Genomic DNA, 117,500 nt, shown 5'->3' on the forward strand with positions numbered 1-117,500 from the left:
TGGTCAATGTTTTACACCATGCTACCAGTACCAAAAGAAAATTAAGTATCTTAAAATTAGATGTCTATAAGGCTTTTGACAAAGTTAACCATGACTACCTATTTCAATTATGTAAAGACTTAAATATGGGAGACATATTTTGTAGAGTTATAGAAACAATATATAAGGATAATGTGGCTCAAATCAGAGTAAATGGCAATAGAACAGAAATGGTTAAAATTCAGAATGGAACTAAGCAGGGTTGCCCACTATCCCCAATGTTATTTGCATTAGCAATTGAGACCTTAGCAAACAAAATTAGAAATGATAAGGAATGGAGAGGCTATCAAATAGGGGAACTTGAATTGAAATTAAACTTATTTGCAGATGATGCTATAGTGATGTCTGAAACCCCAATTGAAATGATGAAAAGAATAATGATACTGCTTCAGGAATTTAAAGATAAATCTGGACTTAAGGTTAATATAGATAAATCAGAGATAATATGTTTAAATACTGGCCCCAAAGAGCAAATCGAGATTCAGAAAATTTCAGGATTGAAATTAGGTTGTAAAAAAATGAAATATTTGGGAATTTGGTTGTTCAAAAATCCAATAAAAATAGTCACGGCCAATTATAACCTAATATGGAAAAAAATCCAGAAGCAGATTAAAAATTGGAAGGGTAAAAAGTTAGGAAGAATGGCTAAGATTAGAGCCCTTAAGATGATGATAATACCAAAAATGATGTATTTGTTTCAGGTTCTACCGGGTAGTTTTCCTGAGGCAAAATTAAGAGAATGGGATAATAGACTAAACTCTTGGATTGAAGGAGATAAAAAACCCAGAATAAGGAAGCATTGGCAGTTTGCACAAGAGAAAGAGGGGGGTTGGGGCAGCCCATGTCTATTATTATATAGAAATGCTTTTCAAATGGAAAGGTTAATGGAGCTACAGTTATGGGGGGGGGGGAAAGAAATGGGTAGAATTAGAAAAAGAAATTAATAATATAAATAACAAAGAACTATTGTTTAAAAATTGGAGTAGAATCGAAACCAGTACCTTAAGTGATCCTTTTAAAGCATGTTTAGAAATATGGCTTAAATGGCAGAGGAAAAGTGGAGTAAAGGTATCCAGGCTATCAACGTTATATGTATTGAATATAGGGGATGATGTTAATCTAAGTAAAATTATTAAAGTATTAAATAGTAAAGGGATAACGAAAATTGAACAATTATATGAGAAAATGGAAGAGTTAGTAGAACCAGATTGGAATGGTGGATTGGTAAACAGAAATGGTTGCAGATTAATGCAATATGTACATATTTAAACAAAAGTGAGAATAAAGAAGCCTTCTTACGGGAAGAAAATAGTTTAGAAAAAATATTAAGTGAAAAGATAAACGAAAGTAAAGCACAAGCTGGTAATATATATAAAATGCTATTGCAGATGGAAGAAGAAGTAACAAAAAGTTTAACAAGATGTTGGCAGGACGATTTACAAATAGATGAAAGAGAAATGAAAGAAATAATAGAAAATATGTACAAGATTAAAAATACGAGAGTTAGAGAGATGAGAAGAAAAATTTTACATAAATGGTATTATACACCTGTACAAATTGCACACTTCCAGGGGAAAGAGAAGGGCAAATGTTGGCATGGGTGCCAGAAAAAAGGAATTTTTATGCATATGATCTGGGAGTGTGCAGAAATTCAGAAATTCTGGAATGTAGTGCAGAATGAAATTAATAAAATGTTAAACATTAACTGGATTATTACAAAAGAAATAGCAATTTTAATTAAATATAGGGAACTAGGACAATTCAAGGAAATTAAAACCGCAGCATTGGAAAGTGCTCAAGCGGTGATGGTATTAGGTTGGAAAGATTCTACAAAATGGACAGTACAAAATTGGTACTGGTATATGGTGGACCACATACATTTTGAAATTATGGAAATAAGATTAAATAATTTTGATGAGAATAAAATGGAGAAGCTGATGATGCGATGGAACAAGGTTAAGTAGAATCTGTGATGTAAATATGAAAAATAAATTACAATCACTCTTTCAGTAATATTTGTTCAAGATAGAGCCAAGGATTAGTAGATAGATAAATAAACAAAAAAAAATTTTTTGAATCCCTTTGTAGGGGTGGTGGGGGTGACGGGGTGTGTGTGTTGTTAGGTGACGGGCACATGCACTGTGCACTGTTATATGTTTGTTTTATGTAAACCTATAAAATCAATAAAAATTATTTTTAAAAAAAAGTTGAGGGAAAGATTAGAAGTAACGTGAAAAAATATGATTTGACTGAAAGAGAAGTAGATGTTTGGAACAAACGTCCAGCAGACGTGGTTGCTAAATCCACAGTCACTTTATGTAAACATGCCTGGGATAAACATGTATCCATCCTAAAATAAAATACAGGAAATAGCATAAGGGCAGACTAGATGGACCAGGAGGTCTTTTTCTGCCGTCAGTCTTCTATATTTCTATAATAACAATAATAAACTACACAAACAGGTTGGGAAATTCTTAAAATTGCAAAGGTTGAGTCCCATGGGAATAGACATTTCACACACACCCCTCAAATTCACTTTTAAAGAGAACAATCTCAGTCATTTCATCTACAAGTAAAAGCAGATTTTTAAAAATCATGAATTCAGCAGGGCAGAGTCGCACGAAGAGAAAACCACAAAGCTTTAAAGTTAACTTTTTGCTAAGTCTGCACTTCTATTTCTACTGGTTTTTCCCCATCATTCCTATCACCCTTTTCCTCCCACTTAGGACTCTATGACTGTAACTTGTTGCTTGTATCCTAAGATTTTTGTTAATATTGATAGTTTCCTCGTTGCTTATTTGGCCCTTATGACAATCATTAAGTGTTGTACCACATGATTCTTGACAAATCTATATTTTCTTTTATGTACACTGAGAGCATCTGCACCAAGACAAATTCCTCGCGTGTCCAATCACACTTGGCCAATAAAGAATTATATTCTTCTATTCTTATTAGATTCCTGCTTTCAAAATACACCTTATTTCTAATTTTCTGCTGGCGTGCTTTTTGTTCTTACGACATGCCATGAGAAATTGCGCCTTGAATTAAACAAATAAGATCAATTGGGCACACAGGCTTGCGCAGTTGTTCATGTTTTTGAAGCGTTTTAATTTTACTAGCCATCAAACGGCCCAATTATACCCTGCAAGAATCATCCGGTTAGTTCCACCGCAGGAAATCATAGCCGGTGAAGAGATCAGAAAGTGGATTTTATTGTGGGTTGATCGTTGGATATGCAAATCCCGCAAAGCTGTAAATATCATTGAAACAAGTGCATAAATACGTCCTTAAAAACACTCCGGGAGGCAGCAACTAAATCGAACCCCAATTATTCTGTCTTGAACAGCAAGCGGTGGAAAAGCCACTAATTGTGCTTTCTGGAAAAGCAGGGTTGACTCACACGAGAACACTGTGTGTGGTTCACACGAAAACACAACAGACCCCCGTTTTGGTTCAAATTAATAACAGAAGTTGCAAATCATTTTTCGCTGAGAGGAAAATGATGAAGACGCTAATGGAGACTGACTTGCTAATTTATCATGTTTACACCTAGATCTAAATTTCCCAGCAAATGCATAAGGTTGCATACGGTTGGCCCTGGAGTTACGACCAAAAGGGAACCTTAGAAACATAGAAACATAGAAGGTTGACGGCAGAAAAAGACCTCCAGGTCCATCTAGTCTGCCCTGATACTATTTCCTGTATTTTATCTTAGGATGGATCTATGTTTATCCCAGGCATGTTTCAATTCAGTGACTGTGGATTCTTCCTTCCTTCCTTCCTTCCTTCCTTTCTTCATCCTTTCTTCCTTCTTCCTTTCCCGCCCTCCCTCCCTTCCTTCTCTTCCTTCCTTCTCTTTCTTTCCTTCTTTCCTTCCTCCCTCGTTCATAGAAACATAGAAGATTGATGGCAGAAAAAGACTTCATGGTCCACCTAGTTTATTTCCTGTATTTTATCTTAGGATGGATCTATGTTTATCCCAGGCATGTTTCAATTCAGTTCCCGTGGATTGACCAACCATGTCTGCTGGAAGTTTGTTCCAAGCATCTACTACTCTTTCAATCAAATAATATTTTCTCACGTGGCTTCTGATCTTTCCCCCAACTAACCTCAGATTGTGCCCCCTTGTTCTTGGGTCCACTTTCCTATTAAAAACACTTCCCTCCTGAACCTTAATGAACCCTTGGACATCTTTCAATGTCCCCCCTTTCCCTTCTGTCCTCCAGACTAGACAGATGGAATTCATGAAGTCTTGCCTGATAAGTTTTATGCTTAAGACCTTCCATCCTTTTTGTAGCCCGTCTTTGGACCTGTTCAATTTGATCAATATCTTTTTGTAGGTGAGGTCTTCAGAACTGGACACAGTATTCCGAAGATGGTCTCACCAGCGCTCTTGCCCACTACGGTCATTAAATCAGAACTGTTGTAAAATGGATCGGTCACAGGGATGACCAAATTTTGTTGCCATTGTCACTAAGCGAATGCTGGGGTTCTTAAGTGTAGGAGACGACCAGGCTGAATCTGAGGGTGGAGTCAAATGTGTCAGTAACCTCGAATCCTTCTGCACTCACAAAATATTGATGTTCAGCCCACTGTGAATTCCTTATCTAACGCTAATTTCTTTTGACAGTTAGTAGTTCAGATTCTTGTAGAAAGCATAATCTTTACGCTCATTGGAATTGTCCAAATTTCTTGATTTCTCCTTGCTTGACATTAAGTGAACCCATCATTTGCTATCATTATCATTATCATCATTATTATTATTATTATTATTATTATTATTATTATTATTATTATGCCAGTACAACACAGCAAACAAGATCACTATGCTGGATTTCGTATTTCATCACCAGTCGGGCGCTTATTATTATTATTATTATTATTATTATTATTATTATTATTATTATTATTATTATTATTATGTCAGTACAACACAGCAAATGAGATCACTATGCTGGATTTCGTATTTCATCACCAGTCGGGCGCTTATTATTATTATTATTATTATTATTATTATTATTATTATTATTATTATTATGTCAATACAACACAGCAAACGAGATCACTATGCTGGATTTCGTATTTCATCCACAGTCGGGCGCTTCCCAAGCACCTAGGACTGTGTGATGTAGCGGCGAATTATGTTTGCCGATCCCAATAAAGCGGTCTTTTGCAATTGACAGGTGGAGATTTTGTCAATTCCGATGGTTTTCAAATGTCCGCTGAGATCCTTTGGCACTGCGCCCAGCATGCCAAGTACCACTGGGACCACTTTCACGGGCTTATGCCAGAGTCGTTGCAGCTCGATTTTTAGACCTTCGTATTTCCCTAATTTCTCTAGCTGCTTCTCCTCAATTCTGCTGTCTCCTGGGATTGCGATGTCAATGATCCATACTTTCTTTTTCTCCACAATCACAATGTCTGGTTTATTATTATTGTTGTTGTTGTTGTTATTATTATTATTATTATTATTATTATTATCATCATTATTATTATTATTATTAATCACTAAGTCAAGGAGTACCAGTCTAGGCTGGAGCATTGCAAGATTATTTTTTTTCCATAAAACTTATTATTTCATTTTTTGCCTCTGTACAATCGGTACCTGAGGTCTCGGAAGGAGCCGAAATAAAACAGAAAACTTTTCATCAGCAGCTGATGGATAATAAATCCTTGCAGAAACATGTTCTCTATAATCAGATTTAACACTCTTGATATATATACACCTTGGAGCAGATTCATAATATAGTTTGTGCTGGCACGTACCTCTTTTATTTATAGCTGAACATGTTAATATCTTGGAAAGGCAATTCTGCGGCTGTGCTTTACATATTATCCTAAACTATGGTTTGCACAACCATGGCTTGCTGTATTTTTCGGGGTATAAGATACAACTTTTTCCTCCCTAAAAAAGGCTGAGAATTGGGTGCATCTTATACTCTGTATGTAGCTTTTCTGAAACTAATTCCCTCAGCCCAAATGAGGTGCTAATGACATTCCCAGCTTGCAGGATTTTTTTTCATTGCTACTCCCTCTGAAGTTTTTTTTCCAGCAATAAGTATTTGCAAGCTAGTTTTCATTGCTACTCCCTCCCCAAAAGGTTTTCTTCCAGCCCTAAGTAAGTGCTAATGATATTCCCAGCTTGCAGGATTTTTTTTTCACTGCTACTTCCCTCCCCAAAAGGTTTTTTTCAGCCCTAGGTAAGTGCTAATGATATTCCCAGCTTGCAGGCTTCTTTTCATTGCTACTCCCTCCCCAAAAGGTTTTTTTTCAGCCCTAACTAAGTACTAATGATATTCCCAGCTTGCAGGATTGTTCCCATTGCTACTCTCTCCCCAAAAGGTTTTTTTCAGCCCTAACTAAGTGCTAATGATATTCCTAGCTTGCAGGATTTTTCATTGTTACTCCGTCAAAGTTTTTTTCCAGCCCTAAGTCTTTGCAGGCTTCTTTTCATTGCCACTTCCTCCCAAAAAGGTTTTCTTCCAGCCCTAAGTAAGTGCTAATGATATTCCCAGCTTGCAGGATTTTTATTATTGCTACTCCCTCCAAAGTTTTTTTCCAGCAATAAGTCTTTGCAGGGTAGTTTTCATTGCTACTCCCTCCCCAAAAGGTTTTTTCCAGCCCTAACTAAGTGCTAATGGTATTCCCATCTTGCAGGCTTCTTTTCATTACTACTCTCTCCCAAAAAGGATTTTTTCCAGCCCTAACTAAGTGCTAATGATATTCCCATCTTGCAGGCTTCTTTTCATTGCTACTCTCTCCCCAAAAGGATTTTTTTCAGCCCTAGCTAAGTGCTAATGATATTCCCAGATTGCAGGATTTTTTTTCATTGCTACTCCCTCCAAAGTTTTTTTCCAGCCTTAAGTTTTTGCAGGCTTCTTTTTATTGCTACTCCCTCTGAAGAGTCCTAACAGGGGATAAAATAATGTACTGAAGCTGACCAGACTAAGGATGCTAGCCAGATGAGTATCTGGTAGGTAGATTTTCCCCCTTGTTTACCTCTCCCCAAACTATGGTGTGCCTTATACTCCAGTGCGTCTTATACTCTGAAAAATAAGGTCCTTGGATGGGTTCATATGTGTCACCCATCAAGTATCATCAATAGCTGGGTCAACATGACCAGCCCAAAGCAAAGAAGCCATCTTATAAAATAACCTTTACAGTCCAACTTTTCGTAGACGAAGCCTGTTCGGGTCTCAACAGCTTCTGGTTTCCGTCCTACACACTTACCGCCAGCTGCTATCTTGTCACACAGCAATTCCGAGGCTGGACTTGCATTGATGTTCCATGCTATCGACTTAAGATAAGTTTCTGAACATTAGATGATGCTCAGCCGTGTTGACCTGCTTGGGAATGCCTTCCCCATCCAGAAAAATGTCGGTCGCGTGGCTGATCTCTCTTGCTTGACAACTGACACATCACTGTTGCGGGAAACATGACAAGACGGAGTGGCTGTGAGTTCTGCCTCCCAAGGACAATTCCATCTGTCCATCCATTAGCCTGGGGGGAATTATTGACCCCCTCAGAGAGGGTCCGCAATTTGGACATCCTCCTCGATCCACAGCTAACATTAGGCCTCAAGAGTTGTAAACCTAATCCTACGTAGCTTCTGCTCTGGAAATCTCACACTACTTACCAGAGCTTACAAAACTTTCACCAGACCCATCCTCGAATACAGCTCATCTGTTTGGAACACATGCTGCATCTCGCACATTAACACCCTTGAAAATGTCCAAGGATACTTCACCAGAAGAGCCGTTCCCTCCTCCACTCGAAACAGAATACCCTACGAGACTAGACTTTCAATCCTGGGTCTTGAAAGCTTAGAACTACAACGCCTTAAACATGATCTAAGTATTGCCCACAAGATCATATGCGGCAATGTCCTGCCTGTCAAAGACTACTTCAGCTTCAGCCACAACAACACAAGAGCACACAACAGATTCAAGCTTCATATTAACCCGCTCCAAACTTGACTGTAACAAATATGACTTTAGTAACCGGGTTGTCTAAGCATGGAACTCATTACCGGACTCTGTAGTATCATCCCCTAACCCCCAACATTTTACCCTTAGACTATCCACGGTTGACCTCTCCAGATTCCTAAGAGGTCAGTAAGGGGCGTACATAAGCGCACTAGAGGGACTTCCGTCCCCTGTCCTATAGTCTCTCCTATATCTCCTATATCTTCTCTATCCTCTATAACTTTCATTGTTTATTATTGTGTACTGGACAAAATAAATAAATAAAAAATAAAATAAATCTTTCAGCTGTGGCGAGGGGGACGTTTGCCCAGGTTCACCTGGTGCACCTATTTGGACAGGGAGTCTTTGCTCACAGTCGCTCATGCCCTCATCACCTCGAGGTTTGACTACTGCAAAGCTCTCTACATGGGGCTACCTTTGAAGAGTGTTCAGAAACTCCAGATCGTGCAGAATGCGGCTGCGAGAGCTATCATGGGACTACCTAGATTTGCCTACGTCTCTCCAACACTCTGTGGCCTGCACTGGCTGACGATCAGTTTCCGGTCACAATTCAAAGTGTTGGTAATGACCTATAAAGCCCTACATGGCATCAGACCAGAATATCTCCGGGACCGTCTTCTGCCGCACGAATCGTAGTGACCAATAAGGTCCCACAGAGTTGGTCTTCTCCGGGTCCCGTCGACTAAACAATGTCGTGTGGCTGGACCCAGTGGAAGAGCCTTCTCTGTGGTGACCCCTGCCCTCTGGAATCAACTCCCCCCAGAGATCATAACTGCCCCCACCCTCCTTGCCTTTTGTAAATTGCTTAAGACCCACCTATATCGCCAGGCATGGGGGAATTGAGACATCTCCCCCGGGCTTATAGAGTTTATGTATGCTATGCTTGTACTGTATTGTATGTTTTTTAAATGACGGGTTTTTAAATGCTTTGTTTTAATATTAGGTTTCTTACATTGTATATTGTTATTATTATTGTTGTGAGCCGCCCTGAGTCTGCGGAGAGGGGTGGCATACAAATCTAATAAATTATTATTATTATTATTATTATTATTATTATTATTATTATTATTATTATTGCTGCTGCTGCTGCTGCTGCTGCTGCTGCTGCTGCTACTACTACTACTTTCTGGATAACCCTCGTATGTGTGCACAAGGTTTCCCCCCCCCTTTTAAGGACCCACTTATGTCGCCAGGCATGGGGGAACTGAGATACCCCCCAGGTTTATACAGTTTACGCATGGTATGATTGTGTTGTATGGTTCCAATGTTGGTTTAAGAATGTTTTAATATTAGATTTGTTACACTGTCACTATTTTGTTGTGAGCCGCCCCGAGTCTGCGGAGAGGGGCGGCATACCAGTCTAATAAATTATTAATATTAATTATTATTATTAAGAAACTCCAAGGGAGCCTCTCCTTGCCGTGCTAGTTGATTATGAAAACCATCGACATCCAGCCATATACGATAGGCATGGGTTTTATTGTTCTATTTTAATTGTTTTTAAACTGTTGTTAGAAGTTTTTTTAGTATTATGGATGCTTGTTTTTTTTGTGTTGTGAGCCCCTTGGGAATGGGCTGCATAATAAGTAAGTAAGTAAGTAAGTAAGTAAGTAAGTAAGTAAGTAAGTAAGTAAGTAAGTAAGTAAGTAAGCAAGTAAGTAAGAAATTAAGTAAGTAAGTAAGTAAGAAATTAAGTAAGTAAGTAAGTAAGAAAGTAAGAAATTAAGTAAGTAAGTAAGAAATTAAGTAAGTAAGTAAGTAAGTAAGAAATTAAGTAAGTAAGTAAGAAATTAAGTAAGTAAGTAAGTAAGAAATTAAGTAAGTAAGTAAGAAATTAAGTAAGTAAGTAAGAAATTAAGTAAGAAATTAAGTAAGTAAGTAAGAAATTAAGTAAGTAACTAAGTAACTAAGTAAGTAAATAAAATAAGTAACTAAGTAAGTAAATAAAATAAGTAACACGTAATATGTAATAAAAAATAAAAAAAAGTTGTCCAAGTTTTTTTGGGGGGAGGACAACCCATCAATTTATTTACACATTGAGCAGTGTTACAAAGTTTGTGTTTTCAAAAGTAAGGCTCCTTTGAAAAGTCATTTTTAAGAGACTTTACCCACGTGTTGTTGTTTTTTTCCAGGGCAATAATAAAGCGCAGATTCTTTTTGGAAGGGAATTAAAAAAAACCGGTTTTAATTCGGAGAGTCCAATTTTCCAGCAAAGGTTCATTTTCCTTACGTTCGCTTTCGCTTTCACCCTAAGCTCATCAGCTGCCGGTCGAGGTGGACACGCAAAGCTAAAACACGCGTTCTTTCCCAACCTGTGAAAATTAAGTCTTAATTTAAGAAGGAGCCGCCAAGCCTTGCGCGGATCCAGCTTGTATCCACCCCCGCCAGTCAAGCAGGAAAGTTTGGCTGGAGGCGAACTGCGATCCAAAGGGCGCAAAGCGCATCTATCCGGTTGCGCACGTCTGTGCGTGCGCGCGCGAGTGTGACAGGAAGGGGAAACCTTCGTCTTAAAAAGGCAGGATAGGAATCGTACGCCAGCCAAGGGGGGAAAAGCAAAACACGCATGATGGGGGGGGGGGGGGGGGGAAATAGCCGTGTCTGTTTCGGGGGGGCTGGGTTCACACGTTCCCAACCAAGCAGCTTTTGCGCGGGGTTCCCCAAGATCTTGGCTAGGATAACGTTCCTCGCTGAAGAGATATTGCGCTTGGGTGCAAGATCTCCTTGGCTAGGAACGTGGGAAGCGGTCCCCCTCCGTAGGGATCGGTTCCCACGTTCCTAGTCAAGGGGATCTTGCGTGCATATATTTTGCGCGGAGCTGCAAGATCTCCTTTGGCTGGAAACGTGTGAAGAGGTCCCCCTCTTCCTCCTCCTCCAGGATCCATCCCCACGTTCCTAGCCAAGGGGACCTTGCTTGTATATATTTTGCGCCTGGGGCTGGGTGCAAGATCTCCTTTGGCTGGGAACGTGTGAACTGGTCCCCCTCCTCTTGCTGAGTCCATTCCCACGTTCTTAGCCGAGGGGCTCTTGCGTGTATATATATTTTGCGCGGGGCTGCAAGATCTCAGTGGTTGGAAAGTTGGAACGCGTGAACAGGTTCCGTTGGACTTCTTCACACGTTCTCAGCCAAGGGGATCTTGCGTGTATATATATATATATTGCGCTGGGAACGTGTGAACGGGACCCCTTTCTCCTGCGGGATCCATCCCCACGTTCCAAGCTGAGGGAATCTTGCGTGTATACATATTTTGCGCGGCGCTGCAAGAGCTCCTTTGGCTGGGAACGTGTGAAACGGGTCCTCCTCCTGGGTCCATTCCCACGTTCTTAGCCAAGGGGATCTTGCGTGTACATATTGGGAACGTGTGAACGTTCCCAGCCGAGGGAATTCTGCGTGTATATATATTTTGCGCGGGGCTGCAAGAGCTCCTTTGGCTGGGAACGTGGGAACCCTCCCATCCCCGTTACGCGCATCCCGAGAGGAGGAGGAGGAGGAGGAAGAAGGCGGGGGCGAGGCGAGGCGCGTGTCCGAGGCCGTGGCGGGAGCGCGCGTGGCGGCGGCGGCTGTAACCCGAGCGGGGCTGGAGCTGCGGGCGAGCCGGCTGGGGAGGCGCCGGAGCGGAGGGAGGAGCTGGCCGGAGGAGGGTCGCCGCCCGCCCGTCCGCCTCCCCCTCGCACAAGCCGCCCCGGAGCTCCGCCGCCACCGCCGCAGCGCCGCCTCGAACCGGCCGAGGGGCTCCCGGGAAGGCAGCGGGGAAGAGACGCCCCTGCCCGGCTCTGGCGGCGCCGCTTCCTCCCTCTGGCTTCGGCCGGTTGATGGTCCTGGCAAAGCGGTAAGGAGAAACTTCCTCCCCTCTTTCCCTCTCCCTCTCTCTCTCTCCCCTTCCTTCCTCCCTTCTTTCCCTCCCTTTTTCTCCTCCCTCCCTCCCTCTCTTTTTCGTGGCTCCTGCTCTGCCCCTCTCCTCCCTCCCTCCCTTAGTTTTTTCTCTGTCCCTCCTTCCTTCTTTTCCTTCCTTCCTCCCTCTTTTCCTCTTTTCTTTTCTTTTTCCTTCCTTTCCTTCTTTCCCTCCCTCTTTCCCTCTTTCCTCATTTCCCTTCTTTTCCCTTGCTTGCCTCCTTCCTTCCTTCCTTTCCTTCCTTTCTTTCTACCTTTCCCCCTCTTTTCCTTGCTTTTTCCTTCCTTTTTTCCTTCCCTTCCATCTTTCCTCTCTCCCTCCCTCCCTTCTCCCCCTTTCCTGCCTGGCTTCCCCCTCCCCCTTCTGGACCTCTCCCCCACCCTCCGCGCCCTTTCCCCCTCAGCCACCCAGCCTTCCCCTGGCATCCCCAGGGCAAGAGAGGAGGAGGAGGAGGAGGGGGGATCTCAGAAGGAGACCAGGTAGCCTTCTCCTGGGTGGGACAAGCCCAAATACAGTATAAATGTCTTTATAGCTCTTTATTCCATGTGGCCCTAAGAGCTCCCAGGCTCCCAATTTCCCCTCTGCAGAGAAGGTGGCTTCTCTTTCTCTTTCTTCTCTCCCTCCCTCCTTCTCTCCCTCCCACCTCCATTTAAGGTTGTAACTTCTGAAAATTTCAGAGGGTTGTCCAGGTGTCAAGAGTGGCTTGAAAAATTGTAGTGCAACCATTCTCTCTCTCTCTCTCTTTCCCTCTTTCTCCCTCCCTCTCTTTCCCCCTCTCTTCCCTCTTTCCTTCCTTTCTTCCTTCCTTTCTCTTTCTCTCTCTCTCTTTCCCTCTCCCTTCTTCTCCCTCCCTCCCTCTTTCTTTCTCTCCCTCCCTCTCTTTCCCCCTCTCTTCCCCCTCTTTCCTCCCTTGCTTCCTTTCTCTCTGTCTCTCTCTTTCTTTTCCTCTCCCTTCTTCCCTCTCCCTCTTTCTCTCTCCCTCCTTCTCTTTCCCCTCTCTTCCCTTTCTCTTTCTTTCCTTCCTCCCTTGCGTCCTTTCTCTCTCTCTCTCTCTTTTCCCCTCCATTCTCCTATCTCCCTCTTTCTCTTTCCCCCTCCCTCCCTCCCTTCATCCCTTCCTTCCTTCCCTGTCCTTTCTCCCCCCCTCTGTCTGTCTTCCTCTCTCACACTCCCTCTTTCCTCCTCTCTCCCTCCCTCTCTCCTTCCTTCTTCTCCTCTGTCTGTCTTCTTCCCTCCCTCCCTTTTCCTCTCTCCCCACCCCCATTTCATTAAAAACCTTGGACTTCCCCACCCTCTACATACTTTCCTGCTAACTCGGTTTGAGTTTCCCAGCATTCTGAGTAAGCCTGCATAGGATATGATGATGCCGGTGGTGGTGGTGGGTGGGTGGAGAAGCCGTGTTGATAGTTAGAGACTGGATCTGATTTTTTATTTTTTTTAAAAAAAAATTGTTTGAGCAAGAGGGGCAAGAGAGAAAAAAAAGATTCTTTCTCTGACTCACAGATCTGCAGTTCAAAAGTTTTTGCGTGTGGGTTTTCTGTGTTTGTAATCCTCTGCTCTGGTGCACAATCCCCCCAACACACACACAAACAAAACACACACACTAGCAATCAGATGCCAGGTTGACGTGACCAGCAGCACTGCCTGCCTGCTTGTCTGTTGGAGAATTTGTGAGTTGGAGGAATGTTTATAAATCAAAATGCAATCTGGCCCCATTACACTTTTGGGAAATGCCCTGTAGAATTACGCCTGGGTGGCGTGAAACACTGTCTTTAATGATGGAAGAAGAGCAAAGAGAATCATTTGCATTCCGGACTCCAAAATATATGCAAATTTTGCCTTGTGGGGTTTTTTGGGGGATCATGCCAAAGTGGCATCAGGACATTCAAAATAAAAGAATAGAATATAATTCTTTATTGGCCAAGTGTGCTTGGACGCACAAAAAAAGCAGTTAAAATTAAAAGCAGGCCAAACAGGTTAAAAAATAAAATGCAAGAAGGAAACTGTGGCTCCCTGATTTCCAAAAAGAGAGAGGACCAATAATAATAATGGTATATTTTATTTATTTATTTATTTAGTCCAATACATAACACACATTGAAGAGAATAGATATGTAGTAATATAAATAAAGAAAAGAATAGAAGAAAAGATATAAAAGTATAGGTGAACAAATTTGAAAGGAAGAAAAGATAAAGGAGATAAGGAGAGACAATTGGACAGGGGATGGAAGGCACACTGGTGCACTTATGCACACCCCTTACTGACCTCTAAGGAACCTGGAGAGGTCAATCGTGGATAGTCTAAGGGAGAAATGTTGGGGGTTAGGGGTTGACACTACTGAGTCAGGTAATGAGTTCCACGCTTCAACAACTCAGTTGCTGAAGTCATATTTTTTACAGTCAAGTTTGGAGCGGTTAATATTAAGTTTGAATCTGTTGCATGCTCTTGTGTTGTTGTGATTGAGGCTGAAGTAGTCATTGACAGGTAGAACGTTGCAGCATATGATCTTGTGGGCAATACTCAAATCGTGTTTTAGGCATCGTAGTTCTAAGCTTTCAAGATGATTATCCAGATTATAAAAGTCTATTTTTGCAGTGGGAGAAAACAAAGCACGTGAAAAATTTCTCCAAAGTAATTTTTTTTCTCCCTTGCTTTCTGGACGATTGATTTTGGGGTTGCTATGGGTTATGAGAAAAAACATTTTTTAAAAAAATGTTTTTGTGGCATGGGATACAGTAGTTTGCTTATCTCGTCTTATCGCTTTCTCTTCTTGGTGTCCTTGTTCTGGTTGTTGAAAAAGAACTCCTTCAAAGCCAAACTTGGGAGTTGTTTTCTTTATATTGTGTAACCATTCCTGGGGATGTTTTGAATGGCTGGCACAGAATTTTTTTGGGGAAGGAGAAAAATAACCTTATCTCCCATCACCTTGACTGCATATATGTACAGTATTTTGATTGGCTCAAAGGTATGTGTGTGTATATATAGTGTATATGTATGTACTGTATATATATATTTGTTTTCATGGATTATGTATATGTATATCTATATTATGTATATGTATATGTATATATATTTGTTTACATAGATTTTCATAGTACACTATATATGTATGCATATTATTATTATTATTATTATTATTATTATTATTATTATTATTATTATTATTATTATTATATTTGTATGCCGCCCCTCTCCAAACAGTGTGTGTATATATATATCACATATTTTTGCTGATTATTTAAAATTAAGGGAGAATAGGATAGCGCTATTTAGGCCTTGTTCTGGCCTCATCAGCTGGCCATACCCTTACTGGGATTTGATCCTGGGGCCTCTGCCTTGTAATGCAGAAAATTAACTTCTAGGCCACCAGATCTGATCCCTTCAGCTTTGTACCAGGGAGGGGCTATATGTTTTTTCTGTTGGATCACCCTGGTATATTGAAGGAACGTCACAGCTCCTTTTTGCCTCTATATGTATGTATATATATATGTGTGTGTGTGTATATATATCACATGTTTTTGCTGAATATTATATATATATATATATAGACACTGCTCAAAAAAAATAAAGGGAACACTTAAACAACATAATATAACTCCATGTAAATCAAACTTCTGTGAAATCAAACTGTGTCCACTTAGGAAGCAACACTGATTGGCAATCAATTTCACACACTGTTGTGCAAATGAATAGTTGTGCAAATGAAATAGAAACATAGACCCATAGAAGATTGACGGCAGAAAAAGACCTCCTGGTCCATCTAGTCTGCCCTTATTATACTCTTTGCTGTGTTTTATCTTAGGATGGATCTATGTTTATCCCAGGCATGTTTAAATTCAGTTACTGTGGATTTACCAATCACATCTGCTGGAAGTTTGTTCCAAGCATCTACTACTCTTTCAGTAAAATCATATTTTCTCACATTGCTTTTGATCTTTCCCCCAACTAACCTCAGATTGTGCCCCCTTGTTCTTGGGGATTATTTTCCAATTAAAAATACTTCCCTTCTGAACCTTATTAACATATTTAAATGTTTTGATCATGTCCCCCCTTTCCCTTCTGTCCTCCAGACTAGACAGATTGAGTCCATGAAGTCTTTCCTGATAAGCTTTATGCTTAAGACCTTCCACCCTTTTTGTAGCCCGTCTTTGGACCCATTCCATTTGATCCATCTCTTTTTGCAGGTGAGGTCTCCAGAATTGGACACTGAAAACTAAAATATTCAATGAGAATATTTCATTCATTCAGATCTAGGATGTGTTATTTGAGTGTTCCCTTTATTTTTTTTTGAGCAGTATATACACTGCTCAATAAAAAAATAAAGGGAATACTTAAACAACACAATATAACTCCAGGTAAATCAAACTTCTGCGAAATCAAACTCTCCACCTAGGAAGCAACACTGATTGACAACCAATTTCACATGCTGTTGTGCACATTCAACTTTGTACAGAACAAAGTATTCAATGAGAATTATTCCCACCCAAAGAAGAATTAGCCCAACAATAGGAGAACGAAGGCATAGCCTGTGGTTATGGGGCAATTTAAATTCCCCAGGGCCTTGTAGGTTGCAATGTGTAATTTTTTCCCCTTTTTGATTAACTATAGGATTGCAGATGAGTTTTACAGCTGTTAGCATCTGAATGGAACTTATGATGTAGATGAGGGTTTGACTCCTGAGGTTACTTCTGGGGCATTGGGGCCATTTAAATATGGTAAAAAGATTTGAATTTAGATTTCATTAGGTGAAGCTACCTCTCACAAGGAGTCTCTGCAATAAAACCTCCAGTTCTCGAGTTTGAACCTACCTGAAGGTGAATAGAAGTGTTCCTTGTTACTGGGCTTATTTATTTATTATATATTGGGCTTGTGCTTATTTATTTTTCATTTATTAGGTTTATACATTGGGTTTGGGCTTAATTAGTTATTATTTATTGGCTTTATATATTAGGCTTGAGCTTATTTCTTTTTCACTTGTTAGGTTTATACATTGGGCTTGGGCTTATTTATTTATTACTTGTTGGGCTTATCTATTGAGTTTGGGCTTATTTATTTATTATTTGTTGGGTTCATATATTGGGCTTGTGCTTATTTATTTATTATTTATTAGGTTTATATATTGTTTATATATTTAGTTATTGGGCTTATATATTGAGCTTGGGCTTATTTATTTATTACTTGTTGGGCTTATCTATTGAGTTTGGGCTTATTTATTTATTATTTATTGGGCTTATATAGTTTAGCTTGTGCTTAATTATTTATTATTTGTTGGGTTCATATATTGGGCTTGAGCTTATTTCTTTTTCATTTGTTAGGTTTATACATTGGGCTTATTTATTTATTAGTTATTGGGTTTATCTGTTGAGCTTGGGCTTCATTATTTATTACTTGTTGGGTTCATATATTGGGCTGGTGCTTATTTATTTATTATTTATTAGGTTTATCTATTGGACTTGGGCTTATTTATTTATTATTTAATGGGCTTATATATTGAGCTTCGGTTTATTTATTTATCATTTATTGGGTTTATCTATTGCGCTGGAATTTTCTCCCCACTACATGCATTGTTGAGATGCAGTTGGTAGTCCTCAGTTTATGACCACAAATGAATCCAAAATCCCTGTTGTTAAGCGAGACATTTGTTAAGGGAGCCGCTCCATATTGCGACTTCTCTTGTCATCTTTTTTTTAAAATGTGTTCAGCTTATGGTCCCATAGTTGTCTTCTTTGCCACCCCCACCCCCATCTAATAGATCATCTTCTAAATAATGGCAGCCCTAGAATTCTTTATCTTGTATATTTGCATATATTTCCAATGTTTTTGTAATTGTTTTGCCTATATCAGGGGTCCCCAAACTTGGCAACTTTAAGACTTGTAAACTTCCAACTCACACACAAAAATTGATGGCTGTAGGCATTCACAAAATTTGATCTATTAGTTCATTCTCTAAATCAAGAGTCACTTCTCTCTCTTTTGTTTCTCTCTCTTTCCTCTCATTCTCTGTCTCAATCATTTTCTCATTTCTCTTTTTCCCTCCCCTTTTTGCTCATTTCTCTCTCCCTTCCTCTCCTTTTCTCTCTCTCTCTCTTGCTTTCTCTCTCTCTCACTCTTGCTTTCTCTTTGTTTCTCTCTTTTCTTTCTCTCTCTTGCTTTCTCTCTCTCTCTCACTCTCTTTCTCTCTCTCTCTCAGCAAAAAGTTGCGAGACCGGAACCTGAGCTTCCTTCTTCGCGGCATACCTGACCATGTTTCGCGGCACACTAGTGTGCCACGGCACACTGGTTGAAAAACACTGCTCTAAAGTACTATTTCTTTTAAAATCTTGGCAACTTTAAGATGAATGAATTTCAAATTCCCAGAATTCCTCAGCTAACTGTGCTGGCTGGGGAATTCTGGGAATTGAAGTCCACAAGTCTTAAAGTGGTCAAGTTTGAAGACCTCTGGCTTACAATATAGTAATACTTTTTAGAATACTAACTTTTACCTGTGTTGTCCAGCCATCGGTAGAACAACTCCCAAGTTTGAAAATACTTGTGTCTTCTTTTACTTTGATCTTCAGTGTTCATTTGTCCATTTCTGAAGTCTCAATTTTTTTTAAAAAAAATTATCTGCTTCTGTAGACTGTTTCCTCATTTTCCCCCAATATTGGGCAATTCTTGCCACTGTTCAAACCTGTGATAATAAATAAGAAATAATAACAACAGAGTTGGAAGGGACCTTGGAGGTCTTCTAGTCCAACCCCCTGCTTAGGCAGGAAATCCTACACTACTTTAGATAGATAGTTATCCATCATCTTCTTAAAAACTTCCCATGTTGGGGCATTCACAACTTCTGGTGGCAAGCTGTTCCACTGGTTAATTGTTCTAACCGTCAGGAAGTTCCATGTTGCTTCTCTCCTTGTTTAGTTTCCACCCATTGCTTCTTGTCCTGCCCTCAGGTGCTTCGGAGAATAGCTTGACTCCCTCTTCTTTGGGGCAACCGCTGAGATATTGGAAGGCTGCTATCATGTCTCCCCTGGTCCTTCTTTTCATTAAACTAGCCATGCCTAGTTCCTGCAACCGTTCTTCATATGTTTTAGCCTCCAATTATCCCCTAATCCTCTTTGTTGCTCTTCTCTGCACTCTTTCTAGAGTCTCAATATCTGTTTTGCATCGTGGCGACCAAAATTGAATGCCGTATTCCAAGTGTGGCCTCACCAAGGCATTTGGACGGAAAGGTAGCCTCTACAATCACCATCTAGAGAAAGGTAGCTGCTTGGAGCAGAAGTTGTTGAGGGTTGGAGAACAAGGTTGTTGGAATGACTAACATTCTACTACGTTCTGGTGTAGTATGTGATAGACAACGTTCTTGTGATCAGCTGTGTGTGCCACTGGAAACAGAACCCATTCTTCATATGTTTGAGCCTCCAGTACCCTGATCTTCTTTGTTGCTCTTCTCTGCACTTGTCCTAGAGTCTCAACATCCTTTTTGCATTGTGGCGACCGAAACTGAAAGCCGTATTCCAAGTGTGGCCTTACCAAGACCTAATAAAGTGGTATTAACACTTCATGTGATCTTGGCTCTATCTCTCTTTTGATGCAGCCTAGAGATATTTGATATACATTTCATTTTTTATGGAATTATGCCTACCAAATTGCAGGGATTATTATTGTATATTGTCTATGATTGCTGTTAGCCGCCCCAATAAAACTTGAAACTTGAAACTTGAACGGGGCAAAAACTCACAGAACGAAGCTCTCACTTAATAACGGAAATTGTGGGTCTTAAGTCAAGGACTTTCCTTGCCCGGAGTCGAACTATAAACAGGTCAATCCATTTATTTCCTTCAGCCTGAAATAGACCCCCGAACAGGCAACCTTAGAAACAAGCAAACTTTTTCTTTGCCAAGGCCTTTCTTTACATGCGAAAGAAATGCTGAGCGGGCAGCTGGATCCTGAAAAAGATATTTTTAAAAAAGCTCCTTTAAATGTCCTTGTGGACTTTTTTTCCCTCCACTTCCAAATTACATTAAGTGTCTCGAGGTGGTAAAGGAGAAAGAAGGGGAAATCAGAGTTGTTTGGAAGATGCAATCTTAAAATTTGCTCTTGGTCCCAAGTGGACAAACAGAAACGTAACAATATTTTTAAAAAGCAAAACAGTTTATGGAGATTGAGAAGATCTATTTAATTCACTTGTGTGTGTGTGTGTGTGAGTGAATATACAGTGTTCCCTCGATTTTCGCGGGGGATGCGTTCCAAGACTGCCGGCAAAAGTTGAATTTCCGCGAAGTAGAGATGCGGAAGTAAATACACTATTTTTGGCTGTTCCCTTAACACTTTAAACCCCTAAATTACAATTTCCCATTCCCTTAGCAACCATTTAGATGATTACTCACCATGTTTATTTAGAATAGAATAGAATAGAATTTTTATTGGCCAAGTGTGATTGGACACACAAGGAATTTGTCTTGGTGCATATGCTCTCAACGTACATAAAATAAAATATACATTTGTCAAGAATCATGTGGTACGACATTTAATGATTGTCATAGAGGTCAATAAGCTATGAAGAAGCAATATTAATAAAAATCTTAGGATATAAGCAACAAGTTACAGTCATACAGTCAACATGGGAGGAAATGGGTGAAAGGAATGATGAGAAAAACTAGTAGAATAGAAGTGCAGATTTAGTAGAAAGTCTGACAGTGTTGGGGGAATTATTTGTTTAGTAGAGTGATGGCGTTCGGGAAAAAACTGTTCTTGTGTCTAGTTGTCTTGGTGTAGCGACGTTTTGAGGGTAGGAGTTGAAACAATTTGTGTCCAGGATGTGAGGGGTCAGTAAATATTTTCCCCGCCCTCTTTTTGACTCGTGCAGTATACAGGTCCTCAATGGAAGGCTGGTTGGCAGCAAAGTTTATTTAAAAAAATGTTTTTAAAGGCAGACGAAAGTTTGGTTATGACATATGACGTCATCGGGCGGGAAAAACCATGGTGTAGGGGGAAAAACCGCGAAGTATTTTTTAATTAATATTTTTGAAAAACCGTGGTAGAGACATTTCGCGAAGTTCGATCCCGCGAAAATCGAGGGAGCACTGTATATCTCTTCTCTTTTTTAAATTTATTTTTTACTGTTTCTTGTTTTTAAACAATGTGTCATTTTTACACAAGATCTACATCCAAGTCTGCTGCATTGTTATTGACATATCTATTTACAAATACTTTGTGTGTGTGTATGTATTTCGCCCACTTTTAAATAGCTGGAAATGCTTCAAAAAACACACACAATACAATCTTGCTTTCAGTAATTTTGGAAAAGGAAGTTATCAGGTGGGGGTTTTGGGGGGGAACTAGGGGGAGGATTGTTAAATGCAATTCTTCATTTGATACTGTCTCCAAATTGTCAAGCTATTTGTGGATTGATTTATCTCTAGTTTAAAAGTCTTCAAACTTGGCAACTTTTAAGAGTCATGGACTTCTTCAACTCCCAGAATTCTCCAGCCAGAAATTCTGGGAGTTTATTTTATTTGTTTTTATTTGTCAAACATGTATAGGATAGTTGTAGTTTGTATAAAGATAACTTCCGTAAAAAGTAAAGATAAAACAGGACAGGGACTGTAGGCACAATGGTGCACTTATGCACGCCATAAATCTTAACAGTTGCCAAGTTTGGGGATACCTGAAATAGAAAAAACAATTGGATTGTTTTGGGATTGGACTTGCAAATACGTGACTTGGCTTATCATGCACAATCTTATCTCCCATTCTTTGACCTAAAGGGCTTTTCCCCCCAGGTTTAATGGGCTTTTCTCTCCTCAATCTGGTCTAGCCCCTTTTCATGCGTAGCCATTGTTTGTGGCTGAAAAAATAAAAGGAGACCACAACAACTGCCATTGGGGTGGGGGGGAGGATAGAAAGGGAAGAGAGAGAAAGAGAGGAGAAGAGAAGAGAGAGAAAGAAAAAGGAAGAAGAATAGAAAAATCAGAAGCCGGGGGAGGAAGACTGTAGAAAAACATACACAATTTTTCTCCAGCGTTGTGATAGTCTTGAATAAATGTTGACAATTCTTTCTTTAAAAAAAACCCAAAACCCAAAGGCCAAGCACATTCACCATACAGAGAATCCTGAAATTGATAAGAAAGAGAATATCTTGGTAATGTCATCATTGCTCTAGATCAGAGGTCCCCAACCGCCGGTCCGCGGACCGGGACCGGGCCGTTGGGGTTTTCCAGCCGGTCCGCGGCGCCGCTGCCCTCCCGGCAGAGGACATTATACAGGACAGGGTGGGGCGTCGGGCAGGGCGGGGAGAATCAGGAGGCTCCTTTGGCGGCTGGGGGCTGCCTGGCTTTGTGATTTTGGCTGGGGGGGGAGTTAGGAAGGTCCTACTTCTCCCCCCCCCAGCCAAAAACTCAAAGCCTATCTGCTGGATACGGGCGATGAGCGGGACGAGCGGCGCGGAAGCCGGTGGCTGTGGCAGCTGCTGCAAGAGGCTTCTGCACCGCTCTGTCCCACTCATCGCCCGTATCCAGCAGATAGGCTTTGAGTTTTTGGCTGGGGGGGGGAGACGTAGGACCTTCCTAAGTCCCCCCCCAGCCAAAAACTCAAAGCCTATCTGCTGGATACGGGCGATGAGTGGGACAGAGCGGCGCGGAAGCCTCTTGCAGCAGCTGCCACAGCCACCGGCTTCGGCGCCGCTCGTCCCGCTCATTCCCCGTGTCTGGCAGAAGCTGCTGCCCGAGTGCTCTTGGCTGGCGGGATTCAAAGTGCTGGGGTGGGGGGTGTCCTGACAGCCCCCCCACCCCAGTGCTTCGCCTCCCGCTGGGACACCCCCCACACCAGCACTTTGAATCCCGCCGGCCAAGAGCACTCGGGCAGCAGCTTCTGCCAGACACGGACAATGAGCGGGACGAGCGGCGCCGAAGCCGGTGGCTGTGGCAGCTGCTGCAAGAGGCTTCCGCGCCGCTCGTCCCACCCATTGCCCGTATCCAGCAGAAGCTGCTGCCCGAGTGCTCTTGGCCGGTGGGATTCAAAGTGCTGGGGTGGGGGGTGTCCCAGCGGGAGGCGAAGCACTGGGGTGGGGGGGCTGTCGGGACACCCCCCACCCCAGCACTTTGAATCCCGCCGGCCAAGAGCACTCAGGCAGCAGCTTCTGCTGGATACGGACGATGGGTGGGACGAGCGGCGCGGAAGCCGGTGGCTGTAGCAGCTGCTGCAAGAGGCTTCCGCGCCGCTCTGTCCCACTCATCGCCCGTATCCAGCAGATAGGCTTTGAGTTTTTGGCTGGGGGGTGGAGAAGTAGGACCTTCCTAACTCCCCCCCCAGCCAAAATCACAAAGCCAGGCAGCCCCCAGCCGCCAAAGAAGCCTCCTGATTCTCCCCGCCTTGTGGAGAAGAGTGGAGGGCTGCGTCACTAAGCTCCACCCCTCCATAACCCCACCCCCATATGACCAACGCTCCCCCCCCCCCCGGGCCGTGGAAAATTGGTCTAGCTTAAAGCCGGTCCCTGGTGCAAAAAAGGTTGGGGACCTCTGCTCTAGATCAGTGTTTCCCAACCTTGGCAACTTGAAGATATTTGGACTTCAACTCCCAGAATTCCCCAGCAAGAAAACCACCAAGCTCAGGAAGCACCAAGAATCCCACAGTTCTCCTCTTCCCTTCTAGCACGGATGAGGTTACCTCGCTGGGTAATAAAACATCTGGAAGAAAACCACCAACTTCAGAAAGCTCTCAACCTTTGAACTGGACTGTTGAAATGAACAGAAATTAGCTCTCAGTTTGAAGACATATAAGGGAACTTTTATCTCTTATCCTTCACGGGTTCAAAGTCAATGGGCGTACAGCCGAATTCATCCTTTATGAAAGTTTAAACCCACCTACCCCTCCAAAAAATTCCCAAAATCCATTTCTGACAAGGTTACCATAGCACCAGACGTGAGCCACATCCAGCCCTTGGAGGCTGAAATAATTTTTAAACCTGCAGCACAACTACATATTTTTTTTAAAAAGGCCACTAGTTCTCAGCCTTTGCTTAAATGTTCTGGCTTTGCACGAATGGCTGAGTAGATTTTTTAACTATGACTGTGTGCTTCTCTGCACTTATAGGATCCATGTATCACTGAAATCCAGCTGTCAACATTTATTGGAGCAGAACTGAATTTTACAGGTAGTTGTAATAACTGTAGACTTGTAGCAGAGGCTTCCTTAAAACCTTGATATCTAAGAGACATAGGTGTTTAACTTTGAAATTAAGTGCAAAAGATTTACTTAGAAGTAAGCAGATCTGTAGGCCAGCCCTAAAATATTCTGAAATCTCTGTTTTGCTAACCTCCCTTCCATTGGTTAACAAAATCATATATTTTAATAGGATAGGATAGGATAGGATAGAATTCTTTATTGGTCAATTATGATTGGATACACAAGGAATCTGTCTTGGTGCATATGCTCTCAGTGTACATAAAAGAAAATATAAATTTGTCAAGAATAATGAGATACAAACACTTAATGATTGTCATAGGGGTCAAAAAACAATGAAACAATCAATATTAATAACAATCTTAAAGATACAAACAATAAGTTACATTCATACAGTCATAAGTGGGAGGAGATAGTTGATAGGAATGATGGAAATAAACTAGTAGTAATAGTAGTGCATATTTAGTAAATAGTTTGACAGTGTTGTGGGAATTATTTGTTTAGCAGAGTGATGGCATTTGGGGAAAAACTGTTCTTGTGTCTAGTTGTCTTGTTGTGCAGTGCTCCATAGCGATGTTTTGAGGGTAGGAGTTGAAACAGTTTATGTCCAGGATGCGAGGGGTCAGTAAATATTTTCCCAGCCCTCTTTTTGACTCATGCAGTCTACAGGTTTCTGATGTTCTGATTCTCCTCTGAAGTCTGCGTCGGTTGTGTTGGGTTGCAGAACCAAACCAGACAGTTATAGAGGTGCAGATGACAGACTCAATGATTCCTCTGTAGAAAGTTAAAAAAAAGTTAAAAAGTTAAAAAACAGAAAGGCAGAACGAGACGGGAGATTTCTTCTTTACCAGTTTGCAGAATTCTTATCTCTTAGTCATCCCAAGATAATCTGGAGTTTGTTCCTTTGTGTCAACCAACTCTTTTTCTGTCTCTTTGATTATCTGTTTACTGCATCTGGAAAAAAGGACAGATCCTGTGTATTCATGGTGTTGGGAAAGATATTAGGGTTGATTTGATGCCTTGGTTGAACTTTGCCTTCAAAATGGTACCCGTGACCTCTTTTCACCCATTGTTCTTATTCACAATCATTTTTGTCTGCTGTATCATGTAAATGCAACCCAGGTAGTTGGCGGATAGTTTCTAAACTGATATTTTTAAACCTTGTATTGAACTCTGCTTGGGAATGCTGCGTTGGTTAAAGGAAAGGAAAACGGATCTAAAGTGACATGGAGGTGGTACTTAAGACCACATAAATTAAATCAAGTAGATGTTGAATAGAATAGAACAGAAAACATTAAAACATAGAAACATAGAAACATAGAAACTTATACTATTTTCTGTATTTTATCTTAGGATGGATATATGTTTATCCCAGGCATGTTTAAATTCAGTTACTGTGGATTTATCAAACACGTCTGCTGGAAGTTTTTTCCAAGGATCTACTACTCTTTCAGTCAAATAATATTTTCTCATGTTGCTTCTGATCTTTCCCCCAACTAACCCCAGATTGTGCCCCCTTGTTCTTGTGTTCACTTTACTATTAAAAACACTTCCCTCCTGGACCTTATTTAACCCTTTGACATGTTTAAATGTTTCGATCCCCCCTTTTCCTTCTGTCCTCCGTACTAGACAGATTGAGTTCATAAAGTCTTTCCTGATCAGTTTTATGCAAAACATGGAAACTTTGAAACTTTAAAACTTTAAAACGAATATTCAAACGAACATTAAAACGTTCAAACATAATATAATTTTTTATTGGCCAAGTGTGATTGGACACACAAGGAATTTGTCTTTCGTGCAGGTGCTCTCAGTGTACATAAAAGATAAGTCCACCAAGAATCATAAGGTACAACTGCTTGGAGACAAAAACGCTGTTAATAGCAAACCCTCAGCCAAAATTAAAACTTGTTTTTTTCTTTCATGAACACAGTCTCCCTTGTTGATCCCACTCAGTTTTTCACCCACTTCATATTTTAAAAGTTTATTTAGTTATCCTTAAAAGAACAGTGGCCGTGCCAATGGATTTTAGCACTCTGCTTCTTTTCAGCCTTTAGATTTATAATCTTGGGCCAAAAAAGATCTTTTATTTTTATTTTTTATGTTCGGAAGAACACGTGCCAAGTTTTGCTGGGGGAACAGATTGAAAAAGAAAAGAGACGTGCGTTAATCACGTTTAATACACCATCCATATTCTAATATATCTCTTGTGGTTAGCTCTGGCCCTGCTCCTGCCCCAAGGACTGTGGATGTGGGGGAGACATCCACATGCTGCAGGCCTGTTTTGGAATCTGCTGATGAAGGCTCCTCTGACCAAGAAGACATGAGTGACAGGGAGGAGGAGAGTGTGGCAGACAGCTCAGAAGGAGATCAATTCTCTAGCTCCTCCTTGGATTCGGAACAAGAGTTAATGATACAGCCACGCATGCGGAGAGCGATGCATAGGCAGCAACAACTGAGAGATTATTATCGGGGAAAGTGAGGCCACCTGTGGTTGGGTGGGGCTGTGGTCATTAGTGAGGCTGCTATAAAGAGCAGCCTGTGGGTTTGGCCATTGTGGAGGATTATCTGAGTGTTGTGTTTTGTGACTGCTTTGCTGACTTTGACCTTTTGTGTGCTGATTTTGCCCCGCTTTGAAACTAAACCAGAGCAAAGTGTGTTTCACTTTGTGAAAGAAGAAGGACTGTGAATTGCCTCACAGCTGCAAGCTAAGTATCTCAGAACTGATAAGGGACTTGTACAAATTACCAGTTTGTTTGGAGACGAGTGCTCTTTGCTATACCAAAAGAGAGCTTGGTTTAAGTGGATTTTCATTATAAAGAACATTGTTTTGAATTTTCAAACGTGTGTGTGTCTGAAATTTGTACCTGTGCATTTTTGGGAGGATTCTACCAGAGAGCCCGACAGAACAGAAAGTGAGAGAGTTTTGTCCCATTTTACGACCTTTCCGTTGTTAAGCAAATCACTGCCATGGCGAAGTTTTTAAGTGAATCTGACCACTCCATTGACTTTGCTGATCAGACAGTTGCAAAAGACAATCGCGTCACACTGCAAATGTCATAAATATGAATCGGCTGCCAATTGTCCAAATTTTGATCCATGGTCATAAGTGTGAAAAACAGCCATAAGTCACTTTTTTTTTTCAGGGCCGTTGTAACTTTAAATTTAAAATTAAAGTTTAACTTTAACTTTAAATTTATGTATTTATTTAATTTGACTTGTATTCCACTCAATCCTGAAAGACTCAGGGCTATTTACAATAGTATAAATGGTCACCAAGCAAATAATTGTATGGCAAGGACCATCTCTCTCTCTCTACAAATAGAAACCTAGAAACATAGAAGACTGACGGCAGAAAAAGACCTCATGGTCCATCTAGTCTGCCCTTATACTATTTCCTGTATTTTATCTTAGGATGGATAGATGTTTATCCCAGGCATGTTTAAATTCAGTGACTGTGGATTTATCTACCACATCTGCTGGAAGTTTGTTCCAATGTGGTTTATTAGTTAATATAACAGCATTTTGATCTGAGAAGAATAGAATAGAATAGAATAGAATAGAATAAAATAAAATGGAATGGAATGGAATTCTCTATTGGCCAAGTGTGATTGGACACCCAAGGAATTTGTCTTTGGTGCAGATGCTCTCAGCGTACATAAAAGAAAATATACATTTGTGTTTATAAATATACATTTGTCTGATGCTAATCAGGACCAACTTATTAGTAATTGGATAGAAAAGTTCCTGGACAGTTGTGAGTCATCCTGGTTAAATTGAGAAATTGGTGAACGTTATAGAAGAAGGTAGAAGTGTGGTAAGCAGTGTTCCCCCTAATTTTTTTTTGGGGTGGGCGGAAAAGTATAGTGTCTGAGCGGCAGTCCCTTCGGGACTGGGCGGCACAAAAATAATAAATAAACAAACAAATAAATAAAAAACCCACCCTGTTTTGCCTCCGAGAATTTCAAAATAAAATACTGTACTGTGTGTCTATAACAGTGAGCTCATAATAGGGCAACTCTATCAATATCAAAATGCCACTTAAATAGTTGAGCTAGTTTCAAACTAGATTTTGATTTTCTTTCTCTCTTCCTTACTCCCATTCTTTTTCTTTCTCTTTTCCTTCCTCTCTTTTTTCTATCTGTTTCTCTCTCTTCCTCTCTTCCTCTCTTCCTCTCTCTCTCCTTCCCTCTCACTCTTTCCCTCTCGGCTTCTGGGCAGGTTTGGAAAACTCTGAGTTGATGATGATTTTTAAGTGAGTGATTGCTCACTGCTCAGCTTAGAGGGAACTATGGTGGTAAGGCCACACCTGGAATACTGCATCTAGTTTTGTTCGCCATGATGCAAAAAGGATGTTGAGACTCTAGAAAGAGTGCAGAGAAGAGCAACAAAGAGGATTAGGGGACTGGAGGCTCAAATATATAAATAACTCTTGCAAGAACCGCAACTACAGTATATCTAATTTAATGAAAAGAAGGACCAGGGGAGACATGACAGCAGCCTTCCAACATCTCAGGGATTGCCCCAAAGAAGAGGGAGTCAACCTATTCTCCAAAGCATCTGATGATAGAACAAGAAGCAATGGGTGGAAACTAAACAAGGAGATAAATAACTTAGAACTAATGAGAAATTTCGTGACAGTTAGGACAATTAATCCGTGGAACAGAAGTTGCCTCCAGAAGTTGCTCCAACACTGGAAGTTTTTAAGAAGATGTTGGATATCCCTCTGTCTGGTGTAGGGTTTCCTGCCTAAGCAGGGGGTTGGACTAGAAGACCTCCAAGGTCCCTTCCAACTCTGTTATTATTATTGTTGTTGCTGTTGTTGTTGTTGTTCTTCTTCTTCTTCTTCTTCTTCTTCTTCTTCTTCTTCTTCTTCTTCTTCTTCTTCCTCTTCCTCTTTTCCTTCTCCTTCTCCTTATCATTATCATCATTATCATTATTATTATTATTATGTCATTGTAGACAATCACACTGAAGCATTCACACAAAGCTGAACTTAGAGTGCAACTGATCATAACATCTGAACTGTTCTTTTTAATTTCACTCTGATCTGCAATGCAAATGTTCTTACAACTTTCAGAGTTGTAGGTGTACTTAAAAGCAGTTTGCAAGGCTGTGTGACACGTAGGGTTGGACACAAGTTCAGGTGTTGTGAAAAGTCGTTGTGTCAGAAGGCTGGCTGGCAGGGAGTTTCGGTTAACGCAATATTTTCCAGTGTGTGGGGCGTATGGTTATTAAAGGTCAACTGTCTCCATTCATCACAATTTGGCCTGCGTCGTTGTAAAAGTTGGGATTCAAGGAAGGCCTTGGAATGCACAGAGTTGGAGAAAAATAAAAAATGAATGAATTCAAGCTAGCAGGGTTCCATACACGATGGAAGCCAACTGTTTTTGGCTCGCAGGCAAGTAGATATTTCTTTGGACAATGGATAGCTTCCAAAGTACAGGGGATGGACAAAGAAATGGAAACACTTGACTTTTTGGCATCATAATGTTTGAACATGTTCAAATCAATCAAAACTTCACATATTTTTATGTGTTTTTTTATTAATTCTGTTATCTGATATGTTTTTTAAACTACCTTTTTTTAAAACAGAAATTTAAGGAAATTGGTTACAACCTTTTAGAAATGGCAGACCTCTCAGACTTTCAAAGAGGCCAAATTGTTGGTGCTCGAATGGCAGGCGCAAGTGTGCCCGAATGTTTGGTGTTTCAGGAGGTCATGTCTCAAAAGTCATGACTGCTTTTGAAGGGAAAACGTCTTCAGCCAAGCCCAGGTCTGGTTGAAAGTCGAAGTGGTCTGAGAGAGAGACCGTTTGGACTCTAAAGCGAATGGTTAGAGCGGATCGCAAGACCACAGCTCCTAAAATCACTGCATGCTCAATAGACATGTACAGAACCCCGTTTCCACAAAAACTGTTTGAAGGGAGCTTCACAAATCTGGATTCCAAATCAGGATTTTCAAGATGTTTCTATTTTTGTGTCTACCCCCTATAGAGCAGAAATAGAAACTGCAAGGGGGGAAAAAAACCTGATTTAAAACTCCTTCTTTTTAAGACATTGGAAAGGGATTTGTCCAGAATGGTATAGGACAGTGATGGCAAACATTTTTTTCCTCGGGTGCCAAAAGAGCGTGGGCATGCCCACAGCCATAATTCAATGCTTGGGAAGGGCGAAAACAGCTTCCCCCACCCCCTGGAGAACCTCTGCAGGCGGGAAATGGCCTGTTTCCCAACTTCTGGAGGGCCCAGTAGGCTCGTGTTTTGCCCTTCCCAGGCTCCAAAGGCTTCCCTGGAGCCAGGGGAGGATAAAAACGCCCTCCCTATCCTCCTGGAGGCTCTCTGCAAGCAAAAAACGCCCTCCCTATCCTCCTGGAGGCTCTCTGCAAGCCAAAACCACCTTCCCTATCCTCCTAGAGGCTCTCTGCAAGCCAAAAATGCCCTCCCTATCCTCCTGGAGGCTCTCTGGAAGCAAAAAACGCCCTCCCTATCCTCCTGGAGGCTCTCTGGAAGCCAAAAACACCCTTCCTATCCTCCTGGAGGCTCTCTGGAAGCCAAAAACGCCCTCCCAGAGCCTCAGGGTGAGCCAAAAATCAGCTGGCCCACCCAAACATGCACGTTGGAGTTGAGCTAGGACAACAGCTCGTGTGCCAGCAGATATGGCTCCGTGTGCCACCTGTAGCACCCATGCCATAGGTTCACCATCACTGATATAGGAGGATCTCCTGTTTGTGTGGTGGGATCAGACTAGAAGATCTCTAAGATCCCTTCCAACTTTGTTCTTCTGGTTAAGTTTTAAGAAGAAGGCAGTACTGTATAATTTTTTGACACTCATCTTAATTTATGCATCCTGCGTGCTCTCTTCGCTCCCAAACTTGGATTGGCTCAAATATACTCACCCTATTTCCTAAATGTTTTCTTTGGCTCATCGGTCAACCTACTCCTGAAGTTCTCGGACACGACATATTACGTGCTACATACTAACCACATTGGTCCTGCTTCATATCTGGGACCAAGCCAAGGTCGAACTAGGTGTTCACCCTTGTCCAATTATCCCTTTAATTAATAAAGCTAGCAATCAGACTAGAATAGAGAGTTGGAAGGGACCTTGGAGGTCTTCTAGTCCAACCCCCTACTTATTACCCTACATCATTTCAAAGAGATGGTTGTCCAACATCTTCTTAAAAACATCCAGTGTTGGAACATTCACAACTTTTTGAGGCAAGCTGTTCCACTGATCAATTGTTCTGTCAGGAAATTTCTCCTTAGTTCTAAGTTGCTTCTCTCCTTGATTAGTTTCCACTCATTGCTTCTTGTCCTACCCTCAAGTGCTTTGGAGAATAGGTTGACTCCTTCTTTCTGGCAACCCCTGAGATATTGGAAGACTCCTATCATGTCTCCCCTGGTCCTTCTTTTCCTTAAACTAGCCATGCACAGTTCCTGCAACCATTCTTCGTATGTCTCCAAACATCCCCTAATCCTCTTTGTTGCTCTTCTCTGCACTCGTTCTAGACTCTCAACATCCTTTTTGCATCGTGGTGACCAAAACTGGATGTAGGATTGGCCTTACCAAGGCCTTGTAAAGTGGTATTCACGTGATCTTGACTCTATCCCTCTGTTGATGCAGCCTAGAACTGTGTTGGCTTTTTTGGCAGCTGCTGCACATGGCTGGCTCCTATTTCAATGGTTGTCCACTAGGACTCCAAGATCCCTTCCATGGTTCCTACCATTGAGCAAGGTACCACTGCTACTGTACCTGTGCGTTTTGTTTTTCTTGCCTACACGTAGAACCTTATAACTAGCAAATGAGATGAACACCCTGTTCTTTCAGAATCAGTGTGTAATACAGAGAATTCTGTTTTAGCCATTGTATATATGTGAAGGTCATTCCATGAATCATATTCCTATAAGATGGAAGGATGAAGCTGGTAACATTGCCTCCGGAGGCAAAAAAACAAGAGTTTCTATGGAAATATCTTCTGAACGTAAGAACATAAGAAGAGCCCTGCTGAATCAGGCCAAAGCCCATCGAGTCCAGCATTCTGTGTCACACCAATTGTCCATGGGGATCTTGAGCAGAAAGAGAAGGCAAAACCCTCCCTTTCCCTTGACCCCCAACAAATGGTACTCAAGGGAACCCTGCCTGCCTCAACCAACATAGAGGTGGCACTTGGACATCCATTTCAAATAACCACCTATGATACACTTGGCCTCCATGAATCTGTCTCATCCTGCCTTGAAGCTATCAAGGCTGGCAGCTGTCACGACCACTTCTGGAAGGGAATTCCATCAACTAAGGACCCTTTGGGTGAAGAAATATTTCCCTTTATTTGTCCTCGCTTTCTTACCTGTGAGCTTTAGGGAGGGACCCCTTGTCCTAGTATTGTGTGATAGAGAAAAGAATTTTTCTCTATCCACCTTTTCTTTTTTTTTAATGAAAAATAGTTTATTGCACAAAACCTTTCAAGAATGTTTTAGCATATATCTTCCAAGATTTTTCTTAAATTAACATGCCCCCCCTTTTAAAGCACAATTTTTAATCTTTAATCAAACACATCTAACTCTTCTTTTGGAACACTCACTCAAACATGTTATGAAAATGACATTTCCTTCCTCATTAAATAGAATCAGACAACCATTTGCCGGGAACAAGCAAAAGAAAATGTGAGAAAATGATATGCGTAAGATTCTCTTTGGGGAAAAGAAGGATTCCTATGACTTAAGAATCAAAACTTTTTCCATCTCGGAGGGTAAGCATTCTGCATTTTCAAACAAGGGGGAGAAAAACACTTACTTTGAAACAGATCCTCAATGTAAGTGGGACAGTTTGACCAGGATTCACTTTCTAAATTAAGGCAACTTTCTACTTTTATTACGTACCTGTCACTTGAAAAGTCAGTGACATAATTTGGTTTGTAAAGATGATATTTAGCATCAGTGCTCCCTTCTCACTTAGTGCAGCACCTTACCTACCCCCCCCCCCAAAAAAGTTAATTTACAATTTTGATACAGAGAAGAACCAGTTTCCCCAAAGCATCTTTCAAATTCTGCTTCCCTCTGGAGAGGTGTTTTTTTTCCCTTTCTATCCACCTTTTCCATTCCATGCATGATTTTATACCCTTCGATCAAGTCACCCCTTAAACGCCGTCTTTGAAGGCTGAAGAGACCAAGGCCTTGCAACCTGGTTTCCTAAGGGAGGGGCTCCATTCCCTTGACCATTCTTGTGGCCCTTTTTTGCACCTTTTCCAGTTCCATTCTATCCTCCTTGAGGTGCGGTGACCAGAACTGTACACAGGACTCCAAGTGTGGCCTCACCATCGATTTGTACATAGACAATACAGCACTTACTTCAGGTTCTTCAGCGTCATAAACCCTGAAAAATATGTACCAGCTCCCAGGTCTTCATACAGTTCACAAAACAAAACAACGGGCAAACCGGAAGTCTGTTTTTCCGAACTTCTGGTTTGCCCATTAGGCCGTTTTTCACCCTCTGGGGCTTCCAGCAAGCTTCCTTGAAGTCTCAGGAGGGCGAAAAACAGCGCAATGGGGAAACCGGAAGTCTGTTTTTCCGAACTTCTGGTTTGCCCATTAGGCCGTTTTTTGCACTCCGGGGTTTCCTGGAAGCTTCCTCAAAGGCTCTGGAGTGTGAAAAATAGCACAATGGGCAAACCGGAAGTCCAGTTTCCGAAGTTCCAGTTTGTCCGTTGGGTGGTTTTTTGCATTCCGGGGCTTCAGGAAACTTCCCGGAAGCCTTCTGAGGGCGAAAAGGCCTTCCCCAAGGCCGAAAATCAGCTTTCATGGGTTCGCCATCATTGTCCTAGAAGATTTTATTATCCTATCAGGAAAGACTTCATGAACTCAGTCTGTAGAGTATGGAGGACAGAAGGAAAAGGGGGGACATGATCGAAACATTTCAATATGTGAAAGGGTTAAATAAGGTCCAGGAGGGAAGTGTTTTTAATAGGAAAGTGAACACAAGAACAAGGGGACACAATCTGAAGTTAGTTGGGGGAAAGATCAAAAGCAACATGAGAAAATAGTATTTTACTGAAAGAGTAGTAGATCCTTGGAACAAACTTCCAGCAGACATGGTAGATAAATCCACAGTAACTGAATTTAAACATGCCTGGGATAAACATATATCCATGCTAAGATAAAATACAGAAAATAGTATAAGGGCAAACTAGATGGACCATGAGGTCTTTTTCTGCCGTCAGACTTCTATGTTTCTATGTTTCTATCGTAGCACGATGCTCTTTTTTTTCTCCATCCTTTTCTCCCTTTGTTCACCGCATCCTCTTTTAAATAACCTTTTTCTCGTGTAGTTTCTCCTGTCCTACTTTTGAAGCTGTCATTCGGCTTGTCGGTCTTGGCGTGTGATTATCTTTAGATTTTCAGACTGGACATGTAGAGTTTTGCAAATGCATTCCGCCGATTGGGTAGCGATTTCGAGTTCAGTTATTTGGAAAGGCGGAAAGGTGAGAGTTACTTTCCTTGGAATAAGCATATTTAATAGCAGCATAAAATGCTTTTTCGCTGCTGTTTTTCGGTGCCGTGTCAAGACTACGCGGATGCAATGTTAAGTACAGTGATACCTCGTCTTACGAACTTAATTGGTTCCAGGACGAGGTTCGTAAGATGAAACAATGTTTCCCATAGGAATCAATGGAAAAGCCAATAATGCGTGCAAGCCCATTAGGAGAATCCAAAATATTAAGGCTTAAAAAAAAAGCGGTGGCCAGACAAAACTCAGGCGAACAGAGTGGGGGGAGGGAGTCCCAACGAAGCAAGGTGAAAAGAGCCTCTCTTGAGCTCCATGAGTCCCTGCCTCCTGTTTTTGTCCCCCCCCACTCTGCTCATCTCCCCCACACCTTTCTCCTCCCTTGAGCTCCATGAGTCTTTTCTTCCTGTTTTTGTCCACCCCACTCTCCTCATCTCCCCCACACCTTTCTCCTCCCTTGAGCTCCATGAGTCTTTTCTTCCCGTTTTTGTCCACCCCACTCTCCTCATCTCCCCCACACCTTTCTCCTCCCTTGAGCTCCATGAGTCTTTTCTTCCCGTTTTTGTCCACCCCACTCTCCTTATCTCCCCCACACCTTTCTCCTCCATTGAGCTCCATGAGTCTTTTCTTCCCGTTTTTGTCCACCCCACTCTCCTCATCTCCCCCACACCTTTCTCCTCCCTTGAGCTCCATGAGTCTTTTCTTCCCGTTTTTGTCCACCCCACTCTCCTTATCTCCCCCACACCTTTCTCCTCCCTTGAGCTCCATGAGCCTTTCCCTCCCGTTTTTGTCCACCCCACTCTCCTTATCTCCCCCACACCTTTCTCCTCCCTTGAGCTCCATGAGTCTTTCCCTCCCGTTTTTGTCCACCCCACTCTCCTTATCTCCCCCACACCTTTCTCCTCCCTTGAGCTCCATGAGTCTTTTCTTCCCGTTTTTGTCCACCCCACTCTCCTTATCTCCCCCACACCTTTCTCCTCCCTTGAGCTCCATGAGCCTTTCCCTCCCGTTTTTGTCCACCCCACTCTCCTCATCTCCCCCACACCTTTCTCCTCCCTTGAGCTCCATGAGTCTTTTCTTCCCGTTTTTGTCCACCCCACTCTCCTTATCTCCCCCACACCTTTCTCCTCCCTTGAGCTCCATGAGTCTTTTCTTCCCGTTTTTGTCCACCCCACTCTCCTTATCTCCCCCACACCTTTCTCCTCCATTGAGCTCCATGAGTCTTTTCTTCCCGTTTTTGTCCACCCCACTCTCCTCATCTCCCCCACACCTTTCTCCTCCCTTGAGCTCCATGAGTCTTTTCTTCCCGTTTTTGTCCACCCCACTCTCCTTATCTCCCCCACACCTTTCTCCTCCCTTGAGCTCCATGAGCCTTTCCCTCCCGTTTTTGTCCACCCCACTCTCCTCATCTCCCCCACACCTTTCTCCTCCCTTGAGCTCCATGAGTCTTTTCTTCCCGTTTTTGTCCACCCCACTCTCCTTATCTCCCCCACACCTTTCTCCTCCCTTGAGCTCCATGAGCCTTTCCCTCCCGTTTTTGTCCACCCCACTCTCCTCATCTCCCCCACACCTTTCTCCTCCCTTGAGCTCCATGAGTCTTTTCTTCCCGTTTTTGTCCACCCCACTCTCCTCATCTCCCCCACACCTTTCTCCTCCCTTGAGCTCCATGAGTCTTTTCTTCCCGTTTTTGTCCACCCCACTCTCCTTATCTCCCCCACACCTTTCTCCTCCCTTGAGCTCCATGAGCCTTTCCCTCCCGTTTTTGTCCACCCCACTCTCCTCATCTCCCCCACACCTTTCTCCTCCCTTGAGCTCCATGAGTCTTTTCTTCCCGTTTTTGTCCACCCCACTCTCCTTATCTCCCCCACACCTTTCTCCTCCATTGAGCTCCATGAGTCTTTTCTTCCCGTTTTTGTCCACCCCACTCTCCTTATCTCCCCCACACCTTTCTCCTCCATTGAGCTCCATGAGTCTTTTCTTCCCGTTTTTGTCCACCCCACTCTCCTTATCTCCCCCACACCTTTCTCCTCCATTGAGCTCCATGAGTCTTTTCTTCCCGTTTTTGTCCACCCCACTCTGCTCATCTCCCCCACACCTTTCTCCTCCATTGAGCTCCATGAGCCTTTCCCTCCCGTTTTTGTCCACCCCACTCTCCTTATCTCCCCCACACCTTTCTCCTCCCTTGAGCTCCATGAGTCTTTTCTTCCTGTTTTTGTCCCCCCTACTCTGCCCAGCAGAGCGCCCGTTTTTGCGATCCTGGGATTCCCCTCCTGGGATTTCCCTACAGCATTGCAAAAACACGGAAGTCAGGAGGTGGGGTTTCCCATGGAGGGGAGCCTCAGGGGATCCCAGGATCGCAAAAACCTGCGCTTGGCTTGAAACGAAAGTCCAGAGGCGGGGAATCTCAGTGGTGGCGGCAGGTTCGTAAGGTGAAAAAAGTTCGTAAAACGAGGCAAAAAAATTCCGAACCCTGGGTTCGTATTTTGAAAAGTTCGTATGATGAGGGGTTCGTATCACGAGGTACCACTGCATTAAAACGTATAATTTTTAACAATTTTTAAATAAGAGTCTGTACCTGAAATGACTAAAATAAGCAAAAGGGAAATGTAGTAGCTACTACCACCCTCCCTGGTGTGTTTTTGTTACTTTACACAGGGAGTAACCATTTGGGAAGGCTTCAGTTCACCAGCCCCCAAAAAGACCTCAAATGTCCCCCTGTAGAACAGTGGTTCTCAACCTTTCTAATGCTGTGACCCCTTAATATAGTTCCTCATGTTGTGGTGACCCCCAACCATAAGTATTAATCAACATTAAATCTCTGTTGGTAGAATTGGCGCTAGATGTATGGCTGGGGGTCAGCACAACATGAGGAACTGTAATAATAATGATGATGATGATGATGATGATGATGATGATGATTTATTAGATTTGTATGCCGCCCCTCTCCAAAGACTCAGAGCAGCTCACAACAGCAATACAAAATACAAGTCCAATGATTAAAAAGCAAAGCAGTTAAAAACCCTTGATTTAAAAACAATCATACAACCCAAACAAACCATACATAAAATGGAGCGGCCGAGGGGAACCAATTTCCCCATGCTTGGCGGCAAAGGTGGGTTTTTAGGAGTTTGCAAAAGGCAAGGAGGGTGGGGGCAGTCCTAATCTCCGGGGAGAGCTGATTACAGAGGGTCGGGGCCACCACAGAGAAGGCTCTTCCCCTTGGTTCCGCCATACAGCATTGTTTTGTCGACGGGACCCGGAGAAGTCCCACTCCGTGGGACCTAATCGGTCATTGGGATTCGTGCGGCAGAAGGCGGTCCCAAAGGTATTCTGGTCCAATGCCATGAAGGGCTTTATAGGTCATAGCCAACACTTTGAATTGTGACCGGAAACTGATCGGCAACCAGTGCAGACTGCGGAGTGTTCGTGTGACATGGGCATATCTGGGAAAGCCCATGATTGCTCTCGCAGCTGCATTCTGCACGATCTGAAGTTTGTATTTGTATGTATTTATTAGATTTGTATGCCGCCCCTCTCCGAAGACTCGGGGTAGCTAACAACAATAAAAAGACAATGTGAACAAATCTAATATTAAAAATAATCTTAAAAACCCCAATTTAAAGAACCAATCATACATACAAGCATACCATGTATAAATTCTATAAGCCTAGGGGGAAGGGAAAATTTCAGTTCCCCCATGCCTGACGACAGAGGTGGGTTTTAAAGAGCTTGCAAAAGGCAAGGAGGGTGGGGGCAACTCTGATATCTGGGGGGAGCTGGTTCCAGAGCGTCGGGGCCGCCACAGAGAGGCTCTTCCCCTGGGTCCCGCCAAACGACATTGTTTAGTCGACGGGACCCGTTGAAGGCCAACTCTGTGGGACCTAACCGGTCGCTGGGATTCGTGCAGCAGAAGGCGGTCTTGGAGATATTCTGCTCCGATGCCATGAAGGGCTTTATAGGTCATAACCAACACTTTGAATTGTGACCGGAAACTGATCGGCAACCAACGCAGACTACGGAGTGTTGGTGTGACATGGGCGTATTTGGGGAAGCCCATGATTGCTCTCACGGCTGCATTCTGCACGATCTGAAGTTTCCAAACACTCTTCAAAGGTCGCCCCATGTAGAGAGCATTACAGTAGTTGAACCTTGAGGTGATGAGGGCATTAAGGAGTCGCGGCATTAGAAAGGTTGAGGACCACTGACTTAGATTACATTAGATTAGATTAGATTAGATTTATTGGATTTATATGCCGCCCCTCTCCGCAGACTCGGGGTGGCTCACAACAATGGCAAAAACAGTACATAGTAACAAATCTAATATTTACCAATCTAATTTACAGATTTAAGTTAAAAAGTCCATAAAAGCAACCCCAATATATATATAAAAAACAAGCACACAATCAATCATAGACCAAAACTACATGGGCAAGGGGGAGATGTTTCAATTCCCCCAGGCCTGACGGCAGAGGTGGGTTTTAAGGAGTTTACGAAAGGCAAGGAGGGTGGGGGCAATCCTAATCTCTGGGGGGAGCTGGTTCCAGAGGGTCGGAGCCACCACAGAGAAGGCTCTTCCCCTGGGTCCCGCCAGACGACATTGTTTAGTCGACGGGACCCGGAGAAGGCCAACTCTGTGGGACCTAACCGGTCGCTGGGATTCGTGCGGCAGCTGTAAAGCACTGTAAATTGCTATTGCTATTTATTGTGCTAAATCCTAAGGCTTAAGATTGGGCCATTTCAATTAATTTCAGTCTTGGTGTGTTTTGAACCTGCCGAGACACCCTGTTGTGTCCAATGAGAGTTGTGTTCAAACACCTAAATGCAAAGCTAATTTTGTTTTTGGGTTTTGTGTGTGTGCATAAAATCTGTATCTTATGGGAGGTGGGAATTTGAAGCAGGCTTGCTACGTGAGAAAACACTCGGATTTGGAACAGGTAAAAAAAACATTCCAGAATTAAATCGCATTGAATATTTAGTGCAATCTGCTTTCTCAAACTGTCATGTTTTGGCAAGAATTCACAGTGACCTCCTCAACTTTCACGCAGGGATGAAATATTTACTTCGGGGAGGTGTGGGAGAGTGAGGAAGGCTGGGTTTTTGAAAACTATTATTATTTTTAGCGCCCACGCTATGAATATTTAACCGAGTAGAAATTTCATTCGGAGATTTCCCTCTTTTAAGAATGCACGCCGGTGCTGCTTACGGGGCGCGCATTAGCTTCCGTAATGGGAACATGACTTTCAATGCCAACCGCCTCTGCAATGAATTATATGGAATTACGGAATAACGTGAAATTAGAAGGAAAAAAAAGCCTAGCCTGTTTTGAGAAAGGGCTTTAGAGAAAAGCAATTATTTCCCACCCTGTGTTTAGCGTTTATTTCACACAGGGTGATTGTTCTCTTTCTCTTTCACTAAGTTGAACCTCCCCAAAAGAACGTGTGAGCCTTATCTGGCCGTCCCCAACAGAAATTCAGTCCGCCTGGCGAGATTCTTGTAAACTAGGCACACAGTAATAATAAAGTACAGTGGTGCCTCTACTTACGAACTTCATTCGTTCTGTGTCCAGGTTCTTAAGTAGAAAAGTTTGTAAGAAGAAGCAATTTTCCCCATAGGAATCAATGTAAAAGCAAATAATGTGTGCGATTGGGGAAACCACAGGGAAGGTGGAGGTCCTGTTTCCTCCCAGGAGATTACTAGAGAGGTCCCACGGAGGCTTCTCCCCGCCTTTTCTGGCCCTGTTTTCTCCCAGGAGATTCCTAGAGAGGGCCCACGGAGGCTTCTCCATGCCTTTTCCAGCCCTGTTTCCTTCCTAAAGAGGCCCCATGGAGGCTTCTCCCAGCCTTTTCTGGCCCTGTTTCCTCCCAGGAGATTCCTAGAGATGCTCCACGGAGGCTTCTCCCAGCCTTTTCTGGTCCTGTTTCCTCTCAGGAGATTCCTACAGAGGCTCCACAGAGGCTTCTCACCTTTTCTGGCCCTGTTTCCTCTCCAGAGATTCCTAGAGAGGCCCCATGGAGACTTCTCTCTGCCTTTTCTGGCCCTGTTTCCTCCCAGGAGATTCCTAGAGAGGCCTCACGTAGGCTTCTCCCGTTTTGGCACGTAAACCAAAAAAGGTTTGCCAGTCCTCAGAGAGGGGCGGCATACAAATCTAATAAATTATTATTATTATTATTATTATTATTATTATTATTATTATTATTACTATTATTTATTTACTTACTTACTTACTTACTTACTTACTTACTTACTTACTTACTTACTTATTTATTTATTGGATTTGTATGCCGCCCTCTCCGCAGACTCTGCAGACTATTACTATTACTATTACTATCACTGGACTAAGGTCTATGGATGTACAGGGATGGTCTCTCTTTATTTTCTCGCTGACTCCATCCCATTGAATGTCATCCAGTGCAAAACCCTGGCCCACAATACTACAACCAACACAGCTAGGGGAAGATTGCTCACCTCCTGATAGAGCAGATTATAATATTAGCCGTTGTTCGGCAGCATTTGCAGGGATTATGCATGTAGAATAGCAGAGTGTGGTGGGGGTTTTTTTGTTCCGATGCAGCCGGTCGATAAAAGCTGTGCTTTGTCCCGTGTTTTCACCCTGTTAAGAACATTCAGGCTTCCGTTAATGAATTTCAGATATTAATTTAGCAGGAAAGGGGGTAAAAAAAGGGATGAAGAAAGAGGAATTTATGGTTTTTGAAAGCTTGCTTGCTGAAAAAAAATTCATTTATGGTTGGAGGGAATTTAAAGGTGGGGAGGTAGGAAAGCTATGAAACTATACGGTTGCTTCAAATCTCTGGAGTTGAGTTTACTTTTACCTACTTAGCGTTTTACTGCTCGAGATTATAGAGTATTTTTTCTAAAGCGGATCAGAAGAATTTACTCTCTTATTGGTTGAATTGCTTTAAGTCCGACTGGAAATATTTACCGGGCATTAATGCTGAAGAATTCAGCAAGGTCTTATGTCGGCCTGTATGAAAGATTGTGTTGGTATGAGAGGGAAGTTGTTATGGGAGGGGTATTTATCAGTGAACGGGGTGAGGGGCAGCTGATTTACAACCAAACGCATTTAGGTTCAGTACTAAATGCCAGTCTTCCTTGGAAGAGTAAACTTAGATAGATAGTAGTCCTTCCAAAGTTTAGGTCAGGTGTTTGACTCTCTGGTCCGTAGGGAATTCTGCCCTGGGAATTTCAGGCAGTGGAAATTTATTTATTTATTTATTTATTTATTTATTCATTCATTCATTCATTCATTCATTCATTCAATTTTTATGCCGCCCTTCTCCTTAGACTCAGAGCGGCTTACAACATTTTAGCAATAGCACTTTTTAACAGAACCGGCATATTGCCCCCACAATCCGGGTCCTCATTTGACCCACCTCGGAAGGATGGAAGTCTGAGTCAACCATGAGCTGGTGATGAGCTTTGAACTGCTGACCTACAGACCTAGCAGTCAGCTTCAGTGGCCTGCAGTACAGCACTCTACCTCCTGCGCCACCCCGGCTCTTTAATGCACATCCTAAAGAGGTCCCCTTTGTTCATTGTTAAGGAATGTGCGGAGTAATCTCTTAGTAGTCAAAGATACACGGAGGAAATGTGAAGATCTAGCAGATATCCAGCTAATAGTTCAGAGATACAAGTAATAATTCAGCAATACAATCAAGATACATTTAAGTATATAAAATACTATTTACTTTGGCAAATATCTCAGTCACAATTACAATTACATCAGTCAATAACTCCCAATACATATGCAATACTACAAGCTTACGTGTTCAGCTTACAAATACATTAAACCATCATTTGAACATACAGTTCTTAATACAGCATAGTCACAAAGACAAAACAAAAATAGCTGAGAGAGAGAGAGAGAAAATCACACCTCTGGCGCCCTCTTACGGCAATCCGTAACACTACCTCTTAAAGCAATAGTGTCCCAATACATGTAAGCATACATTGTTGGTTTGTTTTATATATTGCCAAACCCAACTAGTTATGTAAATGGGGGCAGCAACCCATTATTGCAAAGATTTTTCATTCTTGGCCACCTTAAAACCGAATCCTAAACTTTTCCCACAATAAGAATGATGGAAGAAAAAGTCTTGCTGGTGGAAATACACAACTTCTAGATTGTTGGTTTTTATTAGTAGGGTTGCCCTACCCTGTAAAAATGTGGTGGAACAGGAACAATATTATTATTATTATTATTATTATTATTATTATTATTATTATTTATTAGATTTGTATGCCGTCCCTCTTCGATTGGGAAGATCAGAATTCTCCTAATGTGCTTCGTAACCAGATAAAACTCGATGCAAAAAAAATGGACAAAAGGCTTAGTATTATAACAATCACGCTAAGAATTAATTACCGGGAATGTTTTATATTAAGTAAGGGAGGTTATTCGAAGGTTTGATTTGGATTCTTTCTCATATTGTCAAAACAGATGGTTAATTAATAAAGGATGGTGTTAAAAGGGCTCTAACGAAATCTGATCACCTAAAGATGAAGCGGTAAGTACAATCTGGTGATAAATCCCGCTGAGCCTTTTCTTATAGTCCCCTGGCGCTACCTGTCATAACGTTTATATATATTTTTTCAACATGATACGACGATGCCTTATCTAACACCGTCAGTAATAAATAAAGGATGTTTTCGAGGATAGAATTAATAATAATAATAATAATAATAATAATAATAATAATAATAATTTATTAGATTTGTATGCCGCCCCTCTCCGAACACTCGGGGCGGCTCACAATAACATAAACAGTGTACAAATCCAATTTTTTAAAAATACAATTTAAAACCCCTATAATAAAATCAACACACCCTCCTCCAATCAAACCATACATCAACCTTGACAATTGGGACGGGGGGTGTCAATTTCCCCCATGCCTGGTGGCAAAGATGAGGTTTTAATGACTTACGAAAGGCAAGGAGGGTGTAGGCACTCCTAATCTCTGGGGGGGGGGAGTTGATTCCAGAGGGTTGGGGCCACCACAGAGAAGGCTCTTCCCCTGGGTCCCACCAGACGATATTGTTTAATCACGGGACCCGGAGAAGGCCAACTCTGTGGGACCTAATCGGCCGCTGGGATTCGTGCGGCAGAAGGTGGTCCCGGAGGTAATGCTATTGCTATTGAGCAGGGGGCTGGACTAGATCACCTCCTAGGTCCCTTCCCACTCTTGAATTACGTTATGGAGCCCTGGCAATTTGTACGTTGTAAGTGAAGTTTAATGCTATGCAGACCTGTCATTCCCCTTCTTGTGCTTTTCAGTAATCAGAAAATAACCCCCCGGACATAATCTACTTACACGTTTACGCTCTGTCAATGAATACTCTCAGCTTACTATGGGAAGCAGGTTTATGCCATTAAAATCTGGGCCACGGTCCAGTTTTGTTGCAGTGGGTGAATCAATCCATAGATTTCCTTGTCCCCATCTGTGTATAAAGTTGGGCGAGATCCAAGGAAGTAAAATTGCAGCCTGGCAAAAACAAAGCCAAGAAGGAAAGAAGGAACCTGGAGGTCTTCTAGTCTGACCCCTTGCCCAAATGGAAAACCCTAGTGGGAATAAGTTTCTCATTTTTACACTGCTAAACAGAGCTTACAAAACATTTGTTAGACCAATTCTGGAATACAGCTCACCTCTCTGGAACCCGCATTGCATATCAGACATTCATACAATTGAGAGAGTCCAGAAATATTTCACAAGAAGAGTCCTTCACTCCTCCGCTCGCCACAAAATACCTCATTCCCCCAGACTTGAAATACTGAGATTAGACAATTTACAACTACGTCGCCTCCGATCTGATCTAACCGTAGTTCATAACATCATCTACCGAAACGTCCTTCCTGTTAGTGACTACTTCACCTTCAACCGCAGCAATACAAGAGCACATAATAGATTCAAACTCAATGTCAACCGCTCCAAACTCGACTGCAGAAAATACGAGACAGACAGACAGACAGACAGACAGATGTAGATAGATGGATGGATGATAGAGATAGATGACAGACAGACAGACATATAAATGTAGATAGAGAGATAGGTAGGTAGGTAGCTGGTGTTGTGGTTAGCTCTGGCCCAGCTCCTGCCCCAAGGACTGTGGATGTGGGGGAGACATCCACATGCTGCAGGCCTGTTTTGCGCCCGGTGGAATCTGCTGATGAAGGCTCCTCTGACCAAGAAGACATGAGTGACAGGGAGGAGGAGAGTGGGGCAGACAGCTCAGAAGGAGATCAATTATTTAGCTCCTCCTTGGATTCAGAACAAGAGTTAATGATACAGCCACGCATGCGGAGAGCGATGCATAGGCAGCAACAACTGAGAGATTATTATCACAGAAAATGAGGCCACCTGTGGTTGGGTGGGGCTGTGGTCATTAGTGAGGCTGCTATAAAGAGCAGCCTGTGGGTTTGGCCATTGTGGAGGATTATCTGATCGTTGTGTTTCGTGCCTGCCTTGCTGTGTTTGACCTTTTGTGTGCTGATTTTTCCCCGCTTTGAAACTAAACCAGAGCAAAGTGTGTTTCACTTTGTGAAAGAAGAAGGACTGTGAATTGCCTCACAGCTGCAAGATAAGTATCACAGAACTGATAAGGGACTTGTACCAATTACCAGTTTGTTTGGAGACGAGTGCTCTTTGCTATACCAAAAAAGGGCTTGGTTTAAGTGAATTTTCATTATAAAGAACATTGTTTTGAATTTTCAAACATGTGTGTGTGTCTGAAATTTGTACCTGTAAATTTTCGGGAGAAGTCTGCCAGAGAGCCCGACAGAACAGGTAGGTGGGTGGGTGGATGGATGGATGGATGATAGAGATAGATGATAGAGACAACCAGGCAGACAGACATATAAATGTAGATAGAGAGATATAGAGAGAGAGAGATAGATAGATAGATAGATAGATAGATAGATAGATAGATAGATAGATAGATAGATAGATAGAGAAGAGAGAGAGAGATTAGATAGATAGATAGATAGATAGATAGATAGATAGATAGATAGATAGATAGAGAAGAGAGAGAGAGATTAGATAGATAGATAGATAGATAGATAGATAGATAGATAGATAGATAGATAGATAGATAGATGGATGATAGATAAAGATAGACAGACAGACATATAAATGTAGATAGAGAGAGATATATATCTCTCTGTAGCACAAAATATGGTCTACAAGAAGAGATGCACAATGAATACCTTGAATTGTAGATTTCTATTTACAAAACTCCATTTTGTGACCATGCAAAGTTAAACAACACTTTAACTTGTCACTTACAACTGTTTTTCATAATTTCAACCCTGTGACCCTTAGAAAAACGTAATCTCAAACCTACTACTGACAGTTCCAGATTTCAGGAAAAGATAACTAGGCTGAAATAAATAAATCGTGAGCTGCACTTTTTAAGTTCACACAAAGGTCTACAAAGAAGTTTCTCGTGGTTAGATTAAGTTCTTGCAAAGTTCTGAAAGAGCCAGTCGGCTTCAATTTCTCCGTTCTGTTTTGTGTAACTTTATTATAAATTGCTGTCCCCTGAAAGGCAAATCCCAAAGCCAGAATTTCAGGTTTTCACAGTCTTCCAGCTATTCTTTGTATTGTGTGAGCCAGCTCTCAACTTCCTTTCATATTTCCTGTGAAAGTGGGTTTTGAATGAATGGCTCCTGTATTTCGGTATGATCAGGTGGGTTTTTTCTTTCCTTTCTTAAACCATTTGGGTTTTTTTTTTAACTTTTAAAACAAACCACACAAATGGGTAATGTTTTGGAATAAAAATAACCCAAAAAGTAACCAAAAGAGAGGTTGAAGTTATCCCAAATAAATTTATATATATATATGTCACTTTTTTTTTTTGCTGAATTTGAAAATTAAGGGAGATTAGGATAGATCTATTTTGGCCTTATTTTGGCCTCATCAGCTAGCCATACCCACTGGGACTTGAACCTGCAACCTTTGCCTTGTAAGGCAGAGAATTATCCTCTAGGCTACAGTATCCAATCCCTTCAGCTCTGCACCAGGGAAGGGTTACATATTTTTGTGTGGAATCACCCTGGTGTATTTGAAGGAACATCACAGCTCTTTATTTGCCTCTCGGCCCAACCTAGGGCCATTTAATTTTATATATATATATAAATATACAGTGGTACCTCAAGATACGAACCCCTCGTCTTACGAACAACTCGTGATATGAACCCGGGGTTCAGAAAAATTTTGCCTCTTCTTACGAACTTTTTTCGAGTTACGAACCGGCGTTCGGAGACTGCTGGGAAGCGGCGCGGCTGTTTTAAAAGGTCGCAGCCGGCCTGGGGGGCTTGCCAGCACCCCCCCGAACCCCGGGTTCGGGGGGATGCTGGGAAGCCCCCCAGGCCGGCTGTCACCTTTTAAAACAGCCGTGCGGCTTCCCAGCAGTCGCCGAAAGCCGTTTTTTTGCGGGGGGGGGTTTTGGTTGCACGGATTAATTGACTTTACATTGTTTCCTATGGGAAACAATGTTTCGTCTTACGAACCTTTCGTCTTACAAACCTCCTCCTTGCACCAATTAAGTTCGTATCATGAGGTATTACTGTATATATATATTGCTACCGTGTTTCCCCGATAGTAAGACACCCCCGATTGTAAGACGTATCGGGGGGTTCAGGGGGGTTGGCTAATATAAGCTGTACCCCGAAAGTAAGACATATGTCTTACTTTCGGGGAAACACGGGGGTATTGCCGCCTCCTGCCCACTTCCGCGCCGCCCCCCCTCCATACGTCACCGCCGCCTCCGTCTGATCCAAATGTTGCTGTTCCTGCTGCTCCCGCTGCTCCCGCCGGCGTCTCAAGCGGATGCCGTGTTGCCCATCCCGGCTAAGCCGGCCGGACGTTGTCCGTCGTCGGGGAACAAACAGCGAAGCAGCCCGGCGAAGGCTTCTCCTGCCGAAAGGCACCCGCCAGAGACCAGTAAGCTTCGGAGACACCGGGTGGGCGGACATGTGTCAAGGCCGACGTGTGCACCGGACGCGGCTGCCACGTCATGGTGGGGCCCGGACGGGACGGGCAGGTGGGGATGCGGATGTGTCTCCGTGTGTTTGTGTGGGGGGGGAGGGTGCTTCGGGCTCTTTGTCCCCCCCAGTGGGTAAAAATGAAGACCCAGATTTTTCAAGAAGATTTTTTAAAATACTACTTTTTACCGGACACGGGTGTTGCGGGTTCGGGTAGGTGGGTTGGCCGGGTGGGTCTTATTTTTTCCAATATAAGACATACCCCGAAAGTAAGACATAGCGGGGCTTTGGGGGATAAAAAGAAAGTAAGACACTGTCTTACTTTCGGGGAAACACGGTAGGTAGGGAATGGCAGTTTTGGTTGAGACAGCAGTAAAAAAATATCTTATAGTTGGGGTAGATTTTTCCCGGATGCTGCTCTGATTTCTGAATCTGCAGTTAATGAACTGGTAAGATTAGAGTACTCTCTTTTTTTTATTTCTTGGAAGACAGATTTTATGATGTAATATTCTCCAGATATTGTTCCTTTGCGTGAAGGACAGAAGAGTCACAATGTTGAAATATCCTGTCAAATAGAGAATAGATTAGAAAATATAGAATGGAAGAGAATGGAACAGGAACAAGAAAAGGAAAGGAAAAAAATGGAATGGATTGGAATAGAATCGAAATAGAATCGAAAATATGGATTGGAGTGGAATAGAAGAATGGAATGGAATGGAATAATAGAAGAGAATAGAAAATAGAATAGAATAGAATAGAGAATAATCAATAGGATAGAATAATTAGAATAAAATAGAAATCCTAGGAGAATAGAAAATAGAAAGAATAGAATAGAATAGAATAGAATAGGAAATTAAAATAGAATAGAATAGGAAATTAGAATGGTATAGAATATGGAATATTTAATAGAATAATTAGAATAGAATAGAAATAATACAAGAGAGGAGAATATAACATAGAAAATACAGAATAAAATAAAATAGAAAATGGAATGGAATAGAGAATAATTAATGGGATAGAGTAACTGGAATAGAATAGAAATAATAGAAGAGGGCAGAAGAGCTGGAAGGGACTTTGGAGGTCTTCTAGTCCAACCCTCTACTCAGGCAGGAAGCCCCCGTGTAGCCATGATGGCGAACCTATGGCATATGTGCCGGAGGTAGCAGGCAGAGCCCACTCTGTGGGCCCACGGGCCATCGCCAACTGCTCGTCTGGGTTCCATGGCGCGCATGTGCACCGTGCAGCTGGTTTGGCATCAACGCCCCAGAACCTGGCTACTTCCACCCGTCGCATCGGCGAGCTGCTCTCGTCCAGGTTCCGATGCTCCACGCGCTCCATTTTTCAGCCCTCGGTTCCGAATAGGTGAACCACTGGTGCCCTGTCTCCTTTCAGGCCGAGAGAAGAGAATGACATGCGTTGGGAGAGATAGCATAGATCCTTACGGAGTTTGCAGCTGGGTGATGGTTAAAGAGAAAGAGTTGGTGGCTTTCCCATGCTGGAGGAGGAGGAGGAGGAGGAGGCGTGTGGGTTGTTTTGATCCGTTCCGACACCAGATTGCCGTTCGGTGAAGATATCCTGTCGGTTCACATTTGGAGTTTGGACAGCGCGATCTTTCCGTTTGTTCAGCCATCCTGCTTAGACGCCCGGAAATATTTCTCTCTGGTGTAAATACGACCATGTTGCAGCAACTAAATCCCCTTATCGGGTTTGATTGAAACGGGAAAATGGATCTGGATTTTGATCCAAAGGGGCCAAGCCAACATTGGCTTTCCTCTCTCCTTTCTCCTTCCTTTTCTGTCTCTTTTCTCCTTCCTTTTCTCTCTCTCCTTCCTCCTTCCTTTCCTCTCTTTTCTCCTTCCTTTTCTCTCCTTCCTCCTTCCATTTCTCTTTTCTTTCTCCTTTCTTTTTTCCTTTCTCTTTTCTTTCTCCTTTCTTTTTTCCTTTCTCTTTCCTTTTCTCTCTCCTTCCTCCTTCCTTTTCTCTCTCTCTTCCTTCCTTCCTTTTCTCTCTGCTTTCTCCTTCTTTTTCTCTCACCTTTCTCCTTTCTTTTCTCCTTTCTCTTTCCTTTTCTGTCTCTTTTCTCCTTCCTTTTCTCTCTCTCCTTCCTCCTTCCTTTCCTCTCTTTTCTCCTTCCTTTTCTCCTTCCTCCTTCCTTTTCTCTCTCTCTTTCTTCCTTCCTTTTCTCTCTGCTTTCTCCTTCTTTTTCTCTCACCTTTCTCCTTTCCTCTCTCCTTTCTCCTTCCTTTTCTCTCTCTCCTTCCTCCTTCCTTTCCTCTCTTTTCTCCTTCCTTTTCTCCTTCCTCCTTCCTTTTCTCTCTCCTTCCTCCTTCCTTTTCTCTCCTTCCTCCTTCCATTTCTCTTTTCTTTCTCCTTTCTTTTCTCCTTTCTCTTTCCTTTTCTCTCTCCTTCCTCCTTCCTTTTCTCTCTCTCCTTCCTCCTTCCTTTTCTCTCCTTCCTCCTTCCTTTCCTCTCTCCTTTCTCCTCTCTCCTTCATTTTCTCTCTCCTTCCACCTTCTCCATCTTCTTCAGATATTCCAGAGGGCCGCCCCCCCCCCAGAGAAGGCTCTTCCCCTAGGCCCCACCAAGCGACATTGTCTGGGTGATGGGACCTTGAGAAGGTCGACTCTGTGGGACCTTCTGCCATGTGTTAGAAGATGATCCTGAAAATAATCTGCCCCGATGCCATGTAGGGCTCTATAGGTCCATAACCAAAACCCATCCGTAAACCAATCGGCAGCCAATGCAGTCCGCGGAGTGATGGAGAAACCTGGGCACACCTGGGGAGGCCCACCACCGCTTGCACGGCTGCATTTGGCACGGTTTGTAGTTTCCGAACACTCTTCAAGGGCAGCCCCATTTAGAGAGCATTGCAGTAGTCGAACCTGGAAGTGATGAGGGCGTGAGTAGAGACTCCCTGTCCAACTAGGGCCGCAACTGGTGCACCAGGTGAACCTTTTCAAATCTCTCCTTTGCAGACCAAATCTCTATTGTGGAGAGAACAAGGCCTTTTCCAGGCAGCCGGCCATTTCTGATGTAATCCCGAACCTAATCCTGCCCTCCAGATCCATCCCGATTTCAAACCGATTTCAAACCTCGTGCCTGGGACTCTGTCCCTCCCCTCTCCTCCCCTCCCTCAATCTGTGTGCACTCTGATTCATTTCCTTCCACAATGGAGGGGGTGGGGGTTTGGGTGTTTTGTCAAACACACTGTTGTGTGGCTTTACATAACAGGGTCTTTATGTGGCCGGGTAAATAGCCAGGGACGAACTTGGCAAGCTGGTTGGGTTCTTTGAGAGCCATTGTGTTTGAAAACTCTCTGATTCATAACATCCCCTCCTGCCTCTCTTTCTTTCTTTCTTTCTTTCTTTCTTTCTTTCTTTCTTTCTTTCTCTTTGTGTCTCTCTCTGACTCTCTTTCTCTCTCACTCCCTCTTTCTTTCTTTCTTTTTCTGTCTTTCTCCCTCTTTTTCTTTCTTGCTTTCTGTTTCTCTGACTCCCTTTCTTTCTCTCTCTCTCTCTTTCTTCTCTCTCTGCTTCCCTTTCTCTCTTTCTCTTTCTCTCTCTCTCTCTCTGTCTGTCTCTCTTTCTTTCTCTGTGTCTCTCTGTGTCTCTGTCTCTCTGACTTCCTTTCTCTTTCCCCCTCTCTTTCTCTCGCTTTCTTTGTCTCTCTCTGACTCTGTTTCTCTCTCTCTCTCTCTCTCTGTCTTTCTTTCTTGCTTTCTCTTTGTGTCTCTCTGACTCCCTTTCTGTCTCTCTCACTCTCTCTCTCTCTCTTTCTCTGTCTGTCTCTCTCCCTCTCTTTTTCTTTCTTTCTGTTTCTCTGACTCCATTTCTCTTTCTCTCTCTCTCTTTCTTTGTATGCCTCTCTCTGCTTCCCTTTCTTTCTCTGTCTGTCTCTTTTTCTTTCTCTGTGTCTCTTTCTTTGTCTCTCTCTGACTCTGTTTCTCTCTCCCTCTCTCTTTCTTTCTCTCTCTCTATTTCTCTCTGTGTCTCTCTGTCTCTGATTCCCTTTCTCTCTCTCTCTCTGACTCCCTTTCTCTCTCCCCTCTTACATCATTCTTCAACACGGTGCCCATCTTGGAACTGAACTTCCAAAACACTCAGAAAAACAACAGACTGGAAAAAGCAAATTGAAACTAAATTCAGTTCTCTTCATTGCAACATTTTTGCGTGTTTGTTTGGTTTTTAAAAAAAATCTAGGCTAGCTTTGGGCACTACCAATGGTATGGTGTACTTTTTTCCAATGCCCACCCTTGTTTGTTGTTGAAACTGCGATTAATCTAATGGGATTTATTATCTTTTCCCACTGATGTAGCCCATGGTGAAATGTAAATCACTTGTTGGAACTGATGGGGCCACCCTGATAGTGAACAATTTTAATTTCAGCCATTATTCATCTCCAAATACAGGGAGGAGATAATATTTGTCGCTCGGGGTTGAACTGCAGGGTCCTCTGAGTTTGTGGGTTTTGTTGCAGACGTTTCATGACCAAACTAGGTAACATCATCAATGCTAGATGGGAGTAGAGTTTGCAGAATGGAAGGGGAAGAGGAGAATGAGGAAGACCGCATGATCCTTGACGCTCTCTAAGTTTGCTCTTATTTTTATAAAGTAGCGGCCACGGGTATATAAAAATAAATCAATCAGAGCAAAACCCCATTTCCTTACCAGCACTGATTATGTCCCCTAGTTTGTTAAGACTGGTCAACCCCCACCCCCCACCCCAAAAAAATCATCAGCAAAAGTTGCATGTCTGTTTTATGGAGTTTGATGTGCTGATTCCAAAAATATGCTTAGTTTTGCTCTATCACATAAAGTGTCTGATATATGTTGTGGTTAGTTCTGGCCCAGCTCCTGCCCCAAGGACTGTGGATGTGGGGGAGATATCCACATGCTGCAGGCCTGTTTTGCCCCCGGTGAAATCTGCTGATGAAGGCTCCTCTGACCAAGGAGACATGAGTGACAGGGAGGAGGAGAATGTGGCAGACAGCTCAGAAGGAGATCAATTCTCTAGCTCCTCCTTGGATTCAGAACAAGAGTTAATGATACAGCCACGCATGCGGAGAGCGATGCATAGGCAGCAACAACTGAGAGATTATTATCAAAGAAAATGAGGCCACCTGTGGTTGGGTGGGGCTGTGGTCATTAGTGAGGCTGCTATAAAGAGCAGCCTGTGGGTTTGGCCATTGTGGAGGATTATCTGATCCTTGTGTTTCGTGACTGCTTTACTGACTTTGACCTTTTGTGTGCTGATTTTCCCCCGCTTTGAAACTAAACCAGAGCAAAGTGTGTTTCACTTTGTGAAAGAAGAAGGACTGTGAATTGCCTCACAGCTGCAAGCTAAGTAGCACAGAACTGATAAGGGACTTGTACAAGTTACCAGTTTGTTTGGAGACGAGGGCTCTTTGCTATACCAAAAGAGGGCTTGGTTTAAGTGAATTTTCATTATAAAGAACATTGTTTTGAATTTTCAAACGTGTGTGTGTCTGAAATTTGTACCTGTGAATTTTTGGGAGGAGTCTACCAGAGAGCCCGACAGAACAGATATAGAAGCATTTTTGTTATTGCGTTATTTCTGATATGTAGATTCCTGTTTTCTTAATGTCGCCAGTATATTTCCTATACCTTCTAATAATGATGCTGCTCCGTGGAAACTATACCTGCTACAGAAAAACTATAGACATTTTTGAAATCAGAACAAAAATATGATTCACAAAAGTACAAGGTCGACTGTGATGATTATGAAAAATATTTTTTTGCACACACCTGTATAATGAAACGTTGCACCGAAACTGCCAAGCTCAGAGAGCGGCAATAATGTCCATTTGGTACCAAATGTATCTGCTCAAACTTGACAGCATCATTAAGCGATGCTTTTAGAAGAAGAGAGGCTGACCTGAGACACGTACTTTACAACAGGGGTCTCCAACCTTGGGAACTTTAAGCCTGGTGGACTTCGACTCCCAGAATCCCCCAGCCAGCAAAGTTTTAAAATGACAACCTTGGCAAATTTAAACCTGGGGGACTTCAACTCCCAGAATTCCCCAGGCAGCTTTACTTTTACCTCTAAGACCTTGTTTCCATGATTTTCTTCAAAAGTACTTTGAAGCTTTAAAACTTTTCAACACCACCGACAACACAGCTGCCCTCCGAAAAGACCTTGACTTTGTGTCTGAATGGTCAAACATCTGGCAACTCCAAATCCCAACCAACAAATGCTCAGTCCTATACATTGGCAAAAAGAATCAGAACACCAAATACAAGCTGAATAAACAAGACCTTGCAGAGGACCCTCACTCCATAAAAGATCTTGGAGTACGCATATCATGCTAAAGCCCACTGCAACAACATCGCCAAAAAGACTTCAGGAGTTGTTAAACTAATCCTACGTAGCTTCTGCTCTGGTAATCTCACACTACTAACCAGAGCATACAAAACTTTTGCCAGACCAATCCTTGAATACAGCTCATGTGTCTGGAACCCACACTGCATTTCGTACACAAATACATTAGAAAATATCCAGAGATACTTTACGAGAAGAGCCCCCCACTCTTCCCCTCGCAACAGAATCCCCTACGCAACGAGACTTACAATCCTAGGTTTAGAAAGCTTAGAACTATGTCACCTTAAACAACGACCTAAGCATAGCCCATAAAATACTCTGCTACAACGTACTTCCTGTCAACGACTACTTCAGTTTCAACCACAACAACAGATGAGCACACAACAGATACAAACTCGAAGTAAACTGCTCCAAACTCAACTGTAGGAAATACGACCCTAGTAACCGAGTAGTTGATGCATGGAACTCATTACTAGACTCTAGTATCATCACCTAACCCCCAAAACTTCACCCTTAGACTATCCACTGTTGACCACTCCCGATTCCTAAGAGGTCAGTAAGGGGCATAAGTATACCAGCGTGCGTTCTGTCCCCTGTCCTAAGGTTTCTCTCTTATCAGTATCACATATATAAACATTGTTATATCTTTTTATAGTACCAATAGTATTTGACAAAACAAATGAATAAATAAATTTGAAGCAGTTTGCAATATAAACACATGCCCCAAAAGTTTGTCCTTTCGGCAAGTCCCGTATTTGAGCCTGTGCTAAATTATCCCTTAATTTTGACAAAATGAGTTTTAATAATGTCAGTGGAACCAAGAGCAGCTGGCCGAACTAGAGGACGCAGTTTTGCAATGTACAACAGATGGGAAGTGAGCAAGGTAATAGTTTGCAAACCCAAGAATGATGACAGCCATGATTTTTAAAAATCCCTGGTCAGCATATTAGAATGAGAAACAGATCATCTTCATTTTTTTTTAAAAAAAAATCTATGCTAGTTGAATTTTACAGTGTTTCTTAAAAGTGTTTTGTTTTTTTGCTGGGTCTTCATTTTTGTTGCTTCAGAAGACATTAAATTGCCTGGTAATAGTACATTTGAAACCCGCTTACTCAGGGACTAACTATTCCTATGAAAAATGTCTTAGGTGTTCAGAAAACTTGGGTTTTTTTAATATATATATATTCCTTTGAGCGTTTTTGAAGTTTTGGGAAAGAAATCTTTTGATTTTTAATACTTAATAATAACGGATAAGGTTATTGACTTTTAAATGAAGGAAGAGATATAAAAGCCTCCTTTGAATGTTTAGTTTAAAAAAGAGCAATTTTTACATATGTTGATGGATCAGGAAAGACTTCATGAACTCCATCTGTATAGTCTGGAGGACAGAAGGAAAAGGGGGGACATGATCGAAACATTTAAATATGTGAAAGGGTTAAATAAGGTTCAAGAGGGAAGTGTTTTTAATAGGAAAGTGCTAAAAAAAATAAAGGGAACACTTAAACAACACAATATAACCCCAAGTAAATCAAACTTCTGTAAAATCAAACTTGTTTGTTTGTTTGTTTGTTTGTTTCTTTGTTCGTTCGTTCGTTCGTTCGTTCATTCATTCATTCATTCATTCATTTATTAATTAGATTTGTATGCCGCCCCTCTCCATAGACTTGGGGCAGCTCACAGCAACAATAAAACAATGTACAAACAAATCTAATAATTTAAAAACACTAAAAAACCCATTATTAAAAGCAAACATACACACACAACCATACCATGCATAAACTATACAGGGCCGGGGGGGGGACTCTCAGTTCCCCCATGTTAACTGTCCACTTAGGAAGCAACACTGATTGACCATCAATTTCATTTTGTTGTCAGCACATTCAACTTTGTACAGAACAAAGTCTTCAATGAGAATATTTCATTCATGCAGATCTAGGATGTGTAATTTGAGTGTTCCCTTTATTTTGTGTTTTAATTTTTTTTTTGAGCAGTGTATATAAAAAAAAACCCAGTGTGTAAAGTCTGGAACTTCAGCTAGCAGAATATTCAACAGGATATTCCTGTCTCTTTCTTGTGTTTCTTTTTCTTTTAAAAAAGGGGGGAGGGTTTATAGTGACTTCACTCTATATCAATTCTTGGGCTGGGGGAGGAACGGAAGTCTCGCAATCTGGCAATCCTGAAACGAGCCCACTTCAAACTGAAACCTTTCTTTCTTTCTTCCTTTCTTTCTTTCTTCCTTTTTTCTTTCTTTCCTTCCTTCCTTCTCTCTCCTTCCTGCTGTGTCCCACCCTCCTTTCTTTTTTCCTATGCCCCACTCCTTCTTTCCTTCTTGTCTCTCCTCCTTCCCTCGTTTTCCCTCCCTCTTTCCTTTTTTCCTATTCCTCCCTCCCTCTCTCCCTTCCTTCCTTCTCGTCCTCCCCTCCTTCCCTTCTTCCTATCCCTTCCTTCCTCCCACCTCCTCCTTCCTTTTTCCATATCCCTCCCTCCCTCCTTTCCTGTCCCTTCCTTCCTGCCTTCTTTCCTGTCCCTCTCTCCTTCCTTTTTTCTTTCCCTCCCGCCCTTCCTGTCCCTCCCTCCCTCCTTTTTCCCTATCCCTTCTTTCTTCCATCCATCTCTTTGTTTTATTTATTTATTTATTTTGTCCAATACATAATACACATTGAAGAGAATAGATATGTAATAATATAAGTAGATTAGATTAGATTAGATTTATTGGATTTATATGCCGCCCCTCTCCGCAAACTCGGGGCGGCTCACAACAATAGTAAAAACAGTACATAGTAACAAATCCAATGCCCACCAATCTAATTACAATTTAAGTTAGGAAATTCATAAAACAGTCCCAATATATATAAAAAACAGGCACACAGTCAATCAATCAAAGAAAAGAATAGAAGAAAAGATATAAAAGTATAGGTGAACATATTTGAAAGGAAGAAAAGATAAATGAGATAAGGAGAGACAATTGGACAGGGGACAGAAGGCACACTGGTGCACTTATGTACGCCCCTTACTGACCTCTTAGGAACCTGGAGAGGTCAATCGTGGATAGTCTAAGGGAAAAATGTTGGGGGTTAGGGGTTGACACTACTGAGTCCGGCAATGAGTTCCACGCTTCGACAACTCGGTTGCTGAAGTCATATTTTTTACAGTCAAGTTTGGAGCGGTTAATATTAAGTTTGAATCTGTTGCATGCTCTTGTGTTGTTGCGGTTGAAGCTGAAGTAGTCATTGACAGGCAGGACGTTGCAGCATATGATCTTGTGGGCGTGTTTTAGGCAACGTAGTATCTCTCCCTTCCTTCCTGTCCCTCCTTAGAAACATAGAAACATAGAAGTCTGACGGCAGAAAAAGACCTCATGGTCCATCTAGTCTGCCCTTATACTATTTTCTGTATTTTATCTTAGGATGGATCTATGTTTATCCCAGGCATGTTTCAATTCAGTTACTGTGGATTTATCTACCACGTCTGCTGGAAGTTTGTTCCAAGGATCTACTACCCTTTCAGTCAAATAATATTTTCTCATGTTGCTTTTGATCTTTCCCCCAACTAACTTCAGATTGTGTCCCCTTGTTCTTGTGTCCACTTTCCTATTAAAAACACTTCCCTCCTGGACCTTATTTAACCCTTTAACATGTTTAAATGTTTCGATCATGTCCCCCCTTTTCCTTCTGTCCTCCAGACTAGACAGATGGAGTTCGTGAAGTATTTTCTGGTAGGTTTGATGCTTAAGACCTTCCACCATTCTTGTAGCCCATCTTTGGACCCGTTCAATTTTATCAATATCTTTTTGCAGGTGAGGTCTCCAGAACTGAACACAGTATTCCAAATGGGGTCTCACCAGCACTTTATATAGCGGGATCATAATCTCCCTCTTCCTCCTTTCTTCCTTTTTCCCGATCCTTTCCTTCCTCCCTCCCTTTTTCCAGTATCATTGTAACTTCCAACTATCATCAAACTAACGCTTGTTGTCAAAGCCCAGCTGTATCTTACATGTCTGTGTGCTTTGAGCCAATATTTATATTGTAGGGAACATGGAGTGCTTCAGGTCAAATTCCAACTGGACGGCTTAGGAGGCAGATGTGGCCTCGGACTCATTAAAACCTCCCTGTCGATATATATATATATATACTGGCTGCCATAAATTTGGCTGCACCATCCCAGAGAGATGATTAGTTGGAAGAGAAGACTCCTAAGGAGAAACGAGAGAGAAAGATTGATTACAGATCGTTCCAAGATATTTTTTCCCCTTCCTTCTAAAGAAAAAAAGTGGATATTTTATTAATGATCTGAGCAGCTGACCTTGTTCCATCTCCTTTCCCCTTCCAAGGTCAAAAGTATTTCTTTTTATGGACAGCTGGGTTCATCTGTTCTGAACCATTAGGTTCCCCTAGATGAAAAAATCCAGAGCTGTTCTATGACGCGGCGCATTCGGCAATGCGTTCGTAACTACTTCTCCCTACAATGCTTTACCGCTTTGGGGGGGGGGGGGGGAAAGTGGGGTTGTTATTTTTTTTTTAATGGGAAATAACTCACCAGTGAGCTAAGAGCGTCTGTTCTTTCTCCCCAACCTGTCATTTGTCACGTTTGAATGGGAAGTTGCTTTGATGCGAATCTTTTGGGAGAGGGGAGGAAAAAAAATGGAGAAAGGGTGATTTGCTTCAACCTTTCCTTCACCTTGATCTTGCTAAGGATGCCATTTATATAATAATAATAATAATAATAATAATAATAATAATAATAACAACAACAACAACAACAACAATAATAATAATAACAACAACCTAGGTGCTTGGGAAGCGCCCGACTGGTGATGAAATACGAAATCCAGCATAGTGATCTCATTTGCTTTGTTGTATTGACATAATAATAATAATAATAATAATAATAATAATAATAATAATAATGCAACGACTATGGCATAAGCCAGTGAAAGTGGTCCCAGTGGTACTTGGCACGCTGGGCGCAGGGCCAAAGGATCTCAGCGGAGATTTGAAAACCATCGAAATTGACCAAATCTCCACCTGTCAATTGCAAAAGGCCGCTTGACTGGGATGGGCAAACATAATTCGCCGCTACATCACGCAGTCCTAGATGCTTGGGAAGCGCCCAACTGGGGATGAAATACGAAATCCAGCATAGTGATCTCGTTTGCTGTGTTGTATTGACATAATAATAATAATAATAATAATAATAATAATAATAATAATAAAAAAAATAATAGTAGTAGTAGAAGCAGCAGCAGCAGCAGCAGCAATAGCATTTAGGTTTATATACCACTTCATAATGCTTTTACAGCCCTCTGTAAGCAGTTTACAGAGTCAGCCTCTTGCCCCCAAACAATCTGGGTCCTCATTTGACCCACCTCAGAAGGATGGGATGGATGGATAGCATTTAGACTTAGTATTTAGACTTATATACCGCTTCATAGTGCCTTTGCAGCCCACTCGAAGCAGTTTACAGAGTCAGACTTTTGCCCCAACAAACTGAGTCCTCATTTGACCCACCTCGGAAGGATGGAAGGCCGAGTCAACCTTGAGCCGGTGATGAGATTTGAACCGCTGACCTACAGATCTACAGTCAGCTTCAGTAGCCTGCATTGTAGGTAGTTATTGAAACGGATGTCCAAGTGCTGCCTCTATGTTGGTTGAGGCAGGCAGGATTCCCTTGAGTACCATTTGTTGGGGATCAAGGGAAAGGGAGGGTCTTGCCTTCTCTTTCTGCTCAAGATCCCCAAGGACAATTGGTGGGTCACTATGGGACACAGAATGCTGGACTCCATGGGCTTTGGCCCCATTCAGCAGGGCTCTTCAGGGGTGGCATACAAATCTAATAAATTATTATTATTATTATTATTATTATTATTATTATTATTATTATTAACCACTGTGGCCCCCTAAATGATCATGATGATAATAATAATGCTAAGACTACTACTACTATTACTACAAATAATAATAATAGTAGTAATAATAATAACAACAACAACGATAATAATAATAATAATAATAATAATAATAATAATAATAATAATCTGCACACATCATACAAAAATACATCACACAGTCCTAGACGCTTGGGAAGTATTCATCTTGACATATTGTGATACGAAATCGAGCATATAAATCTTGTTTGCTGTGTATTACTGGTTTTTTTAATAATAATAATAATAATAATGATAACAATAATAATAATAATAATATCAATAATAATATTATTGGGGGAAAGATCAAAAGCAACATGAGAAAATATTCTTTTACTGAAAGAGTAGTAGATGCTTGGAACAAACTTCCAGCAGACGAGGTAGATAAATCCACAGGAACTGAATTTAAACATGCCTGGGATAAACATAGATCCATCCTAAGATAAAATACAGGAAATAGTATAAGGGCAGACTAGATGGGCCATGAGGTCTTTTTCTGCCGTCAGTCTTCTATGTTCCCATGTTTCTAATAGTGTCACTTAATATTGTTGCATATAACAGTATTGTTTGTGCACATTTTTCAAGCTCAATAATATTTTAAGGCATAATAATTGCATCTAGATCTAAATGTTTGATTGCAGCTTTCCAGCAGCTGAGAATGTTGACAGCTCTTATCTAGATTCTTTTCTTAAGAGATTTCCAATTAAAATGCCACTTTCTGCTCTTTCATTCTCTTCTTTGCAGCAAACTCCGCACACTTTCATTAAGCTGCCTGCTCCAATCCCTAAATCCTTCTACCGATGGCTACAAATTCTCACCCACCCTCTTCCTTCGTGCCTTGAGCTTATCTTTTGAATAAAACAAATGATATTTCGAATATTTTACACTTGCTTCAATTATTAAATCAGCTGCTCTTTTTTTTTGTACAATTCCCCCGAGCTTACTCAATAATTCTCCAATTTATCATTCTGCTAGAACTTGAAAAACAAACCAGCTGATATAAAGAGTATTTAGGAGCCTGTGATGTGTTGGAAAATATTTGTAGGCTTGTCTGTTGGCTAAAAAGTGAAAGATAGATAGATAGATAGATAGATAGATAGATAGATAGATAGATAGATAGATAGATAGATAGATAGATAGATGGTAGATTGATAGATGGTAGATTGATAGATATAAAGAGAGAGGGAAGGATAGGGATGGATGGATAGATAGGTACAGTAGATAGCTAAACAGATAAATAGATGATAGATAGAGAGATAGATAGATAGATAGATAGATAGATAGATAGATGATAGATAAATAGACAGACAGACAGACAGATAGATAGATAGATGATAGATTGATAGATATAAAGAGAGAGGGAGGGATAGGAATGGATGGATAGATAGATACACTAGATAGCTAGACAGATAAATAGATGATAGATAGATAGATAGATGATAGATAAATAGACAGACAGAAAGATAGATAGATAGATAGATAGATAGATAGATAGATAGATAGATAGATGATAGATTGATAGATATAAAGAGAGAGGGAGGGATAGGAATGGATGGATAGATAGATACAGTAGATAGCTAGATAGATAAATAGATGATAGATAGATGATAGATAGATAGATGGTAGATAGCTAGATAGCTAGCTAGCTAGCTAGATAGATAGATAGATAGATAGATAGATAGATAGATAGATAGATAGATAGATAGATAGATGATACGGTAGATTGATAGATGATAGATTGATAGATATAAAGAGAGAGGGAGGGATAGGAATGGATGGATAGATAGATACAGTAGATAGCTAGACAGATAAATAGATGATAGATAGATAGATAGATAGATAGATAGATAGATAGATAGATGATAGATAAATAGACAGACAGACAGACAGATAGATAGATAGATAGATAGATAGATAGATGATAGACGGAGAGATAGACGATAGATGATAGACAGACAGACAGACAGACAATGTGATTATTATGAAAAATCTCTATATTGCTACTTTTGGTGGCATTTAAAATGCAGCTATTACCTAATTTATCATGGCCAAGCTGCTTTTCACTTCCTCTAGTTAACAAAATTTTTCCATTAAGATTTTTTAAATTGAGATAATAATCCCCAATAGCTAGAATAGGGATTAAAAAGAAGAGGGGGGAAAAAGTTGTTTTACTTAACATTTTAGAGTTATTGTCTTTTTCTTCCTCTTTTTTGATTTGTACACTTTTCTTTTCAAATCTTTTTTCTTTTTCCTTTGAAGGTTTTGTTTTGTTACGGAACAAAAATCCAAACACGAGATTGTTTTCACTTTCAAAGGTTGAAGGCCTTTTTTTTTTTTTCCCTTTTTGGAATGTAATTAAGTTGCTCTCGGGAGATTTGTCATCAAGAACAATTGCAGGGCCGTTTATTAAAATTTCTGCTCCGCAAAAACTTGATATAAAAAGGAAATGGATGGGCCACCCAGAGGGGTTTGCCATAAATATCAGCAGCGACTGCATTTCTCTGGATTTCAACCAAGAATGCAGGGATTTTTCATCCAATTATTATTTTGAAAAACTTCTACACGCAAACGGAGTTTTTTCTTTTAAGGTAGGGGGTTTAAACAAAGGGAAGGAGGACTTTTGGTAGTGTAAATCTGGGGACCCTTCTAATCTCTTCAAGATAGAAAAGAAAAATAACTGGATATATTTGGGTTTTTCTCTCTGCGGACCGAGATAGCACAGCTGCTTGGAAGGTGAAATAACTACAGTGATACCTCGTCTTACGAACTTAATTGGTTCCGGGACGAGGTTTGTAAGGTGAAAAGTTTGTAAGATGAAACAGTGTTTCCCATAGGAATCAATGGAAAAGCGATTAATGCCTGCAAGCCCAAAACTCACCCTTTTTGCCAGCCAAAGCGCCCGTTTGGCCGGGAAAGGTGAGCAGAAGTCTCCGTGGGGCCTCTCTAGGAATATCTTGAGAGGAAACAGGGCCTCCCCCCTCCCTGTGGTTTCCCCAATCACACACATTATTTGCTTTTACACTGATCTCTATGGGAAAAATTGCTTCTTCTTACAAACTTTTCTACTTAAGAACCTGGTCACCAAACAAATTAAGTTCGGAAGTAAAGACACCCACTGTTATTCTGACTTATTATGTGTATGACTATTTATAGGAATATGTTATTTCTCAAGGTAAACTTTAATTCAAGTTAGCATATCTGTGTGTAGCTGAGTAGTTATTCACAGCTACTAATCTCAATCTAAATGTTTCTGTGTGTGCCCAACCTTGGTACATAAAGATTACCCTGCTCATACATTAACAGAAACTAATCAAGGAGAGAAGCAACTTAAAACTAAGGAGGAACTTCCTAACAGCGAGGACAATTAAACAGTGGAACAGCTTGCCACCAGAAGTCATGAATGCTCCAACCCTGAAAGTTTTAAAAAAGAGATTAGACAGCCGTTTGTCTGAAGTGGTGCTTCCTGCCTAAGCAGGGGGTTGGACTAGAAGACCTCCAAGGTCCCTTCCGACTTTTGTTATTCTGCTTTCTCCCCCCTCCCTTCCCTCTGTTTAGTTTACATTCTGTTGTCGCCTTCTTTCATTTGACGTGTAAATTGTGGGGGGCCCTTCTGCTCCTCACCACTTAGGCCATTTTGGCTCCGTTCGATTAATTTTCTTTCATTAAGCAAAGAAAAAGGTTATGCTTGCCTGACAGCTTTTGCGGGGCGGAAAAATAACAAGGCTGGCAAGCACATTATTCAAACCCGACAGGCCTTGTTTTGTTTTCCACATCATTATTTCATTATCGGGCCTTTTTTTTAATTTGGTAGCTTTGCATGGCTGCTGTTTCAAAACATGACCTCAGACACCCTTCTCGAGAGAAGACGGAGTTACCCAATGCTGGGGTCATTTGGTAAACACGGCGACCCATTGAGTTCAAACACAGCAGGGCTAAGATATGTAGAAATGCCATTTTTATTGATTGATTGATTGATTGGATTCATCACATTATTTTATCCCCTGAGTAGGGCTTTAAAAAACTTGATTCGGAGAGAGTAACAATGAAAGAGCTTGCAAGCTGGAAAGAAACTTATTTGGAGCAAGTTAGAGCAATGAAAAAACCTGCAAAGACTTAGGGCTTGGAAAATATTCTTTGCAGAGAGTAACAGTGAAAGAGCTTGCAAGCTAGTAAGAAATGGGAACATTATTAGCACCTGTTTAGGGCTGAAAAGAAACTTATTTGGAGCAAGTTAGAGCAGTGAAAAAAACCCTGCAAAGGCTTAGGACTTGGAAAACAGTAACAGTGAAAGAGCTTGCAAGCTGTAAGAGCTGGGAACATCATTAGCACCTGATCAGGGCTAGAAAGAAACTTATTTGGAGCAAGTTAAAGCAATGAAAAAAACCCTGCAAAGGCTTAGCGCTTGGAAAATATTATTTGCAGAGAGTAACAATGAAAGAGTTTGCAAGCTAATAAGAACTGGGAACATCACTAGCACCTGTTTAGGGCTGAAAAGAAACTTATTTGGAGCAAGTTAGAGCAATGAAAAAACCCTGCAAAGACTTAGGGCTTGGAAAATATTCTTTGCAGAGAGTAACAATGAAAGAGCTTTCAAGCTAATAAGAAATGGGAACATTGTTAGCACCTGCTTAGGGCTGGGGGGGGAAAACCTACATTCAGAGTATAAGACGCACCAAATTATCAGCCTCTTTTAGGGAGGAAAAAGGTGCATCTTATACTCCAAAATATGGTAATCATTTTTTGCTGTAGTTTTCTTATCAAGCACTGAGGAAAGAAAGGAAAAAAAACACAATAGATTTATTTGCAAATTATTTCCAAAGTGCAATTAGAACCGTTGGGGAAATTTTACTGAAAAGTTGCTTCTAACTCTTATCTGATAAAGTTGGAGCATTTCTGTCGAAGGAAGGATCAATCTTGATGTTTCTGTTTAATGATTGTAGGCAGGGGAGGGGAATTTACTGAGCAAGAAGCCAATAGCCAAACTGGCATTTTCTGCTGTTTAGATAAGTAATTTTGCCAGGCAAAGACTAATGGGAAATGGCACACGTAGGTGAGCAGAGGAATAGAGTTGCCCGTGAAATCTGTTTTCTAAAATTGATCCATTCCCTGGACAACAACTATTGATTAAAACCTCTCTTTTCTGTGATGGAAATTACACAGATCGGCTGGAAATGGCTTGTTTTAGTCATTTCCTTTCTTTGGATACTGTAAGTGTGCAAATAGTTGTTCTTTTTTTCTAAAAAAAGAGAAAGTAAATTAAAAAAACACTCAGGGAATCAATATAACCGTTCCAATAAAGATAGAAATATGTTTTTATTTATCTGTTTGATAATTACTATGATACTTTCTCTCTCTCTTTTCTGTCTGTTTTTCCCTCTGTTTCTTTCTCTCTCTTTTCTATCTGTCCGTCTTTCTCTGTCTCTCTGTGTGTGTCTTTTCTGTCTTCTGTCCGTCTCTCTCTCTTTTTTTTTTCTCTCTCTCTCTGTTCCTCTGTTTTTCTCTCTCCCTCTTTCTCTCTCTTTTCTATCTGTCCGTCTTTCTCTCTCTCTCTCTGTGTGTCTTTTCTGTCTTCTGTCCATCTCTCTCTCTCTGTCTTTCTTTCTCTCTCTCTGTTCCTCTGTTTTTCTCTCTCCCTCTTTCTCTCTCTTTTCTCTCTCACTGTCTGTCTCCCTCTCTCTTTCTCTCTCTGTCTCTTTTTCTCTCTGTGTCTGTCCATCTCTCTCTCTGTTTCTCTCTCCTCTCTATCTTTCCATCACCCTCATGTCTCTGTGTGTGACTTTTTCTCTCCCTGTTTCTTTTCTCCCTGTCTGTCTGTCCATCTCAGTGTGTGTGTGTGTGTGTGTGTGTGTGTGTGTGTGTGTGTGTCTTTCTGTCTGGTTGTTTTCACTCTCTCTGTTTTTTTTCCTGTCTCTCTCTCTCTGTCTCGTTTTCTTTCTTTGTCTCTTTTCTCTATATATCTGTCTGTCCATCTTTCTTTCTCTCTGTCTCTTTTTTTCTCTCTCTCTCTGTATCTTTTCTGTCTGTCTGTCTGTCTGTCTGGCCATCTCTTTCTTTCTTTCTTTCTCTCTCTCTCTGTCCCCCCCTCTCTCTTTTCTCTATATATCTGTCTGTCCATCTTTCTGTCTTTCTCTCTGTCTTTTACTTTCTCTCTCTATATATATATATGTGTGTGTGTGTGTGTGTGTATACAGAGAGAGAGAGAGAAAGCAAAAGACAGAGAGAAAGACAGAAAGATGGACAGACAGATATATAGAGAAAAGAGAGAGGGGGGGACAGAGAGAGAAAGAAAGAGAGAGAGAGAGATGGCCAGACAGACAGACAGACAGAAAAGATACAGAGAGAGAGAGAGAAAGAGACAGAGAGAAAGATATATATCTTGTCTGTCTGTCTGTATGTTTGTCTGTCTGGCCATCTCTCTCTTTCTCTTTCTCTCTCTCTCTGTTCCCCCCTCTCTCTTTTCTCTCTATATCTGTCTGTCTATCCCTCCCTGTTTCTCTCCCTCCCCTCTCTCTCTTTCTCTCTATCTTCCCATCTTCCCATCTCTCTTTCTCTCTGTGTATCTTTTTCTCTCCCTGTCTCTTTCCTCTCTCTCTGTCTATCCATCTCTCTCTGTCTCTTTTCACTCTCTGTTTTTCTGTGATTCTCTCTCTGTGTGTCTCTTTTTCCTCTCTGTCTGTTTCTGCCTCTCTTCCCCCTCCACTTCTCTGTGTTATGATTCTTATGAGAAATGATGTTCACACCCAAACATCTGGCACGGGGGAGGTTTATTGATTCCAGATATGATTCCAGAGCTTTTTTAAAAAAAGAGCAAGCTACACCATCTTCCTCTCATTTCGGTATCTATTGATCTGATCCTCTCTGCACTGAGCAAAAATCTCTCTCGGTCATCTGCAAATTAACTTCAGGGGGGAAAAAAGTTACCCAAGAATTAGGGGGAAATGATATCTGACAAGGGCAGTTTAAGGGGGGAAAGAATAATTGCCCCAAAGTTATCCTGGAGTAAGAGGGCAGCCCATAAATTTGATAATAAATAAAATAAAACAAACTTTTGTACTATAAACATAGAAACATAGAAACATAGAAGTCTGGCGGCAGAAAAAGACCTCATGGTCCATCTAGTCTGCCCTTATACTATTTTCTGTATTTTATCTTAGGATGGATCTATGTTTATCCCAGGCATGTTTACATTCAATTACTGTGGATTTACCAACCACGTCTGCTGGAAGTTTGTTCTAAGGATCTACTACTCTTTCAGTAAAATAATATTTTCTCATGTTGCTTTTGATCTTTCCCCCAGCTAACTTCAGATAGTGTCCCCTTGTTCTTGTGTTCACTTTCCTATTAAAAACACTTCCCTCCTGAACCTTCTTTAACCCTTTAGCATATTTAAATGTTTCGATCATGTCCCACCTTTCCCTTCTGTCCTCCAGACTATGCAGATTGAGTTCATGAAGTCTTTCCTGATACATTTTATGCTTAAGACCTAAAACGTATTGGGAAAGACTTAATGAACTCAATCTGTATAGTCTGGAGGACAGAAGGAAAAGGGAGGACATGATCAAAACATTTAAATATATTAAAGGGTTAAATAAGGTCCAGGAGGGAAGTGTTTTTAATAGGAAAGTGAACACAAGAACAAGGGGACATAATCTGAAGTTAGAACTTTCATAAAACCTCCAGCCCATTTTACGACAGATATGGATAAATGTGACTGAATGGTTTTAAGACATGGGTTTTTTTTAGGCTTGCTTAAATTGGTTTTTAGTATGTTTAATGGATTTTGGATTTTGAATTGGCCTAGTTTTAACTTCGATTTATATTATGCTATGACTATGTATTATTTATTATGTTGTAAGCTGCCCTGAGTCTCTGGAGAAGAGCAGCCTAAATCTAATCTAAATCTATCTATCAATCAATCAGTAATCTCCAGCACCAGTTGCTTTGCATGGAATTGAATGGAATGGAATGGAATAGAATAGAATAGAATAGTACAGAATTCTTTATTGCCCAAATGCGATTGGAAACACAAGGAATTTGTCTTTGGTGCAGATGCTCTCAGTGTACATAAAAGAAAAAGATACATTTGTCAAGAATCAGGAGGTAAAAACACTTAATGATTGTCATAGGGGTCAAATAAGCAACAAGGAAACAATATTAATAAACATCTTAAGGATACAAGCAACAAGCTACAGTCATACAATCCTAAGTGGGAGGAAAAGGGTGATAGGAATGATGGGGAAAACTAGTAGTAATAGTAGTGCAGACTTAGTAAATAGTTTGACAGTGTTGAAGGAATTATTTGTTTAGCAGAGTGATGGCATTCGGGGGGGAAACTGTTCTTGTGTCTAGTTGTCTTGATGTGCAGTGGTCTATAGCGTTGTTTTGAGGGTGGGAGTTGAAACAATTTTTTGTCCAGGATGCAAAGGGTCGGTCAATATTTTCACAGTCCTTTTTTTTTGACTCGTGCAGTCTACAGGTTCTTAATGGAAGTCAGGTTGGCAACCATTGTTTTTTCTGCAGTTCTGCAGAAGAGGTTACAGCTGGATTTGTCAAAAATGGCAATTTCATAACTACGTGGACTTCAACTCCCAGAATTCCCCATCCTAGCCAGCATGATTTCTGGGAGTTGGAGTCCATGCATCTTAATGTTGACGCAGTTGAGAAATTTATTTATTTTTTGATTTGATTTGATTTGATTTGATTTGATTTCCGCTCCTCTCCGTAGACTCGGGGCGGCTCACAGCAATAACAAGAACAATATACGGTAACAAATCCAATAACTAAAAAACTAAATAATTAAAAAACTAAAAACCCCTTATTTAAAATAAAACATACACTCAAACATACTATGCATAAAATACATAGGCCGGGGGACATGTCTCAATTCCCCCATGTCTGACGGCAAAGGTAGGCCTTAAGAAGTTTACGAAAGGCAAGGAGGGTGGGCGCAATCCTAATCTCCGGGGGGAGCTGGTTCCAAAGGGTCGGGGCCGCCACAGAGAAGGCTCTTCCCCTGGGTCCCACCAGCCGACATACTGGTTTAGGGGTATTCCAACAGGCTCAGAGGAGGCTAGTAGGGATGATCAGGGTATAGAAAATAACTCAGATGAATCACAATGGGAGGAACTGGAAACCAAGGTCCCATAATTCTTTTTAAATTCTTTTAAATTTTTGCAGATTGGAATGTCTGCAAAGTTGATTAAATAATTGCTCTCATCTCTGGGATGCAAACGCGGTGTGTGAGAGGCATTGAGTGAATTCTCTGCTAGTTTAACAGCAGGAGTGTGTAACAGAATGAAATTGCAACCTTGAGCAATGAAATCTGTCTGTAATTGCTAGTTCTGCCATTCTTAATCAGTCCTACAGGTCAGAAATGCAGAAAGGACCAGGGCTGGGAAAACATAACAACAGAGAAAGACTGTTATTAATCTGCAAAAAAAAAATGTAGATTTGTTTAATCTGCCCCTGCAAAGACAAGCTTTGTCTGCAAAAGTGCAAACAGCAAATTTAAACATGCATTTTATTTTCTGTTCCTTTAGCTCTCTCCGTCATTCCTTTGAACCTGCCGCCTTTTAATCTAAAAACGTTGTTAGCTGATTTAAAAGTGTTTTAAACTTTTAAAACTGCCCCTTTTTAGTAATCTAGCAGTAATGAAAACAGGGATAACATCGCTGATCAGCTGAGCATGAATTCAGCCAGGATATGCGATGAAGTCTCTGGACACAAAACAGACTGGATATTTTGCTAAGAGAACAAAAACATTTTGATACCGAAAAAGAATAAATAGTTCTAAACTTTTGCATCACATCTTAAGAAAACGGGAAAAATTAGCATTGAATCTTACAAGAATCCCATCGCACCCCAAAATAAAATAAGACTCCAATGTTCAGCTTGGTATCAGAAGTATACAAAACTCTAAAGAACAATTTGTATCTTTGTTTAGGACTGAAAATGTGTTGTGTTCTTTCATGAACAAAACACAGTGTAGGTAGTAAATCCAGGTCTTACTACTCAAACATTATCACAATTTATTGTCAACTACAGGATAACAGCAGCTTTCTCACAAAACATACTTAAGATTAATGTTGCAAAAGAAATGTGGACCCTATTTTTTTTTAATCTCAATACATTTTATTTCCTCCGGAACTTTGGGCCAACTGCATAGCAAAATTTCATCTGCACAGATTTGAAAAGATAAGACTTGATTCAAAAACAACTTTGTATACAAAGAAATGGGATTATTTTAAAGTGTTTATCCTTGTTTCCTGTTCCTAGTGAATTAAATAGTGAATGAAATGTCTGTAAAAGATTATCCTTGTCCAACCTCAGAGATTCAGTCAGAATTATTATTGTTGTTGTTGTTATTATTATTATTATTATTATTATTATTATTATTTATTAGATTTGTATGCCGCCCCTCTCCGAAGACTCGGAGTGGCTCACAAGTTCAGAATTGCAAATTTTCTTTAAAAAAAAAAAATTAAGCAATCTCTCTTGGTTGATACCAAGTCTCCATCTTCCAAAACTCCATCTTCTAAAACCCCATCTTCTAAAATTCCTATCTTCTAAAACTCCCTCTTCTAAAATTCCCATCTTGTAAAATTCCCATCCTCCAAAACTATCTTCTATAACTCCCATCTTCCATAACTCCTATTTTCCAAAAACTCCCATCTTCTAAAACTCCCATTTTCCAAAATGCCATCTTCTAAAACTTCATCTTCCAAAACTCCCTTTTCCAAAATTTCCATCTTCAAAACTCCCATCTTGCAAAACTCCATCTTCCACACTCCCATCTTCCAAAACTCCCTCTTCCAAAACCCCTGTTCTAAAACTCCCTCTTCTAAAACTCCCATCTTCCATAACTCCCTCTTCTAAAACTCCTATCTTCCAAAACTCCCATCTCCCTTCATTCCTCCACTCGAAACAGAATACTCTACGAAAAATCTATCCTGGGTCTTGAAAGCTTAGAACTGTGGCGCCTAAAACACGATCTAAGTATTGCCCACAAGATCATATGCTGCAACGTCCTTCCGGTCAACGACTACTTCAGCTTCAACTGCAACAACACAAGAGCACGGAACAGATTCAAACTTAATATTAACCGCTCCAAACTTGACTGTAAAAAATATGACTTTAACAATCGAGTTGTCGAAGCGTGGAACTCATTACCGGACTCAATAGTGTCAACTCCCAACCCCCAACATTTCTCCCTTAGACTCTCCATGATTGACCTCCCCAGGTTCCTATGAGGCCAGTAAGGGGTGTATATAAGTGCACTGATGTGCCTATCGTCCCCTGTCCAATTGTCTTTCCTTATCTCATATATCATATATATTCTCTCCTTATCTATCTATCTCTCTATCTCTCTATCTATCTATCTATCTTATATATCATATATATTCTCTCCTTATCTCTTATATCATATATATTCTCTTCCTCCCATCTAATTCCCTTCTTTTTACTTTCTATCGTTATATATATTACTTAATGTCTATTCTCTTCCATATGTATTGTATATTGGACAAAGAATAATTTTTTTTAAAAAGATGGAAGTTTTGGAAGATGGACACCTTCCAAAACTGGTGACCCTTCAAGGGATTGAAAAACTCTTCTTCACCACATTGCTTGACCCCCTCAATGAAAGGATATCAAACTTGGTTTTCTTACTGTTATTTTGGTGTAAGGATAGTTGGGTGGGGGGTCTCTGGAAGTGTCGAATGGGGAACGGACTTTATGCTTCCTGGGCTCTCGAGTCTGTATCAACCATCTTCCTCTGCCAGAATTTTTATGACCAACTTGTTGTGTTCTTTTCTTTCAAAGGTTGTTTGTGTGTGTGTGCAGGCAATTCATTAGGGAAGAGTTTATACAACAAACTTCACTGTTCAAATGTTGGAGAAAGAGTTTTTCAGTCTATTCCTTCCCCCCTAAATTTTGGGACTTTTGTTCCGTTCTGTCTGTAATAAAATATAAAATATAATGACTTGTTTGGGCTTTTCGGTTGATTTTTCTTCCCCTAAAAGAACATTGCCCAGGAGGGAGCCTTTTTTCAAGCCTGTTTCTGAAATTTCTGGTTTCCTGAGCTCCCATTCCAGCCCTCCCCTGCTTCTTTTGAACTTCACAATAGCACCAAAGAATGAGATGTGAAGGACCTGGACAACTTAATGATACTTATGGTATACTGTATTTTGCTTTGGGTTTTTTTCGAGAGCCAGATTTTGGGTTTTTTTTAAGTCTCTTTGCTAATTGGTTTTAGAGCATATTGTGTGATAGTTGTCTTTTGCAGGGCGTGCAAAATCCTTTCTTTCCTTCCGTTTACTCTTTTTTCTTCCCTTTCTTCTTTTCTCCTCTGTTTTCTTTTTTTCTTTCTTCTTCCTTGCTCTCTTCTCTTTTCTCTTTTTCCTCCTTCCCTCCCTCCCTCCTCCTTTGCCCCGTTTCCTTTAGCCTTCCTTCCTTCTCTGCTTTTTTTGCCTTTCACTTTGCTTTTTCCCTTCCTCCTTTTCCTCTCTCTCTCCCCCTCCTTTCTTTCCTACCTTTCATGCCCCCTCCTTCCTTCCTTCCTTCCTTCCCTCCCCTTTTCTACTTCCTTCTTCCCTCTCCCTCTTTTTCCTCACTCCCTTCTTTCTCTCCTTCCCTGCTTCTCTCCTTCCTTCCTTCTCTATTTTTTGCCTTTCATCTTCCTTCCTCTCTTGCCCCTTTCCCTCTCTATCTCTCCCTCTCCTTTCTTTCCTTCCTTTAATGCCCCTCCTCTTCCTTCCTTCCTTCCTCCCTCCCTTCCCCTTTTCTCCTTCCTTCTTCCCTCCCTCTTTTTCCTCCTTCCTTCCCTTCCTTCTCTACTTTCTTGTTTTTCTTGTCTTTCTCCCTCCCTCTTTTTCCTTTCTCCCGCCTGCCTTTTCCGGCCCTGTTTCCTCCCAGGAGAGTCCTAGAGAGGCCTCACAGAGGCTTTTCCCCGCCTTTTCCGGCCTTGTTTCTTCCCAGGAGAATCCTAGAGAGGCCCCACGGAGGCTTTTCCCCGCCTTTTCTGGCCTTGTTTCCTCCCAGGAGAATCCTAGAGAGGCCCCACGGAGGCTTCTCCCCACCTTTTCTGGCCTTGTTTCTTCCCAGGAGAATCCTAGAGAGGCCCCATGGAGGCTTCTCCCCACCTTTTCTGGCCTTGTTTCCTCCCAGGAGAATCCTAGAGAGGCCCCACGGAGGCTTCTCCCCACCTTTTCCAGCCTTGTTTCTTCCCAGGAGAATCCTAGAGAGGCCCCATGGAGGCTTCTCCCCACCTTTTCTGGCCTTGTTTCCTCCCAGGAGAATCCTAGAGAGGCCCCGCGGAGGCTTCTCCCCGCCTTTTCCAGTAGCAATCCACTACTGCTGCAAGGGATTATGGAGGTCATTAAACAACAACGTATTTATGTAAATGGACATCTTTTTTTTCTTGAAAATAACGCCCTTATTTTAAAAATCTGCCCCTTCGCATCGGAGGAGATAAATCCACTGTAACGGAAATAGCTTAGCTCTTGACACTTTCCTGTCTCTATATCACTTTCAGCTCAATAAATCTTGTTAAGAAGACTCTGATGTGATGCATGTCTTGTTTGAACCTAGGCCCCGTTAAGACTGATGTTTAATTCCCTCCCCCCATCCAAGCTAGATTGAATAATTTATGGACTCGCTTGCATGCCAACATAATGCTGTTTTAAGTTCTGCCATGGTTTAGGGATTACCGAGATTGCAAAGTCTTTCTGGGAGCTACAGTGGAACCTCTACCTAAGAATGCCTCTACTTACGAACTTTTCTAGATAATAACCAGATGTTCAAGATTTTTTTTGCCTCTTCTCAAGAACCATTTTCTTTTTACAAACCCGAGCTTCCAAAACTGTAACCGGAAAATACAGAGAGAAGCCTCCGTGGGGCCTCTCTAGGAATCTCCTGGGAGCAAACAGGGCCGGAAAATGTGAGGAGAAGCCTCTGTGGGGCCTGTCTAGGATTCTCCTGGGAGGAAACAGGGCCGGAAAAGGTGAGGAGAAGCCTCTGTGGAGCCTCTCTAGGAATCTCCTGGGGGAAAACAGGGCCGGAAAAGGTGAGGAGAAGCCTCCGTGAGGCCTCTCTAGGTATCTCCTGGGAGCAAACAGGGCCGGAAAAGGTGAGGAGAAGCCTCCATGGGGCCTCTCTAGGAATCTCCTGGGAGGAAACAGGGCCTCCACCCTCCCTGTGGTTTCCCCAATCACACACATTATTTGCTTTCCATTGATTCCTATGGGAAAAATTGCTTCTTCTTACAAACTTTTCTACTTAAGAACCTGGTCATGGAACGAACTAAGTTCGCAAGTAGAGGTACCACTGTACGTCACAATGTGGACCAAGTGTACTAAAATAGGTTAAATTCTTCACCCAGCATCTACTCCAGTTTTGAACCTAGGTTAGACTTTTGGCTTTCGTGTGTTAAAAACATCTTTCGGCAGATGACTGATAGCGCTCAGACACAGACAGACATCAGTCACCTGCCAAAAGATGTTTTTAACACCCTAAAGCCAAAAGTCTAACGGAGGTTCAAAACTGACCACCAACTACATTTGGACCTGCGATCCCTGACTGAAAAGTCAAGCAAAGCGGAGAAGAAACATCTATTGTTGTTTTTAAAAATTAAAATCCAACTAGAGTTGCCTCATTAAGGAAGCTAGAAAAAGGGTTAATTCATTCATTCCACAAAACGGAGCCCAGCATTAAAACACCTACCAAACATCACCAAAAAATGAGCTAGTAGTTTCTAAAGTTGACATTGGTGGAAGGTATCCTTTTAAAAACACAAAGTCTGCTGCTTGTACAAATCAGGAAAATTAGCAAACATTTTTGCTGTTGCAATTGGGAACAAAAAGGTCAGCGAAGGAAGGGAGGCTGTAATTAATCACTTATTTTTTCCATTCCTTTACCAAAACCTGCAAGTATATTTATTATCCCCTCTGCTAGGACTGCCCTTGTTTGTATTAAACCTAAATTTAAACAGTAATTACCCAGCTGTTTTCATACAAAGAATGACAATGTGTTGAAGCCTGCACTGGGTTGTTTTTTTCAGAATAACCTTTTTCTTTGAGCATTTGCAATTTTGGATCAACTTTGGCCACAAAAAAAAAAAATGCAGAGAAAAGTTTGGCTTCAGCGAAAGGAGAGTTTAAATTACTTTCTTTTGAAGGAAAACAGATGCTTTCATTAGCGTTTTTTGGAACAGAAACATCCCAAATGCAGAACAAATGTTTTCCATCCAGGTCCTGATTGTAAAATGTTTAAAAAGTTTTTGTTTTGTTTTTGGCATTTTATATGTATACACGTAAGAGTTATGACACACTGTAGGCAAATAACCTCGTTTAACAATCTGCCCTCGTTTGTAAACCTGGCTCGCAACATATAAATTTTGTTATTTTTCTTTCCTTTAATGGCACATGGAGTGATTGCATTTCAGTTGTTTTCCTTTGGTTTCGAAAACGTCCATCCTACCGCAAAATGTTTACGTATTTCGGGATGTCTAAAGAGCTTCGTGCTCCGTTCATAGGAGTTTTTTTTCCCGTTTCCTTGGCCGGTTTACATTTCTGAAGATGCTGACAATGGTAAAAGAAGTCCAGTAAAGAAAAAAGAAAAACAGCTGGTATTTGGAATTCTTTCCTGAATCCTCATATTTGACTGTGTTCATAGAAACATAGAAGACTGACGGCACAAAAAGACCTCGTGGTCCATCTAGTCTGCCCTTATACTATTTCCTGTGTTTTATCTTAGGATGGATATGTGTTTATCCCAGGCATGTTTAAATTCTGTGGATTTACCAACCACGTCTGCTGGAAGTTTGTTCCAAGGATCTACTACTCTTTCAATGAAATAATATTTTCTCACGTTGCTTTTGATTTTCCCCCCAACTAACTTCAGATTGTGCCCCCTTGTTCTTGTGTTCACTTTCCTATTAAAAACACTTCCCTCCTGGACCTTATTTAACCCTTTAACATATTTAAATGTTTCGATCATGTCCCCCCTTTTCCTTCTGTCCTCCAGACTCTACAGATTGAGTTCATGAAGTCTTTCCTGATACGTTTGATGCTTGAGACCTTCCACCATTCTTGTAGCCCGTCCTTTGGACCCGTTCAATTTTGTCAATATCTTTTTGTAGGTGAGGTCTCCAGAACTGAACACAGTATTATTCCAAATGGGGTCTCACCAGCGCTCTATACAAGGGGATCACAATCTCTCTCTTCCTGCTTGTTATACCTCTAGCTATGCAGCCAAGCATCCTACTTGCTTTTCCTACTGCCCTTTTTGTAGGTGATTTTTATTTTGTGATATTTATATACCACTCAACTCCAACAGGACTCTGGGCGGCTCACAATAATCACACCAACTAAAACAATATAACAACAACAACAGGGTTGGAAGGGACCTTGGAGGTCTTCTAGTCCAACCCCCTGCTTAGGCAGGAAACCCTACACTACTTCAGACAGATGGTTATCCAACATCTGGTTAAAAACATCCAGTGTTGGGGCATTCACAACTTCTGGAGGCAAGCTGTTTCATAGATTGATTGTTCTGACTGTCGGGAAATTTTCCCTTAGTTCTAAGTTGCTTCTCTCCTTGTTTAGTTTCCACCCATTGCTTCTTGTTCTACCCTCAGGTGCTTTGGGGAATAGGTTGACTCCTTCTTCTTTGTGGCAACCCCTGAGTTATTGGAAGACTGCTATCATGTCTCCCCTGGTCCTTCTTTTCCTTAAACTAGCCATGCCCAGTTCCTGCAACCATTCTTCGTATGTTTTAGCCTCCAGTCCCTTAATCAAATATGGAAACAATATCAGCATCCCAATAACAGTATTCCTCTTAAAGCAACCTAGCATTGTGTTGAGTTTTTTGACTGCTCGGTGTCAAATTCCAAATGTGGTTGACACTTCATAGTGGGCTTGTTTTAATGTCCAAAATATTTTTTGGCCACCTCTGCCGGGGTTGACGATTGCGACATCTCCCCCCAAAAAATCAGAAATTGTCGAAGAGGCAAAGGAATCAAAGCAGGAGGGAGATTTCAACTCCAATCAAATCAAGGCTAAAGATCTCTCTAGCCTGGGTCAATGGTAGGCAAAGTTGGCTCTTCTATGACTTGTGGACTCCAACTCCCAGAATTCCTGAGCCAATCATGCTAGCTCAGGAATTCTGGGAGTTGAAGTCCACATGTCATAGAAGAGCCAACGTTGTAACAATGTCCTATTTGCTGTGTTTCCTGGCCTATCAGCATCCTTGTTGCTGGTCCTTAATGATGTCACAAAAAGGGATCTGAGAAATTATGCGTGGGTTTTTTTCCCCTCCTCCCAGCCCTCCAAATGATAGCTTAACCTGGAAGGGCAGGAAAATCAGAAGGCTGGAGACAAAGAGGGCAGAAAGCTAAAAATCAGACTCACAAAGGAAAAGAGACCACCTGGAGAAGAGCCACAGAGAGCAGCAAAACAACCCAAACCAGACAGTGGCGGGAAAGACCTCGAAGTGGGGTTAAACCAAGCAGGAGTAGATTATGTCGGACGATCCATGTGATACTGAGAGCTTTGAAGATCTCGAAGCGGAGCCATCCCCCTGTCAGAGGGGACGGAAGAAGCCGAAAACGTCCCGGTCTTGCCGGGCGGGGTTGATCTTCCCCGTCAGCCGGATCGACCGGTTCCTTCGCAAAGGGGATTACGCCGAGCGCATCGGTTCGGGCGCCTCCGTCTACATGGCCGCGGTGCTTCAGTACCTGACATACGACCTGGTGGATATTGCCGGGAATATCGCCACGGGGGCCTGCCGGCGTCGAATCGCTCCGGGCCATTTGCATCAAGCGGTCCGGGGCGATTCCGAACTCCAGTCTCTGCTCGGAGAGGTTCTGATCCAGGAGAACTTCTGTCCCAGGAAGTCGGCTGCTTCTTCTTCCAGGAGGGGGAAGAAATCAAGCAAAGGTCTCCAATCTCCAGACGTCATTGTGGCATAAACGGTGTTGGTGTTGGTGGTGCCATTTATCCAGACATGGGTTGAAATCTTATGGATATCAGAATAATTCTTCTGATATTATATCAGAATAATATCAGGGTGCAGAAATAAATGCGGAAGATGGCCTCCTGGTGGTTTGAACATCTTTTCTTTTTAAAAATATCTTTATTGAATACAGTAATCCCTCGCTACTTCACGGTTCATCTTTCACGGATTCGCTACTTCACGGGTTTTCAAAGGGGGCTTTTTAAATCCATTGAAAATTTTAAATGCATTAACAATTCATAAAATTCTTCTACAGTACAGTGGTACCTCGACATACGAGTCTAATTCGTTCCAGACCCTAGCTCGTATGTCGATCAACTCGCATCTCGAACGAATGCCTTTAGACTTTGTTTTTCGCACCGAGATAACTGGAAGCAAGGAATTCTTGTGCCACCTAGTGGAAGCTCGGCTCGTATCCTGAATTTGAGTTCGGGTGTCGAACAGAAATTTTGCTCGCATCTCGACTCGTAACTTGGAATACTTGCATGTGGAGCAGCTCGTATCTAGAGGTACTACTGTACTACTATACTCTATTAAAGAAACTGGTAGGACATTGCATGTAGTTCCAGCTGAGAAACATTATAGAATGACTGTTTAATGCAAAGGGTGGGTTTTAAAAGTCCAAATACTCGTTAAATACATTAAAAAATATCTACTTTGCGGAAATTCGTTTTTCATGGGCGGTCTTGGAACCCATCCCCTGCGAAAAACAAGAGATCACTGTATTTACATTTAAAACAGCAAAAACAAAGACAAAAAAAACCGTACCAACAAAAACATAACATACAAGAGCATGCAGCTTTATCATATATAGGTTACTTTGGTGTCAGAACTTAAGCATCTAACACTTAACATATATGCCAGCTATTCTGCTGAGCCTTGTTCCTTACAGCCTATCTATATTTTATTCTATTTCGTTTTTTAACTTTATCGTAAACTATAAATTACATGGTTTATATAATAATAATAATTTATTAGATTTGTATGCCGCCCCTTTCCAAGGACTTGGGGCAGCTCACAACAATAATAAAATACAATAAACAGTGGTACAAATCTAATATTAGTAAAACGGAAGTTAAAATCCCTTAATATTAAAAAACAGTCAATATTATATAATCATAACATTCTCAAGTGCTATAATCAGCAAAAGAGGGGAACCGGTCCCCCCATGCCTGGCGACTTAAGTGGGTCTTTAACATCTTGCGGAAGACAAGGAGGGTGGTGGCAATTCGAATCTCCGGGGGAGTTGATTCCAGAGGACCGGGGCCGCCACAGAGAAGGCTCTTCCCCTGGGTCCCGCCAGATGACACTATTTAGTCGACGGGACCCAGAGAAGGCCAACTCTGTGGGACCTGATTGGCCGCTGGGATTCGTGCGGCAGAAGGCGGTCCCGTAGGTATTCTGGTCCGATGCCATATAGGGATTTATAGGTCATTACCAACACTTTGAATTGTGACCGGAAACTGATCAGCAGCCAGTGCAAGTCGCGGAGTGTTGATGAAATATGGGCATATCTGGGAAAGCCCATGATAGCTCGCGGGGCTGCATTCTGTACGATCTGAAGTTTCCGAACACTCTTCAAAGGTAGCCCCACGTAGAGAGCGTTGCAGTAGTCAAACCTCGAGGGCATGAGTGACTGTGAGCAGTGAGTCCCGGTCCAAATAGGGCCGCCACTGGTGCACCAGGTGAATCTGAACAAACGCCCCCCTCACCACAGCTGAAAGATGGTGCTCTAATGTGAGCTGTGGATGAAGGAGGACGCCCAAGTTGAGGACCCTCTCTGAGGGGGTCAGCAATTCCCCCCCCCCCAGGGTGATTGACGGACTGATGGAATTGTCCTTGGGAGGCAGAACCCACAGCCACTCCGTCTTGTCAGGGTTGAGTTTCAGCCTATTGACACCCATCCAGACCCTAACAGCCTCCAGGCACCGGCACATCACTTCCACCGCTTCACCGACTGGACATGGGGTGGAGATGTACAGCTGGGTGTCATCAGCGTATTGATGGCACCTCACCCCGTGCCCTTGGATGATCTCACCCAGCGGTTTCATGCAGATATTAAATAGCAGGGGGAGAGGACTGACCCCTGGGGCACCCCACAAGGGAGAAGCCTCGAGGTTGACCTCTGACCCCCCACTAACACCAACTGCAATTGGCCAGAGAGGTAGGAGGAGAACCACTGAAGAACAGTGCTCCCCACTCCCAACCTCTCTAGCCAGCCGTCGCAGAAGGATGTGAAAAACAGCACACGAGCAAAACGGAAGTTCGTTTCTATGAAATTCCGGTTTGCCCATTGGGGGATTTTTTTGGTTTTGGGGCTTCTGGAAGCTTCCCTGATGCCTTTCCCAAGGCTGAAAATCAGCTGGCCCATGCGCGCATGCGCGTTGGAGCTGAAACATGGCAAAGTCTCCTGTGTCATAGGTTCGCCATCATGGCTCTAGACATTTAAAATTTTCTCTTGAGTGGACCAGCCTGCACTGGCTTCATTCTTGATTCACTTATGCTCAGGATATTGTCTTGTTCTGAAAAATTCGGAGTTCTTCGGGATTCAGCACATCACTTCTTTAGTTGCGCTGAAAAGGTGCAACCTTAGTTTAACCTTCCATCCATGTGTTGCTGATCCTGGATTAAGCTGGTAGGCTTCGAACCCTTGGCGCTGCTAAGACTTTAAGCCGAAGAGTGGCATGTGAAGGGATGGAATTAAATGAGCCACCTGTCCCATCAATTTGTCCTGTTTCTCTTGAATCCATGAGGAAGAGTTGATAATAGTACAGGTGGCCCTTGTCTTTCAATCACAATGGAACCCGACATTTCTGCTGAAATTGAAACGTGGAATCCTAGCAGATATCCCGTAGATCATAGGTCTTCAGACTTGGCAATTTTAAGACTTCTGGGCTTCAACTCCCAGAATTCTCCAGCCAGTATAGCTGGCTATAGAATTCTGGGAGTTGCAGTCCACAAGTCTTAAACTTGCCAAGTTTGGGGACCCCTGCCATAGATAGTCAGGAGATATGAGTAACGGTTCAGTTATACAAACCAGATACATTAAATTGTATAAAATAATATTTACTTTAGCAAATATCGTAGTCAAGTTAAACAGACTTGTCATACACAGTCAAATCAGTCAATAACTCTCGATACATTAACAATACTACAAGCCTTCCTTGAACAGCTTACAAATACATAAACCATCATGGAACACACAGTTCTTACTACAGCAGTCACAATGAATCGGCAATACCAAACAGAGAAATAACAGAGACACCCAGAGAGAATGATGCTTCTGGCTCCCTCTTGTGGCAATTCTCCACACTAACTCTTAAAGCTATAGTGGGTGGGTAGGTAGGTGGATGGATAGATAGATAGATAGATAGATAGATAGATAGATAGATAGATAGATAGATAGATAGATAGATAGATAGATGATAAAGAGACAGATGGATGGATAATAGACAGACAAATTAATGTAGACAGAAAGATAGATTAGATGGATGGATGGATGGATAGAGATAGATGATAAATGGATAGACAGACAGACTGACTGACTGACAGACAGTTGGATAATAGACAGATAAAGGTAGGTAGGTAGGTAGATAGATAGATAGATAGATAGATAGATAGATTAGATAGATAGATTAGATAGATAGATAGATAGATAGATAGATAGATAGATAGATAGATAGATAGATAGATAGATAGATAGATAGATAGATAGATAGATAGATAGATAGATAGATAGAAGATGAGAAATAGAGATGGATGGATGGACGGATGGATGGATGGATAGATGTGTTCTTACAATTTTATTGTTCGGAACCTAAGCTTTGTAAAATTTAGGGAGTAGGTGGCATGCACCAAATGGGTTAATAAATGAATTATATAATACATTGTGTGCTCCCCCCCCATTTTTGGTTAAGAAATGTGTTCCCACAACCGTTTGAATAAAAATAAAAATAAGATCTGCTTGTCCTCGTCTCAAGAGCCCCTTGCAAAAGGAATAGTGGAGGTACTCAAACCAGATGAAAGATTGCAACCTGCCATTTTCATCACCAGCAGAAAACATCTGTCAGACTTTATTATCTTTTAAATCAAGCACATCTCATAGCAGATGCAAACAGACACTTTATTAGGGAATGAGTCACTGCCATCCAGGGATTGAATTCCTGTTGCTAAAATGTATTTCTAATGTGTTTCTCCTCTTCTCCTTCCTCCTTCTCTTCTCCTTCCTCTTCCTCCTCCTCCTCCTCCTCCTCCTCCTCCTCCTCCTCCTCCTCCTCCTTCTTCTTCCTCCTCCTCCAGAATCCCTTATAGGGTGGAGTCTGGGCAACTGAATGGAGCTAGCAGAATGTTTTACTGGCCCACTGCCCTTCTGTTGCCAATGAGGAGTTTTGTTCAGCAGATATATTCTCATGGTGCCCACAGAGAGAAATATCTATCTCTACCTAGGATCGAACTCTCAGCCTCCTGATATTGAGGCGATAGCTCCACCTCTAGGCCACTACACCACATAACTTGATGATGATGATGTACAGTGGACTGAATTTCATGTTTAATGAATAAAAGAGATGATAATAATAATGGTGGTGTTGGTGGTGGTGATGATGATGATGTAATAATGGTCCCAGTGTGCTTTAGTGGAATGGTCTTTTTAACCTGCAGATACTTCTTGACCTACAACAGTTTTCATTTAATGACTGTTCAAAGTTACAACATCAATGAAAAAAATTGAATAATATTTTTAATGCTTAGGACCGCGGTTGCATCCTTATGGTCAGGTGGTCAAAATTCAGATGCTTAGCAACTGACTCTTATTTATGATGGTCGCAGCATCTTGGGGTCACGTGGTCCCCTTTGGCGACCTTCTGACAAGCAGGGGGATTCCAGATTCATTTAACAACCATTTTGCTAATTTAATACCTGGAGGGATTGTGATGAGAACGTTTAGTAGATTAGGTTAGCATATTGTAGGTTAGTACATTGTACGTAACCTACTTGGGTGTTGCCATACAGTAAACATAGAAACATAGAAGAAGGACAGCAGAAAAAGACCTCATGGTCCATCTAGTCTGCCCTTATACTATTTTTTGTATTTTATCTTACAATGGATATATGTTTATCCCAGGCATGTTTAAATTCAGTTACTGTGGATTGACCAACCATGTCTGCTGGAAGTTTGTTCCAAGGATCTACCACTCTTTCAGTAAAATAATATTTTCTCATGTTGCCTTTGATCTTTACCCCAACTAACTTCAGATTGAGCCCCCTTGTTCTTGTGTTCGCTTTCCTATTAAAAACACTTCCCTCCTGAACCTTATTTAACCCTTTAACATAATTAAATGTTTCGATCATGCCCCCCCTTTTCCTTCTGTCTTCCAGACTATACAGATTGAGTTCATTAAGTCTTTCCTGATACATTTTATACTTAAGACCTTCCACCATTCTTGTAGCCCATCTTTGGACCCGTTCAATTTTGTCAATATCTTTTTGTAGGGGAGGTCTCCAGAACTGAACACAGTACTCCAAATGTGGTCTCACCAGCGCTCTATATAAGGGGATCACAATCTCCCTCTTCCTGCTTGTTATACCTCTAGCTATGCAGCCAAGCATCCTACTTGCTTTTCCTACCGCCCGACCACACTGCTCACCCATTTTGAGACTGTCAGAAATCACTACCCCTAAATCCTTCTCTTCTGAAGTTTTTGCTAACACAGAACTGCCAATACAATACTCAGATTGAGTATTCCTTTTCCCCAAGTACATTATTTTACATTTGGAAACATTAAACTGCAGTTTCCATTAAACTTACAATGTTAGTCTGTAAAATATAAAGACTGTACCTTTAAGGAAATATTACTGTTTGGCCAGAAGAGGGCACCAACACCGTTCCCTTTGGGGGGGAGTTACTTTGTTAGAGATATATTTTGCTGTGAGCTGTATTCTTGCTGTGTGCGTGGTTTGTAAACTATTAGAGAATTATATTGTTGATTCTGTACATTTGTAAATAATAATATTGTTGTATATTCATTGATACTAAATCTGAGTCATTGTCTGGCTAACCCACATTACCTACACCACAACTCTGCTTAATGTGTGTTGAAGGTTTCGTACCGAGGCGTACTAACAGAAAGGCCGTAAAGTAAGGCAGAACTTGCTTAGCAAAAGTTTCACTTAGCAGCAAAGATGGGCTCATTGGCGGTCGTAATCCGAGCACTTCCTGTAATGTGTTTTCTCGACAAATCGCTTCTGCCATTTTGCACTCGGATTTTTTTAGAAAAAACACAAATGATGTATGAGGAGAAAACTCTTTGGATCTTAAAAACCCCTGAAAATACTACGGTGGACGTAATTTAAATGATAACCTTTTCCACCTTTCGCCGTTCCAGGTAACAATGGCCGTAACATGTCGGCGTAACCAGACGTAGCTGCAAACATGACCTGACGCTTCAAAGATTGTCTGCATGGCCCTCAGGTGATCCAGGTGAGACGATGGAGCTGAAAGTTTGGGTCGATGGAGTCCAAAGGATCGTTTGTGGAGTCACGGAAGTTACGACGTGCCAGGAAGTGGTGATAGCGCTTGCCCAGGCTATAGGTGAGTTTACGCTCCTGACATTTATACTTGGAGGTGAGCGGGGAGGGCCTGGGGATGTGTTCCACCCATTGCTCGCTCCGCTCTCGCACATGCGTGCACCCCCTCATGCAATTTCACTTCCACGCATACGCCGAAGGAGAATTCGGCCCCAAACACAGCTAAGGAGCTGATCAGTTGTGCTTCAAGGGAGTTAGAAACAAACAAATACAGTGGAACCTCGACATATGAGCAGCTCTACTTACGAGCTACTCGAGATAAGAGCTGGGAGGGGAGCGACATTTTTGTTCGCCTCCCGAGCTCACATTCGGGATACGAGCGCCAAGGAGCTGTCTCCTGAAGCCGAACACTAACTTCCGCTTTCGGCTTCAGGAGACAGCTCCTTGGCGCTCGTATCCCGCGTGTTTTAAAAGGTTGCAGCCGGCCTGGGGGGCTCGGGGGGGTGCTGGCAAGCCCCCCAGGCCGGCTGCAACCTTTTAAAACACGCGCGCTGCTTCGCAGCTGTCTGCTGAATCCGAACGCGGAAGTTAGCGTTCCGGATTCAGCAGACAGCTGCGAAGCGGCGCGGGTGTTTTAAAACGTGGCAGCCGGCCTGGGGGGCTTGGGGGCTTCCCCCCGAGCCCCCCAGGCCGGCTGCCACATTTTAAAACACGCGCGCTGCTTCGCAGCTGTCTCTGAACGCTAACTTCCGCGTTCGGCGGCAGCGGTTTTTTTTTGTTGTTGCACGGATTAATTGACTTTACATTGTTTCCTATGGGAAACAATGTTTCGTCATACGAGCGTTCCGACTTACGAGCCTCCTTCCGGAACCAATTAGTCTCGTAAGTCGGGGTTCTACTGTATAGAAGATTGACGGCAGAAAAAGACCTCATGGTCCATCTAGTCCGCTCTTATACTATTTCCTGTGTTTTATCTTAGGATGGATCTAGGTTTATCCCAGGCATGTTTACATTCAGATACTGTGGATTTACTGACCACGTCTGCTGGAAGTTTGTTCCAAGCATCTACTCCTCTTTCCATAAAATAATATTTTCTGATGTTGCTTCTGATTTTTCCCCCAACTGAACTCAATTTGTGCCCCCTTGTTCTTGGGTTCACTTTCCTATGAAAAACACTTCCCTCCTGAACCTTATTTAACCCTTGAACATATTTAAATGTTTCGATCCTGTCCCCCCTTTTCCTTCTGTCCTCCAGACTAGGCAGATGGAGTTCATGGAGTCTTTCCTGATCAGTTTTATGCTTAAGACCCTCCACCACTTTTGTAGCCCATCTTTGGACCCGTTCAATTTGTTCCATCTCTTTTTGTAGGTGAGGTCTCCAGAACTGAATACAGTATTATCCCAAATGTGGTCTCACCAACGCTCTATATAGCGGGATCACAATCTCCCTCTTCCTGCTTGTTATACCTCTACGGAGGTGTCTACGGAGAGGGGCGACATACAAATCAAATAAATAAATAAATAAAACAGGGAGGGAGGGAAGATAGGGAGGAAGGATGGATGGATGGATGGAAGGAGGGAGAGAGGGAAGAAAGATAGGAAGGAAGGAAGGAAGGAGGGAGGGAAGAAAGATAGGGAGGGAGGGAGGAAGGGAAGGAGGGAGGGAAGAAAGATAGGAAGGAAGGAGGGAAGGAAGGCTGGAGGGAGGGAGGGAGGGAAGAAAGATAGGGAGGATGGATGGATGGATGGAAGGAGGGAGAGAGGGAAGAAAGATAGGAAGGAAGGAAGGAGGGAGGGAAGAAAGATAGGGAGGAAGGATGGATGGATGGATGGATGGAAGGAGGGAGAGAGGGAAGAAAGATAGGTAGGAAGGAAGGAAGGAGGGAGGGAGGGAAGAAAGATAGGGAGGGAGGGAGGAAGGGAGGGAAGGAGGGAGGGAAGAAAGATAGGAAGGAAGGAGGGAAGGAAGGCTGGAGGGAGAGAAGGAGGGAGGGAGGGAAGAAAGATAGGAAGGAAGGATGGAGGGAGGGAGGGAAAAAGTTAGGAAGGAGGGAGGGAAGGAAGGAAGGAATAGCACTTACCTGTATGTACTACTTCATGGTGCTTTTACAGCCCTCTCTAAGCAGTTTACCTTCCTAAGATCTGTCCCCATTTTGAATTTTAAACCCTTTTGATTTTGAAAAGCCCTACTTCTAAGTCAGCACAGCGTTTGCACTGAGCTCAGAATAACTTCAAGGCTCCCTGGTGGGGGAGCAACTGTTTTGAATGCAACAGGGTCTTGCAGTGAGCTTGCAAAGTTCTGTATTCAAAATGTTTTCTCAGTATTCTTGGAGTGGAGACCAGCCTTCCCTACGTTTTTAACAATAAACATTTGAGAATTTTCAAGGTTTGGCAGATGGGAAGGTTGTCTCTTGTATCCTGGACGTCACCCAAGTCTGATGAACAAGGCTCCGGTCCTCATTATGATCTAGAGAGGAATTATCGAGTCTGTTACCTGCACCTCTATAACTGTCTGCTTCGGTTCTGCAACCCAACAAGACCGACACGGACTTCAGAGGAGAATCAGAACTGCAGAAAAAAACATGGCTGCCAACCTGCCTTCCATTGAGGACTGAGTCAAAAAGAGGGCCGTGAAAATATTGACTGACCCCTCGCATTCTGGACATCAACTGTTTCAACTCCAACCCTCAAAATGAGGCTTCAGAGCACTGCACACCAAGACAACTAGACACAAGAACAGTTTTTTCCCAAACACCAGCACTCTGCTAAACAAATAATTCCCTCAACACTGTCAAACTATTTACTAAGGCTGCATTACTATTACTATTAGTCTTCTCATCGTTCACATCACCCATCTCCTCCCACTTAGGACTGTAGGACTGTAACTTGTTGGTTGTATCCTTATGATTTTTTCTTTTATGTACACTGAGAATTTTTGCAACAAAAACAAATTCCTTGTGTTTCCAATCACACTTGGCCAATAAAGAATTCTATTCCATTCTATTCTATTCTATTCTATTCTATTCTGTATTTTCTATTTTCTATTCTAATTCTTATTCTGTTCCATTCCATTCCACATTCTATTCTATTCTATTCCACTACATTCTGTTCTGCCGGGCTCTCTGGTAGGAGCCTCCCGAAAATTCAAGGGTACAAATTTCAGACACACACACGTTTGAAAATTCAAAACAGTGTTCTTTATCACAAAATTCAAAATAAACTAAGCACCCTTTTTGTATTGCAAAGAGCACTCGTCCCAAAACAACCGGGTAGTCTGTACAATTTCCCTTAAGCAGTCATTAAGTACTTAGCTAGCAGCTGTGAAGAAACTTCACACCCCTTCTTCTTCCAAGGAAGTGAGACACACACACACACATTACTCTGCTTTGTTTTCCAAGGCGTGAAAAAGCAACAAAGTCCAGAAAACACAGGATTCCTGACCAACTCTGATCAAATATTTTTCCACAATGGCCAAACCCACATGCTGCTATTTATAGCAGCAGCCCTAATTACTGGAGCCCCACCGAAACACAGGTGGCCTCCCTTATTTCCTTTAATATGTTCTTACTTGGCCTCTTCTACGCATAATTCTGCGCTTGCGTGGATCCAAAATGTCATCATCTGAACCAAGGGAAGATAAGGGAGATTGACTGCCTGGGCTGTGTGCCAAGCCCTCCTCTGCCGAGTCGCTCCCACCTTCTTCTTCGTCCGAGGAAACTGAACTCTGAACTGATTCTGTCGGAAATAACAGAGGCCTGTGACATGTTGAAGTTTCCCCTGCATCCACTTCCCCATTCCCTGGGGCAGGAGCTGGGCCAAAGCCAACCACAACACCTTCCATATTTTCTATTCTATTCTATTCATCCATTAACTTCTAATATATAATTTGTATATTAATATATAAATATATATATAATTTAACCTTTAATTATGTATTTCTATCAATCATTCTTAACTCAATGTTTCACTTTGCACCTATTAGTTCCGTCCTCAGTCTGCTATTCTATATCTCTTTACACGCCCCTCCCTCTTTCTCCCTCTCTTCTATCTACCTTCTTATTCCTTCTCTCCATTTTCCTTCTTCCTTCCACTCTTTCTCTTCTCCCTTCAACTTTTTACTTACTCTTTCTCCCTCTTTTTGCCCCTTTTTAAAGAATTATTAACAGTTTGATCCCCAAGCTACCTAGACCCGATCAAGAAATAAACTCCAACAAAGATTTTAAATAACTTTATTTAATATGCACTACTAAAGAACCTTGCAAGTCTATTCTGCTTTATTTATTTCTCTTCCTAGGTGGAGTTTTTACAACGTAAACATTGGATTCGACTTGAACGAAAAACATTCTTTGATCTAGTTTCATGATGAAAAACTGCTTTACCCCTGCAGTAATTTTAATTGTTACAGAGTGAATTTTATACGTGCCCCATCAATATGTTTTGTAAATATGGCTTTTTAATTTGCAGAGTGGGTCGGTGCTGATGTAGATTCGGGTTAAATTATCACAAACTGCTTTCACGGTTGCATTAAATCATTTGTTGATGTTAAGGAAGTGATTATTTATATATATATATTCTATGCCTCATCCATACGCTGTTTGATGTGGCTTGTTAGTTTTGCAAAGTGGTAGTGCTAATGCAGTTTCCATTAAGTTACCATAAACTAATTTACCGGTGGAGTAAATACTTTGATTATCCAACAAACTTTTAAAATTTCTGTCTGGTGTTCTTGTGGTGCGATACCGCCCTCTGCTGACTCTTCCCTGTCATTGCAATGACTTACAACCTCAAATCAACATATTTAAAGATTTCGATCAGGTCCCCCCTTTCCCTTCTGTCCTCCAGACTATACAGATTGAGTTCATTGAGTCTTTCCTGATACGTTTTATGCTTCAGACCTTCCACCATTCTTGTAGCCTGTCTTTGGACCCGTTCAATTTTATCAATATTTTTTTGTAGGCGAGGTCTCCAGAACTGGACACAGTATTATTCCAAATGTGGTCTCACCAGCGCTCTATACAGTGGGATCACAATCTCCCTCTTCCTGCTTGTGATACCTCTAGCTATGCAGCCAAGCATTCTACTTGCTTTCCCTACCGCCTGACCACACTGCTCACCCATTTGGAGACTGTCCGAAATCACTACCTCTAAATCCTTCCCTTCTGAAGTTTTTGCTAACGCAGAAATGCCAATACAATATTTCTCCATATTTCATTTTCTTTTGTAAAAACCACTCATATAATAAATTCCATGTTTTATAATATTCCGAATCTTCTTTTTCCTTTAGTTCAATAGTCAATTTATCCATTTCTGCACAATCCAAAATCTTTTTAATTACAGTGGTACCTACAAATGCCTCTACTTACGAACTTTTCTAGATAAGAACCAGGTGTTCAGGATTCTCAACAATCTTCTTCTCAAGACCAATTATATGTTTGGTTCTTGAGGACTCCGAGTCCTCAGAGAGGGGTGGCATACAAGTCTAATAAATAAGAAGAAGAAGAATTTTCCATTTACAAACCGAAGCCTCCGAAACTGTAGCCAGAAAAGGCAGGGAGAAGCCTCCATGGGGCCACTCTGGCAATCTCCTGGGAGGAAATAGGGCAGGAAAAGGCAAGGAGAAGCCTCTGTGGGGCCTCTCTAGGAATCTCCTGGGAGGAAACAGGGCCAGAAAAGATGTGGAGAAGCCTCCGTGGGGCCTCTCTAGGAATCTCCTGGGAGGAAATAGGGCAGGAAAAGGCAAGGAGAAGCCTCTGTGGGGCCTCTCTAGGAATCTCTTGGGAGGAAACAGGGCCAGAAAAGATGGGGAGAAGCCTCCGTGGGGCCTCTCTAGGAATCTCCTGGGAGGAAACAGGGCCAGAAAAGATGTGGAGAAGCCTCCGTGGGGCCTCTCTAGGAATCTCCTGGGAGGAAATAGGGCTGGAAAAGGCAAGGAGAAGCCTCTGTGGGGCCTCTCTAGGAATCTCCTGGGAGGAAACAGGGCCAGAAAAGATGGGGAGAAGCCTCCGTGGGGCCTCTCTAGCAATCTCCTAGGAGGAAACAGGGCTGGAAAAGGCAGGGAGAAGCCTCCGTGGGGCCTCTCTAGGAATCTCCTGGGAGGAAACAGGGCCAGAAAAGATGTGGAGAAGCCTCCGTGGGGCCTCTCTAGGAATCTCCTGGGAGGAAACAGGGCTGGAAAAGGCAGGGAGAAGCCTCTGTGGGGCCTCTCTAGGAATCTCCTGGGAGGAAACAGGGCCAGAAAAAATGGGGAGAAGCCTCTGTGGGGCCTCTCTAGGAATCTCCTGGGAGGAAACAGGGCCATAAAAAATGGGGAGAAGCCTCTGTGGGGCCTCTCTAGGAGTCTCCTGGGAGGAAACAGGGCCTCCACCCTCCCTGTGGTATCCCCAAACGCACGCATTATTTGCTTTTACATTGATTCCTATGGGGAAAATTGCTTCTTCTTACAAACTTTTCTACTTAAGATCCTGGTCTTGGAATGAATTAAGTTCATAAGTAGAGGTACCACTGTATTTTGCTTTGGATTGGTATTACGCCTTCTTTGTTTCCATGTCCTTATTTCTTTTCTTTTTTGTTACAGGTCGTACAGGGAGATACACCCTGATAGAGAAATGGCGGGATACAGAGAGGCATTTAGCGCCTCACGAAAACCCGATCATTTCTCTGAACAAATGGGGCCAACACGCCAGCGACGTGCAGCTCGTCTTACGACGCACAGGGCCATCGCTGAGCGAGCGGCCGACCTCAGACAGCATCGCTCGGATCCCAGAAAGGACTTTGTACCGGCAAAGCTTACCGCCGTTGGCTAAGCTCCGGCCTCAGAATGACAAGTCGATCAAACGGAGGGAGCCCAAACGGAAATCGTTGACGTTCACCGGCGGGGCCAAAGGCCTGATGGACATTTTCGGGAAGAGCAAAGAGTCTGAGTTCAAGCAGAAGGTCCTCCACTGCAAGACGACGGCGGACGAGCTGAAGAAGCTCGTCCGTCTGCAGACGGAGAAGCTGCAGACGGTGGAGAAACAGCTGGACTCGAGCGAGGCCGAGATCCGCTACTGGGAGCAGAAGTTCAGCTTCAGCCTGGAGGACAAAATCGTCAAGCTGGAGCAGAAGCTGAAGCGGAACGAGGTGGAGATTGAGGAGGAGGAGTTCTGGGAGAACGAGCTCCAGATCGAGCAGGAGAACGAGAAGCAGCTGAAGGAGCAATTCCAGGAGACCCGGCAGCGGGTGGCGGACTGCGAGAGCCGGCTGAGGGACTACGTGGCCCAGATCCGCCACATGGAAAGTGGCCTGGAGGCAGAAAAATTGCAGCGGGAAGTCCAGGAGGCGCAAGTCAACGAGGAGGAAGTCCGAGGGAAGATCGACAAAGTCAGAGGGGAACTCGACCTTCACGGCCAGCAAAGCCTCCGGCTGGAAAACGGCCTCAAAGCCGTGGAGCGGTCTCTCGGGCAGGCGACCAAGCGGTTACAGGTGGGATCCGTTTATTCGACTTGGAATGTTTTATTTGTTTATTACAGTGGTTCTCAACCTTTCTAACGCCGCAACCCCTTAATAATAATAATAATAATTTATTGGATTTGTATGCCGCCCCTCTCCGTAGACTCGTAGAGTTCCTCATGTTGTGGTGACCCCCAACCATAAATCTAGCACCAATTCTCCCAATAGAGCTTTAAGCTGATTGGCAGGAAGGTCAGAGGGACACCCCCACTGTCAGCGCCTGATTGGTCGGATTGTAAAATTACATTCTAAGGTGCCAGAATAGAAGCCTTAGCTCTTAACACCAGGGGAAATGTTGTCTTTTCCTGTGGTCTTAGGCAACCCCTGTGAAATGGTCATTCGACCCCCAAAGGGGTCCCCATCCCCAGGTTGAGAACACTGGTTTATTGTCAAGGTTCCAAATAATACATTCCCAATAATGAGAGAAATACAAAGAGAAATGAAGAGAAGGGGAAATAAAGAGAAAAAGAGAAAAGCATTGTTCTCCGACTCCTTTTGCTGCGGTAGAATAAGATAATAAAACATAAACTTTTTACTTTTACATAATAATACATATCAGGGGGTCCCCTAAGTGCTGGCCTTGGCCCACCATCAAGAGAATCATGCTCTCTGGCTCCCTCTTGTGGCAATTTGCAACACTACCTCTTAAAGCTATAGTACAGTGATGGCGAACCTTTGTTTCCTCGGGTGCCGAAAGAGTGTGCATGTGTGCTATGGCATATGTGTGAGTGCCCACACCCATAATTCAATGCCTGGGGAGGGCAATGCCCGGAGGCCCTCTGGAGGCTGGAAATGGCCTGTTCCCCAGCTTCTGGTGGCCCCAGTAGGCTCGTGTTTGGGCCCTCCCCAGGTTCCAAAGGCTTCCCTGGAGACAGGGGAAGGTAAAAATGCCCTCTCCCACCCCACCCAAAACGCCCTCCCAGAGCCTCTATGAGAGCCAAAAATCAGCTGGCTGGCACACACACATGCACGTTGGAGCGGAGCTTAGGCCAACAGCTTACATGCCAGCAGATACGGCTCCGCGTGCCTGCTGGGGCACTTGTGCTATAGGTTCGCCATCACTGCTATAGCATTTCAATACATATTAGCATAGAAACATAGAAACATAGAAGACTGACGGCAGAAAAAGACCTCATGGTCCATCTAGTCTGCCCTTATACTATTTTCTGTATTTTATCTTAGGATCGATCTATGTTTATCCCAGGCATGTTTACATTCAATTACTGTGGATTTACCAACCACGTCTGCTGGAAGTTTGTTCCAAGGATCTACTACTCTTTCAGTAAAATAATATTTTCTCATGTTGCTTTTGATCTTTCCCCCAGCTAACTTCAGATAGTGTCCCCTTGTTCTTGTGTTCACTTTCCTATTAAAAACACTTCCCTCCTGGACCTTATTTAACGCTTTAACATATTTAAATGTTTTGATCATGTCCCCCCTTTCCCTTCTGTCCTCCAGACTATACAGATGGAGTTCATGAAGTCTTTCCTGATACGTTTTATGCTTAAGACCTTCCACCATTCTTGTAGCCCGTCTTTGGACCTGTTCAATTTTGTCAATATCTTTTTGTAGGTGAGGTCTCCAGAACTGAACACAGTATTATTCCAAATGTGGTCTCACCAGCGCTCTATATAGCGGGATCACAATCTCCCTCTTCCTGCTTGTTATTGCATTCATTGTTAGCTTGTTTATATGTTGCAAACCCAACTGTTTTGTACGTAGCACTATCACCATTGGAACAAATTGCCTTCAGAAATTGTGGGTGCTCCATCACTAGAGGTTTTTAACATAAGATTGGCCTGCCCTCTATCAGGAACAATCTCCTGCAAGAGAGCAGAAGGGCAGGACTGGATGACCTCCAAGGGTCCCTTCCAACTCTCTTACCGTCCCTGAACCGGTTTCCCTTTCTTCTCCTCCTTAGGAAAGAGAACAAGAACTGGAGCAGCTGACGAAAGAACTGCGTCAAGTCAACCTCCAACAGTTCATCCAACAGACGGGGACGAAAGTCACGGTCCTTCCGGCTGAGCCCATCGAATTGGAGATGTCACACCCAGAGCTTGAGAAAGGTATATTTTGAGATTAACCGCACCAAGGGGTGGGTTCCACTGGCCTTCGTCGCCAGTTCGCATGGCGACATTTCGCGCTCCTTCACTTGATTTCACTTCCACGCATGTTCAAAACAGATCTTAGGAGGGATCTGTTGAGAGTTCACCCTTGGTTTTTTGAGGGTCACGGAGCAATGCCAGGGGGGCACATGACCCCAGGGAATGTGATTTTTTTGCAGCAGGGAGTAAGAGGTGTGTCCTACTTGATACTTTTACCGGTACCTCTGTCGCGTTCCTCAGAGTTGTGTCCAGAGCAGCCCCTTCTAAAAAAGAAATATCTCAGAAGTTCAATCAAATGTCTCAAGCTTGTGGGACATTTTCTTTTAGAATGGGCTTCCCTGGACACATCGCCAAGGAATGGGATGCAGGTAGTGGTACAAACATCAGGTAGGACTCGCGTTGATGTGCAATTTGGAGATAGCGGGGTGGACCACGAGACACACTCGGCGGAGAGTTGGGGGCGCGAAATGTTTACTTCTTCCTGGGGGGGCATAACAGAAAATAATTGAGAAGACTTGTGTTAAGGTAACCGTGTTTGAAGACTTGGTACTAATCTGGTTCTCCTCCCACAGAACCCGTCTTTCAAACCAGCTCCCTCAAACGCCCGAGTTCCTCCCGACAGCTTCCCAGCAATCTTCGGATCTTGCAGAACCCATTGTCCTCTGGGTTTAACCCCGAGGGTATTTACGTATAACAGCCTCGAGTTCTCCTTCTGCAGCGGACTTTTGAAGGTAACCCAAGAACCGCAGGCTGTTTCCTTCTGCCGGGACTTATGGAGGAAGGAGAAGACCGCCACCAAACTCTGGCATTCGAATAACCTATCCCACTGGGGGAATTTCATTGCCTGTTTTTTTAATACGATCGGCGACAAACGTGGAGTCTCGCGCCGGGCGCTGGATTATACAACGAAGAACAAAACACAATGGTGGAGCCCACGGCGGCCCGAACAGCCATGTTAAAATAGCTTTCTTTGTTTTTCTTTTGTTTTCAATATTATTATTGCTATTTCTGAAGCATAAATATTTCTTAGCAGGCATCCATGGTTGATCAGAGACACCCCTCCCTCCAGGAGCGGGTTGCTACCGATACGGGCCACGCCCTAGCTCCGGTAGTGTGAAAACGGAGCTGCTGTGCAGCTCCGTATCTCTGGCCTGCGCATGCACGCCCCCTTGTGGGAGTTTGCTTCTGTGCATGTGCAGGATGCAAAATTTCACGAGGGGGAGCATGCATGTGTGAGATTTTGGTGCTTTTTTGCTTCTGCACATGTGCGAAAGCAAAGAAAATCGTCGAAATCTCACGGGCACTGGCGTCCTCTCACAAGATGCACAGAAGCAAAATCTCACTCAGATGCGCCCGCGCACACTCGCCAGAGATGCAGAGCTGTACGCGCACCACACCGGTAGCGGAGTGGAACGGCAACTCCCCCACGCCTCTCCCCTAGAAAATGCTCGCTCCCTATGCCAGGGGTATATGGGGAAAGGATGCCCCTTGGATGACCTGTGGACTTCAACACCCAGGATTCTTGAGCCAGCAACGCTGCCATAGGAATCCTGGGAGTTGTAGTCCCTGATGGCTGTCTCTGGAATTCTGGGAGTTGAAGTTCCACAGGTCCTTCGCTTTCCCCCAACTCTCCTCTATGCAGTTAGATTACGATGTGTGAATGTGGGTGTATTGTTTCTCGTCGCAGGTCTTGCTTTAGAGTAGGCCCTGTATTACTCCCTCCCCCCTCCGTGGCTGTTGTTATCTAAGACGCCATTTTGAATCCAGGTCCTCCCTCTGTCCTCCTTCACATCCGCGTAGTATCACTTTACACCGCCTGTTGATAAGAGCGTGGTAGATCTTCTTCCAACCTGTTGCTAGTTGGGGCGTGCGGTAATGAAGGTGGCAGCTCAGGGCGAGGGGACCCCAAATGTTAACGAAAAGATGGCAAACATACAGCCCTCTCCAGCTACTACTAGGTTGCAAGCTTTAGTATGTTTCATAATTGGTCGTACGAGGGAAGTCCACTCCCGTAAGGGGGCTGATGACCACCTGCCTTTCGAAAGAGAGTCGAAGGACAAAAAGTTGGATAAAGTCCTGTTTTTAGGTCAGGTAGAAGTTGGGTTTTGCCCATGACAATGGTGTGAAAAGTGTGTTTGTGTACATGTGTAGGTGCGAGAGAAAGAGAGAGAGTGAGAGAGAGAGAATCTGCCCAGATATGAATGAATGCACAAGAAGATCAAAATACAGTAGTACCCCTAGATACGAGCATAATTGATTCCAGAAGGGAGCTTGTATGTCGAGGCAACTCGTATGTGGAACAAATCGCTTTAGACTTTGTTTTTCACCTCCAAGATAACCAAAAGCAAGGATTCTTGCGCCACCTAGTGGACGCTCGGCTCGTATCCCGAATTTGAGTTCAGGACTAGAACAGAAATGTCTCTCCACTCGTGGCTCGTATCTTGAAATACTCGCATGTAGAGCAGCTCGTATCTAGAGGTACTACTGTAATGTGTTTTGTCACCACAAAATGACTCACAATGTCCAAATGCTTAAAAGAAAAGTTTGTGTTGTGGTGGATTTTCTTTTGTTGTAGCCCTTGTGGGATTGTATTCCTCTTCCTTTTTCTAATAGCCGATGGATTTTCCCACTTAAAGATCCTCAGGCCCGAAACTCCACAGTGTAAGGGTTACAGTTAGCATTTGGACATCTTCTAGATCAATAGCGTTATATGATCCTGAAGTTTATATTTGAGATATTTTGCCATAACGAATACGCCGATCGAGGAACAAAATGCTCTATCTTCAGTCCAATGTCTTGCCAAAGGAATTTCTCACCATTTATTTTGTATTATTATTATTGCCATTAGTATTACTATTATTTTTACCACTACAGTGTTCTTGTATTATAGCCAGGAAAGACACAATCATCCATTTATAATGTGGATTTGTGCCACTTAACAATTTGTCGAGCCAGAAACACCTGTATATGGTAGTTGGCCAATTGCATAACACTCTTGTTTTATTTTTATTTTTTGCAAAACCAGGTCTGTTAGTCCAGATTGGTTTAAGATGTACATAGAATGGATGATAAATGCTCAGGCCATGAGATATAAAATAGCCGGAAATTCCACCCTGATGCCTTGCCTATAGAAAGAAGTATATGCATATATATATATATACAGTATATATATATTTCTATAACTGTTTGCGAAATTATTTCAGTCCCGAATGTGATGCAACTAAAGGAGGTTCTGGAAGAAATGCATTTATTTAAATAAAAGCACATTTATTTCTAATGTAGCTCGTTACCCAGTTACTCCCCAAAATAATAGAATAGGTTTTACCGAAGGAGAATGCATGTCCCAGAATGGTAGAAATAATTAATAATAATAAGCACATAAGTCACCGGTTCATGTTATTTTAGCAGTTAGATTTCTGACCGTTTGAAGTATTATGTCAAACCGAACACGGGGATATTTTTTTTTTGAGTATTTCAGGGCGTTTCTACGTTGCTGAGTATTATGAGAATTATAATTATTCGAAACCTGATGTTCATTTTGATAAGCTGTAAAATCAGAATTGCGCTCCTTTTTTTCTGAGAATAGAGTGATGAAGGAAAGGGTCTTGTTTTCTTAATAACACTTGTGTAATGGAACACATTTACCAATGTTAACTCCAATATTAAGATAATTCACCGTTCGCCCAACAAGCAGAAAATGGGCAAAGGATTCAAAATACACCGGTACATTGTAAAATTTTGTCCAAAAGTTTCATTTCAGCAAAGGAGAAGTTTTGATTTCACCACTAATTTTTTTTTTAAAAAACCTCTTCTTAAATATTTCTCCCCTTTCTTTCTTAGCTATTCTGGATTTTGCTGATCAGATTTCCATTGGAGAAATCTCCTCTTTTCTTCTCCTAGAATTATAACCAAAATTATTATGATTTGACACCATGAAATAAAAGAAAAGATTTGCTGGTGGATGTTGATGGACACGTTGAAAGGACAACTGGTTTGGCAAAGGCGTAGTAGTAGTGCATTTTGCCATGTCTCAATGGTATGTCAACTTCCAGTGGGTCCTAGGACCTCTGCAATGGGTCTTCAGTGTGTATAATCCTCAGATGTGTAAGGTTTCAATTTCTAAAATTTAGCAGTCAGCGAACATTAGTCTAAATTTCTGGGAAGTGCTAAGGTGGAGAATGGCGTGAATGTGGCCCTTCAGCCAAGATTTGCTCCACCCCCAAAAAATGATCCTTTGGGGAGCAGGGATGTTGAAATGCAACCGTTATTGGCTTCACGTTCGTTCAAGTAGTTATTTCATCCAGTGCGAAGTACAAACCGTGAGCTATAACAACTCATTGCAAAAGTTTGAGTTGCGTTGATTGTAACTGCAGTGGGCCCCCTACGAACGCTTCTCCAAACCATCTATAAAGACCTTTGCTGTGAAATTAACCATCTGCCAACATCTGAATATTTCCTTCCGAATTCTTCAAGGAGTAAGTTGAGTTTAACTGGTCGCGGAATTGTCTTAAGCTACAATAGGACGTTCTAAAAAGCGCAGATTAAATCGCTTACTCCGCCTTTAGTCCTTGGAAATTAAAAAGTCCTCAAAGAGATGTACACTGCTCAAAAAAAAATAAAGGGAACACTCAAAGAACCCATCCCAGATCTGAAGGAATGAAATATTCTCATTGAATCCAAAGTTGAATGTGCACAACAGCAGGTGAAGTTGATTGTCCATCAGTGTCGCTTCCTAAGTGGACAGTTTGATTTCACAGACGTTGGATTTACAGTGGTACCTCATCATACAAACTTAATTGGTTCCGGGAGGAGTTTGTAAGGTGAAACGTTTGTAAGACGAAACAATGTTTCCCATAGGAATCAATGTAAAAGCAAATAATGCGTGCAAATCCTTCAGGAAAATCCCAAACTTTAGAAGGGAGGCGAACAGAGGGCAGGGAGGAGCAGCTACAGGGGGCGGGTGGAAGAAGCAAGGCTAGGCTAAAGGGTGAGTGGGAAGGAAGAAAGGCAAGGGGGGCGCCCCTCCCTTTTGTTTTTTCAAAAGACACAGTTTCAGTGCCTCTGCAAGCATGTAAAATCTTTACTCCTCCAAGCTGCCCCTCCCTTTTCTTTCTTAAAAAGAAACCGTTTCAGTGCTTTTGCAAGCATGCAAAATCTTTACTCCTCCAAGCTGCCCCTCCCTTTTCTTTCTTAAAAAGAAACCGTTTCAGTGCTTTTGCAAGCATGCAAAATCTTTACTCCTCCAAGCTGCCCCTCCCTTTTCTTTCTTAAAAAGAAACCGTTTCAGTGCTTTTGCAAGCATGCAAAATCTTTACTCCTCCAAGCTGCCCCTCCCTTTTCTTTCTTAAAAAGAAACCGTTTCAGTGCTTTTGCAAGCATGTAAAATCTTTACTCCTCCAAGCTGCCCCTCCCTTTTCTTTCTTAAAAAGAAACCGTTTCAGTGCTTTTGCAAGCATGCAAAATCTTTACTCCTCCAAGCTGCCCCTCCCTTTTCTTTCTTCAAAAAAGGGGGGGAAAGAAACCCCTTCATCCCAGCAGCAGCTGCTTGGGTTCGTAAGGTGAAAATAGTTTGGAAGAAGAGGCAAAAAAATCTTAAACATTGGGTTCGTATCTTGAAAAGTTCATTAGAAGAGGCGTTCGTAAGATGAGGTACCACTGTACTTGGAGTTATATTGTGTTTTTTAAGGGTTTCCTTTATTTTTTTTGAGCAGTCTAGTTAAAGGAGGGTTCCAATAACGGGGCTGCCTTTCTTATTCTTGGGGGTACAGCCTAAATCATCCTACCTCATTCCCTCCCCGCCTTATAATTTTCCTACAAATCCCGATTCTTTCAACCCAAATATTGCAAATATTCCGACGTTGCATTTGATAAAGCTATCCACTTCAAAAGATATGCAAGAAAATTGATTGTGCAGGTAATGGAGAGCCCAGTGGGGAATAGAATAGAATAAAATTAGAATAGAATAAGAATAGAATAGAATTAGAATAACGAGGAGTTGGAAGGGGCCTTAAAGGTCTTCTAGTCCAACCCCCTGCCTAGACAGGACAATTCTCCAATGTGCATGTCATTTTTAATGAGAATAGAAACAAAAGGAAACATACCAACAAAAACCTTTTGTTCTTAAAGAAGAATTTTGCCGAGTCTAGGGTGATATTGATAGATCATTCATTTTAAAGCAGGGGTATCTAACCTTGGCCACTTTGAGACCTGTGGATTTCAACTCCCACAATTCCCCTGTCGGGTTGTCCACCCCTGTCCTTAGGGATGGAAGTAATAAAGCCATTGGAAGTCTTCTCAATGCACGAGGAAGTCCAGCCTTTGTGGTTTCTGGGCTTCAAAGGATGGTGACATATGTGTAGTTTAGCCGGAGGCTTCAAACACAGCCAGTTAAGTGGAAAAATAATCCGTGTGGATTGATAGGCCTCAGCATCGTGTCTGTCAGATGAATTTGGTCCTTAAGCAACATTCATAGTTTCTCCGTCTGTGACCAAATCGGTTAGGCTTACTCGCTGGCACAACATGGCGCCTTTGACGGAATTATCCAGTTTATATTTCCTCTACCTGTGACAAGATCGGTTAGGTTTGCTCATGGGCACGATGTGACACCTTTGGACGGAGTCATGGAGACAAATTTCCATCTCTTATTTCCTCCTGCAGACTCTCTGAGTTGAACGAAATTCCTGATGTGCTTTATATAATAATGTGAATTAGGCCTTAATTGTTATTGTACATAACAACCCTGTATTCTGATTTGTTTTTCCATTATCAAATAGTTCCGGGCTGTATTTTTATTAAATGCATTATCAAATAGCTCTGTGATATATCTATATCTATCTATCTATCTATCATCTATCTATCTTTCTATCTATCTATCTATCATCTATCTTTCTATCTATCTACCTATATCTATCATCTATCTATCATCTATCTATCTATCATCTATCTATGTATCTATCAGCTATCTATCTATCATCTATTTATTTATCTATCATCCATCTATCTATCATGTCTCTCATCTATCTATCTATCATCTATCTATCATCCATCTATCTATCTTTCTATCTATCTATCATGTCTCTCATCCATCCATCCATCCATCTATCTATCTATCTATCTATCTATCTATCTATCTATCTATCATCTATCTATTTAGCTATCATCTATCATCTAGGTATCTCTATCTATCTATCTATCTATCTATCTATCTATCTATCTATCTATCATCTATCAAAAGATATAGATACAATCGCAAAAGTATTACTCTTGTATTCCAGCTGTTTTCCTTATTAAGGCATTTGTGCACATTTATTTTATTTGTTACAGTATTTTCATGTTTTGGATGAAGGCCATGGCTGGTATGGAGATGACAAAACAGTTCTGTTTATTTATTTATTCGCTCGGTATTTTTTTTTGCTGCTTTACTATTTTTTGAATAAAATTTCCATTGAAAATAAAAGAGCCAACGGATCGGACATCCTTGTTATTTAATGGGGGTGGGAGCTTCTTCTAAAAATGATGGTTCCCAGCCCAGGTTTCCAATGAAAAAAAGTCACATGTGGAAAACAAGATCTGGTTAACAGTGAAGGTGATTAATAACTGGGAGGTTTGCAGGGTTAGTTCAAGAACTTTAACAACTGGACAAGCCACTCTGGGATTTTTTAAAATAATAATAATAATTATTATTATTATTATTATTAATAATAATAATAATTGTAATTGTAATTATTATTATTTTATTATTATTATTTTATTATTATGTTGTTGTTATTATTATTATTATTATTATTATTATTATGTCAATACAACACAGCAAACGAGATCACTATGCTGGATTTCGTATTTCATCACCAGTCGGGCGCTTCCCAAGCACCTAGGACTGTGTGATATAGCGGTGAATTATTATTATTATTATTATTATTATTATTATTATTATTATTATTATTATTATTATGTTAATACAACACAGCAAACGAGATCACTATGCTGGATTTCATATTTCATCACCAGTCGGGCGCTTCCCAAGCACCTAGGACTGTGTGATATAGCGGTGAATTATTATTATTATTATTATTATTATTATTATTATTATTATTATTATTATTATTATGTCAATACAACACAGCAAACGAGATCACTATGCTGGATTTCGTATTTCATCACCAGTGGGGCGCTTCCCAAACACCTAGGACTGCGTGATGTAGCGGCGAATTATGTTTGCCGATCCCAGTAAAGCGGCCTTTTGCAATTGACAGGTGGAGATTTGGTCAATTCCGATGGTTTTCAAATGTCCACTGAGATTCTTTGGCACTGCTCCCAGCATGCCAAGTACCCCTGAGACCACTTTCACTGGCTTATGCCAGAGTCGTTGCAACTCGATTTTTACATCTTCATATTTCGCTAATTTCTGTAGCTGCTTCTCCTCAATTCTGTTGTCTCCTGGGATTGCGATGTCGATGATCCATACTTTCTTTTTCTCCACAATCAGGATGTCTGGTGTGTTATGTTTCAAATTATTATTATTATTATTATTATTATTATTATTATTATTATTATTATTAATTATCATTTATTATCTATTATTATTATTATTATTATTATTATTATTATTATTATTATTCAGTACAATCTCTTTCTTTAAGTCACAAAATATTCTGGAGATATCTGGATGGCTGAAGTCACGATCCACTGAAAATCTCCAATAAAAAAAGATAAGACATTCTGATTTTTAGACAGATTTTTTTAATCATCCTTTCTGGCAAGCAGCATTTTTTTAAAAATAATAATAATAATTTAAAGATAGCATTAGCTTGCATCGAGCAGCGCGACTCGTCATCTCCTTCTGCTAATTCCAGGGAAATATTTTTAACTCAAAATAGCCCATCTCTTCTACAAAAATAGCATTGTGGGAGAATCCTTAATCGGAGGTATCGAACAATTATTTACAATAAAGCCACGCGGCAGGGCCACGAAAGAAAGAAACAAGGACACAACGTAGTTTGACGCGGCGCGAGAGGCGGACGACGGCAGAAACAGCAGCAGCAAAACCCTCCCGAAATGACTAATTTGTCATAGGTTTGATTTGACTTTACTCCCTCGTCCTCAAACGTGCTGTGGCTCACCTCTTACATAACATTCAAGCAAGATTTCTCTCCCCCTGCTACCTTGGTAACAGCCTAAAAATACTGAGATGAGGTTTTTGGTTTAAGCCTTATTAAGAAAGCTTTCATGGCGTGTATCATCCGGCGTCTGTCAACGGCTCTCAAATCAAACGGGATTTTTGGAAAATGAAAGACTTCGCTGCGGAACCTTAAACCACCTTTTGCAAACTTCTTTTGGTTTGAGACTTTCTCTGGAAGTAAACTACTACTCACTGAAGATGTTAAAATTTATTTCTGAGTACAGTGGTACCTCTACCTAAGAATGCCTCTACTTACGAACTTTTCTAGATAAGAACCGGGTGTTCAAGATTTTTTTGCCTCTTCTCAAGAACCATTTTATTTATTTATTTATTTATTCAATTTTTATGCCGCCCTTCTCCTTAGACTCAGGGCGGCTTACAACATGTTAGCAATAGCACTTCTCAACAGAGCCAGCCTATTTTCCTATTTTCCACTTACAAACCTGAGCCTCCAAAATTGTAACTGGAAAAAGCAGGGAGAAGCTTCTGTGGGGCCTCTCTAGGAATCTGGGAGGAAACAGGGCCGGAAAAGGCAGGGATAAGCCTCTGTGGGGCCTCTCTAGGAATCTCCTGAGAGGAATCAGGGCAAGAAAAGGCAAGGAGAAGCCTCTGTGGGGCCTCTCTAGGAATCTCCTGGGAGGAAACAGGGCTGGAAAAGGAGAGAAGCCTCCATGGGGCCTCTCTAGGAATCTACTGGGAGGAAACAGGGCAAGAAAAGACAGGGAGAAGCCTCTGTGGGCCTCTCTAGGAATCTACTGGGAGGAAACAGGGCTGGAAAAGGATAGAAGCCTCCATGGGGCCTCTCTAGGAATCTACTGGGAGGAAACAGGGCCTCTACCCTCCCTGTGGTTTCCCCAATCACATGCATTATTTGCTTTACATGGGAAAAAATTGCTTCTTCTTACAAACTTTTCTATTTAAGAACATGGTCAAGGAACGAATTAAGTTCGTAAGTAGAGGTACCAATGTAAACCTTCATAAAATGGAACGTTTAATGGGAGATCCCTTGGTTTGTTTTTCTTGTTGTTGTTATTTTTTAAAAAATATAATCCTGTCTCGTAAATCAAGGGAATTCAAAGTCAAGAATGCCTCTAAGTGACAGGATCAAAGCGATCGTGTTTATTGTGTGCATATGGTAGTGCAAACAGTTGCCTCACAAAACACACACAATTCTTAGGTCAATTAGGGCTGGGTGGGCTTGTGTCCCATGATTTCAGGTGCCATTGTGACTTTTTTGACCTCAAACTCTACGTCTGCTTAACCCGGAAACGAGTTTGAACAACATATGGCCTACAATCTGAGTAAAGTGCTAGTGTACAAGTTTGTGGCGTCGCCCAATTAGTTCCTCTCTCCTCTCCACTAGTGTGCAAATCTGCTCACACTTGCTGTCCTCCAAGTGCCATATCCTTATAATTCCCGTGCGAGAATTTTTGGCTGAAGCTTCGAAAATCGATCATTTGCATCGGACCCATATTCAGGAGAGGAGGCCTGGTTCCTGTCAGTCCCTTAAAACCACACAGGAAACAACTACCGGATGAGCTAATTTTTACCTTATTGGAAGGCTACTGGAACGCAGTTGAGCAGGTCTGAACGTAACAAAGCTCCCATAATTCTCCTTTGCAGGCTGAGAAACTAAGAAGGCTCCTGGCTGGCTCGCTTTCTCCGACCATTGTGTAGTGGTGGGCTCAGTGGGCTCTTCTCTGATCAGTCCCTAGGCTGGATCTGTTTGCTTCAGATCTCAAGGTCTGTCTGTCTGTCTGTCGGTCTTTCTTTCTTTCTTTCTCTGCTTTCTTCCCTTCCTTCCTTTCTTCCTCTTTCTTTTTTCTTCCTTCCTTCCTTCTTTTTCTTCTTTCTCTCCCTCTCTCTTTTTCCTTCCTTCCCTTCCTTCCTTTCATCTTCCTTCTTTTCCTTCTTTCTCTCTCTCTCTCTTTCTTCTTCCTTCCTTCCTTCTTTTTCTTCCTTCTTTCTCTCCCTCTCTCTTTTTATTTCCTTCCTTCATTTCTCTCTATTTATTTCCCAAAAGGCACCTGGACTTTGTTTTCCCTTGAAGACCTTCATTCCTTCCCTTTCTCTCTGTCACACACTCCCTTTCTCTCTATCTCTTTCTCTCTTTCTCGTTTCCAACCCAGAGTCCAGAAGGAGTTGGGTTACCTATAAATTAAATTAAATTAAATTTCTTTCTCTGTCTCTTTCTTTCTCTCTCTCTCTTTCACTCCCTTTCTATCTCTCTCTTTTCTCTCTCTCTCTCTCTCTTTCGCTGCCTAGAATCTGGAAGGAGTTGGGCAGCTTATAAATTAAATACATTAAATTAAATTAATTTTTCTCTCTCTGTCTCTCTCTCTCTCTCTTTCGGTCTCTGTGTCTCTGTCTCTCTCTTTTAAACAGACAATCAATGGTCAATTGAGATTCCCGGTTGTGGGAAACATCCCCCCCCCATTAAATGCTGGACCGAAGAGGCTCTTTTTGCAAAGGTTTCCCACGGCTAGGCTGCAGAGCTTGTTTTGGGGCAGGGCAAGACTCCATGTCTGTGTTGAGCCCAGCCAACTTGTGGGTGGAAAGGCGAGGAGGGGGCTGAGCAGTGGGGGTTCCCTCCCCAGGAAAGCAGGAGACTGCAGCCCCCGAAAGTGAGCTCCCTTTCTCCGCAGTGGCCAAGGCCAGGGAAGGCAAAGCAGCGGCAGAGGTGGCGAGCCCTTGGATGGGAATCGCTGGGTAGAAGAAGGGGAGGGGCCCACTAGCTCCCCTAGTGGGATAGAGTGATTTCTCCAGGCTGATCCTCTCCAGCAGAGGCTGCATGTCAGCCATCGATGGGGCGATGAAGTAGAAAGGCAAGCAGAAAGGAGTGGCAACAGCTTGGCCTGAAAGAGACCCTCCCAACAGCCCACCAGTGGCCCCCAGACCTAAAGCCATCAGCGGGTGCAGAAGGGAGGACTCTGGACTCCCCAAGACTCCAGTCCCTTGCCCTAGGGCACCAGAGGGACTGCCGTTCTCCCGGCGACGTCTTTTTGCCCCCTCTGGAGCTTCTTCTTCCCCATCACCTGTGGGCTCTCGCTTGACCCTCCAGATGGCCTGGTGGGTCTTCCCCTCACCCTCACCTCCATAGCCACTGTCTGTGTCAGTGTCGGGCTCCCCGGCTTGCTCCGGGCCACTAGGGGGCCGGTGTGGGGTAGCTGTGCTCCTACCAAAAGTATCAGTCCTCTGGATGACGGGCACGCAGTGGGGCTGGGGGCGCTCCTGCTTCGGGGACCTGCCGGGACACTGCTGTTGTCCTTCCTGGGGGCAGCATCGTCCTTGAGGCCTACCGCAAAGCTTTGGGATCCAGAGGGGAGAGCCGGGTAGGAATCTGGCGCAAACCGAGTGGAGGTGAGCCAGCAGTTCGATGCAGCGTTGCTCACAGCTGGCGGTCCCGTTTTCAGCTCGGGAGAGGTAGTGCAGGACTTCTTTGGTGCAGGTTTGGAAGCCCGAGTGGAAGGCCTCCAGGTCAGACGGCGGGGGAGACTTCAGGGATCGGTCCCCTGTGAAAGAAATGCCAGAAGACAAGGACGAAGGTTCAGGAAGGAAGCTCGAACCACCAGTTGGATCCCTTCCCACCGTCTGGAGCCGCCAGCTCAGGAAGGGGGGAGAAGGTTTACTAGGTGGTCTCTGAACTTGGTGTTTTTTTCTTACAGACATCTAGGTAACGTCATCAGTGCTAGAAATGAATGGGATTGGAGGAAGAGGAGGACTGTGGGGTCCTTGATGCTCTATGAGATTGGTGGTTTTCTTGGAGACATTTTATGACCATCTAGGGAACATCACCAGTGCTAGAAACGAGAAGGAAGGAAGGAAGGAAGGAAGGAAGGAAGGAAGGAAGGAAAGAGGAGGAGGACTCTGGGATCCCTGGCATTCTCTGAGTTTTGTGGTTTCCCTACAGATGGTTCCTTACCCAAACTAGGTAGCATCCTCAGGAATAATGAAACATCTGCAAGCAAACCATCAAGAACCCATTTCAACCCTGAATGAGACAGAGTTTGACTGATGGGTTTAATCAATTCTCTCTCTTTTTCTTTTCCCCTCTCCCTTTCCCTCTCCATTTCCCTCCCTCTCTCCCCCCTCTCTTTCTCTCTCCTTTTCTTTCTCTCTTTCTTTCTCCCATTCTCTCTCCCTCTCTTTCCCTCTCCCTCTCTTTCTTCATCTCCATTTCCCTCCCTCTCTTCCCCCTTTCTCTTTCTCTCGTTCTCTCTTTCCCCTCTCTTTCTCTCTCCCTTCCTCTCTCTCCCTCTTTCTCTTTCACTCAGTCTCTTTCTCTTTCTCTCCATCTCCTTCCCCCTCCCCTCCCCTCTCTTTCTTTGATACCTTACTTTTCTACTCTTTCAGTGGCTAGAGTTTTTCCGTCCTTACCGTTCTGTAGAGCCACGATTTTCTGATGCTGCTGTTCCGTTAAGACAGTTAACGCTTTGACGTGTTTCAAAGTTAATTCCAAAACAACGGCTTTCTCTAGGTGTCCCAACGTCTGGAAAGTAAAAGGAAGGCCCACGGTCACACAACTAGCCTGTAATCTTCTACCTGGTTTTCCCAAACTTCACTAGAATCCATTTGAAAGAAGTCCTGTCCAATTTTGGTTTAACAGAATACCAGAGTTGGAAAGGACCTTGGAGGTCTTCTAGTCCAACTCCCTGCTTGGGCAGGAAACCCTACACTACTTCAGACAGACGGTTATCCAACATCTTAAAAACGTCCAGTGTTGGAGCCTTCACAACTTCTGGTGGCAAACTGTTCCATGGATTAATTCTCCTGTCAGGAACAATAGGAATCAGGGGAGGTTTGGACTTCTGGACTTCAAATTATACTACCAAGCATGTGGTTAAAAGATTGGATACAAATTAAAAACAAAAGACTTTTGACGCTAGAGGGATACCATCTGCAAGTTGGTTGGCACGGTTTTCTCTGGGATGAGAAACATAAAACTCATATTTCCTGAGACACAAAAGAGATTCAATATATGGGATTTGGACTAAAAGAACCAAAACCATCACTATCCAAAAATACCGATCTGGTTTTCAGGCATGGAAGCTGTATTACACCCCAACACAATGGATTTAAATAAAATGGTTACCTATTTGGAAATTTTAGAGGAAGGAGGAAAAATGGGGATGAGGATGGTGGGTCAAATGAGGATCCACATTGTTGGGGGCAAGAGGCTGAGTCTGTAAACCGCTACTGCTACCCCTCCCTCCCTCCTCCCTTCCTCTTATTCCATCCTCATTCTCCTTCCTGGGGGCACAGTGGTTAGAATGCAGTGTTACATGCTAAACTCTGCCCACTGCCATCAGTTTGATTCTAACCGGCTCAAGGTTGACTCAGCCTTCCATCACTAAAATGAGGACTCAGATTGTTGGGGGGCAAGAGGCTGACGCTCTAAGCCTCTTGGAGAGGGCTTTAAGGCACTGTGAAATGGTATATAAGTTCTACTACTATCCCTGTCTACTCCTCTTTCTTTCTTTCTTTCTTTCTTTCTTACTTACTTTATTCTTTCTTTCTTTCCTTCCTTCTTTCCTTCCTTTCTACCTTCCTCCTTCCTTCCGTTCTTTTCCTTCCTTCCTTTCTTTTTCTTTCTTTCTATCTATCTATCTTTCTCTTTCTTTCCTTCCTTCCTTCCTTTCTTCCTTCCTTCCTTTCTCTTTCTTTTTCTTTCTCTTCCTTTCTTCTTTTCTATCTTTCTTTCTCTTTCTTTCCTTCCTTCCTTTCCTTTCTTCCTTTTTCTTTCTTTCTTTCTTTCTTTCCTTCCTCTTTCTTTCCTTCCTTCCTTCTTTCTTTCTTTCTCCTTCCCTCAATCTCTTTCCTGGTGGCGCAGTGGTTAGAATGCAGCATGGCAGGCAAATCCTGCACACTGCCAGCAGTTCGATCCTGACTGACTTCCTTCCTGGGGGCAAGAGGCTGACTCTGTAAACCGCTTAGAGAGGGCTGTAAAGCACTGGGCAGCGGTATGTAAATCTAAGCGCTATCGCTTATTAACAACATACATTTAGGGCTCCACTGCAACCATAGAACTGCCCGCCTGTCCCGGGAGACTCAGATAGGGATGGAGAGGAAGAAACGTTTTACTACCGTGAGTTTGAGATGTTCAGGGAGCAAATCCTTCAACTGCGCGATGCATTCGTTGATTCGGTCTCTCCTCTTCTTCTCGATCAGCCGGTGGGGCAGTTTGTAGGTTTCCTAATTCAGAAGGGGGGAAAAGGGACGAGGGGTTTTAAGTTTTGCAGATTCCAGCGTTCACAATTAAGTAATAATTAAATGATTAATAACAATATTTAGAATAGAGTGCAGGATAGAATAGAACAGAACAGGAAGAGAATGCAGAATAGAATAGTATGCAGAGTAGAATAGAATATAGAATAGAATAGAATAGAATTTGGAATGGTAGAATGGAAGGGAAGAGAGGAGAGAAGAGAAGAGAATTTGGAATGATATAATAGAATAGAATAGAATTTGGAATGGTAGAATGGAAGGGAAGGGAAGAGAAGAGAAGAGAGAAGAGAATAGAATTTGGAATGATAGAATAGAATAGAATAGAATTTGGAATGGTAGAATGGAAGGGAAGAGAAGAAAAGAGAAGAGAGAAGAGAAGAGAATTTGGAATGATAGAATAGAATAGAATTTGGAATGGTAGAATGGAAGGGAAGGGAAGAGAAGAGAAAAGAGAAGAGAATAGAATTTGGAATGATAGAATAGAATAGAATTTGGAATGGTAGAATGGAAGGGAAGGGAAGAGAAGAGAAAAGAGAAGAGAATTTGGAATGATAGAATAGAATAGAACAGAACAGAATAGAATACAGTATCTACACCAAAGACAAACTCCTTGTGTGTAGAAAATAGAAAATAATAGAAAATAGAATTCTTTATCGGCCAAGTGTGATTGGACACACAAGGAATTTGTCTTCGGTGCAGATGCTCTCAGTGTGGACCTAAAATAAAAAAATAAGTTCACCAAGAATCACTTAATGATTGTCATAGGGATCAAATAAGTAATGAGGAAACAAGTATAAGTAACTAATTAAATCAATTATAATTTACTAATTACACCACTAATATTAATAATTAAAGTCCCCACGAGGCATGGAACACCCTGTTTTCTGTTCGTGGGTTTGCAAAAAAAAGAGAAAAAAGTTACCGAAGGGGGGGGGGAACCCCCGAAGAGTTTGCGAAACCGGCGCCTCCTCCTTACCTTGCTCTCGTCCCTCTTCATGTTTCTCCTGGAGTGGCACATGGGCGAGGGAGCATAATCCAGGCTGCAGAAGGTAGGGGAAAGTGGAGGGCACAGAGAAAAGGGCTCGGTCACACGCACACACACACACACACACACACACACACACACACACACAAAGCAATCCCGGGTGGAAGGGGGGGAGAGGAGAAGGGAAGGGACGTGAGGGCACGTGCGCAAATGCCCCCGCAGGCTGCCACGGCCACGGGCACAGACAGACCAATTGGAAGAGAGAGGAGGAGGAAGGAAAGACAGAGGGAGCGGAAGAGGGAAAGAGGGAGGGAGGGGAAGCGAGAGAGAAGGAGGGATGGAAGGAAAGACAGAGGGAGGGGGAGGGAGGGGAAGAGTTGGAGGGAGGGAAAGCGAGAGAGGGAAGGAAAGGGAGAGGGAGAGGGAGGGAAAGAGGGAGGAGGGAAAGAGAGAAATGGAGGGAAAGAGAGGGTGCAGGAAATGAAAGACAGAGGGAGAAGGAGGGAGAGATGGAAAGACAGAGAGGGAGGGAAAGAAAGTGAGAGAGGGGGAGGGAAGGAAGGAACGACAGAGGGAAAGGGAGGAGGGAAAGAGAGGGAAGGAGAGGGAGGGAAAGAGGGAAAGAGAGAGGGTGGAAGGGAAAGACAGGGAGTTGGAGGGAAAGTGAGGAAAGGGGAGGGAGAGAAAGACTCGACCTGTCTTTGCAATGCCCTCCTCCTCCCTCCAAATCCTTTTCTCTCTCAACACTGATGATATTACCTAGTTCGACCATTAAACGTCTGCAAGAAAATAGCCAAGTTCAGCGAGTACCAAAGACCCCACAGTCCTCCTTCTCCTCCCCTCTCTGCAATTCCCCCTCCTACTAGCACGGATACCGTTACCTAGCCTGAGTAACGAAGCGTCTTCAACAAAACAACCAAGTTCAGAGAGTACCAACGACGTCTCCCCCCGCCCCAATCCTCCTCTTCCTCCCCCCCCCACCTCAGCCAGCAGCCCTACCCTCGGAGGTCCCGAAACTGCTCTAAGTCGGGCCTTCTTTGCAGCGGCGGGGGCTCTTCATCCATGACGGGCCAGGGGATCGCCTGCGCCCCTTCCTGGACGCCGGCTGGGACACCCCGGTGGTCTCTGTAGACACGGCTGCCTTTCTTTCCTTTCCTTTTTCCTTCCCCCGCTTCTCCCAGCTTTTGGGGTGGGTGGGTGGGCGGGCGTGGGAACGGCTGTGAGAGGTCCCCCTTTCCTCCCCTCCTCTCTCTCCTTTTCCTTCCTTCTTTCTCTCTTTCTCTCTCTTCCTCTCTCTCTCTTCCTATTACTTTCTCTCTCTCTCTTTCTCTCCCCCTCTCTCTCTTCTCTATCTATGCTTTTTCTCTCTCTTTCTCTATGGCTTTCTCTCTCTTTCTCTCTCCCTCTGTCTATCTCTCTCTCTCTCTCTCTCCATCTCTCTTATTCTCTCTCTTATTCTCTCTCTCTCTCTTTCTCACTCTTTCTTTCTCTCTCTCCCTCTTCCCTCTTGCTCTCTCTCTCTTTCTCTATCTCGCTATCGCTCTTTCTCGCCCTCTATCTCTGTTTCTTTCTCTCTCACACACACTCTCTCTCTCTGTCTGCCTCCCCCCCCTCCTTGCCACCGCGACAGTCCCCCCCCCCCTCCCCGGGCTCCCCGTCTGCTCCGCCGCTCGCCCGCAGGGCACACGCGCGTTGCCAGCCAGCCTCAGCAGCCGCGGCTCACGTGCGGAACGTACCGTGCAAACTCGGGGCTGTGCGGGGTGGTGGTGGTGGTGGTGGGAGGGGGGGCAGGCAGGGACGCCGGGAGGCGGGGACAGCTGGCCAGGCGACCAGAACGGGGGAAGAGGGGGGGCGAGGAAAAGAGGACGGCGACAAGTTAACCAGGCTGTCCCCTCCGCCGTGTGCCCCCCTCCCCATCCACGAGAAGGCGCAGGGTGGGGGGAGGAAGGAAGAAGGGATCCGGATGGTAGTAGTGGTGGTCCCAGGCAAAGATTGCCCCTTCCAGCTCTCCAAAGAGAGCTTGTAGACAATTTTGGGGGAGCTGTGCCAAAGCTGTGGGTGTTCTATGCCCCTTCAAAGGGGAGGGGGCGCAAAAAACTTGGACATCTCATTCGAGAAAGTCGGGAAGAGAGAGGTCGCTCCTTGGATGGATGGATTTGGGTGGGTGGGCTTCCATCTGCCTGCAGGGGAACCGAGGTCCCATGGATGGGCAACGCTCGGATGGGAAGGGAAACCCTCCTCCCCGCGGAAGGTGGTGGGAATTCCCCTCTGCGGTTGAAGCCCGCAATGCAGGGCTCCCCCCTCTTGTCCGCGAGATCCCCCCCCCCCCATCGAAGAAAGCCTCCGCGCCTGGCTACTTGAGGCATCGCTGGGGCACCTTGTCCCGGAACGGCTGCGCGGAGGCGCGTTTCTTGCCAATAATGGAGATTGGTTGCAAAAAAGGGTTTATTATTACCAGCCTCCCCCTCTCCTCGATCCAGACAGCCCCTCCCCTGTCCTCCCTCCCCCCCCCCGTCGGTTGTCCCAGACTGGCTTTCCTGGTGGGTACATACCCACCCTCCCCGCCGCCCCAGCCATCAAACTGTTTTGCGCTTGGAAATGACTCGGAAAGGCGGGGGGGGGGGGGCGAGGGGGGGATGCAGTGCCAACCTTAGCCTGGAGGCTTTGCCCGAGCCAGGTTGAATGGAGGGGTGGGCTCTTTCCTCGCTGCCTCCAGGCGGGCGAGGGGACGCGGTTTATCCATCCAGGCGCCCCCCGTGCGCCTTTACGCGCCAGGCGCCTCCGTGCGCTTTTACGCGCTGCTCCCCGCAGGGTGGCTGAAATGGGTTTCCACCAGTCGGGCCCCTTTAAAAAGAGGGGGGGCTTTAGGGAAAGAAAGGGCCGGCGGGCGGGGAAGCCCCTCCTCCTTAATCCGTCTCGAGCTGGTACGAGCACAAGGCCGGCAACGTGAGCTTGTCCCGTGCGCCACCCCCGGGAGATTAAAGGCTGGCGATGCGCGCGGTTTGCAAGGACGTTCCGCTTGGTGGCAGGCCTGGGAAGCCGGCCAGGACTGCCCAGGGCCTCCCTCTCCCCTCCCCCGCCACCAAACCAAGCAGGGAAGAAGTGGAGGATGGGCTAGGGAGTAGGCTGCAGGGAAAGAAAGTGTAGGATCTTGGAGAGAGGGAGGAGACGCCTGGGGTGTGTGGTCTTCGATGGTTCCCACCTCCAGGGGTTCTCTCTGCATTTGAAAGGCCAGGAGCCTTTGCACATGGAATCGTAGAATCACAAGAGTTTGAAAGGGGCCTTAGAGGTCATCTAGCTCAACCCCCTTCTCAAGTGGGAGCCCTTGACAGAATCCATGCTCGGAGGCAGAGGAGGAGGACAAAGTCAAGGGCCTCCCGCTCTCTCCCCCCTCCACCAAACTAAGCAAGGTGTGTGGAAGTGGAGGATGGGCTAGAGAGTAAGCTGGATCTTGGAGAGATTGGATCTATTCTTATTCTATTCTATTCTTATTTTCTATTTTATTCTCTTGTTCTGTTCTTTTCTATTCTCTTGTTCTTTTCTTTTCTCTTATTCTATTCTATTTTATCCCATTCTTATTTTTTATTTATTTATTTATTCGATTTTTATGCCGCTCTTCTCCTTAGAGTCAGGGCGGCTTACAACATGTTAGCAATAGCACTTAAAAAAAAAAAAACAACCCCAGAGCCAACATATTGTCCCCACAATCCATGTTCTATTCTATTTTTTATTCTATTCTTGTTCTATTTTATTCTTATTTTCTATTTTACTCGATTGTTATTTTCTTTTCTATTCTATTCAATTCTAATTTTTATTCTATTCTTATTCTATTTTATTCTATTGTTATATTATCTTCTCTTCTATTGTTGTTCTATTCTATTCTATCAACAACTAACGTTTTCTTGGCTTTTCATTCATCTGTTAGGACTGGGTGTCCACACAAGAGGGACTTATCAATTTGTCTTCTTCTCCAATCAAACTACAATCTACAACCTACCTGTATATTTCCGATGCTTTCTTCACAAATTTATTCCTGCTATCAATCGACAGCTTCAGGTTTATAATTCAGTCCCGTATTTAGCAACAAATCTCGAGGATACCGCATGATGACACATCCTTATATAATGGCTCTTACGTTCATTAACCATTTCTTTTATTGTTACTTATTATTATTTAAAAGAGAGAAAAGTGAAGTTGAATCAAAACTTCATCGAGTCTTCGGAGAGGGGCGGCATACAAATCTAAGTAATAATAATAATAATAATAATAAAAACAGAAGGTCATTGTGTTTAAAATACAAAGTGCAATGTAACAGAACTACATTAGCTACAGAAATGATTAAATCCTTGTCATTAGATTAGAATAGAATAAAATAGAACAGAACAGAATATTGGAATTAAAAATTAATATAAATGAATTTATTTATTTATTTAGACTTATATGCCACCCAACTCCCAGAGGGTTAAATTATATACAATTAAATATATATGTAATTATATTAGAAATATATAGATTGTTGTGATTCCGTCTGAGGCCCCTCAGGGAACGGCTGATCCTCTGCCGGCTTCCTGCTCAGAGGGGGAGGATGAGGAACAGGAGGTTCAGGCAGACAGGGAGGAGGAATCTCAGGCTGAGGGAGAGGGAGGACAGCCAGAGTCCCCCGAGAGGGAGCTCTCCCCAGCAAGCAGCCTGGATTCCTTAGAGGAAAATGCACAAGCAATAATCGATCTCCAGCAGAGAAGAGCAACACAACGAAGGGGACAATTAGCCAGGTACTTTCAGCACTAAAGAGGCAACAGCTGGGTTTGGGTGTGGTGCTCTCTGGAAAGGCTAAAAGGCAGACCCACCCTTCCTGGTTTGTGGAGTATTATCTTTGGGAGTCCTGGGACCTGGCTGTGATCTTTGGCGTCTTGGAATTCTGGTTTGTGACTTTGAATACTGAAACCTTGGGGGGAAAAGGTGTGGGTCTTATTCTCTACAGTGGTGGGTGTGCCAGCAAGAAGTCTGCTGTATTGTCTGGCCATCAGGACTCTGCTGTGAAGTCTCATAGCCTGCCTGTTGGGAAGAACAGGTTTTTCTCTGTGTTTATTTTTCAAACTATAAAGTGCTTTTGCTTTTACCAGCGTGTCTGGCTGCTTTTTCCAGTTGGTGTTGAAGTCTGGGGGCACCCAGACAGAACATAGATATTAAGTAACAGTGTTACAATCAATATTCTTAGAGGTGTACTAATTACAATGATAGTATAAATAGATAAAAACAGTAAATAAGTGCCAAATATTAATCGATATAAGTACCGTATAATAAACCTAGAGGTATAAATGTGTGTATGTCTGTTTTGTTTTTGATTTGTATTGTACAGTGTTTTGCTTGTTTGTTTTTTCTTCCGCGTTTTAAAACTTTATAAGCGAATAAAATTTATTTTTTAAAAAGAATGGAACAGAATAGTATAGAATATAATTAGAATAGAATAGAATAATAAAAGAACAGAATAGAATAGCGAATAGAATAATAATAATAATAATAATAATAATAATAATAATAATGATGATGATGATGTATTAGATTTGTATGCCATCCCTCTCTGAATAGAATAGAATAGAACAGAAGAGAGAAGAGAAGAGAATTTGGAATGGTAGGATAGAATAGAATAGAATGGAATGGAATAGAATAGAGAATAAATTTAGAATACAATAGCGAAGAGAATAGAATATAGAATAGAATGGAATGGAACAGAACAGAATAGAAGTGAGAAGAAAAGAGAAGCGAAGAGAATATGGAATGGTAGGATAGAATAGAATAGAATGGAATGGAATAGAATAGAGAATAAATTTAGAATACAATAGCGAAGAGAATAGAATATAGAATAGAATGGAACGGAACAGAACAGAATAGAAGTGAGAAGAAAAGAGAAGCGAAGAGAATATGGAATGGTAGGATAGAATAGAATAAGAATAGAATAGAATAGAGAATAAATTTAGAATACAATAGCGAATAGAATAAGAATAGAATAGAATAGAGAATAAATTTAGAATAGAATAAGAATAGAATAGAATAGAGAATAAATTTAGAATACAATAGCGAATAGAATAGAATATAGAATAGAATGGAACGGAACAGAATAGAATAGGAGACTAGTATAGAACAGGGATGGTGAACCTAGGGCACGATGCCACAGGGGGCATGTGGAGCCATATCTGCTGGCCCCGAGCTGTTGCCCTAGCTCAGCTCCAAGGTGTGTGTGTGTGCTGGCCAGCTGATTACCTCCCTTCCTTTGGGGCCTGGGGAGGGCAAAATACGAGCCTACTGGGCCCACCAGAAACAGGCTGTTCCCGGCCTCCAGAGGGCCTTCGGAGGGTGGGGGTGCTGTTTTCACCCTCTCCAGACATTGAATTAAGGGTGTAGGCACTTGCACATGCCCGACAGCATGCACGCACGCTCTTTCAACACCCGGGAAAAAATGGTTCGGTATCACTGGTGTAGAATATAGAAGTAGAATAGAATACTAACAGAATAGAATAGAATAAGAATAAGAATAGAATAGAATAAGAATAGAATAAGAATAGAATAGAATAAAAATAGAATAAGAATAGAATAAGAATAAGAATAAGACTAGAATAGAATTAGAATAGAATAAGAATAGAATAGAATAGAAAAGAAGAGAATAGGAAAGAAGAGAAGAAAAGAGAAGAGAATAAGAAGAGAAGAGAAGAGAATAAATTTAGAATACAATAGCGAATAGAATAGAATAGAAGGGAAGGGAAGACCATACCATACCATACCATACCGAATAGAATAGAGAACAGAACAGAATAGAATATAACAGAATACTGTATAGAATTAGAATAGAATTCTAATAGAATAGAATAGTGAATAGAATAGAATGCAATACAGTACAACACAATACCGAATAGAATAGAATAAAATAGAACAGAAATTAATAGAATATAGAATTAGAATAGAATAGCATAATAATAGAATAGGACAGAATGCATAGAATACATAAAAACATTACTGTGCATCCAACAAGAAAAATTAAAAAACACAAAAAACAAACAAAAAACCCCCAGAATGCAATACAATACAATACCGAATAGGGAACAGTATAGAATGCCATGCAATGCAATACATTACAATACAATGCCAGAGTT

The 117,500-nt window shown here is 42.5% G+C and overlaps 3 protein-coding genes across 5 annotated transcripts; 2 read left to right on the forward strand and 1 right to left on the reverse strand.

Annotated features, from left to right (window-relative positions):
* The first annotated feature begins 11,723 nt into the window (after window positions 1-11,723).
* Window positions 11,724-97,755, forward strand: RASSF8 (Ras association domain family member 8). The gene is made up of 5 exons (XM_070755040.1): window positions 11,724-11,851; window positions 84,230-84,435; window positions 90,946-91,832; window positions 93,781-93,925; window positions 94,537-97,755. The coding sequence occupies exons 2-5, from the start codon at window positions 84,333-84,335 to the stop codon at window positions 94,656-94,658; spliced, it is 1,257 nt and encodes a 418-aa protein (XP_070611141.1). The 5' UTR covers window positions 11,724-11,851; window positions 84,230-84,332; the 3' UTR covers window positions 94,659-97,755.
* On the forward strand, window positions 77,353-77,802 carry LOC139168894 (histone H2A, embryonic-like). Its single transcript, XM_070754660.1, has one exon. The coding sequence runs from the start codon at window positions 77,353-77,355 to the stop codon at window positions 77,800-77,802; it is 450 nt and encodes a 149-aa protein (XP_070610761.1).
* Window positions 97,756-102,686: 4,931 nt separating the features above from the next.
* Window positions 102,687-114,426, reverse strand: BHLHE41 (basic helix-loop-helix family member e41). Of its 3 annotated transcripts, none has more exons than XM_070755042.1 (5): window positions 114,350-114,426; window positions 110,344-110,407; window positions 109,227-109,334; window positions 107,520-107,631; window positions 102,687-106,654 (listed from the first exon to the last, which is right to left on the reverse strand). In XM_070755042.1, exons 2-5 carry the CDS (start codon window positions 110,383-110,385, stop codon window positions 105,579-105,581), a joined length of 1,338 nt encoding a protein of 445 aa, XP_070611143.1. In that variant the 5' UTR covers window positions 110,386-110,407; window positions 114,350-114,426; the 3' UTR covers window positions 102,687-105,578. The 3 variants fall into 3 exon arrangements, with proteins under 3 accessions (XP_070611143.1, XP_070611144.1, XP_070611142.1); XM_070755043.1 differs by lacking the exon at window positions 114,350-114,426 and adding an exon at window positions 113,002-113,285; XM_070755041.1 differs by lacking the exon at window positions 114,350-114,426 and adding an exon at window positions 111,352-111,956.
* Window positions 114,427-117,500: the final 3,074 nt, after the last annotated feature.

Source organism: Erythrolamprus reginae, chromosome 6 (assembly GCF_031021105.1).
Source record: "Erythrolamprus reginae isolate rEryReg1 chromosome 6, rEryReg1.hap1, whole genome shotgun sequence".
Lineage (NCBI taxonomy): Eukaryota > Metazoa > Chordata > Lepidosauria > Squamata > Dipsadidae > Erythrolamprus > Erythrolamprus reginae.

Coding starts and splice junctions, on each gene's coding strand:
- LOC139168894 (XM_070754660.1), top strand. CDS start 77,353: ATGTCGGACGATCCATGTGATACTGAGAGCTTTGAAGATCTCGAAGCG.
- BHLHE41 (XM_070755041.1), bottom strand. CDS start 111,416: ATGGATGAAGAGCCCCCGCCGCTGCAAAGAAGGCCCGACTTAGAGCAG. Junction 109,335..110,343: donor TGAAGAGGGACGAGAGCAAG/GTAAGGAGGAGG, acceptor CTTCTGAATTAG/GAAACCTACAAACTGCCCCA. Junction 107,632..109,226: donor CTGAACATCTCAAACTCACG/GTAGTAAAACGT, acceptor TTTACTTTCCAG/ACGTTGGGACACCTAGAGAA.
- RASSF8 (XM_070755040.1), top strand. CDS start 84,333: ATGGAGCTGAAAGTTTGGGTCGATGGAGTCCAAAGGATCGTTTGTGGA. Junction 84,436..90,945: donor AGCGCTTGCCCAGGCTATAG/GTGAGTTTACGC, acceptor TTTTTGTTACAG/GTCGTACAGGGAGATACACC. Junction 93,926..94,536: donor ACACCCAGAGCTTGAGAAAG/GTATATTTTGAG, acceptor CTCCTCCCACAG/AACCCGTCTTTCAAACCAGC.